The sequence below is a fragment of the Alligator mississippiensis genome, chromosome 3 (assembly GCF_030867095.1).
Source record: "Alligator mississippiensis isolate rAllMis1 chromosome 3, rAllMis1, whole genome shotgun sequence".
NCBI lineage: Eukaryota > Metazoa > Chordata > Crocodylia > Alligatoridae > Alligator > Alligator mississippiensis.
In genome coordinates, this window is record NC_081826.1 from 257,858,453 (window position 1) to 258,002,631 (window position 144,179).

Here is a 144,179-nt window from a genome sequence, read left to right on the forward strand (position 1 = left end):
TTCACCTCATATGATAGAAGCTCTTCCAGAAAATTATATTTGGATTGTGTAACTTCTGAGCTATATGGAAGGAACTCAGAGGTTGAATTACTACTCCTGTTCTAGACAGGTGCTTACAAAGGGCTGTGAGCTAAATCTTTAGGTGGTTTGGCATCTGTGCAGAAGGAGACCACTATTGGTTGTTATATATTTGTTCTTCAGATTTATTCCCTGCTTCCTCCAAATAAGATTCCTTACTATTTAGATTCCATCTCCTTTACTCAGCAGCAGTGATACCTTTCTGGAATGCCTTCATGAAATCACGGGCGATTGGTGCCACCTTAGTTGGGGGGTGTACATGCCCGCCCCAGCAACCAGTCAGCGACTGGGAGGGGGGGCAGCCAGTCTTGCTGACTGGGAGGCAGGCACAGCACTCCCAGAAGTGGCCATGATGCTCCATCTGACGTTCCTACTCGGCAGCCAGTGCTCCTGCCTGCCCCCATCGCCTAAGCGGGTAGCACGGCCTGTCAGGGGGTGCACATGCGCCCCCGTGCCCCCCCTATGTCGGCACTACACGAAATGTTTCTGAGCAACAGAATCACAAAGTTAAAGGTTTTTTAATGATTTACCAAGATTTCCTTTGTTCTGTCCACTGTCCAAAAATAAAGCACCTCAGAATTTTCTCACTGGGTTACAAAGAAATGCTTTAGTTTAGACCTCTTCATCTGCTTTAGGAGCAGACTTGAATGTTAACTGGTTTTGGTGTGGTTCAATTTGTCATCTTTCCCACTTGTTAATTTATTTTATCCTGGAAATTGACAGCGTTTCCTTTGCCAGAAGTCTTTGTTAATATTCCTGTGTGCCTATTGCTGACTTGCTGAGCCAGGGAATGGTGTGCTGGAACATCCTGTGTACATGACTCCCTGAACCAGAAGTGGTGGGGTTGCTTTACTGTGACATGCCAAGTGAAGCTAATGAGCTGTGTTGAATTACTGTAATTACTCAAATTTAAGATGAGGATTTTTCCCCAGTCAGCATTGCCAGGGAGAGCCCTACCTTGAATTTGAATACCCAACCCAGGGCAGGTGGCACCTCAGCTCCGGCTTTAGCCTTGGACAGGAATGGCTCATATGGTGTGGGAGGGCCCGTGCAGCTATGCAGAGTGTAGGGAAGGCTATGGCAGGGGGGGGAAACTTGCAGCCAACCCTCTCCCAAAACCATTCCCCTCCCTGTGCCTACCCTCCTGCTTTCTCTACTCCCTGCTCCCCCTACTCCCATGTCCTCATACCCAGCTGTCCCCTCCCTCCTTACTTTCCCCATCTTTAATCCTTCCAGCCTTGATGCAGCCTGGCTAGTAGCTGGCACTGCTTCTCCCTGGCAGGAGTGCTGTCACTAGTGCCGACTGGTCCACAGCAGAGCAGAGCTGCAGAAGAAGGTGGCAGGCAAGGAGGAGAGCAGGGTGTGGGGGCCAGATTGCAAGTGGGAGCAGGGTGTGGTGGGGACAGACATGGGGACAAGGGGGCACATAGTGGGAAACAGGCAGCCATGAGAGGGGATAAGGGGCAGAGGTCTGGCCCCTCAACCCTTGCTGTTGCTTTCCCTGCCACAGCAGCAGAGGTTCAAGATGACCTCTCACTAATTTGATTCTGTACATGGAAAATTATGAAAAAATTACAATTTTCCATGTATAGAATCTAGTGTGAGGGGGTTATCTTAAATTCTAAGTAGTTTTGGATTCAGGTAAATCTGTTAGTAGTAGCACTTTAGGGCTTTGCGGAGTGACTGCAAAAAAATTTTTCCAGTAGTGGCATTATTGAAATCTGCACATGGTCTCTGTACTGCATACCCCCAGTGTATTTCACTGCCTGTTGGATTTATGTGGTCAATAGTGAGATTAAAGAGAACATGATCATAGTTTGTCCCACACATTGTTCTTATTTTCCTGGAGATTTTTTATGAATTTAATCAAACCCTCAGAATTGAGTCCATGTAGAAGTCTGATGGAAATAGGTTGCCAGCAAACACTGTGTACAACAGCTGAATTCCAGAGGGTCCTGCTCTGGTGGTGTTACTCTATTAAATCTGTCATGAGGTGTTCTGTCCTTAATTTGGTTCTGTGAATTCCAGGAGGGGAAGATGGTGACTTGAGCAGAATTTAATTAAAATAACTTGAAATATTTACCCTGCAATACATGCAAGTAAGTTCTAAGAGTACAGGCCAAAGGCCTTGGAGGTTGGAGTTCATTTGGCTGAAGACCTGTAACAGGTTTAAGTTAAATCCTTCAGTCAGCAAGTTCTTTGACCAGAGAAGGAATTAACTGTAGTTTCATGATGAGTTACGTTATTTATACATAACTTTTATGGGGAGAGAATATCACATACTAAGGGGCCCCTTAATCTACCACAAAGAAGTGTAACAATCGTTTGCCTGAAACCAGGCCAAGTCAGAAGATAAAAGGCACATTTTACAGTTTTGGTAATTAACTAGTGAACCAAACTAGGAAATTGAAAGCTCCATCTCTTCTATTCTTATATCAAGGCTGGTCCCTTCTTGGAAGAGCCACTTTAAACAGATCCCTAATGCTAATATAGGGCTGGCAGGGTGAAATGTAATAGTCTGTGACAGACAGGAAATCAGATGCTCTCTCTCTTCTCCGTTCCCCTCCCCTCGCCCCCATTCTCTGTGGGTTTGTTAACATTCTTGTTTTTTCATGTGTTCCTGCACATTCATTAGTACTTTTATATACCAATGTAAATCAATCTTACATTTCTTACCCACAGTGTGGTGCATGTAAGAAGAGCTGTAAAGGGGTATGTCTAATCTATTTTGGTCTTCATATGGGGCAAGCTAAATTGTGAGAGGTACAGGCAGGAGTTGAGAACAGCAGTAGTCTGATAATAACTTGAATGAGTGCTAGTGGGAGCATGCAATGATACTGCTCTCGCTATGCTCGGGACTGAATCAATACCTGTAAGATCCACGGGGCTGTGTTCCTACAGAGATACTTAAAGGGTAAGTGTTTCACCTTAAGGGGAAGATAATATTGCTCTCTGGGTTTAAAGAATCTTTCTTGCTGCTTGTCCTTCATCTCTGTGTCCAAGACCAAATCTGGAATCTGATCTACATAAGTTAAGTATCTGTTTAAAACTTAGTTGTTTAAGAAATGACCGTTGCAGAATGTTTATAGTAAATAAAGCATCTAAGATGGGACTCACTGTTTGGGGAAGGGGAATAAAGCTACTCTAGCTGTATGTCCTGCATAGGTAAGGCTTGGATCAGGTGAAATTGGCAGTAGGGCTCTCATGTAGGCTGGATATAGCTGGCTTATACTCTGAAATTAGTTGCCTGGGTTCTCCAAACCTTGTGATACCAAAAAGTGCTTGTTGATTGATTGACATCTTGCTATTTGTTTGGGGAGCCAAAAAGAGCATAGAATTATAGATTAAGTAACTTTATGATATGAATGTAATACACAAGTTTCTAGTTAATTTAGGAGTTATGTATTCTTAATCTCAGTTGGTTTCTCTCCATGTTACAAATATGACCACAAGTGATTCATTTGATTAATTTAGATTTGGAAATGCTGAAGATAAAATTTGCATCTGCCCAGTGAAAGGCACTGTAGTTTATGTGAAAATGGAAAGTGAGTAAAAGACATGAGATTTTGCTGGATGGCTGCCACATCTTCTAAGTTGTAGCAAATTGCTTTGTCTTCATATACTTCAGTAAATATTATTTAGCAGAATTATCAAATGGGGAAAAAAAGGCAAAGTTTATCTCACCTTTTTTCAAGATGTGGCAATCTTATGTTTCCAACACTTAATAACCCGAACACCTAATTGCTATGCTTTTTATATCTCCATCTTCAATTCAATGGTATTAAATTGCTTCCTGTGCATGGGAAATACATTGGCATTTCAGCTTGGAGTAATAAAAATGGGAAATCAGAAATATCTGTAGTTCAATGCTTCAGCAAATATAGGGAATACAAGCAAGGCCTAAAAATGTTATTAAAACATCAGGAACACCTGACTGACATCTTTCAGCAGAATTAATAAAAATGTATATTTTAGGCTTATTTTGTAATATTTTTATCTGACCTTTATAAGTAATTAGTTCACAGAAATAAAACATTATAAAATACCCTTTAGGTTCTTCTTTTGCTTCTAATGGCTTATACTAAGACCTAATGAGACTCATCTTCTATTTGACCTTTAAGTAGTATAGCTCACAAAAATAAAACATTCTAAATCACTATTTAAGTTCTACTTTCGACCCTGTGTGCGTGAAATTTTTCTGGTTTGGGAAGGTCACTCAAAGCTCTGACTTGTGTTTCTTTCTTCCTGTAACTATGTTTAGTCAGTGATCTTGGTTTTAGTGGACTGTTATGAAAAATTTCTCAGAAGCAAAAACAATCTGACCTGGTGAGTGGTTTGAGCAGGCCAGAGCAATGGCCCCAAGTGCTGGTTTGCCCCTTTATTTTTCAAATAATATTGTGGCATGAGGTTGGTACTAGGACCCAGTGGTATTACAAAGGCAGCAACAGCAACTTGGTGTTGTAACTTTTCTGCCTTCTATTTAAAGACTCCCCTGAGTCAGGAGAACTGAAGGCTTCAGGGGATGACAGTTGCTTTAGGCAACCCTGGGGGAGATTGAGAAGGGGGTAAACATTCATAGCCGGGGCCTGAACTAGGAAGAGAATGTCTGAATGCAAGAGTGTGTTGGAGGCTTCCTGCTCTGCAGAAGATGAAGGGTTGGTGGAGCCCCAAGAAGCAGGGGAGCTGACTAAAAGGTATTCCCTCTCTGGAAATAAACAAACCCTACAGGAGCTGGGAAATCTCACATCCAAGCCTGAGTGCCGTTGGATTTTCCACTCCCCCAAAACAGTTAAATGAAATGCATGACAATTTGCAGTGGGGGGAGGGTCTGATTACTTTGGCTGTAATTAGGTTTTATTTTGTAAGTGCCTGGCCTGAGCACTGAAGAGTTGTCTATTTAAAGAGCCTGCAGTGTGCCAGCTGGAGTGGCATCTCCGTCTGCCTCTCCCTTTCTGGCTGACTTTTCGTTACACATTGATCTTATTTACTCTGAGGATTTGCATACCAGTGGCAAAATGTCCAGGTACTAAACTCATTCTACTAGGGTTCTGGGTGCTTTGTGACTGACTTTTGAGCTGAAAAGGGGCACATAATAGTGTCTGGCTCTTTAAGAAAATTTAAATTATTTGGTGCATTAACACAACATTGCCAACATAAGGAAACTAATGAGAGACAGCTTGGTCCGCTGCTATAGGCAACAGAAATTTGAGTTTGGTTCTGGTCTTTCCTTTAAAAACAGTTCCTGATTGTGCAATTGCATCTATATGGGCAGACCCCTCTGCCCATACAGAGCCCCACTAATGTCAGTTGGACACCATCAAGGTGACATCTGGATCCATCAATGTAGATCACATTGCAGGATCAGGGGTTGTTTTGTCATTTTGGGCAAGATCCAGCAGTGTTAAAATGAAGCAATAAACAGCTGCAAAATAAACATTTGTGTTTAAAATATACTTTCTGAAGTTAGGTATTTGAGTGACCATTAAGTACTAAGAGTTATTTCTGCACATACAAAATGACTTTGCAGCCTCTCGAGCCTTGGAGTGGCCTCTAATCTTCTGCAAAAGATCTTCATGGCCACAGTCCAAAGTAATAAAGAAAAGGTGTTGAAACTGCACATACTAAGGTCTCACTTCACATGTTCCTGCTAGCTCCCATCTACTTCCCGGTTATAGCTAGAGGTCATGGAATGAAATTAAGCAAAGGAAAATTTAAATCAGAACATTAGGAAACCCATTAGACTTGTTCAGTTTCACTGGAAATCCCCTTGGGTAAGCACTGTAATCCAACTCTGGGAAGGTTTCTGAAGTATGTATACCACTTTAAGCATGTGGGTAGTTCAGCTGAAGTTGATGAAGTGCCTTGATACTTAATTATACATGTGTTTAATTATCTTCCTACGCATGGGTCATCAGGTGGACATGTTGGTTTATATTATCAACAATGAAGTAGTTAATGCTATTTAAACTGTCTTCTTTGGGCTACAGCTAACAGCATCTCGATACCTATCTTCAGAAATCCCCCAGAATCTCATGTATCTCAATTTATCCCCACACACAACTGTCCATGCACTTGTAAAGTACCTAGCATAATTGAGCACCTTCCTTGGCTGTGGTGACTGCCAGAAATACAAAGTAATAGTGCAAGCAATGAAAAGTAGACTGATGGAACACCTGTAATCTGTGTTGTGTCTGCCAGTTTTTTGTGTGGTTTTAGTTTAGGAGCTCCTGCTCCATTGAAATCCGCAGGAGTTTTCCCTGTTTTCAATGGACACAGGAGGGATATTGCCTACACTGCCTTTCCAAGTGCTTTACAAACAGGATAGGCAATATCTCTATTTTGTTGCAGCCTGAAGAAGTACATAGTGACTTGCCCAAGTGTCAAGCCGTGAATTTTTGGTAGAACCAAAAACAGAACTGGAGTCCTTGGCTCGCACAGTAATATTCAGCTCACCGCACCAGGTTACTTCCACATCACCCTTAGAATCCTAACCTTGTAAATTAGCTATGCCAACAATGCTATATCTTGTTACAGTGGGTAAGGGGACACAATTTATTTTTGTTGAAGCTCTTTGGTTTACCATTGTAAATCTTCTCAGCTTTGAGACCATTTCCTTCTAAAACTCACTTCCCCTAACAGTTTACTAGAGCCCAAATTGGCAAGCTTCAGGGAGATGTTTGGCTAACCTTCACATAATCTTTCATTTCATTTGATAACTCAGGAAAATGAGATCTTAAGGAGCAATAGATCAATGGATTATTGAGAGAGTATCTGAAGATTAAGGAAACTGTGATTTTTTTTAATAAATTTTTTTTTATCCACAACTGTGAGTTCAGTTTAGGCCAATAAATAAAAAGTATTTTGAGGATTATCTCAAAAGGATTACAGCAGTGTAATAACACAGCAGTTAAAATTCCTGTACATTGTTGTTGGCAATCCCTCAATTTGAGGATAATCTCTATGATGGCTCATTGACAGGATTTGAGATGATTTAAGAGTCCAATCTTTGAGCCGCAGATCCATCTGCAGCAGTTCTAGGTCTTTGTACAGGGGAGAGTGGGCTGCGGGCTGGCATTCCTTTCTTTTTCCTTCTTCTGCTCTCTCTTTTCTGCTTTGACAGAAAAGATACTTTACCTCAAAACAGGCTCTTGCTTGGTTGAGGCTGTGTCACCATTGGGGTCAGTTGACAGCCAGCTCCTCTCAACTCTTGATGTTGACTTCTGTTTTCTTGAGGTATGCCTTCAATATGTCCCTGTCATGCTTACTCTGACTACCAGAAGGTCTCAGACTGTTACTAAACTGAGAGTAGATCACTTGTTTTGGGAGTTGAGTCAGACATCTGCACTCCATGTCCAGTACAGCAAAGTTCATGCTTGAGGGTTACTGAGTCAATGATGGTAACATTGGCTTCAGTAAGGATGCTGGTGTTCCCATTTGATGCAGTGACCTTCCCATTTGATGTGGAGGATTTTTTGGGGACATCATTGGTGATACCTCTCCAGGCTCTTGTGATAACAATGATCAGTCACCCATGTTTCACCTCTGTAGAGGAGAGTGAAGCTGATGACTACATTGTAGACCTGAATCTTGGTATCTTTCTGGAGATTGCGATGAATAAAGACATGCTGAAGCAATTTTCCAAAGGAGGAACTTGTGCACAAGATCCTATACTGACCTCCTCATCTATGTTCAGCAGAGATCTGAGTTTTCCATTTCCCATGGGAAAATGGAGGAAAATGCAGATTCCCCGCTTTACTTGAGGAAAAAGCAGACTTTTCAGTTCAATGGAGAAAACTATGGGTTTTGCACTTTGCCAGCCTGCAGAGAACTCTCTGCAAGAGTTCCAGCCTGCAAGGGGCTGGGAGGGAACAGGAGGAGGGTGGTTAGGCAGGGGGTGCTATGTGCTTGTATATGCACATGGCCACCAGGAAGCCTGGGGAGCAGCTCCCACAGGTAAGTCTTGCTTGGGGGTGGGGGAGGGGGAGGAATTGAGGTCCCCATAGGGAGGCAGGGGGCTGGGACTGCTGCCCAGCCTGGGAGTGCATAGGGTTTGGGACCCAGGGCCTGGGGCTGGAATATGTGCCCACAGGGCCCTGGTGGGGAGTGGGACAGGGCTGTGGGCAGCTGATCCAGGGGCTGGGGGTGGGGCTAGCTCTCCAACCCTGCATGCACTCCTGGGGGGCAGGGGTGACCCTCTGCCTCCCAGATCTGTTTATGGGGTGGGGGCATGTGTGGGCTACCCTCTGTGGGCTCAGGCTCTCTAGCCTGCTGCCCTCCCTGGGGCCTCCACAGCCCAGCAGGTGTGCCTCAGCATGGCAGGGCAGAATGGGGCTGTGCAGGGAACCTTGTTGTCATTGTGAGCTCCATGCTGCCCTAGCAAGGTATCCCCTGCCCGTGTTGCCACTGCTGCTGCTGCCACACAGGCAGGGGACACATTGCCAGAGCTAGGGGGCTGTGAGGGGGGGTGGGAGTGAGGGGCATCATCAGGGCCAGGGGGCTGTGGCTTGGCAGTTAGGAGCCTGGACCTGCATTATGTGAGCTAAGGGTGTAGAGGGAGCTCTGATTTTCCATGATAAAAAACCCAAAATCAAATACCAAAATTTATAGGCATTTAGAATTCATTTTATTATAGTGGTTGAGGCACTGGTAGGCTTCCAAATTGCTTTAAAATTGTAAATGTATCAAGAAAACATTGTGTTTAACTGGTACCTATATCTATAGTGGCCTTTTGTTTTAATCATGGATTTGGGGTTTTTAATCAGAGAATTTGCAATTTTTTAATCACATCATTTGTGATTTTTTTAATCAGGGAAAACCAGTATCTCTGATATTCAGTCTCTGAGAGAGATGGCTACTGATCTAGAAGTGCTTGTCTACCTCCAGAGTCTTTCCCTTGATGGTAATTTGTGGGGAAAGGTTACATTCACGGCCTGGTTTAGGTCAATACAGCACTTTAGGCTTCTTGATGTTGAAAGAGAGGCCCAAAGTTTGGTAGGCTTCTCTGAAAAGATCCAGTGCAGTCAGGAGGTTTTCTTCAGTGTGTGCAAGAATGGCACAGTCATCGGCATATTGAAGGTCAAGGATGGTAATTTGGAATACTTTTGTCTTTGAGCAAAAAAGTCTCAGGTTGAAGAGCCCTCCATCCATATGGCATTAAATGTCAATTCCAGAAGGAAGGTGGTGCTTAATGAGAACCAGCACGATTCAAAAAAATGGAGAACAAAAAAATGGAGAGTTGGGGTTGTGATGCATCCTTGCTTGACCCCAGTTTAGATGACAAATGGATCTGTCTCCAATCCACTACAAAGAACGGTCACAGTCATCTGGTCATGGAGAAGCCTCAGGACTGTGATGCACTTTGTAGGACATCCAAATCTGGCTAGTACTTTCCATAAGGCTGCACAATTAATGGAATCAAAGGCCATAAGGTCAATGAAGGCCATACAGGTCCTGATGTTGTTCCCAGCACTTTTCTTGGACAGGCAACAAACATCATGTCAATTGCCCCACAGGATGGTCTGAAACCACACTGAGATTCTGGCAAGACTTCCTCATGCAGAGGAAGAAGACGGTTCCAAAGGACGCAGGAGAGGATTTTCTCTGCTGTGAAAATGAGGGCAATACAGACTTTTCTTCTTTCTTGAAGATGGTCACAATGTTGGCATTCCTCAGGCCCCAGGGCCCTTTGTTGTTCCAAATTTGAAGAATAAATTACTAGAGTCTCAGTACCAGATCCTTACTGCCAGCCTTGTAGATTTCAGCAGGTATGCCATCCAGTCCTTATTGTTCTTGGTTTCCTTGATGTCATGTCAGACTTATTCTAGGATAGGAGGGTTGGGGGAGGGATCCCCTTTCAGGGTGTTTGGGGATGATGATATCTGCCACAGTCAACTCACACTTCAGGTATGTTTCAAAGTGCCCTTTCCATCTAGCTTGGATAGATTAATTGTCTCTGAGGAGTGTTGAGCCATCCTGTGATCATAGGAAAGTAGGACTGGGGGAAGTTGGATGTATGTCAGGTTCTGTACATAAAATGAAGGAAAAAGGTTATTTTGAGAAGATGGGTGTTTTGCTTTTTAAAGGATTTATTTAAAAAGACTGAATAAATAAATGTGTTTTCAGTATACTGAAGGAGAAGACACAAAGAACTTGGGTTGGGGGATAAAAAATTAGTTGTTCATGGTTCCTGCTTCATTATTGGGCTCTTTGAGCAGTCAGCTGGAGACTAAGCAGTGCCTACATAGGTTTTTGGAAACCAAAGCAAATGGTGGGTCAGTTGTGTGTCTCCACTGACACCTCATTGGATAAAAAATATAGGTCACACTGACACCTCACTGGATAAAATCAGAGATCAGAATACCTGAAGGCTTTCCAAATGGTTTTCTTAAATGCTTAGTTAAAGCAGCCTTCAAGAACCATATAAAAGTAATAGTATGACAGTATGATCAAAATGAAAGATCTAGCTGATCTAATGTTACAGCCACCAGCCAATCCTAACAAGTTGTTTTCCCTCTAGTTAAATAATTTGTACAGTGAAGTGGACAGCATTTGAAACACAGTATTAGACAGTTTAGTCCTAAAGAGCAAGTCTTAGGCATGTGTGTGTCTAGGGAATATATAGTTAATTGGAAAGGGAAGGAATTCTAACAAAGGTATATGAACAATCCAATAAAAGCTAGTGCCAGTTGGCTGTTACTTAAGCCAAAAAAAAAAGACTGAATGGCAAAGCATAAAGTTGAATCAAAATTTTCAAAATCCAAAAATAGGAGGTTAGGAAAAGTGCAATATATTGGGCATAAAATAACGTGTGGCACACAGACAAAGGGGCCTAATTTTGTAAGCACTTGCATATGTATGTTTTAAATTGGGTAAATAGCTCCATTTATTAAGCCAATTGGATTACTCCCAGGGGTAAAAATATGCATCTACTTATGATTTCAGCTGGCTTGGGCCCTTAAAGTGTCAGTGCTGCAAAGGGTTATTTCTACCAGTAATTAGGTATCCCTTTAACATTTCCCCAGTGACAAAAAAGTTCTTGCAGAAACCATGACGCTCCAGCAAATTCACAATGCATTATTTTTCACAGCATTGTATCGGATAAAGATACTGCAGTTATTTTTGTCATTTATGCAGACAATGAGACTTAACATGCAATGTCAGAACCTATCAGACAGACAAAATAAGGCATCACGTCCTTGTCAGCCTGAATGAGCCAGTTGTTTTTATGAACTCCTGTAGAGCATGCTTTAGCCTTTGGTACTGTACCTTGTGAAATTATCATCTTGACAGATGCCTATTGTTTCGAGTGCCATGTAGAATTAATATATTCTTTGTGCTAATATTTTGAAAGGATATGTCATGTCCTTTGAGAAAAACTACTACATAGACTAGCATTAAGTTAGTAGACTCCTTTTTGTTGTTTGATACACGTATGAAATGAGCTATTCTTTTCCTGTAACTATAGCTTAATCTATCTCCACAGGCACTGTACTATCAATGTACCTCATTTCAGTTGGCTTATACAGATGAAAAGACTTCAAACTCCATTTGGTATATTGTAACTATGCCTAAAACCGTTAGTGGATAGTAGAGTCAAACTGGAGAAGTGGAGAGGGCTGTTGTACTGGCTGATGAAAAGGCAGAAGGTGTATGACAGTCAGTGGCTGGAGCATCGGATAGATGGTCGAGAGGGACTGTGATAGTGGCACAGTAGTTCCCCAATTAAAGGCATCCTAGACATTCTCTTCCAAATTTAAATGGTGCACGAATGTATCCCTTCCACACTTGTTTCCATCTTTTTTTAAGTTTCTCTGCCCTGAGTCTGTATGGCTGAATCAACTTATCTTAAAATGTTTACTGTATGGTTTAAAAAGATAAAAAAGAAGGGAATGGGGAAGGGAAGAAAAAGTGTAGAGCAATGGTTCCCAACCTTTTTTTTACTGCGGTCTGGCAGAAGTGGGACGGGGTGCGTGGAGTGGGCTGCCTCCCTCCCAGGGCTCCCCTGCTGCCCGGCTTTAACCCCAGAAGTTCAGCTGTGACCCCAGAAGCCGCTCTCCCAGGCAGAAAGATGGGGCTCTGAGTAGGGGGCTTGTGCTGTGACCCCGCAGCCAACTTGCTGAGGCTTGGTACCGGTGGTTGGGAACCTCTGGTGTAGAGCATGTAAAGGATTTGTGCAGGCAGCAAGCTAAATGTTTGAGGGGTGAAGATGACATCCTACCATACAACAGTATTGAGATGCACAACAATAACACACAGACCCATTAAATCCATGACAGGAAGCATGTTTTGTGTAGACTCATAATGAAGAAATCAATAAATGCATATGCCCTCATTCATTACAAGTGCAAAACAAAAAACATACCATTCCTTGCCACCTCCCTCCCCCCACACAAACAACCACCTGTGGGGAGCTGAACCTTCAAGAGGTGCTGGCGCATGTCATTTGGAACAGGCTCTTCTTTTAAGGAGAGGTTCATGTTACAATGCTTTTTAGTTAATTTAGGCTCAGAGGCGTAACAGTGTGACAAGGTGCCAGAGAGTGGCAACTTCTGGTTGCCGCTGTGCCACCAGTGTGATTGTGTGGCTGTAGCAGCAGCCTTTTTTTTTTCTTCTCCCTCACCAAATTAGCACCCAGGACAGTTTCCCTGGTTGCCCTGTTATGTCACATCTTAGGAAACTGAATGAAGCTGACCTCCTTGGACTATTTGGTTGTGAGTGATCACTGAACAACACATGGAACCAAAAATAAAACAAAGAAAATACTGAATTGAAGAATGGATTAATTAAAAGCCCCACTACCATTGAAACTCTGGAAGGGTTCCATAACTGAGGAAGGGTTCAGCCAGGGGTTGGAAATGTTTTTGGGCAGAATGCCAAAAACATTTGCAACCTTGACTTGTAAGATGCTGGCATGCCAGGGGCAAATGGTGGGGAGCCATGAAAGGCCCGATCCTTCTTGTGGCAGCACAGGCCCACCTCCTTTCCTGCCCCAAGATGTGCTTGCCATGCTCTGGCACCTGTGCCGGGGGTTGCCTACCCCTGGGTTAAGCAGTACTTCACCTTGTGTATGCTAACAATGGATGCCATAAAAAATAAGAGACTGAGCAGGAAGCCTTATTTCTGACTAGACCTTCTGAAGGACTTAGCTATACTCTGTTAAAAACACCAACTCCGAGATGGCTAAGTCTGAAATTACTGGAGATATTTGAACACTGTATCTCATGTAAAAATTAAATATCTGATTTTTTTATAATCTTGGCACTGTTATAAATTTCATAGATTTCATAGACATTAGGGTTGGAAGGAACTTTGAAGATTATGAAGTCCAGCCCCCTACCCCAGGGGCAGGAAGTCAGCTGGGGTCGAAGGATCCCAGCAAGATAAGCATCCAAACATTTCTTGAATGAGTCCAGAGTAGGTGCCTGCACCACTTCTGGAGGGAGTCTATTCCAGGCCTTGGGGGCTTGGACAGTAAAGAAATTTTTCCTTATGTCCAGCCTAAAATGGTCTTGGTTTATGACGGTTTATGACTGTTGGTCCTTGTTATCCCTCGGGGCGCTCTGGTTCCCCTAGATCCTGATGCATGCCCCTTATGTATTTATAGGCAGCCACCAGGTCCCCCTAAGCCTGCGCTTTTCCAGGCTGAAGAGTCCCATGGCTCTCAGCCTTTCTTCATAAGACCTATTCTCTTGCCCTCTGATCATGCACGTGGCTCTCCTCTGGACTCTCTCAAGCTTCTCCACATCTTTCTTGAATTGTGGAGCCCAGAATTGGATGCAGTACTCCAGCTGCATCCTCACCAAGGCAGAGTACAGTGGGAGAATGACATCCTGAGATTTACATGAGAAGCATCTATGGATGCAAGCCAGAGTTTTGTTTGCTTTACCAGCTGCAACATCGCATTGGTGGCTCATGTTCATCTTGTGGTCAGTCATGACCCCCAAATCTCTTTCAGCCGTGGTGCTAGTGAGTGTAGCACTGCCGAGCCTATAAGCATGCTGCAGGTTTTTTTTCCGTGAGGTGGAGTACCTTACATTTATCGGTATTGAATGTCATCAGGTTTGTATCCGCCCACTTACTAAGCTTATCAAAATCAGCCTGGATCACTAGCCTGTCCTCGGGTGTGAAGCTTTTTTAGTTTGTTATATCCCATACATTTAGTTCCCCTGCTCATTTAGTAGGTGTAAAGTCATTAAAAACCCTGAATTTTAAGTTTTAGTCCATTATCTTCTCCTGCCTGTGGTTTTTCTTTCTGCATTATGATCACTATTTGTGGTACCACAAGGACACAAGTGCACAAACCAAACTTAAAATCAATCACTGCCCATTTGCTGTCTGGGAGGCAGATCATCTGTCACAATGTTATCTGCTTTTATGAATAGTTCCTCTGAGCTGGTGGTGCAATTGTCATTTCTTTTGTCGTTACTGGGTGTACTAGGGGCCGGATTAATGCATAGGCAAGCTAGGCATGTGCCTAGGGCCCTGAGCTGCGGGGGCCTGTGATCCTTCCCTCCACAGCAGCAAGATGAATAGCCCCATCTCCCTTCCCTTCCCTTCCCTTCTCTTCCCCTCCCCTCCATTGGTCTTACTGTAGCAGCAGCTCCAAGCCCCACTCCCTGCGGGTGGCAGTGCATGTGTGTTGTGGGGATGACCCAACCAGCCCAGGGTCCACAAGTTTTTTTGCCTAGGGCTCACTAAAGAGTTAATCTGGCCCTGGGTATACTCACCTGGTACTTGTGAAATGATGCCCTACAATGCATCAGGGTCAAAGTTAGGGTAATTTAATTGACTTGTATCTATAAAAAATCCTGCAAGCGTGACAGATCATAATAGCTGATAAATGCTCCTGAGCAGCAACAACTTCCCTTCATCCCTTAAAGCAGCTAATGTACATTGGTCCATACTTTATCACAGGTGTGTCAAACTCCCTTGGCCCCAGGGCTGCATCTGGATCATGGGGCTCTTCATGGGCTAGATCTGGACCCAGCTCTGGTGGCAGGATGAACAGCAGCAGTGTTAACTGTTATAGGTTTCTGAGCTGCTGTGTTGGCTCAGGCAACTGATTAATGCACCAGTTGCATCAGTGCTGTAATGCACATCCAATGGAGCTCTGTGCACTGGAGCTTGACAGTAGGCCTCCATTCTGTTCATCCTGCTGCTGAATCCCTGGCCCTTCCAGGAGCAATGTGGGCTGGATGATGCAACTCCATGGACCAAATTTGGCCTATATCTGGTTTAGCTGCCTGAACTAGCAACTTGAGAGCATTACTGTGCACTGATATAATAAAAAGGCTGAAAACCTGAAGGAATTAGAAGTCCTAGTTTTGAGGCACCATGAACAGCAAGCACAAAAGAATTTCTTGGAAGACATCACCAAGGAGGGTTTTGGCTTGGTCTTTTTACATTAATATGGCCAACTTTGTTAGCTTGGGTGTTAACAAAAACTGAATGTTTGCATGCTCAAATAAAAAAGGCAGCATTGGTCTTCTTTTAATGTCTTTATGGGAAGTCAGTTTTAGCTGAAACAGATCAAAAACACTTTTCATTTTTAAAAGGGTCTGGCAAGTATCCCCAAAATATAGAGAAGTATTTTTTTCAGATGCAGATATTCAATTGGCAAATTACATACAAACCTGAAAGACTTGGTGGTTGTAGGCACACTTTCTAGAGCTTTTTTAACAAGAGTGTTACGGAGTACATGTCAATCTGATTAAAGAAACGACTAAAAAAATAAAAACCTTTTACTGTCTTAGATAAAATATGGATTGTACATGTGAGAACTAGTGCTGAAGATGAAACCTTGCAGTATGTAATGAAGGTTAACATTGACACTTGCTGGCTGAACAGTATACTTCCAGACTGTATTACCATTTTAAAGGGAACCTCTCTGAATTAAATGTTATTTTGTTCAAAGATGTCTGGATGGTGGATCTGTAAGGGCTGGCAGAAAAGTATGTTATACAGAATACGTGAAAGTTGTTTGTGAATTGAAACGTATAAGAAATGCCAGAGATGTTTTACAGTAATTTTGGTGAAATACTGCTATTGGCAAAGCTGTTAAGATTAACCTGGGTTTTTGGTTTTTTTGTTTTGTTTTTTGTTTCTATCCATACGTGGAAGAGCTCGTATCACTGACATGGGAAAAACGGGGTATCACCCTTGACATGTTTTTCAGCAGAAAACTGAAAATCCAAATGCCTGCATTATATTATAAACTGATGTCAGAGTTACTAGAGACCTGAGACCTGCTACCATGTCATGAAAATGACACTGTGTGTACCTGTTATAGAAAACAGTGGTTGAAAAGAAAAAGGGTAACACTAAATGTAACTCTGTGGTCATTTGAAGTTGTGACCCGACACATCCTAGAAAACAATAGGCAATACCGTCTTCAATTTCCAGTGTCAGATGTTTGCTTGAGAAGTTCTCTGCTATATGACTATAGAGTTCAAGTTAGCTGTATCCTACACCCGTACCATTAGGAACTCACTGATAACCAGTGGTATGGATGTCTTTGTGGAGACCTGAGGTTTCACCTGGCAGCACAGCCTATCTCAAAGATGGAACATTGCTAACTAATTAACAGTCTAGTAAGTTTTGGAAATTCTGTCTTATATTAATGTTTGTTTATTGTTTTGTTTGACTGGGAGTGAAACGTGGGGAGCTGTACCTTTCAGAGGCTTTTGGCATGAACCAACCAGAACTGGCTGTTACATTATGCAGAAGTTCAGGTTATGCAGTGTTGATTCGTTAGAGCAGGGGCATCAAAGATCTAGCTTGTGAAGCCCTATCATTCACCTTGAGGTACTGCCTATGGATCTCAGACTAGACCCTGCACTGATCTGTATGCCACATTCAATGTGCACTGGCTCTGGCCTCAGCCCCACACACTGCACATGGTCAGTTTGGCACATGGTGAGGCCAGGACCAGTGTGTGCACTGGGTGCAGCATGTGTGACTGGTTTGGAGCATGTGCTACACGCAGTCCAGTTCCATGCCATTCATTTGGCTCATGGCACCTGAGGAGTTTGATACCCATGGGTTAGGTCTCACCCAGAGTGAAACAGAAATCTGACAGTCTTTGACCCTGAGCGGTTACTGAACATCATGCAAGGAAGCTGCTGCTGGGGACAGGCTTTGATAACAGGAATCCCAGAGTACATATGGTCAGCTTGACATGACAGTCTATGTAGCCACGCCACGATTTTCAATGCAATTCCCTTTCCTATTCATCTGCTATTCTGAGCACATGCCCACACTGCCTTATTTAGTCTTTTACCCATGCTAGATTTAGGCCCTGTGGAACTCTGTTTTTTTTTCCAGATTCAGAGGGACCTGATCTGGGCACAAGGCCCAGTGGCCTTTCCTCCCCCTCTCCACAGGGAAAATGGCCAGGAAAAGCTTGAAAGGTGGTCTATAATGCTTGGGGCTTTTTTCTGCAAAGTGGCTAGTACTAGCTACTGGTGAAGTCATGGGAATGAGTTGCATCCAGTGTTTTCCGTGTTCTCCATACAGAACGGGTGGAGCAATAACAACAGCAGGCAGCAAAAGTTCATAGGGATGCCCTCTGGAATGCCCTGTGCGCTCTGGACTTCTTTTGCAAAGACCCAGGACAAACTGCCTCTGAGGGTATAGTGAGGGGGAGCATCAGTAGCTACTAGCTTCTGTGCTCCCTACTTCACTGGATCCAGAATGCTCCGGGGACTGGGCCATGATCTCGTCTCTACATAGATAGCAGCAGCCAGGTGGAGGTTTCAGTGCGCCCTAATTCTTACTGTATTTACTTGCATAACACACACATCTTCTTCCTCACCTCACCCCCCCCAAAAAAAAAAAAAGAAAAAAAAGCAGCCCTCCAAAACTGTAACATGCGTCTTAAGCAGGGAAACCTGATTTATCTTTGCTGGAATAGAAGCATAGTAATGCTGTGCTCTAATGGCTGCCAAAATGGCTACCACTACTTTCTGGCTCAGCAAGCAGAAGGAGCAGACTCCAGTGTTAACCTTCTCAGAGTCATTAAGACATTCACAGTATCTCTTGGCTGAGAACTGTAGCTTGTGCCTGAAGCAGTAACTGAGATGGCTCAGGGCAAGTGAACTGCTGCATGGAGTCTATAATATCTTGATGAGGCTCATGGTGTGGAAAAAACACTTCATTGTTGACAGAAATTTATAGAAAGAACTATTTACACTAAAGAAGTAATAGTCATGCTACTGCCTTTGCAAGGGTCTGGGAACTAGCCTTGCTGATGTCCTGTCACACCAAAAGTTCCTCTTGCCTCATCCAGACTGTTCCCTGGGATGCCATTCTTCCTGGACAATTTACATTTCCAGGAGGAATTACTCTGTCACACAGTTGGCCATGGCTACAGAAAAAATATTTTTTTTTTCTACAAGGAAAAACCTGTTTTTCCAAAAACAAGGTATGTCTTATTTTGGGGGGTGTGATATATGAGAAAATATGGTATCTTATCTGATGTGGGTTATTCTTTATCCCCTTGTTGCCACTTCATATTGTTAGATGCCAAAACGTCCCCTCCTCTCCAACACGCTTCAAATATTCTCTCTCCTTCCCTGCAGTTATCCTCTTTTGTCACCACTCTGATCCTCTTACTCCTCCTTCCTCTAGCAATACCTTCCTCTTTCCTAATTTAACCCCAACAAGTGTTTTCACCTTATAATAAATATCAGTGCAGTGCAGCTGCCCTCCGCTTCCTGCATTGCATGGGCAGCTCAAGGCCCCCTCCCCTTTCCCTTACTGCAGGCTCCCTAAGCCCCTTCCTGCCATGGTGCTCCATGCCTGGGGGCAGGGCCACACAGTGGAAGCTGGAGGAGGCAGGGGGAGCTCAGAGACCCTGGCCACTGCAGAAGCAGTCTTGACGTATGTAAACAAGTATGCTCATAGTACAACAACCCCCTGAATTTAGTAAGCAGTAGCCAGTAATCTCTATGAGCAATATGTTCTCTTTTTCCTGTCTCTTTGGATTGATAAAGAGCTCTTTGAAGTAGGAATCATGTCTTCATGCTTGTTCTGCACTTGACATATGGTGTGTGTTACTCTGATAGCAATATGCAACAGGTAAGGCTGCTCCAGTCCAAATTTGAGCCTGGGTCTGCAGACCCATACTGCACTGACAATACATTTGACAAGACAGCTTTTATTATTAAATACGTTAAAAAAAAACCCCCTCACTACAGCAGCTGAATATGCCAGGATCCTTTTGTTTACAGTAATAGGATTAAAGAATGTGTGTTGTCCATATCATTGCTTATACTTGTGGGTGCATGTTTGTGGGACAGATATTATATGGCGTTGGAGAGACAGAGTATGTCCACACTGCTCAGTCACATCTCTGAGGAAATAAGCCCTGCCCACTCACTCCAGCTCTGTGGATGCGACTATTGGAAATGCCCTGCAGTATAATGCCCTAAGAGTGCTCCAAGTCGCCACTTTTGAGCCTGCTGGAAGCCGAGGTTTGAGCACAGTGCTAAGGTCTCCCTCACCACCTCATTTCTTGAGTGGATGTATATGCAATAGTTGTAGATGGGTGGAGTCTGTTTCCTTTGTTGTCAGTCCTGCAAATGATGACTCTATTAGGTCTGCTCAGACTTTTTGCTACAAAACCTGAGATCATGCATTTAACTTGATCATAAATGTGTGTGCATATGCATGTACGGAAGAGTAGACTCTGGGAAACGATAATTTTATGGTCCACATACAGTGGAGTTTTTTCTGATGTTTTTGTCTCTACTTCATTGCCTATACAGGATTCACTGCTGTCAATGCTGCCATGTCATATAACAATCAGAACTTATTTTTACTGTGGTTCTCTACAAGGATCAGTTTTATTAAACTGGTCAAATCAGAACCTTGGAAGCTTCCACGGTGGTACATTTTAGGGTCATGACCTTGTATACTGAAGACAAGAGTCCATGTTTTAAAAATATGCCTGTGGTGCCATGAGGAATATTTAAAAATATCCCTCATGGTGTGGTACAGCACAGCATCAGCTCTGTTGGTTTCCTCAGTCTTCAGGGCACTTCAGTTATGGTTGCAGGTTAACCAGCTAGCTGGAGTACCGAGAGAGTTCAAGCCCTTCTGGATTAATGAGTCCCCAGGTCAACATCCAACATAAACACAAAACAAACCAAAAGACAGTTTTGACCTTGCTGAGCTCAGCTTGCAGCCCTCTTTTTTTCAGGCATGCCTGACTGGGGTGCTTGCTTCAATGTCCACCACTGTGTTACTAGTAATAAATCTGCTTAACTCTCTGTCTGGCCTACCCTGTCACAGTGAGACTCTAGCAGGCCTTAGCTTCCAGTTACCTCCTAGCTCCTCTGCAACATGGAAGCTATCGATGGACTTTCTCCTGGTCAGCCCAAATTAATCTGATTTTTCCTGTCAAACCTGATGTAAAACAGATGTTCTTAGGTGAGCTGATAGGGATGTCCTCAGATTGTTAACACCATACTGCCTACTGCAGGGTTCAAGTGTTCCACTGCAATGCACTTAAAGCAGATTGGTGATGTTACTGTCAGCTATTGCCATTACTGACTTGGGCTTATCTCACAGAGTGTAGGACTTTTCCCAGTTACTTAGTGTTCTGAATGAGTTTGTCATGAAACATCAAACATGCATCATTAATATTCAGCTTAAGCAAAGGAACAGCTTGACACCTTTGACTTTTCACTCCCAACTCTATTTATCATGATGAAACCTACTTCCTTGGGACTGTTTGTTCTTGGCAGACACAGAACAAATTCAGGTTGGTAACCAATGTGGCTTTAGCAAGAATTCTATGGGTACATAGTTATAACTATAGTTATAGGATTAAACATACAGTTGATTAATTGGAAAAGGACATTCTGGTTTTGCTAGATGAAGTTCCTGGCATTATTGGGACATCTAGGAAAAACCAGAATGTTGATAATTTTATCTAAGGAAGATTGTGTGTTTACCATCTTGTATGAAGGTATAGAATTGCTGCTTTTATTATAGCAAAATATGTTTTGTCAAAAAGTGTCTGTGTGTCTGTTCACATGAGCCAGCAGGAGAAAAAGAGAAGTCTCCTATGTGCATACTAGAGGCTGTGCATCTATCTACCTGTTTGGGTAGATACTTAAGTGCCTGATCTGCCTGGTTTGGGATGGAAGTAGGTACAAACACATATACATATGTAAGTACATCTTCTATTTGAACAGTTTTTGTTCATCTGATTGCAGAATGAAATCATATTTTGACACTTGAAAGTCAGTACAAAATGGAATTATGGTCAGCTCTATCCAGGACTCTTGTTGCATACAAGAGTCCTGGATCGCTGTACAACATACAGGTATTTTGACAGTAGTCTCTAAAAACTGGGTCTACATACTTACAGTTTTTAGAGTTTGAGATTTTTCTTGCATACCTTTGGGAATTCTTTTCTTTTTCTACTTTAAGATGTTTGCCTTCTGCCACACATTCAAGGTATTTGTGAAGTAAATGCAATTGTTGCTTACAGGCTTTCTATAATCACTTCCTACCAATGGATAGACTTGTTAATCTTCAGCATCCCCATAGTATCAAGTTTTTGTCCATCTGTATGATAAATTCAGCAGGCTCTGACTCTGGAGTCCCTTAATATAATTGTCACAGGTAAGTTGTCTTTCATATCTCTGTTCTTAGCATTATCTTAGTCCAATAAAAGTGGATAAGGTATGAATGCTTCTCTCTGTTCATGGATCCTATGCAGATGAGGTTGCTTTCTCCTGTGAAGTGGGCTTGGAGCATTCATAGTTGCTCCAGTGGACCTGTTGAATTGAAGCTGATGATGTTTTTGGTGGCAATGATTGATTTCCTTCAGTCAACTGCTTGGTTATGGTGCTAGGCTTCTTCAGTTCTTTACAATTGCAAGATGGCCAACAAAGGATATGACCTTTCCTTCTCTATGGTTTTCCTTTCTGGAGGGAGTTCGTTAGGGATCTTGATGTTGATCTTGGTGTGAAAGATCTTGATGCTGAGTATTTGTTGGTAGCCATTTCCTTTTTCTATGCTACCTCTCAAATTTCCTTATTGAAATAAATGGATGTAACTTTTGGTACTTCTCTAGTATACATCAGAAATTAGTGTTGTGTTCTTAATTGGGATTATCTTTTTGTCATTACAGTTTGTAAAGATGTAGATAAAATGATTCTGCAGGTTTTCACTGAAATAACGCACTTATCTAATAACTACCATTTATAGCACAAAAATATCTATTAAAATAGCACCACGACCAAAAGGGACTTGGGGGTCTTGATTGACCACAAGATGAATATGAGCCACCAATGTGATGCAGTGGCAGGCAAATCTAACCAAACTCTGGTGTGCATCCACCGATACATCTCAAGCAAAACCAGGAAAGTCATCCTACTGCTTTACTCGGCCCTGGTGAGACCACAGCTGGAGTACTGTGTCCAGTATTGGGCCCCCCACTTCAGGAAGAATGTGGAGAAGCTTGAGAGAGTCCAGAGGAGAGCTGCTCTTATGATCTAAGGCCTGGAGGGAAGGCTGTACAAGGAGAGGCTGAGGGACTTGGGACTCTTCAGTCTGAAGAAGACAAGGCTCAGGGGGACGGCAGCCTGCAACTTCATAAGGGGTACATCAGGACCTGGGAGAACAGCTGTTTACCAGAGCTCCGCAAGGGATAACAAGGTCCAATGGCCATAAACACCTGGAAGGCCAAGTTAGACTGGATGTAAGAAAAAAATTCTTTACGGTGCATGTGTCCAGGGTCTGGAACAAACTCCCCACAGAGGTGGTGCAAGCACCTACTCTGGACTCCTTCAAAAAGCAGCTGGGTTTATTTCTTGCTGGAGTCACTTGATCCCAACTGACTTCCCACGTATGGTGAGGGGCTGGACCTGATGATCTCATGAGGTCCCTTCCAGCCCCTAATGTCTATGAAATCTATGAAAATCTTAGTTTTATAAAATACTGTACTTAATCATTTTCAGGATGTGTGGGGACTCCTTCCAAAATCCTGTGTTTGTGTTTCTGAATAACATTTTCATATGCTGTTCTTTAACCAAGAACTGACTTAAATTAACAAATTAAACTTCATAAAGTTCTTAAAAGTTGAAGGAAACCAAGAAGTAGCAATAAGCTAGAGATTCTCCATTGCCTTACATGTTGTGTAGTCATTTATAGATGGGCAAAGTAGATATAAAATTATATAAAATTTGAATGAAAGAACTTTACTTCTACTTAGCACCAGTTTAAATTACTCCCCTAGGCATTAGACTATCATGGCCTTGTCCTTCTGTGACACTGGGTGCATCTACACAAGACGCTACATCACTATAACGATGAGCTATGGCAACATAGTGTTGGTGGGCACAAACCATGACGCCTATGCTATGTCACTTTAGTGACATATCATCTAAAAATAACCATGTGCAGCCAGGACTGCGCAGTACTGCTAAAGCAAATATTCAATGATTGTGCAGTACCAAATGTACAATCAGGGGTGCATGTAGACATACCCACTGATAATTTGTTTCATACTCAGATCTTTGATGAAAGGTTATCTTTCATTACATTTTAAAGCCAGCTGTTAAGTTTTAAAAGTCAAATAAATTTACCTTCATTTGACACTTTCAAAAGTGAGGGCACCCTAAGACCCATATTCTCAAAAATATTTAGGTATCTAACTCCTATTGAAAACTTCCACTGACCTCACACCCCTCTCTGCTGTGTACCACCCCACACTGGAACCTAAAAGAAAGATTGGTAAATAATTATATCTATTTACAAAGACTGCACCTTGAAAGAATTTTTCCAAACTGCTCATCTTTTCCCAACTCTGTCTCACCAGTCTCACCCTCAGAAATACTCTGTGCTGACCAGTGAACACAAAATAGAAACAGGTCTGGCTAACAACACAGGCAAAACACAGCCAGCACATCTGACACCATAATCAAAAGACCCCACAGCAATACGTGTGATTTTACCGTATTTTACCAATATTTTATTTACCAATAATTGATGTATTGTAATAATAAATGTTCCTACTTTTTTATAGCTTAAAGGACCTTATCCAAAATGCAGAGGTGAAACCCAAGCTACAATACATTGTCTCCAATCCTTCCTTTTCTATGGTAACAGTTCCAAGTGAAGATAGTGGAATAACTTGGGAAACCAGCTCAAGCAGATGTTCCGCTCCATGGGCCTCTGAAGCTAGTACTACTTCTTATCTTTATAGTCTGGAACGTTCATCTGTAGGTTCTCCTCCTGGGAAAGTTATCTTTATCATGGATGAAGGTAAGACTGTCCGGAAAAAGATATGTAGATCATCCGATAGGACACTCTTGCGTTCAAACCTGAAGGAAGGCCAGGGTAGTAAAAAGCGTGACTTCTCTGGAGTGCAAGACTTAAGTGTTACCCCAGTAAATGATACAGAGTTAAGTGCTGCTGAACCAGAAGCAAAAGCTATGGAAGTAGAAACTTCAAAAGATCCAGAAGATCCAGTAAACATTACAGAGGAACCAACCCCACTCCTCTCAAAGTCAATGGGCAAAGAAAATAAACAGAAGAAGGGAGGGCCAGACCCTGGAGGATCAGTATGGGCTAGAATTCAAAAGTTCAATTCGATTACAGAAGAAGCAACACCCCCAAAACTGTTCCGAAAGACACGTAGTAAAGATCCACCCATACTATCAGATACAAAAAGGGAGCAAAGACAGCACAAGGGATTCTTAAAACAAAGCCTTTCTTCCCCCTCTTCAGTGACTCTTGAAAAAGCTTCTGCTGCTAGGAAAGATGCTTCACTTCCCAATATAAAACATGGCCAACTGACTCCTGGATCTAAGAAGTTTTCAAACTCTAGTGTTCCTCTTGACAATCCTGTGGAAAAAGAAACAGAGTCTCCAACTAAGACTCCAAGAGAGACATCAGAGCAGTCACAGTCCATTTCACCCTGCCTTACAGATGAAGGGGATAAGCAGGAAGTTCCCACATGTTCACCTACAGCCATAAACTCAGTATTAGAACCATCAGTGCCTGTTCCATTAGATCCTACTGATAAAGCTGAGAAACAAGAAATGCGGCCAGCTCCAGTTGAGACTATAATTGAGACGTCAGACCAGTCGCTACCTGTTACATCATGCCTAACTGATGAAGTAGGGCAGCAAGAAATTCAGCCTTATTCATTCATGACCACAGAGCCCATTTCAGCAGAATCTGTAACTGAATCAGAGCAGCAAACAACTCAAGCTTACTCATCTGTAGCTCCAGAATATGTGTCTGACCATTCTGTTTCATTACATCTTGTGGAGGAGGCAGAAAAGCAAGAAAGTCAGTCTTACTCACCCATGACTACACAGTCTGAGTCTGAACATTCAGTTTTATCTGAAACAAGAAAGCAGGATGTTGATCCTTATTCATCCACCACTGCAGAATCAGAGCTGGATCATGGAGTTTTATCCCATTCTGTGGATGAAGTGGAGAAGCAAGAAATTCAGTTTTATTCACCTCTGACTACACAATTGGAGTGTGAACCTCCAGATGTATCAAATTCTTCTGATGAAACAGAGGAGCAAGAGACCACACAGTTAGAGTCTGGACATTTAGAGAAGCAAGTTATTCAGCCCCGTTCCCCTGTAATTACTCAGTCAGAGTCTGAACATCCATATTTATCAGATTCAATTGAGGAAGCAGAGGAGCAAAAAATTAAGTCTTATTCCACTACAACTGAGCAACTGGCATCTGAACAGTTAGATAGATCATGCCCTATCGATGAAATGGAAATACAAAAAAGTCAGTTTGCTTCACAGGTAACTTCAGGGCTCTGTGAGTATTCCAATTTATCTGATTCCTGTGGCAAAGAAGAGAGAGAAGAAACTGCCCAACTAGAGTCTAAACATTTGGAGATGCAAAATTCGGGATTCCAGTCTCCTGTAACTAAGCAACGGGAACTGGATGTTCAAAAATTAACATGCCTCGATGAAGCAGAGGAACAAGAAACCACACAAATGGAGTCAGAACAGCCAAATTTAGCACATTCCATGAAAAAAACAGAGTATGGAGTTATTCAGCCATGTTTACCTATAGCACAGTCAAAGTTTGAACATTTAGACTTGGGTGAAACAGATTTAGAAGAAGTTAAACCTTATTTACCCAAAACTACAGCAATGGAAGATAAGCAAGAAGTCCAAGCTGATTTATTGAACACAAAATATTTGTCAGAACAGTTAAGTGCTCATTCTCCAAGCCTCGTTGCTGAAAGTATTCAGCAGGAAATGCTGCCTGGTAAGCAGGAAATGATAAATCTGGTTTCAGAAGAGTCAAGTACAACTATTAAGGAAATGGGTGAACAAAATATTCCGTTTAATTCACTTGCAAATCCTGATACATGGCTGGAAGAGTCCAAGTCTTATTCGCTTGGTTTCTTTGATGAAGAAGAGAAACAAAATATTCCATCATCTTTGCCTGACCTAGTAAGCATGTTGGTGCAGCAGTCAAAAATCGCTTCAGTCAGTTGTAATGAAGAAACAAACAGACATGAAATGAAGCCTTATTCAGATGGCACGGAAGATGTGTCATTGGAGCAATCAACAGGTGGTTCACCAGACCTTCTTGATGAAAGAGCGATGCAAAAACATCAGCCTTCTTCAGCTGAAGTGGACAGCTTTGCTTCAGCAGAGACAATATCCACTTTACTTAGCCCTTTTATTAAAACACAGAATCTAGAAATGCCATCTTATTCTGCAGAAGCAGAAGAAACCCAGTCTTCATTGAATGTAGAGGAAGCATCAAAAGAACCTGAACATGATCTACAAAGGGAAGAGGAATTAACACACCATATGAAGTCTGAAGTACAATGCAAGTGCGCTCCAGAACTTGACAGTCAAAAAGATATGTTTAATATAATTTCAGAAGGTTACGAAATATTGAATATTCATGTTCCCCCAGTCATTTCTTCCGTTGATCAAGAAGAAAGCAAACACATGCCTGATAAGCTGGAATATTTGGAAACAAATACCTTATTGAAAAGACAGCTAGTTGACTATAGTGATGATACAGTTGCTGGCCATGAAGCTTCAGTATGTGGAACAACTACAGAAATTTCAGAAAGCTCAGTGGCTAGTGACACTGGAAGTCAAGATAATGAACAAAAAGAACTGGTCAAAAATGAAGATGCTCCGGAAGCCGTAGAAACAAAAGAGGAAATTTCAAAAAGGATAGAAAATAATAGTGAGACTGCTTTGAATCCTAATAACAGTAGCAATGATATGGATTATTTTGAAAAATATACTCGGATTGATGACAAATCTCCTACTGAGTCATCTCCTCAGGAACTACACTCATTTCCTGGAATGGAAAGTCCTAAGGAACCAATGGGAGAAGCTGTCTCTTTAAATGAAAGTTCTGATGTTAATACTTTGGAAGATGGTTATTCCCTATTTAATTATCTGGATGAAGCCTTTTATGGAACTGTGGAAGAAGACAACAAAATACGGTCATGTGCAGATGTTCAGAAATCTTTTCCTAAGCAAAAATCCGTTGACATTAGCAGTAAAAAAATTGTAAACGTAGAAGATGAACGAAAGTCCACAGGCACACCCTTGTTTGATACAGAAGAAGGAGTGTTAGAACGATCCCTGTTATTTCCCACATCAGTCACCATGATAAACCCAGAGCTTCTAGAAGAGCCACCTGCTCTCTCATTTTTATACAAAGACCTGTATGAAGAAGCAGTGGGAGAAAACATAAAAGGTAACAATGAACCTCCTTCCGATGAAGAAAGTATGAATTCTGATGCATCGTTTCCTAGTAGGAATTCTGACACAGATGATGGAACTGGAATATATTTTGAAAAATATATTCTTATAGATGATATTCCAAGTAATATGGCTGGGTTTCAGAAGGAGCAAATTCCAAAAGATCAGTCTAGTAGCAAAGATATTTCAAGCCAAATGACAGTTTTAGAGGACAGAAGTGAGGGTGTTTGTGAGGCAGTTGAAAAGGAGTCGCAATCTGTTCACATTTCAGTTGAAGAGTCTGCCAAAATGTCAGAAGGAGAAATAGTGGAGAGAGAGACAGATGTATTGAGAAAAGAAGAAGCCCAGATTGTTAGTGATATTAAAGCAACAATTTGTAAACCAACTTATGCAATTCCTTTTGGAAGCAAACTAAATATTTCAGATGCTAGAAATGATGTTACTCATCAAAGAAGAGAAGAAGAAAATACACCTGCAGAAGCTAACCAGGAACTGTCAAGTCAAACAAGTCATCAAGAGTCCAGTCAAGTAGTAGATTCTGAGGAAACTGCCCATCAAGATGAAGCATCTGTGCTAAATAAATCAAAGGAAGTAACTTACCTGACAGATGAGCAGAAAAAGCAACATGAAATAACAGTTCACAAAATGGATAATGATTTACCTCATGGCAGAACACCAGCTGACGGGAGTAAAGGCAATCAGTATGTCCAAGAAAATCTCTCCCATCTTGAAACTCTTCAACAAACAGAGAAACTAGAGAAAGATGGGTTAATTTCACATTTAGATAAGCAACTGCATCCCACGACAAGGGAGGCACATGCTTTAGAGTACAATCACCTTGAAAATATGAACAAAAAAAAAGTCAGAGGAGAAAATCTAATAGGCACAGATGAGCTGGCACATGAGCAAAGAGGCCAAAGAAAGGTTACAGATGGTATAGCACAGCATGACCTAGGAATAGCTAAGTGTGGACTTTCAGAACCAGGAGTAAGATCTGATTATGTGTTAGGTGAATCAGACACACAGCCCTTTCCTTGCAATCTAGATAACCTTCAGCCCAGTTCAGGAGCAAAGCAGTGCTTTGGTGCTTATGAAGATCTTGCTGAATCAATGGATTATGAAGTGATTAACCAAGAAGAATTGCAAGATGAATTGTCCTCTGAATTGGCACATGAAGAATTATTATTTGAAGACAGGGAATCTTCTGAGCATATTAGTGATAGTTATGAATTTGTAAATGAGGCAGAGCAAGTTACACCCACTGACCGTGAAGATTCAGGGTTTGTGATGATGGAGCCTGAACAATCATCAGCAGACATACCTGAAAGTGAGAGTCCACAAAAAGAAATGAAGAAGGCCCAAATTGATACATATTGCTACCAGTGCAGATGCCCTATTTCTGCTATTGACAAGCTTTTTGGGCAGCATAAAGAGCACAATGTGACATCACTAGACACTGCTGCAAATGAGATCAAGGTAAGCATTTGCGATGCCGTTTTCAAAGTCAAACACAAATATGTTGTTTATTTGGCTAATTTAAAATATAGATCATTCATCTTTTTTCCTTTTTCCAAGATAAAATCATGGACTGACTGTTACTGTTTATTACTATTTATTCACTGCTCAGTAGAAAATATGCAATTAGATTTGGTTTTTAGATGTTATCTCATACTGGAGTGTTTTCTCCTCGATGGGGACCCTGCTAGAACTGTCCACGTCTTTCTGATTGTCAGGCTGGATTATTGTGATGTGCTCTCCTTAGATTACTTGAACCTTCACTCAGCAGCTCCAGCAAGTAACCTTCAGCAACTGAGTTTACCTCTTAAATAGGCTAAACCAACATGAACATATCACCCTTCAGACCACTTCAGAGTTCAAAGTTTGGTTAATTAATTCTATAGGATTGCAAAGAAAGATGTAAGTGTTTCTTGGGTTGATTTTTGGTCTGTTTAAAAAAATTATTGTCTCCCATTGGAAATGGTAGAGGTTGAGATGGGTTTAACACCCTTTCTGGCAGCAGTGGTTCGTTTAAGCTCTGAAACATGGCCTGATATTACAATAGCTGTAAAAGAAATAAACAGTGCAAAACTTTCACTAAAATCATGGAAGACCATGGCCAAGACCACACTGGTATCAAGATGATTGTTGCATTAACCAGAACAGAACACAAAAAAATGCTCCCTCTTAAAGTCCAGCCTAGAAGGAAAAATATATTGCAGTTACGTAGCTTAGAATCATGAGCTTACCACGCTAATATAATTTTATTTCACATTTTTAAGTGGCCTTATTTTTCTAGCAGGTCTCACAGAGCTTTCTGAATTTTAGCCTGATCCTTAGTATAGTTCTTTTTCTTTTGTAGAGAGAGAGAATTTTAGTAACACTAGTTGAACTGATATTGTCACCTGTCCCACTTAAGCACATTGATTAGTCAACGGCTTTAGCATTGTCACAAAATGTGGCTAAAGTCCTGTGTGCATTCACCAGTCAACCCATATTGTTTAATTCATTTCCTTGATACAGCTTAGCAGTAGAACAGACAAGGCCTTATTTTCTTGAGCATAGGGAAGGAAAACCACCTGATACAGAACCTATATTTATGTTAGTTTCAAAGCTTTGTACAATGTGCATCTAGCCTGTAGGACATGAATTCTCAGATCAATTTAAAAATGTTGAAACTAATTAAAAATGAGCATGAAATTAAAATTCAAGTCATTCAGAAATCTAGCAAGGGTATTCTTACCAGTGCAAGAGTCTAACATTCTGAAAGGTATGCATACATTCATATACTATGTATCTTCCCCCAAAATATATTTTCAAAATAAATGCTAGCTACAACACTTTTCACTTCTCTAGATACTTGTCTTTGAATTCCACTTCTGCCCTGAAAAGTGGTTGCAAATATGGCATTATGAAGTCCCATGTTTATGAGCTCTCACTTACTCCATGTCAAGTTTGTTAATTTTGTTAATCTAGTTGAAAGCAGAGTAGAGACCTTTCTCTAGTTATTTTTTATACATCTTTTTCTAGTTGCCAGCTCTGCAATCTAAATCAAGTGTCTAAAAACTGAACTCTATTTTTTCTGGCACACACACAAGTGCATGTAATTACAAAATTACACATAATTTTAATAAAAAAATCTGGGCCATGTCACAGAATCAGCTTTGATAATGATTTTTCCTTTAACTCATGTTATTTTGCATCTCATACTGACTTCTTGGCATGTGTTTAACTTGCACTAAAGCATTCATATATAATCCTTGAATTTGGTCTGAAAATAGACCTCAGATATAGTCTTCAGGTAAGCTATGTTTGTAACAGTCACTCATAACTAAGAAACAAAAAGTATAGCTATAAGAACATGTGACATATTTCTGTTCAAATTTTAAGCTATTAATTATTCTATTTGTCTAGTCTGCACATGTACCCTGTTTTTATCTTTACTATATGGTAGTTTAATCTACAAGTATGAATGATCATAATATACCAATGTCAGTCATAAAGTCAGATCACAGTCATCCCTGTTGGAGCTACAATGAAGCCAGTGGAGTTAATTTATCCCATTATGTCATTCCCTGGTTATGGACTTTGAGAGAGAGTCAATAAATAAATCTGGCTTCAAAACAGATCTGACTTCATGTGATTTCTAGCAGTGAAACTCATGTTACTCTGAAACTGTCCACGCATGGTTCTTGTTACTCATATATATATATAATCTCTCAGAAAATACCAGGACAACAAAATATGAATTTCCTCAGTTTTAGCATTGGAGCAAAACTTTGTGTTAAATGAAATGAGGTATTCATGGCCTCTGCCAATTTATTATAGGTTATCTTGACAAACAGAAGTTCACTTTGGAGTTGCACTGATCAGCCCTAAATAGTTATAAATATAAAATTCAATTTTACAATCTAATATGATATTTATAATTCATGGAGGTCAGATGAGGTCACATTTTTCAAACAGATTTGGCTATAAAAATTTGCCAAATTATAGGAGGCTGCTACTAACCTTCCTTTAACCTTCCTTCTAGATTTATACAACTTGATTAAAACCAAGTGCAGTTATGAATCATAAATTGCACATGCATAGATGGACAGCTTACTCTCAAAGAAGGTCAAGAAAAAACTGCTGCAGAAAAGACAGCTCTACTTTGTTTCACAAACCTCCTTCTGCATTGTTTACACACATAAAACAACTGATTCAGGCCTTTCATTATCAGTAAATATCAAGCATAATTTTCCAGCAAAATTCAGAAAAAGCTATGATTATGCTCAATATGATTTAGTCTCCAAGATAAGCAGCAAGCCAGTCCCCCACCAATTACCCTCTTCTGTTCTGGACCATGTCCTGCAGTCTATCTAGTATTTCTGTGAGATGCCTTAAGGTCCTGACCTTCCAGCAAAGCCTGACTTGTGGGTCCTGCTTTCAGCGCCTGTCAGGATCAAGCCCAAGTTATGCTTTGAAGACGGTTTTGTGTTTTTCCTATAGGCCTCACTAGCCACAATGGCGCTACAAAATTAACTGAAAAAGTTATTCTGTTTATATCTAGTGGTGAAACAAAAATATTTATCTAACATACATTTTGTATGGATTTTATAAAGTGCATGTTTTCAAGTGACTGTAACTTTTTTTAAATTTCAGGATCAATTAGATGAATTTTTGGTGGCATTACAAGAAAAGTCACTGAAAATTGAGGAATTTGTTAGTGAGATAGAATCCCTATTTAATTCTGTTGAGGTAAGTCCAACATAGATATCACTACTGTGTTTTTTTCTCCTTTACAATATTGACAATGCTTTGAAAAGGTTTGTCGTAGTTCCTTGCTGGGGTTAACACTGGAATGGGCTGTTTTACTAGTCCTTACATTAGCCCCTCTGACTGTGAGCGATTAACTGTGAAAAATAAATATAAATTTGCTTCGTAATATAGTGTTGCGATAATGATCCCAGTGACCATTACATGTATTATGCGATTGTCAGGCACTGGATGAGCAAATTATTCTCTCAGTGTTTTTAGTCTAAGTTCTGTTTAAAACAAAACTTTCAAACCTTACGTGCTTCAAATCAGCAACCTGAATCATTTTGTGCAGGAGGGCCAGATATGCAGCCCATGGGCTGGATGCAGCCCATGGAGCTGTATCACCTGGCCTGTGGGGCTCATAGAGGGGCCAAGAATTCAGGATGGTAACAAGCGGGGGTGGAGGGAAGGGGGCGCCACTGCAGTCTGGGGTATGGAGCCCTGCTGTGAAAGCATGTCAGCAGTAGAATACGAGCAATGGCTGTGCTTAGTTACCACAATCGCTGCTGTCATTTGCCCTGCTGCCATGTCCAGATCTGGCTTCTGAGGAGCTCTATGGTTTAGATTCAGCCCAGGGGGCTGGGTGAGTACAGCACCTCTACTTTGGAGCACACGAATAAGTGGTATGGGAAGGAAAGGTATTTGCTTTCATAGTCTATATTGATTTCCGTGGACATTTTGTTGACTGATGTAGTTTTATTTCTCAGATTGGCATGCTTTTTTATTTTCCAGGAAAACTGTAAGAAAAGTGAACGGGTTTTAGAAGATCAAAATGAAGACATGGTTAAGAAAGTGACAGCGCAATATGATGAGAAGTTAGAGAACTTTGAGGAGGTGAAGAAGATGAAAATGGAATATCTCTATGAACAGATGGTTAACTTTCAACAGATTATTGATGCTGCCAAGGAGGCTTTGGGTACAACTGTAAGGGAAACTGAAGAACTTGATGAGGCTAGTTTCCTAAATGTAAGTATGAATTATGTTCAGGACAATAACCTAAATAGCATGAGTCTCATAAGGCATTTATATAACATACTCAGACCCAGGCAGCTCTTTAGAACTTTGTCATTTTCTGAGATAAATTTAGTCTGTAGTCTCAGGTGTGCCAATCTAGCACTGCTGGATCATTCCCTTATGTCACATGAGGGCTCAGAGAAGAAATCTAAGAATGATTTGTAGGATGGAAACTATGTTTTACAATGAAAGATTAGAGAAGCTCACTCTACTTATCTTATTGAAGAATAGATTAAGAGGCAGCTTTAATGATCTACCCAGCAAGAAAATACCCAACACTAAAGGATATATTAATATAGCAAACAAAGATGAAACTAAACATAGGGACTGGAAATTGAAATCTGAGCTTGAAAAAAAAATGGAAATTGAAATCAGAACTGGCAAAAAATGCAAACTGTTGACACTGAGGATAACAAGACATTGGAGCCAAGTAGGAAATACAGTAAATATCTGTTATGTAGGAGTTTCAAAAGGAAGCGTACAAGAAGTGGAAACCTAGAGTTTCAAAATGGCCCTGATGCAGGCATCACTGTATGGCCTATGTTTTGCATGATATCAGACTACATGACCATAATGGTCCATTCTGGCTATGAATCTGGATGCTATGTATAGTAACTACGGGTCAGGTCCTATTTTCCCTTCCTGAACCTAAGTGGCTCTTACACAGCTGTGTAACTGTAGTTTTTGGCACTTGCACATCATCTGTGCATACTCAGTAGACTGCACTGTGGCCAAGTAGCTGCCCAGGGGGGGTAGAACTGCTCAGGCATATATGTAACACCAAACATGTCCCAAATCCTTAGTCAGAAATAAATTGCATTGGAGTGGAGAAGGAACTCCCATTTCTGGACCAAAGTCTATTGGATAGAGCAAATGCCCAGGGAGTGGTACACCCAGATTCTAGGCCACCCCCATCCACAGGGTGGGGGGTTTAATCTGTGTCATCTGCTTCCCAGCAAAGTGCTTTAACCACCATTCTATAGGCTGAGCATTGCCCAGAGTACCCTTTGTCCTTCCTATTGAGGTTGGTCAAATGAGAAGCAAAAAAGCAGGGAGATATGTAGGGCCAGGAGGACAGCAACCAAGAGGGAAGATGGCTCAGCAAGAAGGGTAATAATGCTTTGGAAGGGAAGGTATTCCAGTTAAAGCCCCTGCTTCCAAGGGGGCAGAAACTACCCCAGTTCTGCTTGTCCACTCTGGCCCATGGCTATTACATGCAAACTGCAGTTCAGCTTCTAGAGGAGGGCTGTAGAGCATTCTGGGCAATGGAAATTATTTATTTAGTCCCTTGGAAATAATTATTTTTACTAAGTGAAACAGCTCCAGCAGATTGAAAGACGCACCAAACAATCACCAAGAACCTAGTGGTTAGGGCATTCACCTGGGTTGTGGGAGGTCAAGGTTCAAGTCCCTCCTCTGGTTAATTTAGACTAGAGGCTTGAATCTGACTCTCCCATGTCCCAAAAATGAATGTCCTAATTTCTGAGGTATTGACTATTCTTGGAAGGACTGGGGCCACCCTCGCATTTTGCATGAAAACCATTCACATTGTTTGCTTCCTGATGGAATTGGAAAAGTTTTGAAATCTTAAAGCCTTTTTGGAGGACAGGGTATCTAATTCCTAATATGCTCTTAACATGTATAGTCATTAAATGTCTTCTGACCCTTTCTGTAAAGGATGGAGGACTGGATCCTGAAGCCCTTTTGTGCAATGAAAAAGGCAGCTGAGGCACTCCCACAAAATGTAAAAAACCTGGTTCCACTAGTATAAAGCTCATGAAGCATCAGCAGCTGTGTGTATATATTAGAGTGTGGGGGGCAGTATTTTTGGTCTTGGCATTTGGACCTTAATATTTATAATGTAAAAATGATATTGCCTACTGTAACAGTGATGTAGGCTTTAATACAGCAACAGTTCTTGGCTACGTGCCTAACTTTTTAAGCACAAGTGTTTCTTGATTGACTGCTTGCATACTTAAAGCTACACATGTACTTAAAGAAACATATTGAGTCAGGGTCTTACAGAGGGAAATTACCTGAAAAGATAACTTCTCTTCTGGGATAAATGAACAAAAAACCAATAAAATCAATGGAGCTATGTTTATTTACATCAACTGAAAGCTGTAGAATTTGTTGTTATACTATTTGTTCTTAAATATTATCTTATGTTTGTTAAATTGTTAATACGTTTCTCTTTTCTTTTCTCTTAGTCATCTAAAGAAATGAATAAAAGGTATAAGCAATGTATCTTAGGTGTATTGTGTGTTAGGTTTAGCATGTTGGATGCTTCATTTAATACTTTCAAGCCTTATTGAAGGCATGCTGCCAACATAACTGTCTACTATAAACATCACATAATAATCATTCAGAGAAGACATCTCATACTTATTACTGTAGCTGACAGTGTTTGAAGTGTTTTGCATGTGTTTTGTATTTCATAATTTAAATAATAAATATAGCATTTTAAATGTCAACTCATTTTGAATATTCTTCACAGACATTCTTAAGTAGATGTTCCTTGTAATTATTGTATAAAACATTTTGATGATGTTTAAATCTGACTTAAACACCACTGTTTTCAAGTGTTCATGTTTTACTCATATAATTTCCATATTAGATCAAATCTTAATGGAAATACTTTAGGTATCACTTGCATAAGAGATGTGGGGCTAAATTTACAACTGGTATAAATGGATGCATCTCCAGTAAAGTCTGAATTTGGATTTCTGTTTCATTCTTCCTTCTCTCTCTCTCTACTCTCCCTAAATAAATAAATAAAATAACAGTCCCACGGTCAAAATCTTCTTATGCCCTGTGTGGCTTTTTAATGGGGCTTCTTCTCAGTGAGACTCATAACTTGAAATATAACTAATCTTAAGGAAATGTATCTCCCTTTAAAATTTTCACAAATTACCTTGGAATATTCATATAGAGTAATAGAAAATAGGGGTTGGAAGGGACTTCAGGAGGTCATCTAGTCCAACCCCCTCCTCAAAGCAGGACCAGCTATGTCATCCCGGCCTAGGCTTTGTCTAGCCAAGTCATAAAAACCTCCAAGGATGAAAATTCCACAACCTCTCTAGGTAACCTGCTTCAGTGTTTACTACCCTTCTAGTGAGAGAGTTTTTCCTGTTATCTAACCTAAACTTCCCTTGCTGCAACTTGAAACTATTGCTCCTTGTTCTGTCATCTGTCACCACTAAGAACAGGATAGCTCCATCCTCTTTGGAACAACTTTCAGGTGGCTGAAGGTTATTAAATCTCCTCTCAGTCTTTTCTTCTCCAGACTAGATAAGCCTAGTTCCCTCAGCCTCTCCTCAGAAGTCATGTCCCCCAATCCCTTAATCTTTTTTGTTGCCCTCTGCTGCACTCTCTACAATTTGTCCACTTCCATTCTGTAGGGGGGAGCCCAAAACTGGATGCAGTACTCCAGGTGTGGTCTCACCAGTGTCAAATAAGAGGTCTGCTGGCAGTGTTCCTACTATTACAGCCCAGTCTGACATTTACCTCCTTTGCAATAAGGACACACTATTGGTTCTGTCGCTGGTAGGTGTTATAAGGCTTCGGCCTCTTCTTGATGGGTGCCTTGCCTCCAAGCAACATCAGGGTGAAACTTAGGCTTGGGTGTCACCTAGATGGTATGGGTGCCGCTCCTACTCACCTGCCACGTCTTCGATGTTCTTTGTTGGGGAGGCAGTTCCCTTTAGGTGGCTCCCAAGAGCGAAGAAGTCTTGATCCTGGTTCTTTCTTCATGGGGCTCCAAACCTCCCCTTTACCTCACCCTTACCACATCCATGGCCCGGATGAACACCGGACTTGGCAGGTCTTCTCCTGGATGATCTCCCTTCTCGCCCCACTCACCGACTTCGGACTAGATCGGGCCTTCCAGGCCAGTTCCACCTTCCCCGCAGCCAGTTCCTTGGCTTCAGGTTGGCTGGGGCGCGTAAGCCTGCCCTGTCTTCAGGCTAGCTAGGGCGTCTGATGAACCCAACTGAAACAAACATCTGGACTCCGCCAAAGAACCCCTGGGATCCCATCTCCCAGTGCCCCTTGATGGCTCAAAAATAAAGAAACTGAAGCAAAAGGATGGGGGACTCACTCGTCCCTGTGCTCCAGGTGACTGTGGGGTTGGGCTGCTGTCCCATGCCCCTCCCAGATCTGCCTCCTCAGTTTGGCCACCTCAGACCCCCGGCTAACCCGGGGTCACTCTTCGTCTTCCCTGGATCAGTGGTGGAGTGCGCGGTTCCCACACTGGGTTGCTCATGTCTCCCCGCCGTGCCGCACATGGGGAGTAGCCGCTCTCTGCCAACGCCTCCCGCCACCGTACCTGGATTCCCTGGTGGGGGCTGCGGGGTTGTTCCCAGGGAATGTGGGTTTCCCCTGGCTAGGGATTCCTCCCTGCCTGGCTGGAGCCCTCTGCTTGCTACTCAGCTCCTCCTCTCCCACCTTCAGCCGGGTGATCTTCCTCCCAGCAGCCAGTGTCTCCTGGTTGGCATCTCCTTCCTCCATCCCCAGCTGGGTGATCTCCCTCCCGGCAGCTGGTGTCTCCCAGACGGCATCTCTTTCTCCCTCTGCCGGCCACCCAGCTGTTTTTCCGGCTGCTATTTGAGCAGCCCGCAGCTCTCAGATGCTCTACCCTCGCCAAGCCGCAGTTGCAGGCAGCTCCAGAATCACAGAGGCTGCACCCACAATTCCTTCTGGCTGCCGCTCATCGGGATCCTTGCGGTAGGTATCGGGGCGCGTGGGGTGAGGATCCAGGACCCCCTAGGGGGGCTTTCACTGCCCCTCTCACAGGTTCATATTCAGTTTATTGTCCCCTTTAATCCCCAGTTCCTTTTCTTCAAAGCTGCTGCTTAGCCAGTTGGTCCCCAGCCTATAGTAGTGCACTCCATCCCATCTTCCATGTTATCAATGAAGATGTTGAACAAAACCGGCCCCACAACCAACCCCTGAGGCATTCCACTTGATACCAGCTGCTAGCTAGACATCGAGCCATTGATTGCTACCCTTTAAGAGCAATGGTCCAGTGAGTTTTCTGTCCACCTTACAGTCCATTCATCCAACCCAACTTTCTTAGTTTGCTTGTAAGAATGTTGTGGAAGACCCTATCAAAAGCCTTGCTAAAATCAAGGTATATCGCATCTGCTATTCTTCCTGCATTGACAAAGCCAGTCATTGTGTCATAGAAGGCAGTCAGATTGGTCAGACATGACTTGCCCTTGGTGAATCCATGCTGACTGGTCCTAATCACCATCTTCTCCTCCAAGTGCTTAGAAATGGATTCCTTGAGGATCTGTCCCAGGATTTTTTCATGGACTGAGGTCAGGCTGACTAGTCTATAGTTCCTCATTCTTCCTTTTCTTAAAGATGGAAACTATATTTGCCCTTCTCCAATCATCTGGGACTTTTCTGATTGCCATGAGTTATCAAAGATGATGGCCAGTAGCTCTGCAATCACACTGGCCAACTCCCTCAGCACTCTCGTGTGCATCCCATCTGGCCCCATGGACTTGTACGCATCCAGCTTTTCTAAATAGTCCCTAATCTGTTCTTTTGACACTGTTGGCTTCTCACCTCCTCCCCAAACTGTGCTGCCAGGTGCAGTAGTCTGGGAGCTGGCCTTGCCTGTGAAGGCCAAGATAAAAAAGGCATTGAGTACTTCAGCCTTTTCTGCATAATTTCTCACTAGGTTGTCTCCCACGTTTAGTAAGGGACCCACACTTTCCCTGATTTTCCTCTTGTTCATGACATACTTGTAGAAATCCCTCTTGTTACCTTTCACATCCCTTGCTAGCTACAATTCCTTTGTGCTTTGGCCTTCCTGATATCATTCCTGCATGCCCAAGCAATACTGTTGTATTCCTCCCCTGCTGTTTGTCCAGGTTTCCACTTGTAAGCTTCCTTTTTGTGTTTTAGCTCACTAAAGAGTTCTCTGATAAGCCAAGCTGGTCTTCTGCCCTACTTGCTAGTCTTTCTGTGCATTGGGATGGCTTGCTCCTGTGCCCTCAGTAAGCTTTCTTTAACGTTCAGCCAGTTCTCCTGGACTCCTTTCCCCCTCAGACTGGCCTCCCAGGGGATCCTGCCCATGAGTTCCCTCAGTGAGTCAATCTGCTTTTCTGAAGTACAGGGCCCTTACTCTGCTGCTCTCTTTCCTTCCTTTCCTCAGTAACCTGAACTCAATCATCTCATAGTTGCTGCTGCCCAAGTTGCCATCCACTTCTACACTCCCCAACCATTTTTCCCTGTTTGTGAACAGCAGGTCACAAGTCTGCTTGAGTCTGCAGGCTGTTCTACGCACAAAATTCTTCTTGGTTGAAATCCTGGCTTTGCCTGTCAAGAATAAAAGCCCAGGTGACTGAAATGGAGCCAGGAATTTGTCAACTGATTTAAATAGCAGATATGTGGTGCATGCTGGCTCATGTGATTTGTTAATAAAGAAGTCAGTGTTACTGTTTACAGGCTTGAAGTTATGCACTTCAGCATTTAGCTCGATTGGGACCAAAGAAAATCACATGAAGACCCATTTCAGGTTTTTATTGCACATTAATAAAAAGGTTTATCGTATGCAATGTTGTATTTTAAATTCTATACTTAAGTTGCGGGGGAGGAGGGGGTTCTTTAGTGACACCCCAAACCTACTTTCATATTTTTCATTAATGCCCAAGATATGGGCTATAAAATCATGCATTATGCATCAACATAGTTTACCACATATGAAGGTCTAACCAATTAGTCACATCTTGTCATTTACTGAAAAACATCCTACGTAAAATATACTTCTCAGGGATTTCCTTACTTCATGTTTGTTTTATTAACATGAACTTACAAAACAGAATACACTTTAATATGTGTGTGGACTTATTCTAATTGATTTTTTTCTGATTGACTAAAAAGATGAAGAGAAGGATTTATATGATGCTATATGTCTTTCCAAAAATGTATTTTTATTATCTGTGTTCTGTGAAAACTGTGAACAAGTAACTGCATCAAGGTAAAAAATAGCAAAAGTCAATTGCTTTGCAGAAAGACTCTTTTAATTTCTTTGAGACAGCTTCTGCCTCAAAGTTAAAAATATGTTGTTTTTTTCTATAATGAACACATCAAATAAGGGCTAATTAAGTCCAATCCATTTTCCTTTTTTCTTATTTTTTGCTCCTTGCAACCAGCTGCTTTACATTAATCTCTGGAGTCAGCTTCCTGTAGATTAGTTGTAATTTTATGTAGCCTTTAAATATACTTAAAGGGATAGTGTCAGTAAGCATATACCCTTGCAGACAGAAGGACCCTATATACAACTTCTGTTTCAAACCTTCTCATAGCTCATGAGTGTATTGATTTGTGGAGTTGGATAGGGTTCATCTTTATTGCTAAAGTGAACCTGAAATAGCTTTAACAACTCTGCACTCTACTTAGTGTAATTGTTCTAAGTATCCAAGCTTAGGAAGTTCTGTTCTTGCTTCTGGTGTTAATTCCTTGGGAAATATTTAGAGAAGTGCATGTCACATGTTTTTCACCTTTGACCTTTGGAAGCTATGTATTACCACCCAGATTTATTTGGATATGTTTTCTTCCAAATAGGTTGCTTTCTGCCATGGATAATACTCTTTCTTTAGAAAAGATGCCCAGTGCTTTTTCACTTTTTCAACATTATGCTGACAGTTCAGTACAAAGTGATCAGAAGACCTTAAACCTCGTGCCTGGTAAGAATCTCTTCTGAGTGCACCCGTGCAAAGGGTGACATTTTGGCAAAGCCTTGGAATTTATAGAACACTAAAAACAGTGTGTGCTTGAAAGAAGAGCTGCAGAGTTGTAAGCCTGTATAATTAGCAATCAGAGCTGCATTTGAAATGAAGTCTAATTGTGCACAAGTGTTTGGTTTCTTATGGAACAGTGAAAAGGGTGGCACAGGAGAAAGGACTAAAATGTTTTGTTTGTTCTAAAATCCCATTACTCTGCCTATTCCTCATACAATAAGGATCATACATTGGATCCCACATAGTTCATAAGTGAACGTAAGACTTGTATAAATTTATCTGTGCCAAGGAAGCCCCGGTGTGCTCCAGTGTTTCTGGGAAGAAACACAATAGTTGTTCAGGGGTCCTTCTGAACTTCCAAAGTCCTTAGGAAGTAGGCTTCTGACCTGAGTGATGTGGAGAACACAACTGTGCATGGGTTGCAGAAATAAGCCATTGAAACTGTGTTAGTGTGGATACAGCAGCTGGAAGCCCATCTGCATCCAGTCTCAAGGAGCAGTGGCTACAGAAAATGGAGGTAGCCTATTTCATAGACGTGAACAGGATAATGGAGTATATTGTATCTCCACTCCACCTGAAGAGCATGCCATACTTGTGTATGACTTATACCCATAAAGATTATCCAGATCAGGCCAGCAGTAAGTGAAGTGAAGAGGACAAACTGTATTTGTGTACTGTGTATCATGTATCATCTTCACCCATTACAAGCTTTCTCTTCAATTTTTTTCTTAATGGAACAGACTCGTTCTGAAAACCAACAGTTCAGCACAGTTCTTCATAGCTGGCCACCCACTCAGCTTCATCCCCATCAGCATTCTGCCAGCCATTCTCTCCAGCTTTTCAAAATATATCTTGTTTCAAGAGAACGAAGTGTACTTAGGTGTTTTCAGGCAGCTCTGCATAAAGGAGGTTGTGAATGACGGCTCTGCACAACAATGCAAATCCACACTCTTGTAGTCTAAGAGAAAAGTCTGCCTATAACTTAGAGGCAGTGTTTATGACATTTTTAGGGGAAATTTGCTTTGATACCTTTTTCAGTCCAATAGCTGAGTCCTATCTTCCCACCCCAGGTCCTGGCTAATGGCAAGATGGGAGATGAAAGAAGGAACATATTTGTTTTGCCTTTTGTGTTGTCTTTTCAGAAAAGTCAGTGTGATATCATTATTTTCTGGACTGGTGTGCTCCCCTTCCTATTTTGATCTGCCTTAACTACTGTCTCCAATGAAAAACAAACATCACTGAATTTGGATTAACACATTGAGGGTGAATAGGTGTATCCCACGAAATCCACCTCCCTTCTGTATTTTTAATTCCCCTTTCTTTCCATATAGTCTTTTCCTTATAGTGTGTAGAAATAAAATATCCTGTTTCTCTCTTATCAGCCTATGTAGTTTTTGCTTTTTCTTTTACTATTTAACCCTCCTTTTTTTGCTCTCTTCTCCCATTTTTGCTTTGTTCATCTCTGCTCTACTGCTCTAAGCAGATCATCTAAGTGCCTCATCATCCTTCTGACCACTCAGTGAGGTAGGCAATACTGTTAAAAATGGTAACTGAGGCATAAAGGAATTAAATGACTTGCCTGAGAACATATAGGAAGACTGTAACATAGCAGGGAGTTTAACCATAGTCTCGAATATGCTGACTCCCTTTTCCTTCTCCTTTTTGGCAGTGTGCTGACACCAAAATGAGCTTTCCTGGAATCTGGAGCCTCGCCTGTATTTATTTCCTTCAGTTTATTAAAATCTAACAAAGCTCCAGGTACCCCATGGTTAATAAAAACCTAGAAAATAACAAAATGGACACTGAAAGGCTTTCTACCTGGTGTGTATGATAACTGATTTCATTATCTGATTATACTACCAGAAATATCCATTTTGTGCAAACCCAAAGCCTCACTTTCCTTTTCTTTATTTTTGGTGACTATTTAATTTGCTTTGTGAGCTGTTTAAGTAAAACTGAAGAACATTTTCAAATAAAATATTGCTTTAGGTTGAAAAACTGAAACATTAGAATATACTGGAACAAAATACTTAGATTGTTTCAGGCAAAGAACTGAAGAAATCTGATAAATTGGGTCTAAATTCACAAAATGTTTCTGTTGACCCAAATCTGCATTTTGTGGTAAGAAAATATTTTGTCTGAGAAAATGTGCCCAGTTTTATTTCAACTACATCAGAAAATTCTCCCCTTTAAAGCTGTCAGCATTCCCTAGAGCTTTCCACCAAACAAAGTAAAAACCCCTTTCCCCTCATCCAGAGCTATGCTGTAAGACTTCTGTACCTTGTGCAACATTCCCAAAAGATGTCTCTCCTCTTCTGTCCTCTCCCCATTCTCATCTCTCAGTACAACTTATTAACCCACACAAAATAGTGCAGTGATGTGACTGTGTTGCTCATTGTTCTGGATACACCTGAAGAAGCTTACCAACTCTTTGGATTGTGTCATTAGTGACCTTGTGCTCTGTGCAGCTGCAGCCATCTACACTGCCAGTGTCATGGCACGGCCCTCATCTCTTCACTCCAGCCATTTTCTCCAAAAAAGCCTGGGAACACAAAGCAGCCTTGCAGCATGCTTTCGAACTGGGCTCTCTCAGAGAGAGAGCCAACAAGACTAATTCCAAAACTGAAAGCCTGTCTCTGAAAAATACTGTCATTGTCCTCTTCTATTTAAATAAAAATACGGTTAACGGGCACCTTCACCAACTGAATTGTCCTACTGGGGAGGCTATGAAAGGAGGAAGTACCTGGCATACTTCCTAAGTCCCATAGGGCCCATGATACATTAGGGATGTCGTAATGTTACTCAGGAGGCAAATTGGATGTACTTTAGGCAGAGCTGAAACCTGGAGTTTGCTGAAAAATTTCAAGTGGAACATTTCCCTGTTTGCCAAGTCGCTTTTGTCACAACTGACATTTCTGGGGGGACATGTCTACTTTGACTACATTTTATTTTTGAAGGAAAAACCAACATTTTGATAATGACCATTTTGACATTTCTTAAAAAAAAAAATTTCATTTGGAAAGGAATTTTCTTTAAAAATTTGCATAATAAAAAATTTAAATGAGACATTTTGAAGTAAATGTCTTGACTGGCCTTAAATTATTGTATTTTTAAATTTATTTTTTAAATTTATTTAAATGAAATTCTTTTTCATTCTGACTTCTAGCAAAAAAAAATTATTTTGAATAAATTTCGTGTAGAATGAAGAATCTAGTTCACATACATCTCTATTGAAAACTGCCAGTAATTTTCCCACTGAGCACTAGGAAAAGGAAAGTGCTGCCTCAAGTTGGTCACTAGCAATCACTAGTTGTAATATAAAAAAAAAATCTGGTTTGCTTTTAGCAACTGAAAGGATTTTTTTTTTCTCTCAATGAGAAGCAGATGCAATCCTCCTATACTGATAGCTCTCTGTATAAATCACAGGAAAACAGCAAGCATCAGCATTTGCCTTATTCATGCCACAGGGGATCATCATCATTACTGTGAAGATAACTGAAAAAAAGCTTTCTTCTTGCATCTTAATAGAATTCATGTAACATGGAAATTTACTGAGAAAAAGGGAAAAATGCATATATTTTTGTTCTGTGCAATCAGGCTATTTAGCAGTGAAATCTATTTTTTCTATTAACCCATAATTTTAGAGGGAAAAACACAGCAATCTCATCAAGGATGGTTCTGTTTAGATCATCAATCAAACTTTTTGATGCATATTTGAAGTTTATGTACTCATACAGGACCTTATGATGTCTTCAGAGAAGTTAGGAAATGCCAGCTGACCGTAGGACCTTAGTAATACACTAACATTGGGAAACTGAAACAATTCTCCTTCTAGTTCCTGGAAGGATTATCACCCTACAAGACACTACTAGGTCCTCAGAAAGCAATGCCACAGTACCAGAGTCCCAAAAGAATCTCTTATTCTCCCTAAGGATGAGTTCTGAACCTTGGAGACAGAGCCCAGGAGTCCAGCCAGAGTGTATTGGGAGTAAGGCCCTCTACTATAATCCAAAGCCTTTCTGTGGACTAGAGGCCTGTTCTCCTGCTGTCTTCTCTCCCTCTAGACCTGATATGACCCTTCGTGGGGTGGTAAATAATTTTTCTTCACTTTAAGGAAACTTATTCACCCTTTCTTCTTTTTGCTGAAGTGAAACTCCTACACTCTGTCTCTGGAATCTGGCTCCTTTTTCCTCTGGCTTACACTTTTGTACTGTTCCCTACAAGCAAGTATTTCATTCCCTGTTTGGTTGGTCACTTATGTCTCCCAGCGTAGCCCCTATGTTTAGGGCAAGATGAATTCAGCAGAAATGTGATCTTCCAAAAGACAACCTGCTCCTGTCTCTAATGCAGTGTGACCTGAGAATGCTCCTCCAGCAGGGCTTCCTTATCTGACAGCTTTAAATTGTAAGATGAATTTTTTAGGCCTCAGCAGAATTTATGCTTCAGAGTGCACCACAACATTCTAAAAGCCTAGAGCACATGGGCTGGCTGTCTTTAGTAAGATTAATAGGCCTCATGAGGAAAGGGCAGGGAAGATGCCCTTGGCATTTTACTACATTTCAGTATTTTCTTGATACCTTTAAAGTTAAAAGTTATTGCTGGCCTTCAAAGACATTGGCTCTTGGATCACCAAAGGGCAAAGGTGGACACTTAGGGGACTTTGATCTATTATAAGATCTCTAATGGTCAGAGTCCACAGACTCTCCTGAGAATGGTCAGGCATTGGGTTGTTTGCTTTTCACTGCAGAGGCAGTTTGTGGCTACTTATACAGGAAGCACATTTCTGGACATATTTCCAAAGAAGACCTGCTACAGCAGGTACATAGTTTTCGTTGTCCTGCACATGGGGGAACAACATGTCATGGACTGTAAACCTGTGTGACAGGTGTTTAAAAAAGAATACAACAAAAGAATGCAGAAGATGACTCTGCAATCAGTCCTGAGCTAGATGAAGTTGTAGAGGAACAAGAAACCTGAAGTTATAGTCTGAGAGACCCCCTACTCCACTAACACAAACAGCATTAAGCATGATTGATTAGTTCAATATTTTAGTTAAAATGATTTCATTGGGAGGTTCAATTGACTGGGTGGTATTTTGATCTTTAAATATATAGATCATCCAAAACTCCACTGCCATACATTTACTGTTGCCTCTGTCAAACGGAATAGTCTATGTTTGCTCCTTTGGGGAGTTGCAAATCTTCCTGCTAGGCTCCTGTAGAATTAAAGTGTTGGTCTTCAATCCCTGACCCTACTAGAAACCAAGGAACTGCCATTGTCTCTTCCTGGTGCCCCAGGGCTGTGCCAGGCCACAGCATGGGGCTGGGAACAGAGCTGCTGCGAAGTTTGGGGTGGCTGCAGCCTCTTCCTGGCACTGCCAGAGTCTGCTCTGAGCCCAGTCCCTGGTGAGAAGAGCCCCGCGCAGTGCCAGCTCCAGCTCCATCCCACAGCTGCCACCTGCCTCGCAGCACGCAGATCCGGCAGCACACACTCCCCCTCCCCACTCCTGGGGTGCAAGCAGTGATGGCAGCCGCCCCCACCCCATGAGCTGCACCTCCGTTCCACACCCCCAGCCCTGCCTGGGCAGTGCCTGCCCCTGCCCCCGCCCCCTCCCTCACCATAGGGGGCATTGATGTGCCCCCCCACGCCCTTTCCTTTCCCCCTCCCCTTCCGATTTACTAGCTGGAGGCAGCTCTCCACACTGCTGGCTCTGCTTCATGCTGCGTTGTGGCTGCACAGAGCACGGACATTTATTGGTCAAAATATTGGCCCCATATGGCTGATATCTGATATAGACAATTTTCTTCATATCAGTACCAATCTGATATCAGATTGATGTATCGGTGCACCTCTAAAAACAACACATATTTTTCTCTAGTTAAAAAATAAATAAAGCTTTACTAATATGCTAGGGGCCTAGGGCAATATCATTTAGTTTAAGATTGAAGCAAAAACAAACATAATTTAAAAACAATCTGCAGGGCTGTGAAATAGGAGCTTCATTACCAGGAGCAGTTAACAGACCACAGAACTGAAGAACAAAAGGCTTGATTGGTGGAACATCAAGACCATTAAAAAGAAGAGAGGGTCATCATTAACACCTTTGGAATAAAGAGTTTAGAAGGGATCAGGTAGATTACAATGAGCCATGAAGTCAAGTGATTCTTTTAGCACTGCCTGAATAAAACTGTTGCTACTACTACCCAGCAGTTTGTTTTAAACGGTGAGTGGAGCAGAAATCAAAGTGGGGTGCAAGTGCACCAGTGCCCCCACCTTGGATCTGGCCCTGGGTGCTAGTGTTGGTACAACCTTTCGAACAAAGATCAGCCTAAGACCTAATGTTCTTACCATTAGGATTAGGTGTGTAAGTATAGCCTAAATATTTGCTGACTGGGTAGGACTGATATTTTTGATACTCGGAAAAGTATTTGAACAAGTTAAAGAACAATATTGGCACAAGATCAAGTTAATTCATAACTGGTTGTGAATACATTTAGGTAAGAAATTAAAAGGTTTCTATTAGAGGAATGAAGTTTTGGAATGGTCTTCTGAACAAAGTAATAGGAGCAAAGAACCTGAATCTCTCCAAATGAAATTTGACAAATTAATATGATGGGAGATGCACAGTATGATAAGACAGGGGGTTCTGGATCAGTAATAAGAGCTGTGATATATTGATTCAAGTATTTGCAATCCCAGTGTTAGGATTCAAAGGTGACTGTTTCTCTCTAGTCTGCTAAACTCATGGTACCGAGCTTCTGCTGGTCTAGGGGCCAGGCTTCAATTTTCCCCCATCGTTAATGTTTTATTGATTTTTGTAAGAGTTTTCCTTCCTCTGAAGCATTGGACACTGGCCACAGCTAATGGTGGGAATTTTGTGCTAGTGTTCCTGTATTTAGAAATTTCTCAGGTATTTGATTAGAAGATCTTGATTTTCTGCTTAGGGTCAAGCGGCCCACCAGATTCAGGGTAAAGGATGAATGCCACTCCTCCCCTAGTCAAATTGGCTAGGACTGTGGTGGCTTTTGTTTCCTGCGTAGCATGTAACACATTCCTCTTTTGAGGGTCCTCTAATAATATACAAACCAAATTACTTCTCTGCCATTGCAATGGCAGGCTTATGGTAGTGCCCTATGTTTCCCCTGTTTTTTGCCTGTGGCACATGGTAGGGTGTTTGGGGGTATTTTTTTTCATAATGTGACCTGTGACTCACATGCAAGAGGTTGGAGTAGGTAGCCTGTAAGACTCTTTGGATAAATGGTTATCTGTGGATGCAGAGGACTGGGCTTAATTGGCTGAGAAGCCTCTTGCGATCTGATGTTCCCAAATTCTTTAAGGTTTTACACCTGTGAAACCCCAGCAAAATTGGAAGGGTATAACAGGATCAGATTAATGGAATCCCATTATCAGCAACTAAGTTTCTTGACCTAAAATCACATTGATATTACCCATATTCAGTTATTCTAAATATCCAGCCAACTTGTTCATTTTGATTAATCCTTATTTGTAGTTAAGGAATTGATGTAGTTCAACAGACAGGAGTATGAGTATTTACTCAGATTTTTCTTTTAGTTCCACAGACTCCAAAATTAAAACCTCAGGAACCAAACTCAGCTACTAGCACATCCGTAGCGGTCTACTGGACTGTGAATGAAGGAGACATTGTTGACTACTTTCAGGTCTACTGCATGGAGGAACCTCAAGCAAACAAAGAGGGAAGTGGTATGTGACTAAACCTGCCTGTTAGCCCCACTATTTCAGCAAAAAGAAAAGACAAGATAGTTGCCATCTAAAGGGAAAGAGCATAGAATCAGTAGCTGAGAGATTGTGAAGACAGTATTAAGCACTGAAGGTATTACAAGTAACTGAGGAGACCATGAACTAAGTAAAAGAAAAAAGTGGAATAATAGCTAAGTATTTTGGTGAAAGGAATCAACCTGGGTGTTTATGTTATGGCAGATAAAGCTATATTTGGCCTTAATAAAAGGGTCCTGATTTTCAGAGACGATGCCATGCCTATTGATGGGTCTAGAAGATACAAATTCAATTTACCATCTCCAAAAGTCAGGGGTGTGATATAGATTTGGGGGGAGGAGGGGTCAACATTAGGATCCCAAGTGTATAAAATGCATCCAGTTGTAATACAGTAAGAAATACACCTTTTCAACACAAAGCTGCAGATGGCATTAAACAAATTTTGCTTTATATATATAAATTGTTTGCATATTAAAAATATTAATCTAGAAATAATTTAAAATGTATTACTATTGCTTAAACTAGATTTTTTTTAAATAAAAGAAGCAGTTCCTTTTGAGAGAGTTGTTTACATGAGAGAAATGAAGCCCAGTTTTACAGCTGCTTTGAATTGACATGCTCTAAAACAAATTGGGGGTCCAATCCCTCACAGTGTTTAATGCTTTGACATCCCCTTGACTTCAGTGGAATTTGAGGGGACTCAGCCCTAGGAGTGATCGAAAAATTTCTGTCAGTGGAAAATTGGGTTCTCAACTGAGTAACATTTTCTGCAAAAAAATATCGGATTGCCACAGAAAATGCCAGTATTTCATTGAAAAACCCAATTGGCTGAAAACCAAAATATTAAGATTAAAATTGCACCATGAACATTTTAGTTAGGGTGCCTTATTTAGGAAGCCACTGCTGTCCTTCGTGGCCTAGGTCTCCTGGCTAGATAACACCTACTGTGGGGTACCATGATCCCTTATAATAATATATCCCACTTATCACTAAGAGGGAAGAGAGCACTGTTTCATGCCAGAAATAGTCCAAGCCAAAATCTTGCCCAGAGAAGAGAAAGCATAAGGCACCCAAACCATGATTTCTATGAGGCACCATTTTGAACACATAAATATTTCATTTCTGATATTTTGCCAAAAGATTACAATTTCTCTGGAAAATTTGACAGAAGTAAAAAAATATGGTCTGTATTTTCAAGGGTAAAGTCCATATTTTTTAACCAGCTCTGTTCAACGTATTGCAGGAGGAAATCAGTACTTTGTGTGATTTCTGCTGTTCTGTTGGAGAATGAATGATGAAGATTTAAAACAGTATAAATAGCTCTAAAATATCTCCATGTTAATTAGCTAAGGCAGTGCTGTGCTATTCCCAGGAATGAAGTGCAATAAAATGTAATAGTGCCAGCCAATAAACCTGCACATTTTATCCTCATGCAACAGAACTCATCTGAGGTCTTCTCAACCATATTTCTGTGACAAAAATTATACTTTTGCATACAAGACCTGACAATGTTATCTCCTGTTTACATATTAGTTGATGCAAGATAGCCCTAGGGCAGATGAATTGTTTATAAAAATTATGCACTTCCCTAATGACCTGTATGTGTATGCTTGTCCCTAGCCTTGGTGGAAGAATACAGAGTTACAGTGAAGGAAAGTCACTGTATCTTGGAAGACCTTGAGCCAGATCGCTGTTATAGTGTATGGGTTATGGCTGTGAACTACACAGGATGTAGCTTACCCAGTGACAAATACACTTTTAAAACTGGTATGTATATTTAATGATTGTTGGCCTCTGATTCTTAGACCACGTTAAAAATGTTGAAAACTATTTAGTCTTCCCCATCTCTTTTTCATAGATTCATAATTGCATAGAGCAGGGGTTTCTTTCTTTTTAATTGCATAGATTCATGTTAGATCAAGGCTGTCCAACTGGCAGGCCATAGGCTACATCCAGCCCTCAAGGAGTTAAACCGTGGCCCCTGGGCTCCTGCTCCAGGCTCTGTTCCCCCTTTTTGCTTTCCTGTTGCTGCCTCTGGAGTACTGGGGCTTCCCCTCCCTCCTCCAGCTTCCTCTGACTGTCCCCCTCCCTATCCCGCCCCCCACTCCTGGGAGCGGGGCAGAGTGATGGGGCCTGTGGGACTGAGGGATTCTGGGGCAAGAGGGCTCAGGAGAGACCTGGGGGCCCCGTGTGATGCAGCAGGAGTTGCTCCCCAGTTTGGGGAGGTGGAAAGGGAAGAGGGGAGACAGGCACAAAGGCAGAGGGAGCCAAGGTTTATACACCATTGGTTCAGACTGTATGTGGAGAAACTCTCTTGTGGAATATGTAAAAGTGAAAGTGATAAAAACACTTCCTTTTTTCTGTAAACTCTTCAGGGGAGGGCCCATGTCTTATGTGGATGAACATTAGGAGTTCATACTTCAGCTGCAACTTCTAGACACTACTGTGATACACATAATAAATCACAAATAACTAGATAAGTAAGTTTTATTGAGGAAACTAAGGCTCAGAAAGTTCAAGTGCCTTGCGCTGGGTTGTCTACAATCTCATGGATTAGGCATAGCAATAGAAGTCATATATCCTAATCCATGATCTGACACTTCCTTTGCCAGATGATTTTTATCAGGCCATTTAAACTCTGCAGGATGAGCAGGATTATTCAGTTTCTGTGATGGAAATATGAATAATAACAGTTAAATGTCTCATAGTCAATAGTGTTTGTAAAGCACAAAGTGTTACTGAGACCATTTGAGGCCTGTCCCTACTGCTGTCCTGGCACTCCTCAGAGCACCACTGAGGTGTTACCTTGCTCACTTGTTCCAGTTCCCCATGTGCCAGACCCAGAAGTGAGGCTGTAAAGATGTCCTGGGGAGGAACCACCCTTGAACTGCCTCTCCACAGAGTGCACAAGAGCTCTGTGTAGGCGAAATGGGGGGCATGTGTGCACGACACTTTAAAGTGGGTTAAATGGTTTTGCACTGCTTTAATGGTGTTGGTGTTTGCACACATCAGTGGCGTATTGTGCAGTAATTCCAGCGGCTGTAGCAGATTCGGCAGCATAATGCACTTTAAATGACTTGGGGTGCAGCAAACTAAAACTCCTCCTCCAAGTTTAAGTTTGCTGCCCTACAGCTGTGAAATGAAGCACTGGGCTCTGTGCAGCTCAGGAGCTCTGCAGGCAGCCTGGCAGCAACCTGGGAAGGCAGAGCCACCGGAGAGGCAGGTAAGTTTGGGTGTGTGCATGACACGGGGGTTTAAAGGACTCTAAATCGAAGCGGTGTTTTTAAAAACCCACTGCTTCAATTTAGGGCCCCCCATTTCATCTACACAGGCCCAAGAGTGCTAGTAGTAGCTACTCTCAGAATTACTGTGCATCCCCATCTCTGGGTTTGGTACACGTGGAGTTGGTGGGCAGGGCATGTTCTTCAGCAGTGCTCTCTGGGACATGGTGGAAGTGGTATAGACAGGCCCCTAGTAGCAGCCAAAGCTCTGAGCTCCTTACTTAGTTCATTGGGGCATGAAACCTTCTCTTCCTCCTTCATATTCAATTAGCAGGGTGTTTTTGTGGGTTTGTTGGGGTTTTTGTTTGTTTGTTTTTGTTTTGTTTGTTTGTTTGCCAAAGGTCACGTTTGCAAAAACTGTATGTTTTAGTTCTTACTCACTAAAAAGATATAGACTTTGTGAAAATCCAGACCTTACAGGTGCCAAATCCTGTGGAATGGCTAAATAATTCACAAATATATTCACAAAAAAATAATAATAATATCACATTTCTTCATGGTCTAATTTCTAACCTCTTCTGACCCTTGTTTTCTGGCAGATAAACTCTATTGTTGCCTTTGTGCTGGCGTGAAAACCAAGTTTTTTGGAAACTCAGCAAGCTATTCTCAAAACTGAAGTTCACTAAAAGACTATGAGCTAAATTCTGTTTCACCCTCATGCGTGTCAGTGTGACAGGGGCACCTTCCAGGGGTGGTTGTGGTGCCCCCAGATGGCATTGCAGCACCTATCTGCCTACCCTACTCCCCTAATCTGACTCCTCCCTCCTTCCTGCCATGCCTTGATACTGGTTAGGATGTTCTTTGGGAGGCTGCATTTGGGTGACCAAAGTCTAGCCAAGGGTGCAGTGCTCCCCATCCTCCTTCCCTGGCTACTGGTCCAACTGGGTAGTGCAGGGATCTGCCATTCTCTCTCTCATTCTCTCCTTGTCCTTGGCTGGGGCTTCAACCCTGTTGGGTTCCAGCCCACCTGACTTTAGTCAGGGCCTCTGGCCCATCTGGGCTTCAACCCTCTCCTGGGTCTCTACCTGGTAGAGGCTGCCACCTCCCTCCCTTTCCAAAACCAGCACAAAAATAAGAAAGTATGAATATGGAAAAATAGAGGGGAAAATTTCAAGGGGTGCTGAACACTCTGCTCTGTGGCTGCTGTATATCCCTCACAGCTGCCCTGGTCCATCAGGTGTTCCTAACAGGCAAGTAGAGGAAAAGGGGGACAAAAAGGAAAACAGGCCTTCACTGGGTTAACACACACTGCCCTAACCTTCTGTGTGCGTTCACTTCACCAGGCTCCTCCTGAACCCATCTGAGCCAACCTTAGTCCCCTGGGTGCACTCAGTTCACAGTGCCCCTCCAGGGATTAAACAGTCCTCTGTGCTGTGTGTATTCACTTCCCTTCTCCCAGGGTCCTTCCTGAGCCAACAGAAAAGTTCTCAGTCCTCTGTGCCCCTTGGGCTCTTGCTCACCCTGTCAGCACAGGCTTCTCCTCCTGAGCAGCAGTTCTTTCTGCAAGGCTTGCCCTGGCCCTTATCTCTCAGGATGGTGCCATCCTGCTCCACTGCTGGGGCCATTTCTTCCCACCTCTGCCTTGAGGAAGGGTTTATGTCCCAGTTAACTCGTCCTCCTCAGTCAGCTGACCAGGCTTCCTGCTTACTTGGCCCAGGTGCTGCCAATCCCCCACCTTTCCTTCCTGCTGTTTTCTGCAGCTAGCCAGCTAGCTGCAAGCTGGGCTTTGTAAAAAGTGGAGTGAGCTCAGCTCCAAGCCAGTCATTCCTCCTTCCATTACCTGCATCAGGCAGTTTGCCCCTCCTGCTGTACTGGGTTTTCTCTTGGTTGATGGGGTCTCTACCCCTCTGGTTGAGTTGTTAGGGCTTCCCTTTCTGCAGGCAGCCACCCTCCTCCATCAGGCTACAGAAATTCCAGCCTCCAAGGGACCCTGCTGCTCTTTCTCACCTGACCCTCTTTTCTGTGCATCAGGCTTAGGGTTCCCCATTACAGTCACTTTCAATTGTATAACCCAGGTAGTGCCCAGGGGTACACTCCCTCTCCAACTGAGGGGAATTATCAGCAGGGTGGTGTGTTGTGGAGGGACACTGTGGCCCAGCAATCACCTCCAACCCCTATAGAGTCAAGCTGAGACAACCTTAGGGTAAAACAAGGGGTGGAAACAGGGGCAAAATACAATATCGAAAATACTTATATGAATATATACAAACCCTACACACCCATCAAGATATCAACAGGCAATCAAAGGGATTAACTCAATGCCTTCAAGAGTCATGCAATCATAAATTCCATAACATATAAATATTTACAATATAAAATAATTTTCACAAAATATAAGGTACCATATATAATATATAAGGTGCAGGAAGCTAGATATGAAATACTCTCAATACCCAAAAGAATAACCTTGGAAGCGGGGCAGCACTCCCTAGATAACAGGGTGGAAAAATGGAGAAAACCCCAAGCTCCCAGACCTTTCCCAATCCCAAGGGAATAGCCCATGTGGCCCCCTTTACACACCCCACTGGGGTCCTCCCCTGTGGGGACCCCTCTCTCTGGGTAACTCACGACTTCCTGGCAGAGTTGTCCCTGCCTCCTGGAGTCTAGCGCCTCTTCCTCCTCCAGGGGCTTTCTGTCACCCAGAGCTCCTTGTCAGCTGGCCCCCTTCAGGCCACGTGCACCGCCAGCTCCTCCTTGTACCAAGGGTTAGAGGCCTGACCCACCTTGAGCAGCACTGGGGCTCGGTCCCTCCCTAGCTTTCTGTGCAGCATTGCCTGCACTGAGGCACTGGCTCTGTGCCAAGGGGTGGAAACCCGAGCTGCTGCTAGGGGCTCCCAGGGTCTCAGCCTTGCCAAACCCTCCATGCCGCACTAGCAGTACCAAGTTTCCTGGCCTGTCACCAGGGATGGAGGACCCTAGCTGCCGCAAACAGCTCCCAGGGTCTCTCTCCATGCACCTCTTGTGCACCAAAGGCCTTACTGGTTGCCAGGGGTTATGGACCCAAGCTGCCCTGTGCAGCTCCTGGGATCCCAGTACACTCCTGGACCATGCTGTGTGCTGTCTGTGCACCAACTATCTGGCCACGTGCCAGAGGTTGCAGACCCGAGCTGCCTCATGCAGCTCCCAAGGTCTGGTTTTATGCACTGCTCATGCACTGTGTTCCTGGCCTCTCGCTGGCAGGGGATTGCAGATCTGAGCTGCCTCGTGCGGCTCCCAGGGTCTGGCTGTGTGCACCAAGCTGTGCACTGTTTGCCGCACTCCTTAGCAGCAGGATCGGGGACTTGGCCCCTCGCTGCTCCCATCCAGTGAGGGGGAGTCTTCGGGGCTCTTTGGGGCAACAGCTCTATCCTGCTGGCCAACTCACACTAGTGTCTTCATCTCTTGATGCAGCAGCCCCGTGTGCCAGGCACGCTGATCTTTTTATACCCTCTGGAGGTTCCACCCCCAGATTGCAAACGGACCAACCAGGGTGAAGGGGGGTGTAGCCCTCATCCAGGTTCCCACTCTTTGCCTTGCCTCAGGTAGGGGTGGGGCCAGCTTCCCTCCAGTTGCTACATAATTAGTGGGAACACCCAACCAATCACTTGACACCTTTCTAAGCTGGCAAAACAGGTGGTTACCGGCAAGCCTGCCACAATTGTATAGCTCCATAGCTGCATTTTTTGGCACTGATGCATGGTTTGGATTCCATATAGAATCATACTGGTAGGAACCTCAGAAGGCCATCTACTCCAACCCCATAACCAAGGCAGGATCTCTATCTGAGCTGTCCTTGATAAGTGTTTGTCTCATGGGTTCTTAAAAACTTCAGGAATAACCTTCACATGCAACTGCCAGGCATAATACCCAAAACATCGAAAATACTTTTCAACTTGCCAGGTTAAGCAGGGAGATGAGGGCACTGACAATGTCCTGCCACTGCAAGCAAATAGTTAAAATATACTCAAGAAATCAATGCATGCTCTGCATTACCCAATTGGGAATGCTCAATAGGATACATGGGCACCTGGAACCGAATAAGATTGCCTGGGTATGAACGTTACAAAATATCATAAATACATGCAAATCACAGAACTTTAGTTACAGAAAAGCTATAACCAGCTGATGTTTTCATAGATTCATAGATGTTAGGGTCGGAAAGGACCTCAATAGATCATCAAGTCCTACCCCCTGCATAAGCAGGAAAGAGTGCTGGATCTAGATGACCCCAGCTAGATACTCGTCTAACCTCCTCTTGAAGACCCCCAGGGTAGGGGAGAGCACCACCTCCCTTGGGAGCCCGTTCCAGACCTTGGCCACTCGAACTGTGAAGAAGTTCCTCCTAATGTCCAATCTAAATCTGCTCTCTGCTAGCTTGTGGCCATTGTTTCTTGTAACCCCTGGGGGCGCCTTGGTGAATAAATCCTCACCAATTCCCTTCTGTGCCCCCGTGATGAACTTATAGGCAGCCACAAGGTCACCTCTCAACCTTCTCTTGCGGAGGCTGAAAAGGTCCAGTTTCTCTAGTCTCTCCTCGTAGGGCTTGGTCTGCAGGCCCTTGACCATACGAGTGGCCCTTCTCTGGACCCTCTCCAGGTTATCCGCATCCTTCTTGAAGTGTGGCGCCCAGAATTGCACGCAGTACTCCAACTGCGGTCTGACCAACGCCCTATAGAGGGGAAGTATCACCTCCCTGGACCTATTCGTCATGCATCTGCTGATGCACGATAAAGTCCCATTGGCTTTTCTGATGGCTTTGTCACACTGCCGGCTCATGTTCATCTTGGAGTCCACTAGGACTCCAAGATCCCCTTCCACCTCTGTGCCACCCAGCAGGTCATTCCCTAGGCTGTAGGTGTGCTGGACATTTTTCCTCCCTAGGTGCAGCACTTTGCATTTCTCCTTGTTGAACTGCATCCTGTTGTTTTCTGCCCACTTGTCCAGCCTATCCAGGTCTGCCTGCAGCTGTTCCCTGCCCTCTGGCGTGTCCACTTCTCCCCATAGCTTTGTGTCATCCGCAAACTTGGACAGAGTACATTTCACTCCCTCGTCCAAGTCGCTGATGAAGACATTAAAAAGTATCGGTCCAAGGACTGAACCCTGCGGGACCCCACTGCCCACACCCTTCCAGGTCGAGACCGACCCATCTACCATGACTCTTTGGGTGCGACCCTCTAGCCAATTTGCCACCCACCGGACTGTGCAGTCATCCACATCACAGCCTCTTAACTTGTTCACCAGTATGGGGTGGGATACCGTATCGAAGGCCTTCCTGAAGTCTAAGTATACGACATCCACCCCTCCTCCTGTGTCCAGGCATTTCGTAACCTGGTCATAGAAAGAGACTAGGTTGGTCAGGCACGATCTGCCCGCCACAAACCCATGCTGGTTTCCCCTCAGCATAATTTGCCCTGCCGGGCTCTCACAAATGTGAACCTTGATGATTTTTTCAAAGACTTTACCAAGGATGGAGGTGAGACTGACTGGCCTATAATTGCCCGGGTCCTCCTTCCTCTTCCTTTTTGAAAATGGGGACCACGTTAGCCCTTTTCCAGTCTTCTGGGACTTGGCCCGTGCGCCACAAGCATTCGAATATTCCCGGCAGTGGCTCTGCAATGATGTCGGCCAGTGCCTTCAGCACCCTCGGATGGAGCCCATCCGGGCCTGCTGATTTAAAGGCATCCAGTTCTTCCAAATGACTCTGCACCACCTCCGGATCTACATATGGAAGTCTGGCACCTTGCTGCTGCCTCTCTACAACCCCAGTGAGAGACTTGTCGTGCCCCTCACTTAGGAACACTGAGGCAAAGAACTCGTTGAGGAGTTCAGCCTTGTCCCCCCTATCTGTCACCAATTGTTTCTGCCCATTTAGCAGTGGTCCTATTCCTCCCTGGGCCTTCCTTGTACTCCCAATATATCTAAAAAACAATTTCTTGTTGTCTTTTACTTGGGTTGCCATCCTCAGCTCCATGGTAGCTTTGGCCCGCCTAACTGCCTCCCTACAAGCACGAGCAGAGGAGGTATATTCATCTTTAGTGATCTCACCCTGTTTCCACTTTTTATGTGCTCCCCTTTTGGCCCTTAGGCTGCCCTGGATTTCTCTGGTCAGCCATGGAAGCCTCCTGGCCCCTTTCCCTCTTTTGCCTCACTCGGGGATCGCCTTGCTTTGTGCCCGAAGGATCATTTCCTTTAGGCACAGCCACCCTTCTTGGGCTCCCATCCTTTCAAAACTCCTACTCTAATAGGAGGAGGCTATTAAATGGCCATGGAAGTGCTACTTAGACACATGGGCCAGGTACAGACATTACACTTCTACAGATATAAGTGATTGGAAACTGGTCTATACCCATAACAGAACAGAAGTTCAGCACACACTGACTATTTACAAATGGTAGAACCTGGTCTAAGATTTGCCTGTCCCCCAACACCAAAGCGTGAATGTTTGTTCTGTTTGCCACTGATCTAAATTGCACCACTTACAGAAAACCATGTAACTTAGATTGATTCCGCCTTGGGCTTTTTGAATGTCTGTAGTTAGCCATGAAGGTGAAATAGAATTTTCCCCTAAGTCTCTGGAATGCCATGCTGTGTTATCTTTTCCTGTCTCCTTTGAAACTTGATGGTTTCCTATTTGAACTCTTAATTCTGTGCCTCTGTAACTTGGTAACTTTCTCACAAACTGAGGTAGAATCTCTCTGGAGCCAGTTGATCCTGCAATGGGCTAGTGGGAACATAGCTGAACAATGCAAAATATTAGACTACTCCGCCTGTCTGACACTTGGGATTTCATTGGCAATGGAAACTGATTCTCTAGCATGCCAGTGCAGTGTGCTACTGTTAGGTCACTAGGCTGGCATACTTAGATACCTTAAATAGTCCAGTTAGCAATACAAAGAAACAGAATTAATTACATTCATTGCAGTAATCCCTATTGTGTTGGTACACACAAGAAAACAACTACCATCTGTAAACTGGCTGGACAATAGAATTATACATTGGAGTTAATTGAAGAACACCTCCAACATAGGAAAAATTCACACAGACTTTCAAATGGAGCAGGAGACAGAGAAAATAGAGTGGAGAAAAGGAAGGAATGCATCTGGCATCTGAGTTGCATTAGTCTTGGGCCTTTTACAGCGGAGGCATGTGCTTCTGCTCTGCTATCCAGACGCCCGTATGCTTCCATATTTGGAGCCATATTATCATAGTCACATTATCAGCAAGCACTCCAAACCTGCTCTGAATGAGTGTGTGTGTTCATCCAGCTGGATGAGCATTATCTCACATGATTATTCTCAGTTGTCAGAAATGATGTCAAGGGAAACAGATATCTCTTTGTTTCCACACTCCGGCACCTTGACAGATGAAGGTCATCTGCAGATCAAAAGATGTAAGCATTAACATAAGGCCTGCACACACCCTTTCAGTCAAGATCCATCAGACCTGGTCCTCTGTATTCCCTGAAGCAGAGGAGAAACACCTTATCCTTATTTTTCTACACTGTACCTCTTCAAAAATTAATAAACAGACAAAATCTGAGATCTGATACAGTGTACAGATATACATAGTGATTAGGAGAGCCTGACTGCCTGCAGCTAATTTCAGTGAAAACTATTATTCAAATTTAAAAAAACACACCACTTTTTTAATGCTCTGACTTCATCTAACCCTTTAGTTTATTAATTTAAACTGAGTAAATCCCATTGATGAATTTTATGGTTAGATAAAATATCTACAACAGCATATTTATGTGTGTGTGTTATGAAAATATGAATTTATACATTTTATCTTCCTTCTGGGCATAGACAAAATTTAAAAACACAAATATTAATCAAATATGTCAAAAGGAAATTAAAGGAATCTTGCTTCAAATCCTCCTTCAGTCTTTGGTACAACAACCCCTTCCCTCACCTTAACTAGCTCCTCCATTTACTTGTGAGCCTTGATATATAATCCTGCAGGTATTTAAACTTAATTTTGTGTAACTCGGTACCTGGAATCTTAAACTGGCATAAGGAAGGATATTCCCATTGATATCAATGGGGCTGCACAGCTTTATGCCAGGTGATACTCTGGCCCACATAGCCCTCCTTCTGATGAATATAAAGATCTGTCATTCCTCAGGTTAAGTATTGAGTTCAACATCACTGCAGTTATTGTTATTTACCTCTTGGGTAAATAAATCTTGATTTTTCACTAAACCAAGAAATCAATATGCACTTAGGGTTTTTTATAATTAACAAACAATTTGTGGTACCAAGCAAAAAGGTTTAAATTGGTTGCAGTTCTGCAAGATTATACTGGTATAAAATATTCACATTTCTATTCTTGACTAAGGCATATTTTATCTATGTATCTATCTGTCTATCTATGTATCTATCTACCTAAATCAGAGGCGGGCAATTATTTCAGGTGGAGGGCCACTTACTGAGTTTTGGCAAGCCATCGAGGGCCACATGACAGGCAGCCAGGGGCAGATAAATATAACTTTTCTAAATTTTTTAGGGGCCCCGCGGGCCGGATAGAATGGCCTGGTGGGCCACATCTGGCCTGCAGGCCACATTTTGCCCACCCCTGATCTAGATATTTAAGCATGTGTATTTTCTATTATGAACTTTTTAAAATTAACAAGTTTTATTTTACAGCTTGATGTTAGTACTACTTCAGAAGTGTCAAATACAGATCTTGGCAGGCTCACAATTTCATTATTCAAAGCAGGGAAAAAGGTTGTGAGTGAGTAAACAAAATCACTTTCCAGCTAAAAATATGAGGCTGAAAAATCTGATGGGCTAGTTTTGTACACTATTTCACATGGCACTACTTTGATCACTTGCATTTGGTGTCCTTTTTATCATTTTTTTCTGTTTGTGTGATAGGGTCATGGTTCCCGAGTTTAAGCTCTGAGAAAAAGAGTATAGGATCAGATTTTAGAAGTTGCATTGCAAGAATATGCCGGGAACAATTAGGCAGCAAAGTCAGCACTATTTCTCAGTTCTGCAGCATCATATTCTTGTATGTTATATTGTTTATTCAAGGGCTGCTGAGGAGAGGGATGAGGCAATTTAGGTAAAATTATATACAGAGTGGCTTCACTGGTCTATTCCTTAAAGAAAAGCAGAAATGCAAAAAAAAAAAAAAAAAAAAAGAGGAAGTGAGTGGAGAAGGTAAATAGTCATCTGATTTGACACTTCAAGTAACCCCAGAACTGCATAAATGTATGTTGTGACCTCTCCCCCACCCCAAAAAAAGAACCCTCTGAAGGACTTGGGACCTTCAGCTCCATAAAGCAAACTGCTACTGCTGAAGCAACAGGAATAAACACAACATTAGGAAAAAGGAATCTTATTGTTATTTCTACATGAATTCATTTTTTCCACGTGAGGAAAGTGATCTTTTTATACTAACTCAGTTTATTGTTTTTATGGAATCAGTGATTTAAACATTTTACAGTTTTATTTTCATTGCAGTCTTCCCAGCATACATTTTGTAGTAGCTGTAGTATTCTTCCCAGTGCATCTAACATGGCATTGTGTTCACAGCTCCTTCAACCCCAATAATAAAGGCAGAGGACTGCACCGTGTGTTGGGACACAGCCACCATCCGATGGAGTTCAGCCAACTCGGAAGCAACAGAGTCTTTCACGCTGGAATACTGCAGACAGTATTCCCCTGAAGGGGAGGGTCTTAGGTGAGTCCCTGAGGTTTTGAATTTGGAGTATTTGGATTAGAGAGGCTTTAAGGAGCATGTCCCACATTGTGAGCTATTATGTAAGTGATTATATTGTTTGTCTTGAACTACATAAAGAAGAAATCAGCTTTTTATGGTGAGGAAGAGCCATACCAGATGTTAATCTCTGAGATTATACTGGGAAACTATGAGTACTTTCATTTTATTCTGCTAAATGAAAGTCCATTTATTTGGCACCAACATTTTGAAGACCTTGTGTGGTCCATCCCAGGCAAAATTCCAGTGAGCTGATCCTCAAATGAATAAATAAGAGAGATGAAGGGGCAAAATCGATCCACTCCTCTGCACAGTAGAACCAGCGCAGTTGTGCTGCCCAGGAAAAGGCAGACTTTGGGAAGTTTGTATACAGGGTCTGCATCTCTCCTTTCTGGGGTACAGGATAGGAACGTGGGTACAATTGGAGGGTTGGCTGATGCATAAGGCCATGTGGGGAGTGGCACAGTGAAGGGACTGTAGCGACCCAGGAAGCAGGATTTGCAGCTGCTTGGGGATATGGCATGAGGTTTTCATGCTGCCAGCTCCTCTGGGCTGCCCCTTGTGCTACACCTGGGTACTTGTGCCAAGGAACAGATGAGGAGAATTTAGTCGTCTTTGAATAATGAACGCCTGGTGTGAGGTAAAATGTATAGTAATGTGCCATAGCATTGCTTGTACGTCCTTGTTTTAAAAAACACTGAGGATTTAAGAGATCTGAAAAGTTTGTGGGGGGTTGTCCCAGGAGTGTTGGTGAAGGATTCTCTCCTCATTTTGGGTACCTCAACACATGCTGTGTGGTGGAGGTAGAATTTTTAATTAGTGCACCTCTCAGTGGAGGCGTTTTAACTAAAGCTCATTCAGTTAAAGTGCCCCCACTGCCATTTTGAAACACAGGATGCTGAATACATGAGATTAATCAAGTCTGCTCGGATGCGTTCTAATCGGAATGCATCAGAGCACGTGTATAGAAACACTGTGTTGTTAAAAAACACAAACAAGGTTTAGTGCAATACTGGTTAGCTTGCCTTTGGTTAAGTGCAAGAATTTCAAATTGATTTTCAGATTCCTCAGGTCCTTGTGCCTCAGGGAGTTCTGGATAGGTGGACTCACACCCTCACTCCATACACACTACTACCTGAAATCAAAGTAATATAGTCACCTTGGGGCGCTGCTGTGTGTGTGTTATTGAGGTTATCAGTAAGCTCCCAATTGGTAAGCTTCTGGTAAGCCACTAAAATGGTTATGTTATATTTGTTTCAGGACATAGCATGCATGGCTCCCTACCTTGTTCCCCCCTCCCCACTTTCCCTAGACTCCACTCCTGGACCTGTCTATGCCTTGTGACCTGGCTCGCTGGCATGTGCTCTGCAGACTGTTTGCATGGGGTTGCCCCTGGAAGTAGCAAGGTCATACCTCTGGGGGTGGGAGGGGACTTGGCTTGGTGCCAGGACTGCTGCCCCCTGGGCAGGAGAATTAAGGGGGTGGAAAGTTTGTCTACACAGAACAGGAGGGCAGGGGAAGGGACACTGCATCCTGGGATTCTGGAAGACTGCAACTTGGGGAGTGGCCACACATTAGTGGAACATGAGCAGGCTAACGTGGATCAGATAAACCTGCCCTGGAGTGGCATAACTTTAAGCCCCCTAAAATTTACTTAAAACTAATTTCAGGTGTTAACGCATGGACAATCCAAAGGTTAAGAGCTCCAGAAGTCACTGAAAATTAATGTGTAACATGGCCCATGTTGTGTTTATACGGCACTTAGCTCAATGGGGTAGCAGATCCTGACTGCATCAGGGTTCTGTGGGTTGCTGAAATACAAATAATAATAGTTGATAGCATGCATACTCTACATTTTTCAATAGAAAACATATCCAAGTGGGGAGGCCAAGTAATTTGTTAAATAAACAAACAGACCAAACCAAACCAAACCAAACCAAGCCCCCTCTCAAAACCAAAACATCTTCTAAGAAAATAATTAATAGCTAAATCTTCCTCCCTATCCTAGGTCAAAAGACTTCTGCATACAAAAACAATCCAGCCCTTGCTACTTTCCACGCAAAGCACCACATTATTCTTATTAAGGAATAATACAGGTACAAAAATAAAATGGCTACAAACTGGCCATAAATAAATTTAGGTTGGAAACTAGAAGAAGGAGTCTCAGCTATTAGAAGGGTGTTCTAATTAGCATGCTCCAGAAGATCAATTAATCATGCTAATTAGCACGTGTTAAAGCAGATGTCTGGCACATGTGTAGGTGCCTGGTTCCACAATGGAAACACTGGGGGAACCTTGGCAAATAAATCCTCTTAGAGATTTTCTCCCTCCCTCCTTCAGCTTTTCACATGGAAGGGAAAATATTTGATGTAGGACTCTTTTAGACTTCCTGCATCCCTAATCTGCTCTTGGGTTGGCGAAAGATTCCTTCCTGGCTGTGTTGGACCTTATGAAGCTCCTCCTTGCACTGTCTTGCTTTTCTTAAGTCCTTTTCCAGGATATGTGGCCTTGAAATATTTCTTTCAATTTCCATAGCTCTGCTGTTTTCTCACTGTTCAGCCTCTTCTGTGTTAAGGAGTCAATGGAGATGTGGGTGGATGATGGAAAACTGAGAGAAATATAGTCCAGGGATTAGCTGTGTGGGCTGTTCAGATAGAAATCATGTATCACATGAGAAATCTGTTAGACTTAGAAACAAAAATTAGTATGTGGTAAATTCATAAGAAGTGGAAGTAAGTGTTTTTTTCTGAGTAAAATTCATCCTTGTGACCAGTGGGACAGTGACACTACTAGAAACTGAAATTGGTATAGTATATGGGACCAGTGGGTCAAACCTCCATGCCGGTATGTTTGAACCATAAACTGGAGGGGACCGTTTCTAACACTGAAGTCTCCATGCCCATTCAGTTATATTAAGACTTCCATCAAAGGTAACAAGGAAGAGATCTTCATTGAAGGAATAGGTAGAAAAGTGGCAGATGAATTTCAGTGTTAACAGGTGCAAAGTAATGCACATGGGGAAAAAATATTCTTAGCAATACATACACTAAACTAACCAGTATGACTCAAGACAGAGACCTTGGAATCATTGTAGATAGTTCTCTCAAACAGTGCACAATGGCAACTAAAAATGACAATAAATTGTTGGGGGCATTACTAAGAAAATAACTGAAAACAAAACAGAAAACATCATCATACCACTGTATAAATCCATGGTGCACCCACATCTTGAATACTGTGTGCAGTTCTGGGCTCCACATCTTAAAAAGGATGTGGTAGAATTAGAAAAGAGAAGAACAACAAAGATGAGATATGGAGCAGCTGCAGTACTAAGAATGACTTTTTAATGACTTTTTTGGTAAGGAGAAGGCTGAAGAGGGATATGAGCAAGGTCTCTGAGATCATGAAGAAGATCTGTGAAGTCTCACTGGGGTACTTACTGAATTATCAGGAGGCAGGTTTAAGAGTTCTATTTTATACAAAATAGATTTAACTTGTAGAACGGCATGTGACACCTGCCCTGGACCAGGTCTGTATGCTGGCTCCAGGGTCAGTCTGGATCAGGCCCCAGGCTGTCTGTGTGCACCAGAGCCGGCATGCAGGGCCAGTCTGGCAGGGTACTGCATGCATGCCACACCCTGGGCCCCCTGTGCTGCGTACAGGGCCTGCAGAGCTCTGTTTAGCCCATGTGCCAGATCAGCTCCTCATGCCCTACGTGGTGCATGGGGTCAGTCCAAGACCCCAGGTTATAGGGCTCCATAGGCCGGATCCAGCTGATGGGCCATATGTTTGACACCTGTGATGTAAAGACTCCTAAAGGCAAAACTAGTACTATCAGTGAGCTGAATGGCAACCCTGGATCTGATCCCTTGATCAGAGTGGTTTCTGAGTGACCCCAAACTGGAGTCATTCAAGATTGAGAGTGTTAGAGTGATGTTATAGCTGTGATGGTCCAGGGATTATGTAAGAGCCAAGGGTTTCTTAATTGAGAGAGGGGTTTAGGTTGTAGCCGTGTTGGTCTAAGGACATAGGCAGACAAGGTTCCTTGGGTGAATTTGATATCTTTTATTAGACCAACCCAAATGGTTGGAGAATAGTTATTAAGCAAGCTTTCGGGTTCAAAAACCCTTCGTCAGGCTAAGGAAGCTGCAGCAGTTGCTGCGTGCTCTTCCTGGATGGAATGAAAAGTAAACAAGCCAGGGGCTGGGCTGGGCTGGGCTGGGCTGGGGAGTCAGTTGCCAGGCAGATTGTAATGTATCAAAAATCCAATGTCTATGTTTAGTCCCTGATCTCTAGTATCCAGCAGGTTGATGAAATGGAGCTCATAGGCTCGTCTCTGGGAAGTGTTGTGTAAGTTTCCCTTGAGGATCAGGACTGAGAGATTGGAGAGAGAGTGGCCCTCCTGTGAGAAACGTGCCCCCACCGGTAATTGGGTGTTTCTGTCTTTGATGGATTTCCGGTGTGCGTTCATTCTGGTGCGCAGTTGTTGTCTGGTCTCTCCTACATATCTTCCATCAGGGCATTTGGTGCATTGGATGAGGTATACTACATTCCTGGAGGTGCAGCTGTAAGATCCTGGGATGCTGATGGCTCTGTTGTGGGGTGTAGTAATAGTGGGGGTGGTGGAGAACAGAGCTCTACATTCCTGCACCTCCAGGAATGTAGTATACCTCATCCAATGCACCAAATGCCGTGATGGAAGATATGTAGGAGAGACCAGACAACAACTGCGCACCAGAATGAACGCACACCGGAAATCCATCAAAGACAGAAACACCCAATTACCGGTGGGGGCACATTTCTCACAGGAGGGCCACTCTCTCTCCAATCTCTCAGTCCTGATCCTCAAGGGAAACTTACACAACACTTCCCAGAGACGAGCCTATGAGCTCCATTTCATCAACCTGCTGGATACTAGAGATCAGGGACTAAACATAGACATTGGATTTTTGATACATTACAATCTGCCCGGCAACTGACTCCCCAGCCCAGCCCCTGGCTTCTTTACTTTTCATTCCATTCAGGAAGAGCACGCAGCAACTGCTGCAGCGTCCTTAGCCTGACGAAGGGTTTTTGAACCCGAAAGCTTGCTTAATAACTATTCTCCAACCATTTGGGTTGGTCTAATAAAAGATATCAAATTCACCCAAGGAACCTTGTCTGCCTTAATTGAGAGATATTTTTTAAAATGTGATCTTAGGTTATTTGCATGAAATCATGCACCAAGGGCTTATTTTTGCTTTCAGCTATGCTGGGGTAACTAAAGTATAACTCCTCTGAAGTCAAAATGTAAGACGGGGTACCTGTGAAAATAATGAGTTCTGGAGATCACAGCAGAGCAGAAAATGGAACTCAGATCACCTGATTCCTTGGCCTTTGCTTTAGCCACACGATCATTCTCCATTTTCACCATGCCCAGTCTGCTGAATATTAATGATGACAGCAGAGCTCTAGATGTAAGGTGTCACTGGTGGATTACTGTAAGGGAAAACAGCTATTTACAATGTTGAGGGCACTCTTATGCGCTATGTTAGGCTTATGCTATGTTAGAAAGTATTCCTTTAAATTATTGGCATGGAGGGAAAAAATCAGATTTCCCCTGAATCAGGAAAATCTCTAATGTGATAGGCAATTTACAAGCATTGAACCACATCAGTCAGACTCAGGTGAGAGAACCTTGCTCACCAATTTAAAGGTGAATGATAATGTGCCTCCTTCCTCCTCTAATTCAAACAGTGATAAATATAGTGCATGAAATGGAGAGCCCAGCTTTGAAACATAAATTTCTCATTCTAAAGAGGAAGACTGGAAAAGAAAATGAAAAAACATTAAACATCTTGCATTCTTTCAATTTTTGTTCCTTGCATGTTGTATCGTGTTACAAATGTGTTGTAGGGACAGTGTGAAACCTAAAAATAAAACCATTTTGGAAAAGGGCCAGGACGTTTCATCAGTTGAGAATACAATAACATTGCCACATTTCCAATCATCAGCAAAGTGGGCACACATATTTTAAACAGGGACTATATGCCAAAACACTCAGCATATTTCTTTAGATTGATTTCCCTTCCCTCTGTGACAGAAAATTACATGGTTCAACAGCTTATACTACTTTAAGGAAGATCTAGCATCAGTGACTGTTACAGGGGCTCGGAAGCGAAGCAAGCTTTTTCCTTAGCACAATCAGGATGGTAGCAATACGTCTTCCCCTCCCATATGCCAGCTGTATATCAGTGTATGCTAAGCAATAATCAAACCTTTAGCTTGTATTTCCAATTGCAGAGCCAACATTAAACACCACCAACTAAAAGAACTGATTAAGGTACTGGGGCCCTCAGTAGCTCAGCTTTCCTCCCCCTTTGCACCCAAATAAAACCAGAAACACACAAAGACTGATTTCTTCTTTGGGGCGGACCCTGTAGTGAGTCTAGAGCTGCTTCAAGGTATCTGTGTTGCAACAAAATTCCATCTTGTTGGCATACCCTGTTTCATTAGTTGGTACTAGCAGGACTGTTATTTTAAGCCTTAATCTCAGCTAAAAATTATGAGCTCTTTTTCTTAGGAAGCTTAAAGCTAGATAAAATAGATTACTAAACACAGCACATTTATTGGAAAATCTGACCGCTGCGTTCCAGAGTAGGTCTGCTTAGAGGCCAGATGACTTTGTGCTGCAATTAAATCGGAGGTGCAGGTGAAATATTGTGATCACAAATGTAAAGATGGACCCAAACAATGAATTAAAACATGCTCATACTTGGAAGAAGTCTAAGTCTAAATTTGATGGCTGATGCTACTCTATAATGAACTGAACCCCTGGATTTGGGGTCTCTGGTTCTAGAGTGGGGACATTGCAGCGGGCTTCTAGGTCTACTCAGAATGATCAGCTATATACTTCCCTTGATTAGATGTTGAAGATATATCAAATAATTGATCTACGATGCAAAAGTAAAGGAGATCTACTTTCATGGATGGCAATGATTATTGTGGCATCTGCCAATGAAAACAGTAAGGCATTTTGCAGAAGTGATTACTGTGCGAGAGAGGTTTTTTTCCATTTTTGTATGTACCTCAGTATATCCTAATTTCATTACTCTTAAGAGCCTGAGGAAAACTCCCCCTTGCTAGTGTTCTTTGCTTGTTTTTACAGAACTGTTTAATGGAGAACAGTGAAAAATGAATTCACCTCCAAAAATAGAGGGATCTCAGGATAGCATTTGAATATAACCGGGTACCCCAGCTCCTAACTTGCTCAAGCTAGAAAGTTTGGAGAATTTACTTCAAGACTTTCCTGAGCTCCCCTTCTCCCTGAATCTGGGCTTCCACAGCCTCTCTTCTGAGCACTTCTCATCTTATACTCTTATAATCCCTTTCTCCATGTTTCCCCCATACTTGGGCCAGCCTCTTTCCTCTCGCGTGTCAGAAGACCACCACCTCCTTATTCAACCCCCTTCCAGTGACACTATTTCCACAAAACCTTCCAGTGACCATACACCATTGTGACTTCAAGTTAAATACAGGCTTAAATACCTCGTTGACTCTAGGTCTTGGTCATGTACTTGGTAACAGCAATTGGTCTCTTCTCCATCAGGTTTAGCTTAGCTTATTAGTATCCTTCATTCATTAACAAGGTTATAAAGAGGTTCTGATGATATAAGAACTCTAAATTATTTGAAGTTTTTTTCTGATTGGAAGTCCTATTGAAGGACTTACTGATTTTTCTCTTACTTTTTTAAACAGCAAACACCACTGCAAAAACTGTGATGCAGCCACTGAAACAAATTAGCTAGTACTGCTGTAGGTGGCAGTCCTGAACTCCTTATCAACACACAGCTCCCTTTGAAGCAAATTGGAGTTTGCCTTAGTCAGGAATGTGTGAGGACTGCTGGACTTTGTGCATATCTGATAAACAAGGCTGAAGCATGGATGTAAAAATCCTAATTGTCAAACACCGATCATTCTTCAGTTTGTATTGCTCTCTGGTGGAGCATCTGGGGAAAAACAGTTTTTGTAAATCGACAGCCATGGTCTTACTTGAGAACAGGGCTTGCCTGTCTGATATAATATGAAATCAGGCAAACTAGTGCTGGAAAAGGTGCTCTAGTTCCAGCACAATGGCATGTATTACAGTACTGAAAGCAGTCTGGTCTAATCGACAGTGTCCCAAGTAAAGAATCTTCTCCTGGCTTCCATTGGAGGAAAATTTTGATGTGCTCCAAGTTCAGGCTCTAGCACCTGGCCTAAATAACCAGACTGGGCGCTGAGAAATTGTGTAGTAACTGTCAAGCTAAGGAGGAATCCTTGGCTGTATGTAGATGAAATACTTTTCCATGTTTCAGGAAAGCTTCAGAGTTTTTTGTGGAGGTTTTGACAGTCCAGTGGCTAAAGAGACCTGCTCAGGGCACTTCTCTGAACCTCACACAGCAGGCAGACAAAAACAGTGTATCCAGATGAGTGTGCACATGCTTTTCCTCGGGGACAAAGCAGCAGCAAATGTGCTGCTGCTCCTTGTCCCTGGGGAAAGCCCATGCAAGTGTACTCTGGTAGGCAGCAAGTTGTCCTGAGTGGGATAGGGAAGGCTGGGCCCAGCACTTGAGGCTCCAGAAGCCTTAACTGGGATCTGGGGGGCTTCCCGGGGCTCCAGCAGCAGCAATCCAGCAACAGAGAGCCTGGCAAGCAGTCAGAGTGTGGCTCTGGCTAGCCAAACTCCAGTTTCAGGCTGTGCATGCTGCTACCATGTGGGCTGCCCTGCTTTTTTCAGGTGGTGTTTTTTTTGACACAGGGATCCCCCAGTGTCAAAACCCAACCCTGCAGTGCAAATTAGCGATGCAGGGAACGCCTGAATGTGTGGCAGGTGCGGTGTGCAGTGCTGCAGATAGATCTGCAGTGCTGCATACCGCATATGAATGCTCGTCTGGACCTGCCCAAGGAGTTCCCCTCTGTAGTTGTTCTCCACACACAGGGGATTTGCTACACAAGGGCCTTGTGCAGAATAAAACCCCTGCTCATCCTTGTACAGCAGAAGCACATGCTCCGCTGCAGGTGCTTTCTCACTGCATGGAGCAGAGGGCAGGCTTTACCCAAAGGGGCAGACATTTGAAGATAAACACCTGCATTTACACTTGAAAGGTGGCTAATTGTGTGGCACATGCCAACTGGTACTTGTGGGCAACATTACTTAAACTATGTAGGGTGATGCTTACTGAGCACTCAAATACTGGGTTTCATGCATTGAGTGGGTATATGCATATTCTTTACAGCTCACCCCTTATGTGGGGTTTTGAAAATCTGGAACCAGGAAATGAGTAAATGCAAAGTAAGCCCAATTCAGTTTTGGCACCATATAAAGTCAAGTCTGCATTTCTCTAGATATCTGTGGTGCCTTCAGCAGAACATCAAAGCATCTGTGAAGAAGTTTTCTGGTAATGCATAGTGGTGGTGCCTGTAGTGGAGGAGGTGAGGACAGCAGCTTTTGAGGAACTATAATGGGCAGAATCAGCTAATCTAGGACACTGTGCCAAAGCACAGCTCTCCTAATACTGCGCAGTTAAAAGGCACTGCGCAGGAAGGGAGGAGAATCCCAATTTGTATTGTTGAATGATTTGGAAAATAAGAGCCCACAATAAAAGAAGCATGCATTTCTGTGTGTACTCTGCAAGTAGGATCTCCACAATCATTCTGGTCTCCTTGCTCTCATGCAGCTGCATTTATTAAAGGTTCTTTTTCTTCATTAACTCATTCATTTAGCAGCCAACAAAAATCAGGAGGGCTGAGTCTCCATTGCCGTGCATCTGATAGAATCACTTAGATCTGTGCAAGTGAATACAAAGTGGCTGTAAAATGCTCCTAACTTAGAATGAGATTTGTATAGATTAAATGACTATACCAGGTGCAAGGCAACACAGAATCTAGTCATCTAAAATAATATAATCCAATAAAGGAGCAAATAAAGTAAGTAAAAATTGTAGGTAAAACTGCAGAAATGCCACATAATCTGAATTTAAAAAAAAGAAAGATCAGTCCATCTATTTACTAGGACTGTATTCCATCTCTGTCTTTCTACACTGCCTACCACTGGAACATTCAAAGATAGTATGAGGTATCTAAGGTAACTTACCTATTCATATAAATTGTCATTTTCTGATGTAGATGTTAGTATGCATTTTTACTTATGAAACTTGTTGAACATATTTAGATCTTTCGCTGGAATAAGAAGACCTGAACTGAAAGTTTACCTGCAGCCCAATGTGAATTATTTCTTCTATGTGAGAGCTGCCAATTCTTTTGGGACAAGTGAACAAAGTGAAGCTGCCCTCATTTCAACTAAAGGTAGATCCACAGTTTTTTATATTAAAACAATGGTGTGGAGGTGCGGTTCATTCAAAAATGGCATCATGTCAATTTAACACTGAACCTTGATTTTCAGAAGTAACCAATTTACAGAAGCATAATTAGCCTGATTCTGATCTGATTACATTAATATAAATTGGAAATAACTCAGCTGAAGTGAATGGATTTATGCCAGAATAATATGGGTGTGATCTCAAAATCATTCTTTAGTTTTGTACAATTTCCCTCGAGAATGGAGAGCTCCTATGAACAATACTTCTGCATTCATTACCTCTGTCCACTCATAAGTCATTTTAGGAGTTGTAACAGTGAACATTTCAGCCTTTTAGGCACCTTACATGAGTATGGTTTGGCGTTATCCAGTTTAGCATATACCAAAAAAATATTTCATTCACACATTATACAGAATCACCTGAAACACAGCTGAAAATCTGTGGTTCCATTTTTTTTTTAATTTTTTTTTTAACTATTTGGCTCTAATGTTTCAGGAAAAGTTATGAAAGACTCATTCAAATAAGCCTCAGAAACTCTATATCAGTTTAGCAAATAATTCATTTCAAATGGTTTTTAATGTCAGGAGAATTCCTGTTGCATGGTGAATTTGCTGAAGTGCTTTATTCTGTTACGACCCCAGACCTGTTTGACATAATACTACCATTGCAACTGGAAAGGATTTTGGCTACAAGATTACTAAAGACATTTGGAGAATAATTACAACAACAAACCTGATATCCAGTATTTCAGTTTTTTTGGGTGTCTCTGTTTTTGTCTCTGTGTTTACCTCTGCATTTCTGGCAGATTCACATATACAATCAGGAAATATTTTTGAATGTGCTACACCAGATTTAAGATTCTGCTATAGTTTGGGGGAACTGCATCATACTAGTTAAGTAAAAAAAAAAGTTATTGAAGTTGAAAACCTCTGGGTTCTCATTTGTGAAATGTCTTTAGCAGTGTTGGAAACTACTAAAACTCATTGTTTGTCAGTACTGGTGGCTTCTACTCTTCTTGCTATGTTATATTGGTTGGTGTGAGGGTGTGAAGCAGGGAAATCTGATACCTGCTGCTACAGGTATAAGTCCTGATTAAAGACTTAGTACTAACATACATCTCCTCCCAGGATGAAAAGAGGAGGAATCTGATGTTAATTGAGTATAGGAAGAGGCTAATAAAGCTCAGGGGTACAGCATTCAGGTTCTTGCTCCTACCTGCCAGCAAACAGAACTGAATCAGTTTTAGGCTGGAATAATTGTTACATTGTTAGGGATTTTATAATTCATTTCAAATGAACCCTGCAATCATCTCTGAACTGGTGTTTCTCTGTTATGAATCACAACAGGAACTAGATTTCACTTTCTCAGTGACACCGTTCATCCTGCTTTGCAAGTGTTGTCTGATGAAATGGTGATATGCCTTCCCAAGAAAACTAAATTCATTGGGTAAGTATCAGAATCCCAACTTTGGAAGTTTTGATGTCTTAATATTGGGTCTAAACTTTCTGTTTAGTCCACAAACATTTTTTACACTAATTGAACTGAAATGGTAGAAGAGTGGGTTTAGTTGAATTGGTACAACCCCTCATGTTAAGTGACTGTCTGCCCTCTGGATCAGTGGTGCCAGTGCTGGATTATGATATGCCGAGGCCCTAAACTATGTCCATCTTAAGAGGCCCCATACAATAAAAATAATCCATGAAATTCATGAAAATGGATTTTCATGAAATTTTAAGAATTATTGTTATTTCTGAACAAATTTATGAACTCAATATGAATAATAACTGTGAAGCCATATATATGTATATTTTTGTCATATTAGAATGAAAATGTCCATATTTAGAGAGTCATTTTCCCATATCTCCTTTATCTCCTTTATTTGCCAGCTGATTATTATAAAATTTGATATTAAGTCAGGGTTTTTTTTCTTATTTAGAGGCCCCTCATATTGTGAGGCCCTAAGCTATAGTTTACATAGTTTAAGCCTAAATCTGGCACTGCATGGTGCCCATCAGTGGGATAGATGAGAGGCATGGGGTTAGTCTGCAGGGGTCAATCATCCAGCTTCCCGTGCCCTGATTGGGATCTACACTGCCAGTTCTAGCCCTACAGATCAGGCGCCATGCTGGGTAGATCAGACTCTGCATGCCTGGATCGGATCCAATGCTGGCTGTACTGAGTATCTTCAACCTGGATCGGGTCCCACAGCAGCCAGGACCCACAAGCCCAGACTGGCTTTGTGCTGGCCAGATCTGGCTCTGTATACCCAGATCAGTCCCTGCAAGCCCAGATTGACCCTATGCTGGTTGGATCCAGCCCTTCACACCTGGATTGGGCCTCACGGCAGCCAGCTTCAGCCCCATATGCCCAGATCGGGCTCTGCACTGGTTAGACCTGTGCTGGCCCAACCCTGCAATCTAGCCCATGGAGCTATGTTTTCCAGCCTGCAGGGCTCCCCATGAGTCTGGACTTTTGGCAGCAGGGGACCACAAATTAACACTAACTACCAGTGCTCCTCCACTGCCAAAGTTTTGGAACTGTGGAAAGTCCATGAGCCAGACAACATGGCTCCACAAGTCAGATTTAGATCCAGGTGGGGGTTGAGCAGCCCTACTGTGTATCACTGCAGCAATTTAACTAACCCAGTTTTTCTATTGGTTTGATGAAAGCTGTACAAAAACTGAATTTGGACAACCCATTCCTATTATTTTGCACAAAAAGAGTTTTCCTTGCACCAAGTGGGTGGAAAATGTTTAATCAAATGGCAATATTGAACATTGTCTTTACTTAGCTGTAAGTGAGGAATTGATATGGAAGATCATGGCTTACTTTCCGTATTCAGACAAAACTTCTATGGGAGGATGAAGGAATTATACCTCTACTAGTGTACACACACAAAGATAAGTTTCAAATTATGTCAGGTTTTCTATAATGCTGTTGAGATTATTTGATACAGGGCACAAATCTCTTTATGACATTTCCACGTGTCGTTCTGCACAGTTTAATTCAACCATACCTCTGCTTGAGCATTTTATGGGGGCCAAGGCCATCTAATATAGTGCCTTAAACACAGCTTGCAGCGTAAACTGGTCCTGCAGCCAACCAATGGATCCTCAGGACTGTTGATCCAGGAATTAAAAAGGGAAACTATGTTTACTTGATGGGTCTGCCTGAGGAAATGAGCTCTTCCTCTTGAAAAAGCTCTACTGTTGGGATCACTTTCACTGCCTTTTAATGGGACTGCTTAGGGAGTACACTTTACTCCAGGCCCAACCTCATAATAACCCTATGACAAATCCAGAAGGAACAGAGACAAAGTATGTTCCTTGAAGAAAAAAGAAGAGAAAAAGAAGGCAGGACTTGAACGGCTGCTGGAGTAAGCGGAAGGTCTCTGTAGCTGAGAGCAAGACCCTACCTCATTCTACCTCTGACAGTTCATTTTTAGGCACTGAATGATTTTAGCTCTGCTGTGCAGTAAAACCATCGCAACTGCATCCCCTGAATGAGACTCCTTTGTGCCACAGCAAGAAGCACCAATCTCAGACTGTATGTGCTTATGACATTTGATTTTTTTTAAACCCTCTAATAAATCATTCTGCGTGTTCAGCAAGCTTTCCTGGCTGCTCTACCACACAAATATTGAAACTGGGGAAATAGATTCAGAAAAAATCATTCTTGCTGTTGTTTGTTGTATAATATTTATTAATTGCCAGTCTGGCAGCACTGACAATGTGCTAGCCACTGTCTGAACACAGGAGGAAATGGGCCAGGTTTTCTGGTTCATCTGGCATAAGCCATCCTTTTGTTCTTTTATTGCAGTCTGGTTTAAGCTGAAGCAGGCTGAAGACTGTTTTTATTACCCATGACTGTGTTCATGGCTCAAAGAAGTACAAAGTTAAAGTATCAAGCTCACTTCAATATATCAAGCCCCAGTCCCAACCCTTTCAGCTCAGAATCTTAGAAGACCTCTGGCGCATGCGGGGCTGGGGTATAGTTTCTGACAAAATATATATTTTTAAAATATTATATTGTGGTTTTTAACGCCGAGAGAGACAAAGGTGGAAAACTGACAAAACCTATTATAACCTCACATTAAGAAAACCTGTCTGGATTATCCAGGCACTTTGATAAAGCTGAGGGCACACAAAGGAGAAAATAGTAAATACCAATGTCAGTAATGGTGGTACATTTTTTAATGTTGCAAGGAGTTCAAGGCTGTGCTGAGATAACTCCATGGCAAATCAAACTGCTAGAAGGTCAGAAAATAAGTTACCTGATTGGCTTTGCTCTTGTCCGTGGTCTTAAGGACATCTACCTTAAACATTGTTCTTGCCCTAAGAAGAACTATTCTTACCATAGTTAGAAATGACTGGACATCTTAGTTTGCTTCCCTGCTGGAGGGCACTATGGATAATATTATCAAAAGTTCCTAAGTTATATCTAAGCCTAAAACCCTTGAGCTGCTACTGCTACATTAGCAGAGACTCTCTTTGGAGATGGGGCATATGCCAACTGAAGGGGTTTTTCTTCTGGCATAGTTGTCTCCCCTTCACCAGAATGATCATAGCTAAATCAGCAGAAGTTATTTTCTGTTGACATAGTGCTTCCATCCATATTGAAGTTTTACTGACAAAGCTATGCTGACAAAATTTTGTAGTATTGACCAAACTTCAGCCTTATTTTCACATTGACTCTTAAGTGCTTATCTACATTAGAAAAATTGCACTAGGGTAGCTATGTCATTGAAGAATGCCATTCCCCCCCCCCCCCCTTTTACTGTTACTTTGATATCAGCCATTGAGTGGATCCAGATATACTGGTGTCATGAATACTGTAGGCCGAAAAGCTGCAGTCAGCATCTAATCACATTTTCCATGTCTCCACCCTTCTCCACAGCAAAGATTAGTAGGCTAAGGCTGAGCTCATCATTACATTGCAGAAGCTTATTAAGGCCCTAGTGAATTAGAAAAGCTGAGCTTATCAGTAATTTTGCTCTAGCTTTGCAGGCCTGGTTAAAATTTTGTGATGGCTAAATTTAGATGAAAATTTGTAATCCTGTTGTGCAAAGAAGGAGATGTAACAAACATTACCTTGTATGGGCATGAGTGAAACATAATTGGGAGTGTAAAGGTAGAGTTTTAAGCCAATAGGTACAGGAAAATTATCATAAAGCATGTTTAAGCATTCGAGCAGATAAGCTAATAAAGGTAGGAGTGTAGAGAAAGTGGTTGGACATGCGTTCAAGACCGCTGAGGTTATATGCTGTCCCATGGACCCTAAGGGCTGTCTGATCAACACTTTCTGGGACAGAGCATCCACTTAGCAAGATCATTAACACATTGCTTGTTAGTGTAGCGTGTTTATCTCTTAATACATGTTCTTTATAGAGTGGAGCTTTTCTCTCTTCTTGTATGTCTCAACCCTGACCATGCTTCAAGAATAGCTGCTTAGGTAGCAATACACCTTATTTTACTTCTCAAAATGGAAAAAAGCAGTACTGGTGTAAGCACCAGCATAGTGTTATAGCTGTGCCTGAACCAGAGGATTTTGCCATTATAGGATAGTTAAAGTGGCAATACTTCCTGGTATAGACAAGTCCTTAGTCCCTAGGTCGTTTCAGAAAACAGGTTTTCTCCAAAATCACTTAGACATTCTTGAAAATGGTATCCTACCTCCTTGAGAATCTCTTACTGGATGTCATATCACTTGGAATAATATGTAAGTTTTAAATTCTCAAGAGTCTGCCTGCCTCAATGTGCAAATAATGTCACACTTATTTTTTGCTGAGAGTCACTAAGGTCTGTTATGGTGAAAATTTTGAGTGAGAAGAATGAAGTCATTTTCCCAACAAACTGAAAATGAGCATAAGCCACAACAAAAGCATGACATCATGCAGTCGGTGTGCTGCAATACTAGCTTTGCCTTCTGCTCTCCGCCAATAGGATTCCATCTGTGCTGGGTGAGCAGCTGCCGGCTCGGGGCCTCCATTACTGGGAAACCACTACCAGTGCCTGCAGTAGCTACAGGATTGGAATCTGCTATAGCTCCACACCCCAAGGCAGCATCCTGGGCCTGAGTGACTCGTCTTGGTGCATATATTGCTGTTCTGCTCACACAAGGTAAAACTGAGTTGGCCAAGGTGCTTGTGAAGTTTTGTGCCATTTACTTGAATGGCAAGGTTTACTACTTATGATAAAAGACAAGACACGTTTGTTTCTATTTTGTTACATTTAAGTGATTATGAAAAAAATCCTTATATGGAGGAGCTAGGCAACTGGAAGCTTAATTGTTCATATCATACCATAACCAATTCGCATCAGAAAGCAAACATTCAGCAGGAACAAGTGAACACAACTCGGTGTATCCAGCCAGCTGAACAGATACAAAAATGCTCCTTTCCTGGTCCCTTATTATTTTGGGAATATAATCCCCAGCACTCCCAAAATGGCTGTAGGAACATTCTGGCCACAACCTTCAGGCTACTTTAGTCCTGGAAGGGGGAATAATTTCCACTCTCCCACTTTCCACAGAGAAAGCCCTGGCAGGTGCCTCTCACTTGTACAGTACCATAATGAGTGCTGGGCAACTGGGGTCTCAGCCCTGGGCACCTGCTTAGAGAAGCAGAAGAATGGCAGTTGCAGCTGCTGCCGGCCCAACCACGGCAGTCAGCCTGTCCCCTGCTACTGCCACAGCCATCCAGGGTAGAGATCCTGGTTGTTACATCTCTGGTCTTCTATAATAAAGGGAAACCAGCTTGAGTGTACCAGTAGTTGTGGCAGTACAGCATGAACAGAGTGGGTGTCTCTCAGATAGGCCAGCCCCAGACCACTTAGTGCTTTAAAGGACATAACCATGTTATTCATGTAAAAACACTGCTGGCCTTTGGATAGTATAGTTTTTATTTAATCTTAACTCTGGACAGCAGGTAGCTAAATAGCATATTTGAAAAAAACGGAGATTGATCATATGATGCACTAAGCTCTCTGAAGTCCTTATGAAATCATAACTGGCCTTGACAATCATGAAATAATATAGGGGGCATTGATTTTTTTTTAATTGAAAGTATTTTTTCTTTATTGAAAGATAGTTCTGAGATGCTGCATGACTAATGAAGAGGTTCGTTCGCATAGAGGTCAGTATATACATGTAGTGTAGCAAGGTTTCATACTTGACAAGGTCCACTTTATAAAGGTTTGTACAAGTGGCAGCAGTTTTTAAGGCCTAGACAATAACAATGATAGCAGGTTATTTCCAATAATCTGTAGCATGGATTCTCATTATATTTCTATTTCCTGTTACCTACAGTTTCATCTATAAATTCTTCCACAATGGTATAATGAGTACCGTTCATGTGACAGAACCACCAACCAGGGTTGGCATTCTGCTGGATTATGATGTTGGGAGACTTTTATTCTTCAATGCAGAGAGAGGACTTGTGCTGTTCTCCATCAGGCACAAATTTACTGAGGATGCTCACCCTGCCTTTGTTCTGGAAAAGGCTGGAGTACTTAATGTACACACTGGAATGGAGCTGCCAGGGTTTGTGGAGCACAGCTAACCACTTGTTTTCAAACTGCCTGGAACACAAACAATTATTAGATTTGGGGAGAGGGAGGGAAGAAAGGACAGGACCGGGTTGAGGGATTTCTGTTTTTCTCTTAATGATATTGTGCACGCTTTCCTATACTTCCCATACTTGTAGTTAGCACTTGTATACACAAATGCCATGACCACAAGAGTATAAACTTCCTTTTGTGTAGTGTGTCATTTGTAATATGCATTGAGTCATTTCAGGGAAAAAAAAAAGATTAGTATTAAACTTGAACAATAGGGGTGGAGAGAAGTAAATTCAGGAACAGGACCTACAGTCATTACTAGACAGAAAATAATCATGGTACTAGCTGAATACTTTTAAGCCAGTGATGGTCGTCTTTATGAAATAAGTGTGTGTCACTGAAATGTCAAGTGACTTTTCAGCAAAATGACGGCAACTGAACATTTCTCAGGAAATAATAACTAAAATCCAAGGCAAATCATTTCAAGACTTTGAAACTATTTTTACAGTGGAAACGTTTAATGGGTTAATGCATCTTGTGCTGATAAAGGGATATTTCCCTTCAAATATTAAAACCAAGAAAATGTTGATTTTTAGCCATCTGCATTTCTGCTGAATAGGTGGAAAACTGAAAAATAACAAATAATATAAATAGTGGGATAAGAAGGCAAAGAGGTGTTTTAATTTGGCCAAGCCAGCACAGTAAGGGAAGTAGATAAACTCAGGTTTCCCTTGGTCAGTTTAGGTCAGAGAACTGTGTTTCAATTCACTTTACAAATTATTGGGTGGCTTCTTCCACTGCTACTCCAGTGGCCATATTCATTAGTGATGGTGCCAGTGAAGCCACGGGAATATCAGGCATGGATTCATGTGAAGGGAGAGCAAGCAATGTTGCCTACCCTTCTGGTTTCTACTGAAGGTGGCGTGTGTTTCCTCTAACAGGCTCCCTCCTGATCTCAGTTAAACTACTATGTCCTCCCTGGAGTTAGTGGAGTTCCACATGTCTGAGAGGGGTTGCTTTTAAAGCTAGTATTTAAATGAATTACAATTAAGGCTTCTGCTTTTCCTGGTCACAGTAGGTAGTCTGCTACTGTTGTTTAATTTGTTTATCATTTTAACAGCACTATGCTAGATGTTTCAGACCACCCTAGCGATACATGCTTCATGTCCCAGAGCCTTTATTTTCTGCTTTTAGGATAGACATGAGTAGAGGTAACAAATAATAAGGGCTGAATGGTACAAGGAAGGGTGAGGTGGGATACTAAGAGCAAACAGTCATATAATTTAAGCCTATGCATCTCTTTATAGTTAAAATGCCTTACTTTTCTTTTATTATTAAAAAAAAAGACTAGTACTGACTCATTGAGGATTGAAACTGAAGGAGGTCCATAGGTTGTATTGGCTTGAGGAAAAGAATATTTAATGAGAATATGGGGGATAGTGGGGAAAAAGGCCTGGGATGGTTTCAAGAGAAACCATCATTAAAGGGGCATTAAGGATAAGTTTATTGTCAGAGCTGGAGAGGAGGAGGCTGAAGGCAGTTGGGTATACTATGGTACCGAATCCTAAATAGGGTAAGTGGTGGCAGGCTAAGAGGCTAGGTCAGAGATGAGGCAGTGCGCATCCCTAAATCTCCCAGAATTTCCATGATTCCATTGGAGGTTTGAACACATGCAGAAAGCAGGGCTGGGCTTGAAACTGAATCTAAGAATCCCAGTTCTGGTGGTTTTTCCCAGTTTCTGGTGTCTCCATTGTCCTAGTCTATTTGCTGGTGCCTGCCTGCTGGTTGTCTGTGTGAAACTGCCTGCTGGTACCCAGTGTGGAACTAACTGATTGACACTAACAGACTGTATGGCCAAGCAGGCACTGGGGATTGAGATGAACTAGGATGACATGAACATATAGGTATGGCTTTTTCATCAGAGACTAAAACTTCCAGTAAGTTTGGTTTGTTTCCCAGGAATATTTATGAGGAAACAGTGGATTAAAATGGAAAGCCAAAGCCAAAAAAACCATACATTGTTATACAGCTAGTTCTATGTAAGTGCTTTTTAGACAAATATACCTTGTACAGAAATATTTCTGTTTCTGCAGGAGAACTACTACCGGATAGTGCTTTGCTGACACTTTTACATATACTTCTTTAATGGTCAGCTTGATCTCAGATGCACACTTGCATAATACCAAGAAATGGAATGTATTTATAGGGCTTGATACATTTTCTGCCCAAAATGTTTACCGCATCAGAGTTTTGCCTCCTTTTTTCTGAAAAGCTATACCTTTCAAAGGTCCCAGAGAGTGGCCTGGAGTTGACCCTGAGTGGTGTTTAGCTCTGTACTTTTGTTCTTGGTTTGCTCCTGTTGGAAAACAGAAGATCTGGAGCATTTTTCCAGGGTAACATATTCCAAAACATTTCTGTAATAATCAACCCAGATGATCCCATTGCATTCATAGTATATCCAGAGCTGTCTGCTTGCCTCAGCCTTTATATATAAAATATAGTGTAAACAATAGCTTTTTAAGCTGTGACTCTTCTTGGTAGATATGGGGCCAAATTCTGCTTGAGTTAAATCTGTTTATACAAGAGCAGAACTTAGCCATATGGAGTCATAAATTAATAAAGTCTTTATGCTCACCCACATACTTGATGAAATCCCAACTTTACTGTAATCGATGACAGAACTCTGTTGACTTCACTGGGGCCAGAATTTCACCAGTCTCCATCTTTTTTCTGTGACAGGTCTGAATAAACTTAATTCACTAAGGAATTAAGTATAAAGTGGTACAAATCGGTATTATAAAAATATGTGAAAAATAATATATTTATAAAATTGCTTCAAAACAGTGTGTGACAGAATAGTAAATATATATTGGAAAGGAGAAATGGTGAAAAGTATATTTCATTAAAATATATTTTAATTTGGCTTATATACATTTTTCTTTGCATCAGTCAGGAAATATCTATGACAAGCAAGGAACAAAGTATAGATATTTACTGCTCATATGGATTTTGGATAAGTGATGAGGAGCTGATCAGTTCAAAGGATATATTTCTAATGTAACACCAACAATAGCATAAGCAAGGTGAGGGCAGGCAAGCTCCATATATAGAAGTAGCTGTTAAACAGTATCCTGATACATGGATATGACAATCCTCAAAACCTTGATTTGGTACATTTCATAGCAAAAAGTCAGAAGGACTGTATTTTGTATTTAAACTTACATTAAAACAGTAGAAGCTCAGTTCTGCTCTTTGTTAAAAAAACCAAAAATAGTACAGGAGAAGTCTTTCTGCACTTCTAAAGGCAGCAGAGATTACACCATTCATTGCTCTGTCAGGTGTTTTTTTGGATTCAGTCTCTACTTCTCACAGTTGGCAATACTTTGTCCCTCCTCTATGCTGATAGGTTTTGAGTTATGTATCTTGTTTTCCATATGCTTTGGTCTGGCTCTGCAAGCTAGACTGAACTTCCTAGACACTCCCATCATTTAATTTAGACCAGATTAGAAATTCAGATTGCTGTTCAGAGACCTAACTGGGCCATTCTGTGCCTTGGGCAGCAGTGGCACACAGGGCACCAGCTGCAGCCAGACTAGTAGTACAGGCCAGGCCAGCAGCCTGGTGTCTGGTATCTTTTGTGCCCCCCCTCAAGTTGGTGTCCAGGGCTAGTGCTCCACTCACCTCCCCTTTCTTATGGTACTGTTGGTGTTACATTTGAAATTTATCATTTGAACTACTCAGCTCTTCATAGCTTATCCAAAATCCACATGAGCAGTAAATATATACACTTTGTCATTATATATATACTAGCCAATTGCCTGTCAAGAATGCTGGGGGAAGGGGGAGAGAGCTTCGGGCCAGATCTGGGGCCATTCACAGCCCCCACTCCGCTGCTTCGGGCCAGGGCCAGGGCCAAGGCGTTCCCCACCCCCGCCACTTTGGGCTGGGGCCAGGGCTGCTCCTCAGCTCCCCCTGCCACTTTGGGTCGGGGCTGGGGCCATTCCCCACCTCCCTCCTGCTGCTTTGGGCTGGGGCTGGGGCCAGGGCCATTTCCCCCTGCCCCCCCACCACTTTGAATTGGGGTCAGGGCCACTCCGCACAACTGCTTGCAGCCGGGGCCGGGGCTGTTCCCATTCCCGCCCTCTCCCCACCCCACTGTTTTGGGTCAGGGTTGGGGCCAGGGCTGTTTCCCCCCTCCCCCCTGCTGCTTTGGGCCAGAGCCAGGGCCAGGGCCTGTCACTGTGTCGGCATCCCCAGTGGCATTGGGGTGCAGCCACCAGTAACCCCCACTCCCCTTCCTGCTCCTCTCCCTCCTCTGTTCCCTGCCACCTCCCCTCTCTTCTGGCTATTGTGGGGGGGGGGAGAGGGCTCCAGGCCCTGGCTTCAAGAAGCAGACCGGGGGGGGGGGCGAGGCCAGTGCTGCTGGCCTCACCCCTCCACTCCATCACCTCCCTTATGGCAGCACTTCAGTCCCCAGCATCCCCTCTGCCTCCAAGGAGCAGGGAAGGGTGGTGAGGCCAGCTCCACTGGCTTCACCCCTCTCCCTTCTGGCCCCTCAGTCCCCACTGTCATGGTGGTGCTCCGCTGTCTGCCCCTGTCTGTGTAGGGCACTCTGATTGGCTGCCGAGACAGTCAATCAGAGCATGAATAAAGCATTATGGACAGACAGACAGACGTAGGCTTTTATAATATTAGAATATATCACTACTAATCGCAGAGCTACACACACACACACCTATATACCACTCCCATCCAAAAAACCCCAAGAACCTAGTGATTATTATAGTGCTAACATACTTGATTCTTTCATTTAGTGATACATTATAATAGTGTGAATTATTTTGATGCATAAAGATGATAGTTTGGCTCATAAAAGCTAAGACATTTATATAAATGCTAATAAGTTTATGTAATCTGTGTACACAGTCTGTTCATCATTCCATGCTTATATTTGCACAGGTGCACTTAAGAGTTAGGACAAAGCAGCAATAAAATAATTAGGGAGGCTGAAAATATCACAGGGTATATTTTTGTCTTGAGGTATGAGGATCTGCACCTTCAGCTGCTAATGGCACTAATTAATATTTAGCTGGTTCCAAAACCCATTGAATTCAACAGAAAGACTTCTATTAGCCTCAGTGGGCTTTGGATTAGGCTCATAAATCCTTGTATGCTGAAGTGAGAATATATGCGTGTCTATAAGAAAGGATCATTAATTTCTACTGTCAAAACACTGCTGAACTGGAATTTTACTAGTATAGATAGTATTGATCTACAAATCTCACTTAGACCTTTTTGTTCCAGAAAAAAAGCTTAATGCTTCAGTTCAGTGTCAGCTTGTAATAGTATATAGTTAGTGGGATCTGCCATTATGTGTGTATACTGCAGAACATGTTGGGGGGTGAGGTGTATGTGTGTAACTTGCCTTTTCCAGCCAGCACTTTTTAAAGAAAAACATCGTTTAAGTTTACATTTCATGGTAAACTTAAATTTCTAGTTAGACTTTACATTGGAGATATAGAATTGAAGAAGCAAAACAAAACAAAAATACCCTTTAATGATTATTGGATATGATAATGGTATCAGTCACCAAACCTGTTACACGACAGGTAACAGGAAAACAACGAAGTACATCCCTAATAGGCTGATGCTAAATCCACATTATATGATACTTTCTGTGGTATATAAGTGAGCTATACATTGTTATCGTAGAATCAGCATGTGTTTTAAAAATATACAAGCATGAATTTCAGATTAATGTGAAGTTATATCCATTTGGAATTTCCCCTTCCAAAATTGTTAACAAATTGGAACTTCAGACAAATTAATTTGGCTTTTAAAACCAGTAATATTTAATATCACAGATTCCTCTCTTTTGATATCCAAAAGAATCTGGATACAGGAATTCCTGTTGATCTGCGGAGGAGCTAAGTGTTATCAGATTGTTTACATAACCTGTAAGGGGAAGTAAAAGCCCCCGTCTGTCTTTAAGTGTGTTGTGCAAAGGGTCTGTAAAATTTCAGTGTAAAAACAGGGGTATTTTTGCCATGTTCTGCAAAGTGGAAGGTATGATCAGGAGCATGACCTCCACCCAAACAGAAGAACTGTTGCAAAGTATTATGTCTTCGGGTAAAAATGTTTAATATAAAGTATGGTTCTCCTCTGAAAACATCCATTGAAGACCAGGGCATTGCATAGACTAAATTAGGGCCATGATATGCCCTGCAAAGCCTCTGCTTCAGGTGTTATACCCTGGGAAAATAAAGGAGCTCATATGACTTTCAGGCCTTTGTTGCATTTGCAAGGCTGATAATGAGGAAAATCAATTTTTCACTTGTAAGCAAAGCATATTTTATCTAGTCCAATCTTATGAGGTGGGAGGAACCCTCCTGCAAGACATTTTGCAGGCCCTGATTATAAGACATGGTGGGTGCGTCTACATATTCATTAATGTGCTTTAGTTAATGCACATTAAATCTAGTACATCCATTGTGAGGATATGTCTACATGTTCAGTAATATGCTTTAGGTAATGTGCGCTAAATCTGGTATTTCCATTGTGAGGTACTAGAAAAATGTGCATTAGCCTATTTTAATGCACATTAGCTAAAGAGCACTTTCTTGTGATGCTTTAATGCACATTAAAATAAGCCAATGCACATTAAAGTGCATGTGTAGACATGCCCATTTTTTGTGATGCTTTAATGCACATTAAAATAGGCTAATGAACATTAAAGCATACATGTAGAGGTGATAATCTGACAAATCCATTTTTAGCATAAACCTGCACTTTAAAGTAAAGCATCTCCCACAGTATACACAGATATCTGTATGTCTGTGTCCTGTGATGATTAAATACTATTGTTTATCAGTGCTTTACTGCATGTGTCCATATGCTTATACCTTAATCATTATTAATACAGTATATCTAATGTGGCTATTTATGCTGAAATGTATTAACTTTGTCATAGTCTTGGTGCATAATAAATAACACATATTGGTATTTTATATGAAAAAAGGGAGGTTACCATTGTGTGCATTGTATTTAAGTGTACTTTTTTTGCTGTAAAAAAGTCAGGTAGAAAATTTTCCTGGATTCAACTAATAGCACATTTTATATAGGAAGTCAAGACATTAGATCTTTATCCAGATGTTTACATGCAATCTTTGGGCTTTATACTGGGGGCATATCTGGGGAAAAGGAAGTGTACATCATAACAGTGGACCTAACACTGATACATGCAGTGTATTTTCCTATAATGCTTCCAGTAAAGTTAATGGGATTAGGGATTGCAAATATGGACCTTGTCTTTTTATTTACAAATAATTTCATGAGACTCTAAACCTCTGCCCAGGCAGCTGCAAAACAATCCTACTCAAAGGAGAAACAGGGGCAAACCTACTTGTCTTAGTCATGCTGGTGGATAGAATTTGGCCCTATTTGGCATCATATTTTGTTTTCCTGTTGCATGCACAGCAAACAGAAAGCAGAACTGTATGTGTATTATTCAATGCTGATTTATAACATTTTTTGCTGCTTTTCCTTTCATTCTCCCATATTGGCCAAAGCAGGGAGGTGTTTAAAACCTGTGTGGTTACACATACCCTTCTTTCTATCCCTTTTAAAGTTAGCTCTTTCTTCAACAAGACTTGAACGGATTGTGGAAGTCCTTTACATTCATCCAGTTCTCCCTTAATGAATGCAATATTGATCTTGAGTTAAGCAGGTTGATTTGATCTTCTAGTGTTTAAAATAGTAGTGAGCCACATCTCTTAGCAACTGAGCTGAGGGCTGGTTGTTATGCTTGTTTTAAAGATATTAAGCTGCCTGATTTCTAGGTGTTAAAGATTTTTAAAGCTAAAATATTGAGAATTTCCTTTTGGGGTAGATCAGTGGTCACCAACCAGTGGATCTCCATCCACTGGTAGATCACAAAGACTCTTGTGGTAGATCTTGGAGCCTCTTGGAGTCGATCCAAGGCTGGGGTGGGGGGCTGAGTGTCTAGGTGCATGCATGTGTGTACCCGAGCCCAGCAGGTCAGTCAGTCTGTGGGGGGAGGGAAGGGGGTGGGGGCTAGATCAAGGCCCCCACAGTGATGGACAGTGCCACAGAGGTACTGGAGCAGGGATAAGTTCAGTGGGGCCCTGGCTGGGTGGGACTTACCTGTTGGGGACGCACACCCCAAATAATTTTTTCTCCCTCCACCTTGATCTACTCCCCACTTCCCTCCCCACAGGCTTACCTACTGGACAGGGAGGGGTGGGGGATGGCGGTGGCACATGGTGGATCTTGGGTTGCTTTTAAATGCCAAAGGTGAATTCCTACTTAAAAAGGTTGGAGACTACTGTGGTAGATAGTACTGTATAGTGTGACATAACACACCCTGTGGGTGTGTCTACATGAGACGCTAACTGTACAGTAGTCTAATAACACTGCACACTAGCATGCTGGGCAAAAACCATGCTAATACACTACTGTACAGTAGTATTAAGCCACTGTGTAGTAAACCTCACTAAAAACCTGTGTGCTGGCGCTACTGCACAGTGGTGCAAGTTACTGTGCATTGATTTAGTACTTGATTAGCCAAGTACTAAATTTAATGCACAGTAACTAAGGTGCATTAATGAACCTGTAGATGCGCCCAATGAATAGCATTAAACCTGCTAAGTGAAATCACTCTGTCAGAGTTTGGTAAGAATACATGAATCTTTGCATTTTAAAGATGGTGCACATTGTGTGGTTAAAATTCTCATTCTCTTTCAACTGCAGTGAAGTTCTCTGATCTGCAGTGCAGAGGTAATGCAGGAAATTAAAGGTTGCTGTGTTAGTGGGCTAAAGTAAAATTACTGCAAATGTGTGCTACTAATGACATGATAATGAAGAGGCAGACTGAAATGCATGAAGAATATTTAGAATTTGTTAAAGATAGGAATTAGTAAGGAGAGCTCAAGCATCTGGACACTAGAGAATCATAACCCAAATAATGACGTGCTTAGACTGAACTGCAGTCTTTATTGCAGCTTAAAAGCACAGAATATGTGAACAAGATTTGCAATGTGGGTCAGAGACTGCAAAGTGAAGGGGAGAACCTTTGCCATTACATGACACAGACATGTAGCAGCATAGTTAAATCCTCTGTCACTTGCTTTCTAACACTGGAAACCTTGATGCTGTGAATTGAAAAGGACACAAAAGCAGAGATTTTACCTAAGCTTTAAAAAAGCCTCCAATGGATGTATGGCCTTGCCAAAAAAAAGAAAGAAAGAAAGAAAAGCCTATAGGGAAAAGGCTGATATGCATGCTGTATTTAAATTCTTATTTGTAGAAATAAAGATTATTTTTGTAAAGAGTGTTAATTTTTTAAGCAAGACATTTAACTGTTAAATAACTATTAAAACATAGATGCCTTCTATTGTAATATGCTGTATTTTACCCAGGATGCTATTAGAGAGATGGTGTTGTAAATGCTATTATTTCATTAAATATACCCAGAGTAAATCTCATTGTTTTTTTCCTGGTTCTAAATCTCCACTGTGTATATTGACTTTTGAGAAGGCATTGTAGGTAATGAAACCTTACAAGACTTGAGATGTCTTATCTTAACTTGACTCTGATGTGGTATGTTTTTAAATATATGATGGTCTTAGACTTTACATGGATTTATTGGATTACATACACAGACATTTGGAAAGAAAATGTTGCAAATCTCTGGAATGTTTAGCTCTGAAAAATAACATTAGTCTAGAGCAGGGGTTCCCAAACTGGTATATGTGCCCCTGGGGTAAGACATCTCTGGGGGGTATGTGGAAGAAATTGTGTATTGGCAGAATTAATTTTCATAATAATAATAATAATTGGAATTTAATGGGTTAAAATATAAAACATATGCTGGTAGGGGTATGCAGGCAGCTGGTAAATCTGGAAGGGGGTATGCTACAAGAAAAAGTTTGGGAATCTGTGATCTAGAGCAATGGGTCTCGAATACTTGCATACTATGTGAACCCTGTGACCTGAAGTTCTTCAGAGTGAAGAACTTTCTCTTCTCATCAGTAGTTGGCAAAGGGGAGGCACAGCCTCAGGGCTGCTTCATCTTTGTCTCCCTGGAGCTGGACAGAAGCTCCAGGAGGAAGGAGCTCTTTGTCTCCATCTATTAGTAAGCAGCAGAAATATGACTTTTAAGAGAATTTAATTTGTGTAAGTTTTCTATCCAGAATTCTGCTGGCAATATTTTGGGAGTTATTGTAACTAGAAACAAACTCGGAGTTGATAGCATAATGCAAGTGAGGTACTGGAAATTTTATTTTATTTTGTGGGATGGACCCTGCTGATGATGGATCACACTAGCTGCTGGTCTTTCTCTAGTGACAAACTTGAGCTGTTGAGAGAGTTTGCTCAAGTTACTGAAAACAGCCTCAGAGTGAAGTGGACTTCAGCAAGGCTCTCCCCGCCTACCTGCTAGAAAGAAAATATAGCTGGAGGTGCTGGAGTTATGGGACAAGTCCAGAAAGTACCACAGAAAGGGACTGGAGACTGGCCCTCCCAAGGGGACTTTAGGAGTTTGGGACTCCGTTACTCACTGACACAAAGCTGAGTGTTGCTCAGCAGACAAAAAAGAAGGGGGGCAGTTAGAAAGTAACTAAATATTTGGCTGCTGGATACTCTTGCCAGCGTGCATGGAACTGAGATAACAGACTACTGCTAAAGTAACTGCAGGGAATCTTATTTATCATTCACTTAGATATATTGTTGTTCTTGTTTCCCAACCTGGTGCTGTGTTCTAGTTCTCTAATAAAATCCTTATTTCATCTACATTCAGTGCTTACAAATAAAGAAATATTGTTTGGTAAAGTGGCAAGCTATTCAGTAATCCTAGAAATGTGGAGTCCAGAGAGCTGTCTCCTGGCCCAGCACACATTGGGAGGGATCCTGATGGGAGAGCTGCTGCTGCAGAACTCTCTTGCCTCATGCACATGACGACAAACTCTGTGTCCAGTGGGAATTCCCTGAGACTGGCTGGGCCTTGTCCCCATATGGGGCAGGTTCCAGCCAGCTCTGGGCTGTGCCCCTCCTCTGCAGCTCTTTCCCAGCCTTGTGCTGGGATTGCTGCTAGGAGTCTATGTAGGAGTACTGTATATATATCGTGGCTTACCAGAAAGTATCTCCAAATACTTCCTGTTCTATTTCGTACTTGCAGAAGGAGATTTCAGGAAGTCCCAGGGTTCTAGCAGCCGCAGCCCCAGTCTGTCAGATGTGTTGATTTCACTCTAAGAAGTTCTCATAGTTCCTATATCTTCTTTCTCGTTGTCCTAATCATTCCAAGTTGGTCGGTGAAGTGGGCCTATCATCCTCATTAAAGCTGTTTACCTGGAAATTGTCCTGCTTCCCTCATTCATCTGCCCTGGCTTACCAAGCACCCTAGAGTCTGATAGCCCACTCACTTGCCTCTGACCTCTGATGCCCTTTGCAAATCTAATATTAAATCCCCCTAGTTTTCCACTTGGCTTTTAAATCTGTTATGAGCCACTGCAGTAAAATAATCATTGGGTGATGAAAACCTTGTGTGTAACCGCATCTCAGTGGAATGTTTTAGCTTCGTTGTGACATTTTGGTGAAGCAGATCCCAGAAATTTTGCAGCGGTCTAATGCCCACATAGTTACTCAAAGAATCTGCTTAGCAACGGAGAGCTGCTTCAGGAAAAAATAAAATCCTTTGCAGTTTGAGAGCTGGTTGTTATGACTGTCATCCAGTAAGGAGGAGGAGAGCTGCAATTGTATGAGGTAAGTGGCACTCAGCACTCCCACCAGAAGGACCTCAGGTACCTAACGGTGGGCTGCTTCTTCACCCCATGAAGTGTATTGCTATCTGATCTTAATTTATCTCAGAGTCAGCTAGAGCATGGCTCTTTGCTCTTTCATGGCTCCTCTGGTGTACTGAGCACACATTGCCTGCTGAATTCTACCCTCCAGAAGTTTTTGCTTGCCAGTGTGAGAGCAGGAGCCCTGAGGATTGCAGATTGTAAACTGTCCTGAATGACCCTTCAGAGCACTATTAACAAGACCAGAGAATTTGTAGGTACTTCAGCAAATTAGCTTCAATTCTCTAGTCCCAAAAGCTTTGCCACCCCTACTTGCACCACCTAGCACCCACCATCCCCTACAGCATCAGCCACCAAAAACACATCTCACTACAATTAAAAAGCTTCATGCACATGGTGAGAAAACAAGACTGGTGGCTGTCTCTGAATTGGGGAGAATGGATGTCTGTTTTTACTGAGGAAGATGTAACAGTACAGGCCTGTGGCCTACCCAAGACCACCTTGATTATGTTCCACCTGCAGAACCACCAGCAGAAAGGGTAATGACTTGAGTAACTCAGACACAGCAGTCTGAGGTTAGATTCTTTAATATGTTGTTTCTCTTCTCTAGTATAAAGATTATCTCCTGAACAGACCTATGTGACAAGGGAACAATGTGGCAAGGTGAGAACAGGAAAATGTATTTCTTAGTTCTGCCTTCAGTTTTCTATAGTTAAAAGTTAGTCATTGATTTATCTGTAGCAGAGAGGAAAGTCATTAACCTCGCCTTCTCTTATAGTAAGTTTCCTGATCCTAAATTTTAAGTAATTTCTGAGTTAGCCAATTGTTAAATTCTCACTTTCCCATTTTTCTTTGGTTTGCACTATCATTTGTTAAATATATCCTGATGTGGTTTGCAAGGCTCTGAAATGTCATAATATTTGCGGAATGTTGTAAAATCTTACCCAGTTTCCTACTGGGGCATTCAGACAGTGTTTAATGGCTACTTTTGTGCCTGTAGTTCTGAAGTATGATAGAGTCAGTCTCATTTACTATGGGGATGTATAGTTTGAACCCTAATAAAATGATAGTACAAGAAAGTCTCTACTATGCAGGGTCCCATAAACAAAACCATTACAAAGTGTCCCACCTGGGCATTCCTGGCTACAGCTGTATGACTTTTCAAGGTGAGAAAGTTGTGTTTCCTAGTAAATATCAGACAAACTGAATTGTCATTGTAAACATGAGTTGTTTATAATCATTCCTTGTCCATAAGGGGGCAATATGTGTCAAGAAGAACAGAATTGCTGGGTCTCTCAGAGAGGGCTTGCAAGATGAAGAATTAAGTGTATCTTTGAAAAGTTTCTATCCTTTTGTCAATGAAAAGAAAAATAAGGCTCTTACCCTTTCTAATATGTTGCTTTTGAAAACAGTATTCAGTCCATTGCAGTTAAGTAGATGTTTTCATTTTGCATCAGTATTCCTTAAAGTTATGAATGGGTAGTTTTTACTTGGCTTTTGCCTTCAGGCATATGATGAAGAAAAATCTTTAGATAGAAATAAAGAACAGAATATTTATTTTTTATGATGCACTGTGTTGATATTTTGGATATGTCAAGAGGTTAGCATGATGTGATGGTGAAGAGTCTTGTTTACTCAAGTAAATTATTGAGGGTTAGGAATTGGGGAAAAACAAGTACAGAAACAGAAAATAAGAAAAAAGAAACAGAGTAAAATATAATGATGGACCTCATGCCATAAAGTTATTGCATCCAGCCAAGCTGTGCTCAGCACAAGACCTGATTGGAAGCAGAAAAGGGGGCCTAGTGACTCCTGTGCAACTTCACATTTCCTGAGCTGGTTTGGTCCTCAGTCTAAGTTATAATAGCATTGTGGCCAGATGCACCATAAGGCATCTACACCAGCAACCAGGATTAGCCAGATGACAGGGTATGGCAAGAGCACTGCTCTCACAGGGACTGCGAGTGGGAGAACAGTGTTAATTGGATCTGTCAACTAGAGTTCAACTAACTGGTTATATTGGCTTCACTGTCTTTTTGGTACAAAGGGGCTATTGAAAGAAAGTTTTGCTCAGCATTTATTATAATCAAATATGTACCACCATAAGTTTACACTGTGCTTTAAAAGCATAGAATAAGGCTCATTCCCTGCCATGAAAAGTATATAAATTATGAAGTGCAGGACAAGGCAGTGAACACCAATTCAAGAAAGGGAAGATGAGTTGCTTCTTGCACTGATCCTATTTGTGCATGTTGTATGCATGGCAAACTTCAATAGGATAGAATAGTATAGTGCCCTGCAGGGGGTGCCCCATTGACCTCTTTTTATAACCATTAGCCACACAGTAGAAAGAGGTCTAACTCAATATCTGAATAGATTTCTTAAGTTAAAGATACTACTGTAGAACAATCAACCAAAAATACTGTCAGCTGAGAGAGATCTCCAGTGCACTTAGGTCAGTTCCAACTCAGGACATCTGAGAGTCCAATCTCTGATCTAATTGTATTATTTAAGTTCCTTGCTGCTAGTGTAATGTCTATAAATGCATGTCTATAAATGCACGTCTATGAAGGCATGCCAGGGACAGCAGCAAAAAATATTTCCAAGTATGTCAGGGACTAAAGTCATTAACTTCTACACAGGCCAACTTCCAAATTTTATCCAAATACCACACAGTGTGAGTCAATTCTGAACCATCTCTTCAGAAAAATCAATTTTTCACCACAATATAGCATGAAAGAGGTGTCACCTCTCCATTACTTTTTGAAACTCACTATGCTAGAGGTGAAGGGAGTCTTTATGCTTCCCCTGGGATAAGGAGGAGCTTCTTGTGGGGGGTTATGCCACCTGTGATGCGCCAGGAAGACAATGTAAAGAACCAGAATCCTGTTGAAGAGTGGAGCCTGAGGCTGAATACAGACATTCAAATAGCCCAAGGCAGAATCAATCTAAGTTCTGCAGCTTTCTGTAAGTGGTGTAGGTTAACCCAGTAGTGAACAGAGCACACATCCATCCTTTGGTGGGGGGAACATGCAGGATGCCTGCACTGGCTGAGGCCAGCAGGTTGGGAGCATTCCTGCATGTCTCCCAGCATGCCCCATCGGCTCCCTGGGCTGCTAGAGACTGCTGAGTGCAGCCAGCACCCGGGCCACCCCTGATTGGCTGCCAGGCATGGTGAGCATGCCCCCTTCCCCCTGCCACGTCATCTGTCAACCACAGGCATCTGTCAGCTGCAGGCAGGCAGTGGAGGAGGGGGCGGGGGGGAGGGATGTATTTGTGTCCCTGCACAAGCCCCATCATGAAGCACCCCATGATCTACACACAGACCTGACACCAAGCCCAGGAGAACTCCTGCAAGTGGGGGCATCACCATGGAGCCTGATCAGGCTTCTGGGCAAGGGCAAGTATCCCCGCACACCCTGTGCTGCCTGCCTGCAGCTGACAGATGCCTGCAGCTGGCAGACGATGCAGCAGTGGGAGGGGTGAATGCTCGCCCATGCCTGGCAGCCCAGTCGGCTCTGTGGAGCTCTACCTGACCATGGGAGTTTTCCTGGGTTCAGTGTCAGGTGTGTGTGTAAGTTATGGGGTGCTTTGTGAGGGGTTGGGGGGGGGACAGCCTGGGGACACCGGTACCTAGGTCCAAGGACATGTACAGGGGACACAGAAGCTTCTATTCCCCACTCCCCCCCCAACCACCACCTCCCTGTACAGCTTGGCTGTGGCTGACAGATGGCCAGAGGCAACAGGCAGGGCTGTGGAAAGGGTCTGTGCTGACTCAGCTCTGTGACAACTCTTGGGGGTGGGGGCTGCTGGGCCCAGCCCCAAGCTCAGGCCAAGTGCTAGCAAGCCTTCCTATGATAGGGGCTAGCAGGGAGCCACAAAGGAGCGTGGGATTCTTGTAGGCAGCAACCTAACTTGAATCAATACGGAAACTGGTACTGAAGTTTGATGCATCAGTGTAACCTAAATCAATTAAGTTTGAGTGCACATTAATCCAGGTCTATTTTAAACCAGGTTCCACCATTTTTAGTCCAGTCTGTGAATGCCAAATTTCTGTTCTATTATGGGTCTAGACTGGTTTCCAGTCACTTAGACTGGTAAAAGTGTAATGCCTGTACCTGGCCTGAATGTGAAACACAAATTCTCTAGTGTAAAAGTCTACATGTTCCCTAAGTGGCTCAAAAGGAAAAAAAATAACTGCAGAGAAATCAAATAGGAGATCAAAAGAGTGTTGGCATCAGGAGTGGGGTAGGCTCTCCACACTGTCAAAGGAAGCACAGGATGCCCGCTCTGCACAAACTACACCCGATAGGGTTGTGGTGTAACTGCCCTTACCATGGTGCTGGGTGCATTCCTGAGAACAGAGAACTTTTGGTGCACACCCACCACCACACTAAGGGAGGCTACATACTGTCTTTTGGGGGTATAGTGTGTGGTGTGGGCATGTGGGCCTTCACTGTGGTACTGTCTTGAGTGGTCCTAGGGTTACCATATGTCTGGGTTTTCCCAGCCACAACCTCTTTTTGGGTCTTCCCATATCTATCCAGGTGTTTTTTTAAAAATATCAACAAATATCTTGGATTTTACTGAGCTCAGCATCAAAGCTTTTCCTGGCACTTCCCAGCTTGCCCTAGCAAGGAGCTGCTTGGGGCTAGGGGGAGCAGGGGAGGACAGTTGGAGGCACGTGAACCCTGGACACATTCTTCTGGTACTGAGTACATCTTTAAAGTCTGAGCTCAAGTGAATATTAAGCAAAAAGGAAGAAAGGAGAAACTAATTAAAATTCAAGGATCGAAAGGAATTTTTTCCCCCTTAAGAATGTCCTATGCCAAGCAGATGGTATTTTAAAAAAATGTTCAGAGGAAAAGAGCTTAGAATGATTTTAGATTCTGCTGCCTCTGATGTCTAAGTGTGGTTGAATTGACTTCTTTAATTGTTCTGTTGCACAAATGCTTTTGGCTTTTTGTGATTCTATCTAGAGAGAGAAAAATCTCACTTTGAATTAAGATTTCATTTTTTTCCAAATGAGCAACTTGATAAAAAGGTGTGATTTAAAAAAAAGAAGAAAAAAGATGATGATCCAATGGTGGAGCTGCCTTCGGTGCATTCCCATTAAAAAGGGGATTAATACAATAGCTACACAACTTCCATATAAAAATGTTTGTAGTTGGACTTTTCCATGCAAAATGTGGTAAGAAAGAAAAGGCAAATAGGATGATACCTGTATTTTTTTTTAGACTAACTACCCTCCTAAGTTTTGCACAATAGTGCACAAACACATCTTTCATATGGTTTTATTCAGGAGTGAGTTGCTTACATATTATTAGTAAAGTTCTTTGAAGTTCTTCTGAATTAAAGGGGCTCTATAAACCTCCATTATTATTACCTGACTCCATGTCCCTAATTATAAAAGAAAAAGTTTTTGACCTGGAAGAAAATGAATTCCCTTTTTCAGTATCTGAGGAATGTGAAACTTCTTGGCCCATCAGCTCTGCCTGCTACAGCGCAGCACTTGCTGTGTGTGTTGAGAAAGTTTACTGCACAGATTTTCATTGTACTTTTAAATCTGAGAACACCCCAAAATGCCTTGGCTTCTTTCCCTTATTTATAGCCATTTTAGTAATTCCATTTAAGTGATTTTCTAATCACTTGGTAATCATTTAAAAGTAGCAGCTAAGCAAGTGGTCCTCTTGTGGTAAATTTTATTTCAAATAAGATGGTTATTAACAAAGCCTGGTGTCTTTGTTCTCTTGCCATTCTTCTGTGGCAGGCCTAAACTACTATATTTACGAGGAGGGTTGCTTCCAAGAGACTGATATTAAAAGTCCACTTCCAGTTGGACCAGTGAACAGCATAATGTTTACCAGATGTAGTGCTCAGATTGGAAAGGAAGTGAAGTAATATGCCTCCAGAATGAAGGTTTGACCCTCTCACTCATAAAATGAATGGATATGCTCTCATTAAGGGATGCTTTGCTCCAAATTTTTCTCAACTTTTATTCCTTTTCCATACCATTTTGGTATTATTATTATTATTTGTTTGTTTCATTCATCAGCATTAAGCAGTGAGGACATAGTACAGCCTCAGACACCCTCTCAGGGAGGAGAAGGAGCAGACTGCAGCACAGGAGTTTCATAAGCTATGTAGTCTACCCTCTTCTAGGGATGGATATGGCAAAGGGGCGTGTGAGAGCAAATACCTGTGCTTCAGGGGTGATTTCTCCTAGCCTCCTCCACACTTTCCCCACAACTGGGGCTGGCAGACCACTCCATAGGAGCCTCTGGCAGATTTTTAAAGCCCCCAAAGCAGATACAAATCCCACCCCCACCATTTTCCTCCATGCTCAGGAGATTGTCCTCTCTGCTCCCATTTCCTCCCCTATGTGTACTCACCTCTGCTGCTTCCCCTGCCATCCTGTGGAAAGGGGAAGCTCCAGAGCTGATTCTGCCTGCTCCAGCTGGACTCCATGCAGCCTGGGCTCAGCTGGGACAGCATCAGCTGTAATGAGTGGGGGAGAGGGCTTCTGACCTGCCAGTCACTCCAGGAGCAGATGCATCCATTACTGCCACTGCTACTTGTATCTCAACTGAAACTCAGCCCAGCTGCAGTGGGCAGAAGTGTCTCTGAAGCTTCCCCCACCCCCAGAAGAGAAGAACAGGAAAAGCAACAGTGGCAGGTGGGAGAAGAGGGGAAGGGGCGTGTGCCCGTCTCAGTTTGATTATCCACTCCTGAGCCGCTTTGGCATGTGCACCTGGTGTCAGACGTGATGGGGCTTTGTGAGACCCCTGGTGTGGCCCTCAATCACTTCGGGGAGAACCCCAAAACTCGCCTGCCACGACTTTGGATGGATCTTCAGTGGAGGGGTCTCCCGTTGAGGGTACCTTTGGAGTTGTCGCATGCCCCGGCAGATGTACGTGGGGCTCCACCTCCCCTACACCCCGTCCATATGCCAGCCCTCGAGATGAGCCTCAGGATCTTTATGTGGCTTGCCTTCCAGTGATGTCAGTCCCGGACCTTTGCGCCCCTTTCTCTTCCGTTGGTTCTACTTCTGTTTTGTTTGGACACGGGCCTCTGGATGTTCCACTCTCAGCTGCATCTCTCTAGTATCCTGGTGATTCTGGCTGGCTCCCATATGCTACCATTGTTTCTTGGTACTGCCTGTGTCCCCCTGCTGAAACCTGAAGAACAATAGGCGACAAAGTGATCAACAAGAACCTAAGCCAAAGTAAGGAAAAAAGGAAAGAGAAGAAGGAAAAGAAAGGTACCGTTCTGGAAAACTGGAGACCCGGGCAAAAGATAATAAAAAAAAGAAGAAGGAGAGGGGTTGGTGGGCTAGACAGCCCTTCTTCCCCCTGACCTCTAGTCTGAGCCCAGTGCATCTCCCTGACACGGTTTCACATCCTGGTCCCAGCCGGGGTCTTCTTCAGCTCCTCTCTGAGCTGCCTCTGGTCCCACGCACCGGTGCTGCCTGCAGCTGATGTGGGACGCTCTCGCAGCCTCTGCAGCCACCAGTGCCTGCCTCTGCATCAGATCTCGTTGATTCTGCCAGTGCTGGGTGCTACTGACGTGGGGGATGCTTGCAGCCTCTCCTGCTTCTGGCATCCCCGCTCGCTTGTTCTCAGAGCTGGCTTTTATTTCTGCCGGGCAGCGTCTCCTGCTGATGTCACCCGGCTCCAGCTGTAGATAAGCGTGGCTAATAAACCGCACTGGTGTTTCCTCCCAGCGTGTTCCTTCTGGCCCTCGGCATCCTAGAACAGGTAAGTTTTTCTCTTTTCTGGGGTTTTTCCTTTGGGGTTGGGTTACCCCTGTCCTGGGTTCCCCTGCAGGTGGGGCTTCTTGCTCCCCCATGCTTGTACCCCCAGGACAGGAGGGAACATACCTTTAAACATGGAGAAGAGAAGGAGAATTCTCACTGGTTTGGGGACTTTAAAAAAGTCCCCAGAGGCTCCCACAGCAGGATCCATTCCAACGGGAAGCACAGCCTTACCACTGCACTCTAGGCCTGTGCGAAGTGGAAAGTATTAACTTCGGATTTGGATTCAACAGTTTGGAGGGACAGTGATTTGATTCAATGATTCAAATCACTGTCCCAGTTCAATTCAGCCGAATCCAAAGATATTCAGTGCTGAATCTTATTTGGCCATAGACTATACAGGCAGGCAGTGCCGACGAGAGCGGCCGGATGAGCCCCAGCTTGAACCGGCATCCCCAAAAGAAGCCACAGCTCATCTGACTGCTCCCCCACTACCAGGGCAAGGCAGGCAATGCTGGCAGCCCCAGGAGAAGCTGTGGGGGCTGGGGGGAATGAGTGGGGAGCAGGGGGAATGATTGGGAGCTGGGGGATCGAACCAGGAACTGGAGAATCAAGCTGGGGGGAAGCCCCTGTTCATTCTCCCCAGCTCCAGATTCAATTCCCTAGTTCCCAGTTTGGTCCCTCAACTTCCCGATCATTTCCCCCAGCCCCCAAAGCTTCTCTTGGGGCTGCCAGCACTGCCTGCCTTGCCCTGGCACAGGGGTAACTGGGGGAGCAGCTGGATGAGCTGTGGCTTCTCCCGGGACTGTGGGCTCAAGCCGGGGCTCGTTCAGCTGCTCCCCCAGCTGCTCCCACTGGTACTGCTTAATAGGGCTGTGCGAAGCAGCACCATTTTGTTTTGACTTCAATTTTGCTGTTTCAGTGCGTCAGTGTTTTGTTTCAAGTTTCGTTTTGTTTCAAAAGCACTGTTCTGTTTTGTTTCGTTCAAAACTGGTTCACTGTTTCGACATTTTGCCCACAGGCTATAATGGGGAAGAATGTAACTGCCTATAACTTTGTAATTTCATGCCTGATTCAGATACAACTTGTAGAGATGATAGTCCATTCTGAGGCAATGAAACTTACCAAGTTTCAAGGTGATAGGTGTAGGGGTTTCTGGGAAACTGCACCTCAAACTCTTGAAAGCAAAACTCATGCCATGTGTGTGTGTGTTAAGGCACAGTGAGGTGAAAACTTCAGAGATGGTGTCCCCTGCTGAGGCCACAAAGTCTGCCAAGTTTCAAGGAGATAGGTGCAGGTGTTTCTGAGAAATTGCACCTCAAACTGTTCAGAGCAAAACTTGTGTCATTGTAAGTGTGAAGGCATAGAGAAAGCTCAGTTCAAACAATGCTTTTTATGCTAGTTTTCCATCCCTTTCCCAGAGCACTGGGACTGGAAGGGACCTCAGGGAAGGATCACAGTCACTGGCCAGCTACACAGTCAATATCAGAGCAGTCCTTCCCCCTCCTTCTCCTTAGTTTCTCTTTAGCTGCAAGCAAGCTCAGCTTTAAAACTTGATATGTTTTGAAACATTTGAAATGTTTTGACTGCCCTTGTTTTGTTTTGAGCCTGTTTCAAATCCTTTTGTTTTGTTTCAATTTCGCTGTTTTGAGCTTGAAACGAGTCAAAACAGCATCGAAACAAAACAGCCAGCTAAATTTCTCACAGCCCTAGTGCCTGTCTGTGCAGTCTATGGCTGACTTTCTGAATCTCTCTGAATCAATTCAAGGCTTCCAATTCAATTCAGAGAGATTAATGGGTCTCCTGATTTTGATTTGGATTCAGAGATTTGGCCACCATATTGGGCTGAATCTCCTCCAAGTCAAATTGGCTACCGAAGCTTCTCACAGCCCTACTGCACTCCCTCTGGATGTGCCCCTGACTCTACCTCTTGTGCAGTGCTCTCAAGAGGGAAGCTCAGAGGCACATCCCTGCCCACCCACTCATTTTGCATACATCAAAACCAGAATTGAAGCAGTGAAGCCACTCTGAAGGCTAATCCTGCTGCCACACTCAAGATGTTACTCTCCAGACTGCTTAAGGTTGGTGGCAAAGAGAACCCTCTTGGGCCAGTTTCACTGCCTCATTTCCAGTTTTGGTTCATAAGGGGTGGGACTGAGAGTGGGCGGGCAGTTTGTTCTTCATAGCAGCACTCTCAAGAGCACCTTTGAAGGGGTAAAGGTATATTCTAAGTATCCATCTGATAATCTTGGAGTGCAAGGAAAGAAAAAGCCCTGGGAAGCAACTGGCAAAAGACAACTCAACCTTTTTTCAAGAGCAATATTTATTCAAGAAACGCACTAAGCAAAAGATTTGGAGTTCAGTAGATACCAGAACAGTTTGAAATTGATACATCAGGGCAAAACGCAGCCATAGAGGGAGTTGATTGCTCTTGCCACCTAAAAAGGAAATCAACAAAGTTTCTTAGACACTTTCCCCCCAAGCCAAGTAGCTGCAACTATAATACCTGCATAGCCTCAACTTCTTTATGAACCAATTTGACTGGTTGCAGTCATTTTGCAAGAAACATGTTAATATCAATTTCACTGAAAGGGGAAAGGCCTCAAAACTCCACACAGGTAGTGTGCCTTTCCACCGAGATACAGCTAGAGAGGCAGGACTGAACTCAACAGGGAAATTTCCTAGACTCATTCTCCTGATGCATTGACTGACATTGAGGTGTTCCTGATTTATCCCAGTATACGTGGTAGAAGATTCAGTTCTTTACGATCAAGATTCCAATATAGCATTGGAAACAGTGAACAGTAAAATAGTGTTAAACCTATGAAAAAGATCTGTGCAGTGTTCCACTGATCAAGCTTTTCCCTAAAGCCATCACACTTCAGTATCACTGGAAGTTTCAAGAGGGAACCAGCTCTGAGATCACAAGGACAAGAAGTACTTTTACAGCCTTAAAAGATCTGGTTTTGTTTAAGAATTCTGCATGTTCTGTGCCTTTCACTCTTTACCAGCTTTAATTACAGCAATGAAAGGTGCCTTTGTGCTGAAAACAAAACAAATGTTCAGAAAGTATATTTGGAATTGTTATATCAAAATGTCCTTTGTACTATAAAAGTTTCCATGTTTTTTTGGTCTTATCCTGCCGTATGTTACAGTTACCTCATGAAAGACCATTTCTGTAATTACAGTTGAAGAAAAATAGCATTTGAATGTAGAAGATACTGCATGCTTAATAGAACACTTTGATTTAAGGAAACAGGCTGCCTGCTGATGAGGTTCCCTAATTTGCTTTACTACCAATAATAGTCTCCTCTCCACTAGAACTATTTTTAGCCTTTGCCACTTGTAACTTTTAATGGTTTCAACCTCCCCCTTCCTTATCGCAACTTTTTCAGCCTCTTTGCACCATACTCCATATTCATGCATCTAAGGATTATATATAGCTCCATCTGAAAAAAATGGTCACTAGAGAGGGAGGCAGATGTATAGGAATCATCTGAGAGTAAATAGATTATTAATTCCCTTCTGAGCACCAAATCACTGATTCACTCACAATCAGTTCCCACACAACACTGACTGAGTCAACCACAGAGGACCGAGAGGGCGTTGTAGGCAGGAGAGAAGAAGATTCAAAGAGGATAATGGTTCTGCAAAGACTGAAACAGAAGAATGATTCAGAGGGGGAACTGAAAACAGAGCAACAAACACAGGAAGGGAAAAAATCCAAAGGGATTAAAAATAGAGAATTATACCCCCCCCCGCCCCCTCCCCCCCCAAAAAAAAGTGGAAAAGCGGGTGTTTATGGAGCACAGAGACGACAGAGGTGAAAAATGGGGTGGTGGGGAGCACAAAGGAGCGGAAAAGGTAAAAAAAAAATCGAAGCAGTGACAGGCAAGAAAAAAATGAGATTGTTAGAGAAAGGCCAAGAAGAAAAACAATCTATGATGAGAGACAGACATACAATTTGGACAGAACTTCCAGGCATCTTCAGCCTTGGCCACTCACTTCTCACTAGTACATGCCTGCACACTAGTACATGGGCTTGCACCCATCAGCTCACTACCATACATCTCTGTGCAGAAATAAACCCAGAAGCTGTGTTTTACCACCTGGCATTCTCTGAAGACAGAGTTTAGAACAAGAGATAGAAATATAGGTGCTGAAGGCTTGCGTGAGAAATGGAAACTTTTGAGACAGACAATTGAACCTACAATGTATTGGTAATTTGCATCTAGTCACAGGTAGTAGTTGTGAGTTGTTAACTTGGAAATACCTACTGCCCACCCTGCCATCTCCAGAAATTACTCACTATAAATAACTCATTCCTCTGAGAAGCTAAGACGATTCTGCACTCTCTTCTACTTTGTTTTATAGAGGTTCTTAGACCACATTTATCGCAGTGACATTTGAGCACTTTCCAGTAGTGTACTGAACAATCAGACTGGCCTCTCATCTGTTTGTTTTCTGATCATCTTCCCTGATGAGAAGTAGGACTTTGGGAATTTCAAAGAATCATGGAAAAGTACGCTGGGAGGGATCTCAGAAGGTCATCCAGTCCAGCTCCCTGCTCCAGGCAGGATCATCCCTGTCTAAACTATTCCAGACAAGTGTTTGTCTAATCTGGTCTTAAAAATTTTCAAGCATGAAGATTTCACAACCTTTCTCAGCAGCGTATTGCAATGCTTGACTGTCCTCATAGTGAGAAAGTTCTTCCTAATATTCAACCTACATTTCCCGTGTTGCAGTTTAAAGCTGTTATCCTTTACCCTTTCCCCTGAAGCCACAGGGATTGTGTATTACCGTCCTTTGCCATCCTTCAGGTATTTCAAAATTGTATTCAAACCCCACCTCAGTCTTCTCTTCTCTAGACTAAGTAATCTCTGTTCCTCCAACTCTTTCTTGTAAGCCCAGTTTCTAGACCTCTAATATTATTATTATTACTTTTAGTCTCCAACGGATTCTTTCTAATGTGTCCACATCTTTCTTCAACTTCTTGGGCTCATCAAGCAGGACATGAGTTCTGGACTTTGCCTTAGAGGCAACTCCAGAATGGCAGCTGCCCAATTAGTCTTTCCTTCAACTGGAGCAGGGGTCAGGGCCGGGGACAAAAAGACTCAGGGAAGCCTCAAGCTGGTGCCAGGATAGGCACAGTTGCTGTTGGAGGGAAGTGTTGGGACAGCCAGCAACTAGGGCATTAATTGAATAGCCATGCCCTACTGCAGTTGCCACATGGTCTCAGTGTTGAATTTACCTCTTCTGAATGCAGCTGGCAGTGTCATTCCATGGTGGCTGCAGTAGCAGCACATCAGTCCCCTGGCTGCTGGCTACACCAACACTGTTTCCATCAGCTGGGGTACCTGCCCCAGAAACAGGACTGGGGACATGAAGCTAATTCCTCCAACACCTACCTCCACAGCAGGTTTAGCACAGGGTGTAAATTGACTAGAATTAGAAGCATCACATTCCAGGAGTGGGCAAATTGTAGGAAGACCATTAATAGGCTGCCTTAAGTGTCCAGCATTTGAATGGTACCCACAAACTGGAGTTCCAGCTGATGGAGAACCCCTATATGGCAGGGGAAATAGAATCTCTTGGACTTAGCCATTGAGAGTGTCATTGATTTAGCTCTGTAAAAAATATGAGTGGTCAGTAGAAGCTCTGGCAGAAAACATTTCTATCCTTACCCCACCTCTTTCAACCCAGGGCAGCAATCTCCAAGGAAAATTAGGTGTTAAATACTAAATGGGAGTTAAATAGTTCAGCGCAGCTTATGGACAGTAGGAGGGCTGGTACAGAAAGGCTGAAAAGCACTGGAACAGGGAATTGTTAGGTTGCTTCTGGAAGACTTCTTGTACCTGGGTATTAGGGCTGTGTGAAGCTTCAGTCCCTGATTTGATTGAGCAGATTCAGCGCAATTCGGTGGCCAAATCTCCGAATCCAAATCGAATCAGAGGACCCTTTAATTTCTCTGAATCGAACTGGAACCCTCCAAATCAATTCGGAAAGATTCGGTGATTCAGACATAGACACAGCTTTAAATGTTTTTTCTACATACCTCTAGGTAGCAGGGGCTCATGAATGCTGCGATGCTGGGGCACATGGAGTGTCCCACAGCAGTGTGGGGGGCTCCCCAATGCATTTGGCAGCAGACCTGGAAGTGGACCAGAAGCACTTCCTGGTCTGCTGGGGAGTGCGCAGGGCCCCCCCCCCATGCCCTCCTGGCTCAGTGACTGGTGCCTCCTGGATTTGGGGGGGCACCTGGGATTCCCCACAGCCAATCACTGCACCAGGGGAGGGGTGTGGGGGGCCCCCCATTGCTCTTCCTGGTGGACCTGGAAGTGGACTGGAAGTACTTCGGGTCCACTTCCGGGTTTGCCACTGAGCACATGGAGGCCCCCCCCCACTCCTGTGGGATGCTTCATGCGCCCCAGCATCGCAGTGTTCATGAGCCGCGCTGGTACCTCAAGGTATGTAGGAACAACATTTAAATTTGTGTCTGTCTGAATCACTGATTCTCCGAATCAGCATCGAATCTTCATTTTGGATTCAGCCGAATCGAATCAGGGACAGTGATTTAAATCAACGAATCGAATCACTGTCCCTGATTCGAATAGGGCCCGCTTCGCACACCCCTACTGAGTATGGTAGCAAATGCTTATTCTTCAACCACAATGCAAAGTGCCCATGTACAGAGGTGGTTGCAGTTTACATGGTTATCTAGTCAGTAGTTGAAGAAAGCTTATGGGCCTGTGCTGAACTCATACCAGGACACAAGGTTAGGGGTTTTCAGTGTAGATGGTTGGGGCATGAACACAGGCCTAACTATCAGGACAAAGAGAGGTAATTAGCTGTGGTAGTCTGAAGTCAGATTCATAGATTCATAGATGTTAGGGTCGGAAGGGACCTCAATAGATCATCGAGTCCGACCCCCTGCATAGGCAGGAAAGAGTGCTGGGTCTAGATGACCCCAGCTAGATGCTTATCTAACCTCCTCTTGAAGACCCCCAGGGTAGGGGAGAGCACCACCTCCCTTGGGAGCCTGTTCCAGACCTTGGCCACTCGAACTGTGAAGAAGTTCCTCCTAATGTCCAATCTAAATCTGCTCTCTGCTAGCTTGTGGCCATTATTTCTTGTAACCCCCGGGGTCGCCTTGGTGAATAAATACTCACCAATTCCCTTCTGTGCCCCCGTGATGAACTTATAGGCAGCCACAAGGTCGCCTCTCAACCTTCTCTTGCAGAGGCTGAAAAGGTCCAGTTTCTCTAGTCTCTCGTCGTAGGGCTTGGTCTGCAGGCCCTTAACCATATGAGTGGCCCTTCTCTGGACCCTCTCCAGGTTATCCACATCCCTCTTGAATTGTGGCACCCAGAATTGCACGCAGTACTCCAACTGCGGTCTGACCAGCACCCGATAGAGGGGAAGTATCACCTCCTTGGACCTATTCGTCATGCATCTGCTGATGCACGATGAAGTGCCATTGGCTTTTCTGATGGCTTCGTCACACTGCCGACTCATGTTCATCTTAGAGTCCACTAGGACTCTAAGATCTCTTTCCACTTCCGTGCCACCCAGCAGGTCATTCCCTAGGCTGTAGGTGTACTGGACATTTTTCCTCCCTAGGTGCAGCACTTTCTCCTTGTTGAACTGCATTCTGTTGTTTTCTGCCCACTTGTCTAACCTGTCAGGCAGAAGGCCTTATAGACTAATATGTTCAAGAAGATGTCTGCTTTCTTGGCTAGAGCCTATTTGTCTGATTTTATGAATACACTCACATATCTTCTAGCAGTTGAAGATCACCATCCTGGGGTCCTTGAACAAAATTCTACTTTAGTACTGAGGATAGGCACCAACTTTTATTTTTGCCCGGGGGGGAGGGGGAGGGGCTAAGATGATGGACATGTGCCCCCTGCTCCTGGTCCCCCAGTGTGTTGGAAACAGGGTTGGTGTGTGGGGAAAGGGGGATAGTGGGCACAAGTGATACATGGGGATGCGGGAGGGGGCACAGGCAACATGGCAGGGGTTGAGAGGGCACATGTCCTTCAAGATTTCTGCACCCACAGTTGGGCTTGGGGGTACAGCTGAGCTGGACCAGCTCTGAGCAGGAGTCACCTCCACAGCCCAGCAGGGATGTCCTGGCGCTGGAGGGAGTACTGTGCCACTATGGCCACCAAGGTGAGGTGTCCCCTGCTAGTCCAGCAGCAGTGGGGACAAAATTCCATGCCACCACTGCTGTGGTTCACCTTGGTGGCCATGACGGTGTGGCGCTCCTACCTGCACTGGGTCCTGCCTGCTGGGCTGTGGAGACAGCTCCTGCACAGAGCTGGTCCAGCCCAGCTGTGGCCCTGCACTCCACTGTGAGCACAGAAATCTCAGGAGGCACATGCCACCTCCCCCCCGCTGCGTTGCTTTGGCCCCCCCTGCCCCTCTCTGCTGTGTTGCCTGTGCCTCCCTGCCACATCACCTGTGCCCCCTCCCTCACCCCCATAGACTTACGTGAAAGATGCTGTGGGAGCTGCTCTCTACCACTGCTTGGCTGCCATGTGCATGTACACATGTATGTGGCACCCCCTGCTTCTGACTGCCCTCCCTGCTTCCCCCCAGCCCCAAGCAGCCACTTGTAGGCTGGAACTCTGCCAATCTGCAAGGGGAAACCTGTGGATTCCCACATTATTCTCTGTTGAATTAAAAAAATTGTATTTTTACACAGTGAATGGAATACCTGGATCCCTGGCCTCTGTCATGATTCCTAAGAAATATTACATATTTTTCCTCATGTTTGGACCCCAACAGCCCTCTTCCTGAGGGGGTGCTAGGGCCCTTGGGCCTCCACATTCTTGGCACCTATCATACTGAGAATTTTCCCCAAAATTCATAATAGTGTAGGGAACATTCTGTCCAGACCCCCCTCTTCCAATAGTCCTCTTCCAATGGCATACAGAGTCTTATTTTCAGCAGTAGCTCTGACTATCACAGTTCACATTTTGTTTGAGATAAGGCAGGGTTTTTTTAGTTTGGCATGTGTGGCAGAATGCCATCTCTGTCTCTCCCCAATTCTGCTACCTGACAATTTGGTTACCATGGTCACTGCAAAGGGTAGACTCATCTGTCCCATCTCTTCATGTAACCCTGAGTTGTAACCTGAGCTGGATACATTCCTGAGGGAGGGGGGAAACCTGCTCCCTCTGCCTACGTGACTGGCATCACACACCTGGGCGAGGGGCTTAAGCTCCCAATTGCTTTAAGCAATGCCAACCTGGCTGGGAGGGGGCTAAAGACTCTGCCAGTCTACCCAGCAACCAGTGATGCATTTCAAAGTGGTTGACTGGCAGCCAATAGTTGCTGGGCTTCATTGGATTGGGTAAATGAGGTTGTAAGGTCTATATAAGTTAAGGACTGCACAGGAGGAGGGGCAGTAGCCATGATGAAAACTCACAGAGAAAAGCTGAACCATCTGAAATTTGCTCTCTCTCTCTTGAAACTCATGATCAATGAACTGCCTGCCTCTGGATAATACTCATGAGTAAGCTCCCTGAGACCTAACTAGATATATAGCTTGCAGTAACTCAGATGCGTGATCAAAGGCTACCATGCCACTTTGCTCTAAGGAATTTCTCTGATATTGCTCTACCCTGTACCCTATTCCAAACCTACTCCTTGTAACCAATAACATTCTCTTTTGTACCTAGCATGGAAGACTTATTGGGAGAGGGGCTAGATTATGCCTTGGGGTCCCCTTGGTTTGGCTCTCTAAGGGAGACCACTACTTGTGCTTCATACTGAGGGAAGCATCCCAAGTTCTTGCAGTGGATCAAGTACCCTCAAGGGCTAATAGGCCTGTGTTTCCCAGATGGCACAGGTCCAGGATCAGTCCAGACTCTGGGTGGTGGCGGCCTTACCCCCAGGCTAGTGGGTATGCTCCAGGAAGGGGGTTGGCCAGATGTGAGATGCCCCCAGGGAGGCACTTGGAGCCTGGAAGGTGGTCGGGTGCAGTGAGGTGGGTGACTCAGTGCAGGACCACCCCCTACTGGCTCGCCACAGCATGTATCTTATCTAACTTCAGGCCTTGCTTCTCTGCATTTTTGCCAAATGCTAGAGAATCTGTGTGAGATACTACATCTCTCCCAGACACGTATTTAGCTTCCAAATTACTGATAATCTAACATGTGTATGCTAGACACTGGAGATTTCCAGGCCCCTTTGGGCAATAGTAGTTAGTGGTTAGTTTCAGGTAATATTGGCCTTCTATCAAGATATTAATTTTTTTTAATTTATTTTTACTTATATGGACTAAGGCCAAAGCTTCCTTTTTCTATGTTTCTATATGAACCTATTGATAGTCAGAATCTGTTAGCACTTACTTGTTAGCACAGGGGGCCAAAAAAGAGGACGTGTCCAGGAAAACCCTGTGCTGCCCAGCTGACCATGGAGTTCCCCACTGCCATCAGAAGCAACCCCCACCCCTGTAGCAGCCCAAGCCTCTGCCCCCCCCCCACCCAAATGCCAGGGATTTTGCTTTACTCGGCTAGTGGGAGCAGGGGCAGGGCTATCTAAGCTAGATTAGTATTTGGCTCCCCCTGCTGGAATTTGAAGGGAATTACACATGGGGCAGCAACTGCTGCAGCGTCCTTAGCCTGACGAAGGGTTTTTGAACCCGAAAGCTTGCTTAATAACTATTCTCCAACCATTTGGGTTGGTCTAATAAAAGATATCAAATTCACCCAAGGAACATGGGGCTTAATTCATTTGAAAGCCTGTGGTGTGTTAACACAAACATGATGCACTAAAATAACCTGAGTTAACATTTTTAAGGCGAGGTAAATTAAAAAGGATCAAATGCTGTGACATATACAAACACCCTATGAAGTCACTATGCCCTAGTTGTGTCCATCATATAAAAACATTGTGCCAATAGCTGCATTGGATACATCCACGAATAACTAAAGTTTATGGTTACTGTTAGAGTAACTCTGATATAGTGGTATGATCATTCATTGTTCATTACCTTTCAGAGTCAAAGGAGTCTGACTGTTTCATTCAGTGTGTGAGGTCTGCTCTCATTGATCAGCAAAACAAGATACAGCTCCAGTTTGCTTTGAAAAACACTTAAAAGTCCAGTTTCTTGCACAAACATTTCTCCTTGGCTTTGCCGTTCCATAATGGTCACAGGTGCAGACTGGAAATTGTTGCTCTGTGATCTCTGTTCTTTATTTGAACCACTCCTTGATTGACTAGTTGACATTTGGACAGCCATCTTAATCTTTAAACACCCAAATGGTGGTTTCTCTTTAGTAGGACAGACCTGGGATACATTTTTTTAGTGTAAGTGTCATTGCTTATAATTTCAGTGTCGTGATTTAACATTTCAGCTAATAATGCAAGGGAGTACTAAAAATGATTTAACCCTGTTTCTAGAGGCCAGTTTTATGGTCCTGATGGAAAACATGCAAAACTCAGCAGCTCCATCTGCTTTTGAGCTTCTTGCTACAAATCAGATAAAGTATGACTGTTTCAGCTCCATTTGGATTTGTTTTATGCTTGTTCCACCAAATTAAACCTGTGAATCCACCCAAATTAAAACTATAAAAATGGTTCATATGAATATACTTACTGTTGCTGGATGCAGTACAAGAAAATGGTTATAGGATGGTGAATATTTTAAATTCAAATTCCTTTCCAAAAATGTTTACTAAAAATGATATTTTTAGATCCACCAAACTCTGGTCCAATTTTTTTTACCCCTGAAATTACTTTGTCTGCATAATGATGTAAGTTAGGCAGAATGTTACTCAAAATGCTTTCCACTAGTGCTGCTGAACAGTAATTATGAACCAGATTACTTCCTCTGGTGAGCATTAGTTTGCATGAGTTGTCTTGCTGACTTCATGATCCAGTGGGAGTCCACAATCTGGCCTTAGGTAACTAGCAACACAGTCATCATTCTAGTAAGTCATTCTTTCCCCACTTAAAATGAAAAAAGGCCTTTCATAATTTTAAGGAACAATCAAGCTCTGTTTTTCTCCTTGGTCCATAGATGAGCAAGACAATGGAGATGTCAGCCTGGGCCAACAGTTTTCAGCTACAGTGCAGACAGAGGCAGTTCCTTTTGATCTTAGACAAACCATTTTGCTTTGTTTCTAAGAATGTGAGCTAGGTCACAAATTCTCCAGCAGCAGAAGCATAGCTAAGGCATTAGTGAAGCATAGCTAAGGCATAGCCAGCCATTAGTGAAGCAATCACGGAGTGAGGAGAACACAGGAACAGATTTACATCTAACAGATTTTTCTAATGGAGACTAATCTCCTGCCATCATCAGAACTGGTTTTTTTTTTTCTTAAATGTGGTTTAAAAATGACTTAGTGTGCTCATGTGAAAGGTTTTTTTCTGGCAAACACTTGTTAAGGTTTTCAAACAGATGGATTTACTACACTTTCATAGTCCAGAATAGTTTGCTACTAGACCACTGACCTGTAGCATAAAAAAGCCCCAAGACCTGGAAATCTAGAGACGCTAAATAATAAAAACCTCTACCATAGTAAAAGGTGACTGTCCCTGAAAGGTTGTTGAAACCCACAAAAGTGAGTCACTTTAGACAGGAGGTGAAATCTCATGGGGAAATCTTTCCTTAGTGAAGTTAATGCTCATTTCTGGAAGTGCTTGATTCTCAGACAAAAGGTATTGAACAAGGGTCATGTGGTATTGTTATAACCTAGGTTATTTATTTCCCCCTTTCATGGACACACTGGGGGCGTCTATAAGAGATGATACTGTGCAGTCATTACTGTGCATTTATTTAGTACTTGTATTAGCAATTACTAAATAAATGTGCAGTAACTGGAGTTACTGTGCAGTAGTGCCGGCAAACATATTTTAGGTGATAATACGGTGCAGTAGTGTATTAGCACTGTTCATGTTGTAATGCATTACTGTGCAGTATTTTTTGGCTACTGTGCAGTCAACATATCATGTAGACCAGATTTGTCCAACATACGGCCCATGGGCTACCATGCAGCCTGCCAAGCCATTTTATCTGGCCTGCGGTGGCGACAGTGCCACCCCCATGGAGTGCAGGGCCGCGGTGGCGGCACAGAGTGTGGAGCTGCCGCCGCGGAGCAGCGGCGGTGGCGCGGAGCCACAGTGGCGGCGGGGTCGCAGAGGCGGTGGCGGCATGGAGGGCAGGGCCACGACACAGTGGCATGGAGCCATGGTGGCAGAGCTGCGGCGGTGGCAGGGCCGCAGAGGCGGTGGCAGCGTGGAGTGCGGAGCCACAGTGGCACAGAGAGTGGAGCTGCCGTGGAGCATGGAGCTGCAGCAGCAGGACCATGGCGAGGCGGGCAGGGCTGGCCCGTGGGCCCCAGCCGACAGGGAGGGAAGGGGAGCTGTTTACCCCTGCGGGGCCCAGGGGAGCGGCCCCATGCAGGAGGGCAGTCAGCGGCCGCTGGCACTGCCAACCTGTGCCTGCCTTCTCACCCGCTCGCTTCAAGCCAGCCCCGCTGCCCTGCCCTGCCCCACAGCAAGGTGGCGCCTGCTCCCCTGGGCAGTCTCCCCCTGGGCGCTGCAGCTCTCCGGGCCCGGCTGCCCATGCACAAGGCCCTGTGGGGGCTGCTTCTCATGTGCTGCTAGGGACGGGAGGAGGAGCCTGGCCAGGTCTGTACCGGCCAGCAGAAGTGGCGGCGGAGCTGTGTGCCACTCGGGACGGGATGAGCCTGCACCAGTCAGTCCCAAGCAGCACATGGCTCCACCGCCGTTTCTGCTGGCCAGTGCAGACCTGGGCTGCCTCGTCCCATCCCCAGCAGCACATGAGAAGCCGGCTTCAGCTGTATGCTGCTTTTCCTGGCCGGTGCCAACCCGGTTCTGCCCAGGCGGGTCCTACAGCACCATGTCATCCCGGGCATGGCACCAGAAGGCCAGGCAGGCCCCAGGATAACCCCAGCCTGGCCCTGTGGCTTCTCAGCACCAGGCCAAAAGCGGCTCCTGCAGCACCATGTCAACCCGGGCATACATGCCATGTCAACCAGGACCATGTCAACCCCTGCAACTTCATTGGTGTCAAAGGGCATGTGACATCACTTCCTGATATGATACCACTTCCTGTGATGTCTTTGAATATGGCTCGCTGGCCCACTGGGTGATAAAAAGTTTGTGATCCGGCCCCACATTCAAAAAGGTTGGACACCCCTGATGTAGATGCACCCACAGTGTGACAAAGTACAGAGAGAGCCTTCTTAGCAGCTTGCGTTGTCTCTATAAGGGGTGACCAGAATTTTGTCTCTGTGTTCAGTTTCTGAAAGCAGCTTGGTTAACTTTGAGTAGATAGCTATGACACTAAGGCTAAGTACAGATGTTCATGGGGGTTAGATAGCATTAAAAATGGCCATCCAACCATTGGTCTAACCTAGAGTGATCTGATTTGAGTGCACATCAATCCAGCTCCATCTTAGACTGGGTTCCACCCATTGTTAGACCAGTTTATGTGTGCTGAACTTCTGTACAGTTCACACTTAGATCCCTCATTAGGTCGGCCTGAATATAATGTCCACACCTGGGTGAACTAAGTTAGACCAGGTGGCCATTTTTAACATGATCTAACAACCCCTTAGCCCCCTCAATATTTTTACTTAGCCTTGGATCAGGGCTGCACTTTTCCTACCCCTTCCATGGAACTGGGTGATTTGTAGCCCCCAGCCCCTCCCCCCACCCCAGATGGACACCCCCCTTTGCCCCCAACCGTAGATCAGCCAGCCTCCCCCAAGCCTGCCAGCCCCATCATCTCAAATCTATTCTTGGTACCACTTTAACTGGCATTTGCCAGTGCTGGGAACCAAGCAAGTAAGTTGGGGGAAGGGGGTTCTTAATTTGAGGGTGGTGGGGGTTGGGGGGCTAAACAAAGCCCCTGGTCCCTGGGCTGGGGGACAGAGCCCCCCCTACCCCTCCTGTGGACCCTGCTAGCCCCCAATCCTCCCACAGACCCCACCTGCCCTGCAATTCACTGATCCCCCCGTGGATGCTGCCTTCCCTTTGATCCCCTGACCCACCCTGTGGACCCCACTTGTGGACCCCAGTTCTCCCTCCATGGACCATGTCTGCTCCCTTAACCCCCAAAACCATTCCATGGACCCTGCCTGCTCCTCCAAACCCCGTTCCTGCCACCCTCCCCCCCCCCCCCGGCTAGCTCACCTATCTGGATTTACCTTAGATTCAGTGGCCAATTTTAACTCAATTTAACCTCCCCGAATGTCTGTACATACCCTAAGTCTCCAGTCTCTCCAGAGTGACAGTGGTACACCTTTGAATTGAATGGTACCAATTGCTCCTCACTGTGGATGAAAGCTCCAGAATAGGACAGTGGCTGCATGACCCACCTGTTTGCAAATTGGGTGCAGTCCTAATTCAATTCAGGCTGTTGTTGTCAGATCAATTAATCATTAAGAAAGAGATGACTTAATAGTATTACTTCATATGTGACTTCATATGAACAAATAATAGTAGAAACTGAAGTTCTTGTTCCTTTTTTAAAACATTACTACAGCTGGATAGGATTTTAAGCCAAATACAATGTGTTTTTTTATGATTTAAGGTGTTTTAATGCAGCCAAAGCATAAACGTATGGCTCTGCAAGCTGGCTTCAGTGGAACTACTCACATACTCAAAGTTAAGCATGTGCTTAAGGTCTTTGGTAGATCAGTGACCTCTGGGGTTAACACAGTAACATTGTTTCACTATATAAAGAGGAATTATTTACCCCTTAGTACACGAATGAAGTGCTAATTGGTTTATGCCTATTTGCACTGATAGGATTTAAAGCCTACATCAGCTCTGTATAAAACAATTTACAGTCTTTATTAAGCAGAAGTGAATGCACCAAACTCATCATTGTACTTAGTTGAAAAACTAGATGTTTGTTTTAACTGGGCGTGTCTACACATGCGCTTTAACATGCAGTAACTATTTTATGGCGCATTAAAGCATCACGTAAAAAACCATGACATTAGGCTAATGTTCAGTAAAGTAGTCTGCTGTTCATTAAGCATCACTTAAAAACCATGCAAATGCACTGCTACTCATTAGAGGAGTGTAACATGCATTAATTTAGTACCTTACATTGGAGGTAATAAATTTAATGTGCATCAGAAAAGGCACATTAATGCATGTGTAGACATGCCCACTGCCTATACAATGAGTGTACCTGTATTAAGTGGAAGGCACGTTATCAGCTAGTGCCTAACCATTTGTGAAAATATTGCAAGCAAGTTACCCCAATAACATGCTGCTTGATGATACAGATCTCTTCTGTATATATGCTTCACAGATGTGGAGCTGGAATCTTGTTGGGGTTTTCTATTGAAAAAATATTCAGAATGCATAACAATAAACAGATTTCTTGTACATCCTCCCCAGAAGGCAAAAAGATTTAGTTTACTAAAAGCATTCATCTTCTGTCTGAGAAGGCCATCTCTGTGCATGAAAGGAATGAAGGTGTTCTGGGTAAATTAAGAGACAACCAAGACAACAGAGGTCTTAGAAGGATGTAGAGAAATTGAGACTTACTAATCAGTAGGACTATTTTAGGAAACTAAGTCATAATCAGGTAGACAATATAAAGCACAAAAGCTTATTAAATCCCTTTTCTACTAATAGTCTTCATCCAGAGGAAGCCCACAGAACCAGTGACCAACACCAGGATCATTGCTCAAGAGCATCTGCTCAGAGGTAGACTTTGCTCAGGAGTTTTCCTCTTTTCCAGAGCACTGTCATGATCTAGAGGAAATGCCATAAATCTTCTGAACTGCAGTAACTTCTTCTCTGTGTCCAGAAAATACACAGTAGTTTACTAGTATCTGAATCCATTGTGTAAATCAAGTATGATCATATAAGATATAAACAGAGTGAGAGAGACTGCATCAGCATACTAGACCTGAAATCAATACTGATGTTAGAAAGTAAAGTTGGCTACAAGTCTCATTAAACTCTTTTTAGGAATAATTTCTGTTAATTTTCCTTGTACCATGTGGATTAAATTTGGCAGGATCCCTTGAAGATACAAAAATGAAATATGAATGCTTAATAATAGTAACAATAACAACACAAGCAAGAACTAAGCTAATCCTTCAGACTGGAGCACTCTGAATTTGAAGAAGTCTGGATCCTGGCTTGAACTCATGGTATTTTATGGTCTTTAACTCTGTACTGGACTCAACCACAACCATTAATTAAGTACTTCTGCTCTGGGCTCAGATAAGCAATAGAATTAGAACAACCTTCCTTTTCCAAATGCCCTATGCTTTCAGAGCTAGAAATCTTACTGAATCATAGTATACTCAATAAATGATTAAGGACATCTCTCCTTTGTTGTGTATAGGACTATAGGCTGTAGTCCTGTGAATGAACATGTTTTTGGCTAATGGAACTGCCACATACAGATACTTCTTTACAAAATTACAAACCTGCACTTATAGTGCTGGGGTTCTGGAGGAGGTGATAGAAAATGTGTCAACATAAATGCTATTTATTTTTCTTATTTATGTAGCCTGGGTACACCCAGGTGTGTGCCTTGTATGCCAGTGGACGGGATGGTGGTCAGGCAAGCGTACTGAAAGAGGGGCCTGCCACCTGGGAGCAGTTCCCTCTGCTCTCTACAGAGCCAGGCCGAGACAAAGCGCTCAACTATATACAAATTTATTTATACAATAAATAAATATGAATAAGAAATGTTAAATATTTACAGTAAAATGAGTATGTGACACCTTATACAGTAACCTGAAATCAACATATTGCACCACTTCAAGGGACTGAAAAAACATGAACTGGGTGATTCACAGCAATAATTAACCCCCTTGCATAGAATAAACATTAACACTTTAGAACAAGTAAGTCAAGGCATTGACACAATAAACACATATGAACATCAACTTAGATAAACCCAGGTAGGCTGAGGTAGCAATACCACAGATGTACACAGGCAACAGTACAGGTAAGTTCTGATAATAGGCAATAAACACAGATAAACCCATATAAACTCCCTTAAGGAGTACCCATAACTATATTAATCTCTACAGTACAAAACAACAACAATCACAAAATATGGGGTGTACTCAGCACCCCATGGGGTGTTCCCTGGAGCCCCTCCCATATAGGGCCCTGGGATGTGGACCCCTTCCCCGCCCCCTCCCCAGATAATGGAAGAGGGTGGAGGCTGCAGACCCTTCTCTCCCAAGCCTACCTCCCCTGTGGAACCTGCTGCCCCAGCAACTCATGCTCCTGCTCTGAAGCAGCCAAGGCTCATCCCCTGGCGACCAGTCCTGCAAGGGCCTCTCTCCAGCAGCACCTCTGGCTCCCCTCGATGGCCTGGTGCCCTGCACTAGGCACCCAGGGCGCTCCCACAGGAGCCAAGCCCTTACTGGCTCCTGTTCTCCAGCCTCACACCAGGGGTTTTTCCTTTTCCTGGGCCCTGCTCTGAGCACTGGGGCTTCTAGCTGAATGTGGACCCACACTGCGGGGCTGTGGTTAATTGGCCTAGAGCTGGGGCTAACTTGAGCAGCCTTGAGCTGCTCCCAGAGCCGGCTCTCTGTGCGCCAATCCATACACTGCCTACCCAGCTGCTTGCCGGGCTCGCAGGCTCAAGCTGCCTTGAGCAGCTCCTAGAGCCTGAGTGCTGCATGCCGATCTGCGTGCTGTCGATGCTCAGGCAGGGTCCCGAGGACAGTCATCTCTGGAGCTCCGCTCCCCTCACCATCCCTCACCACATCTCTCTCCTCCAGTGTGCTGAGCACGCTCCCCTTTTATATGCTTCAGGGGCTCCGCCCCCAAAGTTTTCCGGACCTGGCAGGGCGCAGCCTCAAACCAGGTCCAGACTGCTTCTTGCCCCCTCCCTTTGGGGAAAGGGCGTGGCCTTGCTTATCCCGGCTTGCTTCTGATTGGCAGATGGGCTCCACCAATTGGAACTGCAGAATCTTGAGCCCAGGACTCATCCGGAGCTCAAAAGGTAAATCTGCTACATTTATAAATTGAACTGAATCATCAGTAGTTCAAACTGTGCACATGACACCAATGTCATGTTTTGGTTGAATGTTACCCAAATGGGACACTTAATAAATACATTCCACACTTAATTAGGAAAGCTGCTTAATTGGAAAGGCTCCCAAGGGAAGACATTTGAACCCAATGCTTATTTCTCACAATGACTGCTGCCTAATGGGGACAGTAATTCCTCCAAATTACCTTCAGGGACACCTGCTGCTTACACCTTATGTTTGTGTCCTCATGCTGGTTCTGCATGTTTGCTCCTCCAACAGCAACTTTCATTTCTGCCTGAGTTCTGAGACGTGCAGAAATGTATGAGTTTCAGGATTTATGCCTGGCCTGGCTGTTTGGATTCGTTCTTACAGTACCAGCTATCCAAGTCAGGTCACCATACTGCAACAGTGCAGTTGTTCCTGCTGCTAATATTAGGCAGGCACAAAGGTTCATTGCTATCTCAATTCAGGTAGTGCCTTCTCCTGATTTCATAGGGCTGGATCAACAGTAGTATGGACTCTGCAGCTCCCCAGAAAGCACTATTAGTATTGAAAAGGAACTGGGAATGCCAGTGAATGGAAACAAAATGCTACTGGCCAAACAAAGACCCTCCCTGAAGAGGATTCTGCAGTGTTATTCATGGATTGTGAACAAAGCCCCAGCTCTAATGTGTTTTTCCTGGTGGGAATGTGCTTGTTCTGTGTGGGAACCACTACGAAGAATTACTTGTGGGTTTGGAAAAGCTTTTTCTTAACATGCTGTTGTCACTAAATAATTATTCCGAATTAAGTTGCTGCTCTCCCACCAAGATAAGGCAGCTAAACTACAGTAGCCTGGATCGGAATCTAAAGTTGCCATATCATTATTCTAATGGAGAAAAAACAAAGCTTATTGGATTGGCTAAGCTTCCAATTAAGATAGATGGATGCTAAACTGCTAGAGACACTTAAGGAGTCAAATAAGGACAACATAAAGATGTTTTAGAAACCAGCATTAAGAGAGCTCTTAACCAAACCCCAAAACTTAATGAGTTCTATCTACCAAGAAAGAAAAATAAGCCATCAGGAAAGGAAACCATATTATTCTGATGACAAAAAAACTGGCAGAGTGAATGTCTGCAGACTGAAACATCAAAATGAGCCTAATGATTTCTTTTCCCAAAACTGGGGAAAAGCTTTCTCCTCTTTCTGAATAATGTGTTTACCAAGTGTTTTCTAATGCACTTTATTATTAAAATAATGTAAAAAGAGCTCAGAATTTTCTTTCTGAAGCCTATGCTTCCCAAGGGTAAATTATGGGCTTCCTGTGAGCTACCAGTGCTCATGTATTAGTAAAGAAATCTGATGCTCATGGTCTGGCTAATCTCCCAGGCATGTAAAAATCTACAAATAGTTTCTTCTTCATATATGTTTCCAAAAATTGCCCTTTATGAAATAGGTCAGGGCAGTTCAACAGCCCTCAGGCTCCCACCCAGCTGCTTCTCCCTCTCTGTCCCCTGACTTTTGCTTCCTTCTCCCACCACAGGGGCAGGGAGGCACAGCCTGCAGCAGTGGGGGAGCCCAAGATACAGTGCAACAGGAGAGTGAGTAGTTGTGGAGCTGAGGTGGGAGTGTTGTCCATGCACATAGAGCAGCGGCTGGGAGAGGACCACCCATGCGCTCAGTGCAGAAGTGGGTGGCCATCTGCCCAGATGGTGCAATGGGGCGTGTAGCTTGCCGTAGTGTGGCCCCTGGCTGCTTTGAAGCTGGACAGCCCTGAAATAGATTGTAGTCCTCTATTCCATAAAGCTTATGCTGAGGATAATTTAATCTTGTAGAAAATTGGAAATATCAGTAAGAGAACACCTCAGACATCCCTCTGGAACTTTTGCTTGAGAATTTGACTAGATCTGTAAGTTAAATAAGTCTTACGGTTAATTGGTTTATAATAACCACATTGAATTCTTGAATGGAAGGCAAATTGCTCCTTCTAGAGCCCACTGAACATCATCTGTCCAATTCAGCAATCTTTGATGTCTATACACATAGAATCTTGATGCTTAAACCATATTTGTTGTGGCTAGATAATATTTTACATCTGCGTCACCTTAGAGCATGTGGTAGACTCTACTACTAGAGACTAAGGTGTCTGTACTACTGTATCCTATGCCAAGTACCAAGTAAATAGGATCTGGGGCCTTTCAAAGTTATTCACCTTTCAAAGAATGGTGCTCTGATGTGCTGCAACAACACAGTTACCTACAGCAAACTGCAGCTGCACAAACTTTATATAACAACTTGAGAGCTGTAGCTTATTATAAGTACAGTCATGCTACTGAAATGCACCTCTCATTTGATTTTTCAGAAGTAGCTATGAATCAACTGACTTTAAATTATTACTGGCAATGGAACATCATAACAAAATATCTCATTGTGCAGGCATATGTCAGTGCTGTTTCCATGCCATCTAACCTTTGGTTTATATTGATCATGTCAAGGCGTCTCTCTGCATTTATGCCCTAAAGAACAACATATATAATTTGCATTCTAGGTCTACTTCCAAACTATGGAGAATTCTTCAGATGAGGACAATACTGGACCTAGAGGCAGTGAACTGACTAAGATGGTTTTCTTATAAAACAGAAATGTGCAGATCCTATGAAGGCAGTGGAGTTACTCACAAGGCAAGGGTGTTGGCACAAGGGGCTCAAGTGTTTACAAGTTCAGTCAGTGGTATAACTAGAGTGGGGTGACCAAGGCAGCTGCCAACTTGGTGGTGGGAGGGGACGCATTAAAAAATAGCTGCATCTGTAGCTGCACAATTGCATTCATGCAGTGGGGTAACCAGAGGCTGCCCTGTGTGGGGCAGCTGTCATGCATGCCTGACAGTGTTGTTACATCTCTAAGTTTGGACTACAATGTCTAGCTTTTAGGAGCCTGGCCTCCAGTGTGATATCCAAAACCCAGAGTTAGACACCCAGGCTCTCTATACAATGCATGAGGAGAGTTAAACATCTTAAAAGGGTGCTTTAAAACCCCCACTTCTGAGAGGGAACCTAGGGCAGGAACAGGAACTAAGGCAAACAATCTACTCCTTGGTAGATTCTACCAAGTTTACGAATCTACACCTTAGCTTGAATGACTTGTCCTTATTGTTCCTGTAGAGTAAGGCGAGTCCAAGATGCTAGCTGTGGGTTTGAGAGACCCAGGTTGAAATCTCAGCTTTTCCACAGACTTTCTGTGTGACCTTGGACAAGTAATTAATCTGTCTTCATTTCTGCATTTGAATCATGAGGTGATACTACCCTCTGGCCATGTAGAGGTGTTATGAAGAAAAAATCCATCCAAAAGCATGAAATACTCAGATTCTGTGGGCATTCAAGTACCACAGGCAAATGAATTCAGTCTGAATGTTTCAAGTTTAATCTAAATTTTTACTGTGTCCCTAAAATATACTTACAAAATTATACAAAAGGTTTTAAGAGTATGAGCCTTTAAACTTTATCTGTGGACTTGTCCACCATCTATTTCAATTAAGTTGCAATAAAGTGCTCCATCTTCCACATTGTAATTCAGGAAATACTCATTTCTTAGTTTCACTTGTCCTATGCAGACACAGTTGGGGAAGGGGCCTTCTATATAAGTGTGTGTCTCTGCTCATGAAAAATGGGATGCGCACCCTCAGTGCTCTGTTTCTCATCCCTGAACAAACACTGGGTTCTGATGGATTCTGAGGCAGAGCTAAAGTTGGAAGGGCAGCAGACTAGGTAATTTGTGATCATTTCAGAGCCATTATCTCCAGATTTCAATGTGAAAATCCACTGGGAGGGTAAAAGAGCCAGGATCTGCACTGACTTCTGCCACACGTCTTCTGCAGCTTCCCTGAATAGCCACAGGAAGACAGGGAAGTGAGGAATGCTACCCGGATAACAGAATGGGTAGTTCATGCTTTTCTATAAAAAATGGGAGTGTCCTCTAACTTAGCCTCTACAGATCCTCTAAAATTATTCTACATCCCCAGAACTGCAGCCTTCTTTTCTGGATTTTTCAATGAGGAAGCAAGGAGAGATCACCTCCCCATTGTAACTGAGTGGATACAATGAGTTCACATTGCAATGGAATGAATCCTGAGTACACTGGGTGTCCACTTCAGCTTTCCTTTCCTCTTCCCTGGCATAAGTACTTAGAAGGAGGGTAAGGAGAAGGACTACTGCTAGAGATGCTGAAGGGCGAGGATGTGAAAAGGAAGGGAGGGTTCCCTATCTGTATTCTAAAAATTGGGTAAACCCAAGAACTTGTCTCCTACTCCATTTGCTTGTCCCCTTGTTATGTACTGTGATTGTAAAGGCCCTCTCCTGCTGCTGTGAGCTGTTTTTGCTCGGTTATATCCCACCAGCCTACAATACACATCTATACTAAACAGACATAAAACTGGATGTTGCCTGATGGGAAAGCTATTTGTCTGAGTCTGTATTAAGTCAAAGTTTAATTTCTTGAAATACTACACATCCTCTTGAGTTAGGCTTTATCTTTGGCCAACTGCAAGGTTTGCAATAGTGAATTGTTCTGACAACAGGTTGTGTATTACTGAAAAAGCAGTAAGAGGAAAATGCAATTTAAACCCCTACACCATTATGCAGGGAGCATCTCTCTGGTAAGTGATATTGCTTGTAACTTCAACATGATGAAATCCCAAGCACCATTTCCCAGTTCCCAATTTGTGTGCCTCTCGTGTCTACTTTTTAGACAGTGAAGTTGGCATTTTGCTGTTAAAGCATGTGAAAGCACAACAAGAAGATTACAGCTGGTTTTGGGCCAGGCTACAGTCAAGCAGAAAAGACTGAAATCTGACAACATTAGTTACCAGGTGAATTATCTGAGAGCTTCTCACTGGCCAGATTAATAAGAATTGTACTTCTCTCAGGAAAATTGGCACTCAATTCCCAGACGAATCATGGGTGAGTGAAATGCATCCATTCTGTGCCAGAGAAGTTCTAAAAGGAGCCAGGAAAAACTGTACAAGTATGAATTGAGAAGAACAGAGTTCTGCTTCTATGGGATTCCTATGCTCCATAGGAAGGTGCAGCTGGGAAGCAGGGTTGAGGACTGATGGCAAAAGAGTCGCACGCAATGATGACCCTATAGATCATAAATATGATTTTCAAACCAGACTTGCATTGGTTCAGAAGGCCATACACATTTGGGCCAAATATGTCTGCAGAGCCATGCTGATAGAGAGCCAATAGCCGTAGTACCTTGTGTGGCAGGGCACTGTTGATGCCTGCCACTTTAAGGGTCAAGTCAAACAGCCAGCAGGTGCTTGATTGCAGCAGCCATTTTGAGACACTGGCTGCCTATATAAACAGAGCAGATTGCTGCTGGCAGGCCAGGCAGAAACATCACCTGGCTAAGCTGCTGTGTGAGAACATCTGCGGGTAGGATCAAGAGGCTCTTGGTCCTGGGCATGACCTAAAACTGCACCCTGCTAGGAGTGGGTGGCCTGGTGGGGCTCCCAGTGGCACGTGAGCCTCCAGGAAAATATCAGACCAGTTACCACCCCAGTGGAAGGTGAGTTGGGGCATCTCAATAAACCCTAGCCCTGACATCACTGTAGGTAGTAGTTGGGGCCAGGCACGGCTACGGCCATCTGAGCCCCCACTGGGGAGGGAAGCCCCATAGCCGCAGGGAGAGGGTGGAAGATGTGGAGTCCCAGTAAGGGTAGGCCGCCAGTGAAGGGGTAGAGGTGTGGAGCCCTGGTGAGGGGGAAACCAGAGGGTTGGGAGCCCAGTGCATATGTGAGTTGGTATAGAGTTGCCCTGGGAGGGGCCAGAGCAAGCTTGGCCCCGGCTGGGTAATTGGCTGGCCACTACCCCAGTTAGGGTCATGGGAGAGGCCCAAAAGACGGTACATCTGCCACCCAAGGTATGCGCTAGATAAAGCCTGTAGCTGAAGGGGCCCACTCCGAAAGGGAGCAAGGCGGTATAAGTTGTTGATGCATGAAAGAGACCCTGTAAGAGGGGGTGGAGTGTGAGAGGCCCTAGTGAGAGGAGGGCAGTATGGACGTGTGTGTGTATGAGGCCTGACAATGAGGGGCTAAGTTTGGTCTGGCTGTAGGCCGGGAGTGTGCGTGTCACCTGGATGCCATCTGTGAGGCTTGGGCTGTGGTATAGGGGAGGAACAGAGCCACGGATAACGTCCCCTGGCATCAGAGCAAGAATGGGCCCCTCCCATCTAATTAGAACCAATTAAAAAACAATAAGGCATGGCAGGAAAGTGAGGCAGGTGTTTGGCCCAGAAACAGATGGTCCTATGATGGACCCAGAACAGATGGTCCTATGATGGACCAACCCCAGGAAAGCCTCCTGTTATACCTTGTGCAAATGGGGTGAGGACATAACTGCTCTTCTGCTAGTTGCAATAAAAGTGTGTGTGTACTGTAGTCTTTAGCTGAGGAGGGTAGATTTCACTTCTCTAGCCACTCTATGCTTTACCCAGTTCTCAGGTTTTAATTGCTGGATAAAGTCAGTGGCTAAGTTAAGCACATGCTGAAATGCTTCGCTGAATTGGAACCTTCATTCTTACAAGTAACAAATCCAGCCTTGGGAGTTGGTGTTGGTGGTGGGAAAGGACATTCATTGGACAATGCGTCTGCCATGGATAATTCCACAACAAGAGCTAAGGACCCACTTCTGCTTCATTTGCTCATGCTGAATTGCATCCTACCCTCTCTGCTAACTGATCGATCCTCCAAATAATTCAGGATATGGCTCATCTGCTTTTCCTTCACACCCCATTCCAGACAGACATCTTTTATTATTCTTGTTCTTTTCCTAACTCTCTGATATCCTTCAGTAGTGAGGTACTTTAAATTAGTTGCAGTGCTCCATGTACCTTCACTAGCATTATGTAGGTCAGGGCAGTCTGACTGGCAGCCTGTGGGCTGCATGGGGACCCTGAGGGGTTAAGGTGTAGTTCCTGGTCTTGGCACCCTCTTCCTTTTGATGTCTTACAACTGACACTGGAGTCCTCAGGCTTCCTCTCTCTCTCCCAGCTTCCACTGCCTGCACCCACCTCTCGGTGCATGAGGTTGAGGGAGCCTGTGGCTGAAGGACTTGGGAGCCAGGGATTATATATAGTGTCCAGGCTGTTGCATTGTGGCAAGATTTCCCTGCCAGGGGGGTGGTAGGGAATGGGACAAGGACAAGAGAGGGAGGGGTCACACATTGCATCACTTCCACGCATGTAGGGGGCCTGCATGGTGCAGCACTTCTGTGTAGTAGGCTGTGTGGCATACATGCTGCATGACTGGAGAGCCTGTGGCCTCTGGTCACTCAGAAGCTGGACAGACCTGGTGTAAGTCACCATAGTAGTTGGACTTCATTTTTTTTCTGCAGTCTTCTAATTCTGTATCCCCGTTTTACACTGATTTTTTTTTTTCCCTAAACTTTCATCCTACCTGGGACTATCTATTCTATGCTACACATTTATTTTCCTGGTCTCAATTACAGTAAAAACTCTGTTTATTCAGCATCCCCTGGGAATGGGGGATGCCGATTAATCAAATATGCTGGTTAATCAAATGTGTACTGGCGTCAGTGTGCTGGAGGATAGGCAGGGGGCCCCTGCGCAGGCTGCTTTGCCCTGGGCCATGGGCTGAAGAAGTGGCAAAGAAAAACTCGACTCGCAGTGGTGAAACAGGAAGTCCCCTGGAAGTGATACTTCCGGTTTCGCTTTTGCCTTGTCCCCCAGATGCCGATTAATAGAGTTTTCTGGCTAATAAAGTGCCGGTTAACACAGATTTTGCTGTAGTTATATTTTTGTTACTTTTTTGGAAAATTGAGCACAGGAGCAAAAAACCCACATTATTATTAGTAGTAGTATTTCTAAAAATATTGTGATCCCTGTCCTGCATATGGTAATACTTTAGGGTTGAATCCACTTACCTAATAGTTGTATATTTAAACTGTGTCATCTCTTGTAATCATAAAAAAGTAGGGCTGGAAGGGACCTCCAGAGGTCATCTAGTCCAACCCACAACCAGAGGCAGGCTCATCCCTATCCAAACCATCCTATAGAAATCCAATGTATACCCTCTTAGCAAAACTACACAGACAACCTTGACACAACACAAGACCTAGCACCCTAACACAAGTAAAATGGGGGGGCAATGGTGGCCAATGTCCTGCTGCTAAAACAGTTGTTAAATTATACTTGACAAATCTAAGGAAAGGGGAAACATCCCCAGTACAGAGGAAAGCAAAAAACCCCTCAGTCTACGCCAATCTGACCATGGGGTAAAATTCCTTCTTGACTCCCAAATATTGGTCTGATCCTGAGAAGAATGGCAAGATTCTCTATCCAGAAATATCTTGCTTTAAGTCTCAGCAGGAGCACTGGCCATGCCCAGGCAAAATCAAGTTAATACCCAATGCTTCTGAGGCAAACTGCCCCCCCCCGCCCCGGGCCACCTCCCTGCAACATGTGTAGCAACAGGAAGGGGAAAATAATTCCTTTTCAGTCCCATGTGGCAGCCAACAAAGGCCAGGAACATGGGAAATGCCCGTAGTAGAGCACAGGCATAGTTTCTCTTAAAACAACCCTGCCTAATGCTTGGCCAACCTCTTTGTGACCACCTCCAGTGATGGAGAGTTCACAACTTCTCTAGGCAATCTATTCCAGTGTGTGAAGAGGGACTGGCTAAAAATAAGGTCCATGGAATGGAAGAAGAGATCACGCTGAGAGAGTGCCATTTCCAGAGCAGCTGTTCCTTTAAGATAGAGAGACCCAGAGTGGTGCGGCATGCCTGAGGAGAGAGGATGGAGCGAGGATTCAGGAGAAGAGAAGCCATGAGGAAAAGATTGAGAAGAGGAAATCCCAGGAGCCAATTTGCCTAAGAGAGAGGACTTAACTGGAGGAGTGGATCTGGAATCCCTGAAGAAATAAGGTGACTCTTGAATCGCTCGGAAGAGAAGAGTAACGAAAACAGAAACCACGAGAAAGAAGAAGCTGGCGGATGCTTGTCAGATTTCACAAAGGTCAAGTTTATTCTTATCCTGTTCTGTTTTTATGGGTTTTGTTTGAATTTAATTGGGGCCGATTGTGCTCCAGGGGGTGTTGGGGAGAGAGAGTCCGAGTCCAGGTTGTGCTCCCACCCATACAAGAAAGAGATGAGGGCATACGGAAGAACTTATTAAGCTAATATCTCACCACAAAACGAAAAAGGGAAGAAAGAAAGAGACTGAAGGCAGCTGTATGTATGTTAACCATAGGGGCTGTAAGAAGAAAAAAGTTAATAATAAAGAGAATTAATCAACCATATACGAATTGAATCCAATTCATAATTAAAATACTGAAGTGTTGTCCGAGGGAGCTAGAGCAGGCTTGTCCAATATATGGCCCGCGGGCCGTCATGCAGCCCACCAAGGCACTTTCTGCGGCCCGCAGTGCTGCGACGGGAAACAAAAGTAAACACGGTTTACTTTCATTCCCACCCCTTGTCCCTCCCCCAGCCCCTCAGCAGCTTCCTAATGGCTGCTGAAGGGCTAGGGAAGGGACAAGGTTCCCACACGCACCACGTCAGCTTGACGTTGCCGATGCAGTGTGTGTGGGAAGAGGAGTACAGACCTGGCCTGCCTCCTCCCATCCCCAGCACCACTGGGGAAGCCACTGCTTCCCGGCCTGAGCGACTCGCCACTCCCCGCCCGCCGGGGAGAGGCAGCCCGGCTTGGCCGCCCAGCCCCGGGTTGCTGGTGGAGGCAGAGCGGCACAGGCAGGTGCCTCCTCCCACTGGGCTGTCGGCATTGGCTGCACCGCGTGAAGCCTGCACTCACTGTGCCCTGAGGTGCCCCCCAGCCCCGGTTCTGGCTCCCTTCAGCCCAGCACGGCATGGCAATGCAGACCCGCGGAGGCGGCACGATGGCTGGGCTCACCCTCATTGTCTGCTTCTGCCACCTCCTGCCCAGCCGGGGTGCTGCAGGTAGGGCTGGGCCGGGCTGGGGCCAGGGCTGGGGCCAGGGCAGGAAGACGACGCCTCCCCCGGGGCCGGGCCGGTGACTGTGGGCTCCCGGCACCTGTGTGTGTGTGGGGGGGGTCCCTGCCTTTCACAGGGGAGGGAGGCTCAGCTCTGACCCCCATCTCCTGGGGCCGAGGCTTTAACCTCAAAGCCTGGTCTTCCCTCCTGGGAGCCTGCTGTGCCCACGTTCCAGAAGCCGGGTGCTGGAGTATTACAAAGGAAGGCAAAAACCTCCATAGTCTGCTTTTACCATGGTGTAAAATTCCTTCCTGACCCCAAATTTGGTGATCAGTGGGACCCCAAGCAGAGGGGCAAGACCAGGGCTCGGCAGCATTTTTTGGACAGTGCCAAAAACACCCACAGCCTTGACTTGTAAAATGTTGGCGTGCCAGTGGCAGACAGTGGGGGAGCCACAAGGGGCTCTATCCTTGTTGTGGCAGCGCAGCCCTGACCCTTCCCCTGAAGTCTGCCCTGAGGCACACATGCCAAGCAAAATGCCTTTGTGTGCTATGCTCTGGCACCCGTGGAAGGGGTTGCCTACCTCTGGCCATAACCCTCTAGCCAAAAACCTCTGAATTTGGTCCCAGAAGAAGCACACCCCAGTCAAAGTCCCTAGCCTTGGCTGTAGCCAACACCCAGTACCTCTGAGGAAGACTTAAAAACACCCTGGCACATATAGCAGAAAGGGGAAGGTTGGTGGTGGGGGCAACCAGCAAAGCCCAGAAGCATGAGAAGTACCCATAGTAGAACATAGGCATAGCTATGCCTAGATTAGGGGTAGGCAAAATATGGCCCACAAGCTGTATCCAGACCACCAATTGATCCTATCTGGCTCACCACCAGGACCTGAGGAGCAAGGGTTGTGCCCTGTATTGTTCTGCTCTGCCTCAAATAATTGCCCACCTCCGTCTAGATCAGTGGTTCTCAACCTTTCTTGTACCAGGACCCATCTGTAAACATAGATGGTTAGTCCTGACCCAGTGTCCCTCACTGCTTCTACCTCCAGACCCCAGTGCCCCAGTGTGTGGGGCATGGGGGGGCCCCAAGTAGCTCCTTGCAGGCTGGAATTCTGCCAGCCCACAAGAGAAAAGCCACAGTTATATGTTTTTCTCCTTTAAAGGAGAACCCATTTTTAAAGTTTGCTTGTGACCCTTTCATATATTCTTGAGACCTACTTTTGGGTCGTGAGCCATATTTTGAGAAACACTGGCCTAGATCATGCCTGACCAGTACATTGTCACTTCCTGCAACTTCATTGGTGTCAAAGGTCACGTGACATCATTTTCTGATGTGATACCACTTCCTGTGAGATCTTTGAATATGGCTCGCTGGCCCACTGGGTGATAAAAAGTTCATGATCGGCCCCACATTCAAAAAGGTTGGACACCCCTGAGCCTAGAGGAAAGGGGTAATGCAGGCAAAAATCTAGCTATATTGCTGGTATCCTACTGCATCAGTAACACCTCCTGACTGATACCATCAAATTAAATCAAGACATGGCAGACGAGAGTTGGACTATAATGTGGAAGTACACAAATCTAGCAATTGGAGAGAGAAGAGCAAAAATCAGACCCTCAAGGATCAAGGGAAAACCCCACACACTGCCTCACTGTTCTAACAGTGAAGAATTTTTTTCTGGGTGTGTCTACATGTTTATTAATGTGCTGTAATTATGGCACGTTATGTTTAGTACCTGTATTCACCATTTCTGCAGGTGTGTACTGCGTCTGTGATCCACCAAGACTCCCTGATCCTTCTGTAGTGCTGCCATCCAGCCAGGTGTCACCCATTTTGTATTTGTGTTTTTGATTAGTCTTCCCAAGGTATAGCACCTTGCATTTTTCAGCACTGAACTTCATCCTGTTACCTCCAGTCCAGCTTTCAAGTCTGTCAAGATCTTTCTGACTTCTACTCCTGTTGCCCAACATTTTTACAGTCTTTCCCAATTTAGTATAATCTGCAAATTTGCTCAAGAAGCTCTGTCCTAATCATTAATAAACAAATCAAACAGCACTGGACACAGGACAGACCTCTGTGGGGCACCACTTGAAGCCTCCTGCCATTCTGACATGGATCCATTTACAATTAACTTTTGACGTGGCTATTGAGTTAGTTGTCTGTCCACCCTGTAGTAGTTTTGTCTAACTTATATTTCTCCTATTTGTTTATAAGGAGAACATGTAGAAGGTTGTCAAAAGCCTGGCTAAAATCCAGATACACTGTATCCACAGCATGCGCTTCATCCACCACTTAGTTACTTTGTCAAAGAAGATCAAGTTAGTTTGATGCTATTTGTTTGTAGTAAAATCCATGCTGGCTGCTTGAGATCCGTCTTTCCTTATCATCTTGCTTCTGTATTTCTATTTCCTTTAAAGCCCAGACTTATTCTTGGTAGCACTGATCAGCTCTCTGCAGCTCTGGGTCATCTGTTTTTCAGACTTTGGGGACTGTTCCCTTGTCCTAGTCCCTGACTGGATCCTGGCTGAATTGTCAGTTGTTACACTCTGCTTTTGTGCATACATGGTTACGTTTGCTTAAATTTGTCTCTGCCATTTCAACAGTCGAATATGCCTCTGAACACTTTTGAACCTGCTCCTGTTGGGCAACCCAGACACAAAGGGTGTATGGCAAGGGTTGGGGGAGAAGCCATCATATAATCTGTAGACTAGAGGCTGTACTTCAGCATACTGAAGATGGAAGGAAGCTATCACTGGAAGAGAAAGGGAAGATAAATAGGGAGGGGCAGACTTAGAATGGGACATGAAGGTAAAGATAAAATGCAACATCCTCTGAACTCACTGGGGGATTTGCTGTTAGCATCAGTAGATGAAGGATTCTCCTCCAGCTGTTTAAACTTGGAATGGAGAGATGGCTGGACTGACAAACAAGGAATATGTTTCTTTGCAGCTGAGTTTTGTTGCTGAGGGAGTTAGGGATAGAGCCTCTGAATCAGAAGTTCCTAAACCTTAAGTGCTGGAGGCTGCAAGTGGGAGAAGAACAGTGGGGGAAAAACCCCTGGTCATACCCTGTTCACTCTCCCTTTCAACACCCACTCTGTCACTATATAACACAGGATATTGGGCAAGATGAACCTAAGGGCTGACTCAGTAAATGGCACTTTACATTCTTACGGTCCTATGAGAACCTGCAACAATGAGCAGTAGGCCCCTAGTGTGTTGGGTTCTGCCTTCCTATTGGTAATAAATGCATGGGAAAAAGGTGAAGTTTTATTGTTTGTATCTCAGATTTAGTCATGGCAGTGTGACAACAAATAAAGCAGGTCTCATAGAAAGCTAGGCTAAAAGCACTGCCAATGAGAATTCCAGATACACTAAGATGTTAGAAAAGCACGTATCACCTTTTAGGTCTAAATGACTGGAAGCTGCAGTTTTAAGTCTGGATTTCCTCTTCGAATTTTGTTTTATTGATAGGCACCCAATGGAAAAAAAAAATCTGAGATTACCAAGGCTGTGGGCTGTTTTTTTGTTGAGTTTAGCCACAATTTGTCTCACTTCTTGGTACAACTTAAGATATCTGATTCCTGCAATGTACTTTTATTGTCAACCATAAGCACATTAGCTTTGCATTGTTTGTTTAAGCAGGCCAGTTGAAGTGGATCCATGGACCAGATCCAGCCTGATTTACAGTTTCAGGCAAATCAGCAGCTTCCTATTTTATGCAAATTTAGTCATCTGGCCTTGAGGATCCAGTTTACTTATTTGCTTATCAAATTTCAAATGTATAGTTTTCTGTTCCATGGTCATAGGAGTCTTCTTGATAGCATTGTCTTTCTGAGCTAAGATTGTGTCACAAGTGTCACTTCTTCTAGGTTACACAGCAAGTCAGCCGGGCTCACAGTCAAATAGAGATGCCATCTGTTTCTCCTGAACTATATATGGCTGGGTGGAAACATCCCACAAAAATTGTTGAGGTTTCAAAAAATGTTCCTCTTCTAGGCTTCAACCCAGTGTAGACCTTTTGAAGTGAAAAATGAGACAGACCCACACACCCCAGAATAGCCAATACCCTACTACCTGCGTCATTCAGTGTGATGTGATGTTGGAGACCAAAGTTCCTACCCTTGTGCCAATGAATATTCAATTATTTAAACAAAGTAAAACATTTTCAACAGCAGAGCATGAGGGACTGACCCCAAGAATAGCCATAGCCTGGTGACTAGGACACTTATCTGAAATGTTGGAAACTGATATTGATGTCCCTAGTCTGAATCGGGCAGAGCAAGGACTCAAGTGGTGACCTTCTATGTCCCATGTGAATGCACTAATCACCAAGCTATTGGCTATTCTGTAGCAGGCAGCTCCCAACAAACCAGATTCCATCCAAAAATTCCCAGACAGCGATAGTACTGGACCTCAATCAGCTTTAGCTATATAGGATTTCTAGATTGAACATGTCCAGTGACTGCTGCTGGGGTTGTTTCATATTTTTCCTGATCCATTTTTATCAGGACTGGCTCTTGTAGTTTAAGCATGAATATGTTTCAGTCAGTATTCTGGTAGTTAAAAAATAGCTCTTACCTAAGACTTTAGTAGGTGCATCTACATGAGGTGCTATGGCGACATAGCATCAGCAGGCACAAACGGTGATGCCACAGCTACATCACTGTAGCAATGCACTCCCTGGCTATAGCAAGTTGCTATGGTGACATGGCTAAAAATAGTCATGAGCTACCAGCACAGCACAGTACAGGCTGTTACTGCGCTGTCATTACTGCACTAAATGATGGTGTAGTAACAATGGCGTCATAGAGGCATGTGTAGATGCACCCCGAATTTCTCTTCCTTCTCTTCTTTAAGCAGGGGTGCTTATGATAGGACACAGGTTTACCTCTGAGTTCAGCAGAGCTGTTTTAATCCCTAACAACTGACCTGGTCTATATGGGGGTTGATAATGGAAGCCTGATCTACTAAGCAATAATTTTGGGGGGACTTTTGGTTGTTGAATTCTTGTAGGAGTGTGTAGTGCTCTCTCTACCAATTCATTCCCTTGTGAGAGGCTGGAAGTAGTTTAATATTTGTGAAGTCTCTGGGATCTGAGAGGCACCTTGTCTAGCTTTGTACTGCTTATTCAGGGTTCAAGTGTTTAGTAGTCTGTTGTGATGGCAAAATTTTGAAGAATCTACACTCATGACCATCTTGTATCTCCTTATGTTCACTAAACATTTCCTTCAGGGCTGTGGCACCTAATTGCTGTCTGGAACACTGCTCCAGGCTTTCAGTCATTTCTGTGTAACTAGAGTAGTGCCCACCAAGACCAGAGCTGCTGACGTGCTGAAATGGCTGTAATCTTGGATAAAACATCAAATACTCTCCTTGGGATGTGGTCAGTAGATTCTTTAAATCCTAATGTGCTCACGCCTGTGTTTATTACCCACATCCACCCACATTCTGTTTTAAGTGGCCACCTTCAGAGGACAGGTTAGCTATGGACTTTGTCCAAAAGTTTATCATAGTGAAGAACCTCTACCTCATATTTAGGAAGTGACATTTCATTTATAGCTTTGATTTTTTTTTTTTTTTTTTTTGTGGATTTGCCCTCACCTCTGATTATAAATCTCATGCCCTAAGGACTGCAGCAGTCTTTGGTGGACAGTATACCTTTTCCCTATTTAATTTTATTCCAGTAACCTCAATTGCCTTTAAACCTATGTTATTGATTTCCTGATTTCCCTTAAATAGATGACGTCCACATAAAGCCCCAGTTCCTTCTAGGCCCAGTTCCTTTCAAACTCTCATTCATTTTCTTTTGGAAGATTTTGGGAGCGCTTGATACTAAGTAGGAGGCCAAGATTAATATTTTTGGACTGCTGTCATAAAGTTGTCAGCTTAGCACTTTCAGGGGGAAGCAGAGCTCACCTACATGTGTTGCCTGCATCTGGTAATGCTAATACTGTTGCACCAGAGAGATTGTTTCATTCCTGGCAGGAATAAAATACCTTTTTCCTGCTTCACTGAGCTTCTTCAAATCTACATAGATAGAGAGAGAAACCTCAAGAGCATAGCGTATTCTTTGCTTTTGTAACTAGCATGGACATTGAAGAGACCCAAATAAGTCTTTTAGGCCACTGAGCAAACTACTGTAGGTTAATCCAGTTTTGGGCTAATGGCTCATCCTCTAATGTTTCTCAACACAAACCACAGTCATTTCTGTCTGAAATCAATTTTAAATGCAACAGTGGTAAAGAGGACTCTACTTATACATACAGCAGGTAAGTGCATAATTCACTTTACTGCATAGTAGAGTGCCAGTCACATTTTCTTGCCTATTGCTTACATTTCAACAAACCTGGATTATCTGTATACAGGTTAAGTGCTTAACTGTATGGGATTGCTTTGGCCCACTGTCTACTTTGTAAAGTAATTGTACTCCATTTGACTGTGTTACTTATGAAAATGACAAGGAGTTGGCTGTTTTAAGGTTTTTAACACAGCCCTTGAGTTAATTGGGTCCCATCATATTCTAATCTGTAGTTAGAAGCCTAAAGTATCTGCAGAATAAGTTAATCAGACTTCATGAGGTGCAAAAAGCTTAGCACAGGCTGTTCTCATAGTCAATTAATGTTATTTATAAAGAGTTAGGTGTCTGTGAAGCACATACTCAGGGGGGAGTGTGTGGCCTTTACTAGCTGGACAGATGTCACCTTCCCAGTGTTCTCCTTTGCCAGTTCTGTTGTTTCTGTCCAGGGCATTAAGTGCACCTAAGAAATACATTACAGTGCTTCTTTCTCCACCATGTGATTCCTTTCCTTTGCTATTCCACGAGCCATGCTTCTACTTCTTTCTTGCAGGGTGACCTGCGTTGTCATTAGCTTAATGCCACTCTCGCAGCTTATTCCAGAATTATCAAAAACATGAGCTGTAATGTTTCTGCAGTCACAGTGCTTTTCACGTGGAGCTATTATAAAGGCACATTTCTGCCTCTTCACCCTCTTTGACAACCATATGTGCATTACATTTCTTTTTGCTCATTGCACATCTTCAACATGACATTGTAACTTTTCTCATCCCTCTCAGTGTGAGCAAATGATTAATAAATGTTTTCAGCTTTACTTCCATTTGCATAAATTCATGAATAAGAACACTATTTGCCGTTCTCTGTATCGAGCTGCTTTGTATTTCAGATTTTTTTCTTGTAATCAGAGCATTACATGGGCTTATCAAAATGAAGCATTGGATTTTGCCATTTTGTTTATTGGATGTAAAACACTTGCATGCAGATTGACTGTCATCTGCCTCATTGACAGATAAGAAAGACTTGCCCATTCATCCACATTGGTGACAGCCACATTATGGAATAGTCATCTCCTTTAGCTGTTGAAACAGGACCCTGTGATGCCAGATCTTTACGATTGCAATAGCATATCCCCACACAGTGGCATTCACTTTTTCCTGTAACTATTTATGTTGGCTTCTGAGCTAATGGCATCAGTAAGAATTGCCAACATTATTTCCAAGGCAGAGTCTTGAGGGAGCTTTTCCTCTAATTACCTTCTAGGAAATTATCAGAAATAGAGAGAGAAAAGTGTGTGCTCTGAATTCCCAAAGGTACACTGACAGACAAAGTTATTTGGGTAAATCTGATATCTTTTATTAAACCAACTAAAATAGTTGGAAAAAAATCTTCTTTGCCTGAAAGCTTGCAAAGAAGAATTTTTCCAACTATTTTAGTTGGTCTAATAAAATATATCAGATTTACCCAGAGAACTTTGTTTGCCCATGTCCTTAGACCAATGCAGCTACAACAAACACCCCTGAAAAAGGGACACTGATTTACACATTTAAAATCACTGGTCTAGATAGGCATTTGATTAATGACATTTTGAAAGTACAGACTTACAATGTTTAACATACCCTCTGTCATTTTTCTCAAGCAAAAGATGATCAAAACACATTGCATGTGGGAATTGGATCCCACTCTCTCTGGATTTGAATGCATTGTCACTTATTTTTGAGATCCACGGTTGATTATGCTATAAGACAGCTCATAGCATAACTGCATGAGTGGGCACCTTCAGTGAAAGGCACCGGCTTTGGAGTTAGCAATTGTTTACTGACTGTTGACAGGCATTAAGGCACATATTAGGTGAAGAGTAGTGATTTTTCAGAAGATGGCATATAGTGAGCTCCTGATAAGGGCTCTTATTAATTAAAATGCTGGTGCTAAGCTCAGATGTATGACACACACTAATCCTATTTCAGGAAATAAAAATTTCCTAGTATGTTTCTAGTTCTGTGTATTTCATTTGCACTTGCTTTTACCAGATAACAAATACATAGTACACATTTTGTACTGTATTGTATTGTAAAGTCATTTTTAGCACTCCTAAAAGGTGTCAGGTTGGCAGTACTGGAGGCAGACTCACCACTGCTCCAGTGTGTCTCAACTCTCTTTTAATGAAGCTGTATCTAAGAGCAGTTCAGTCTGCATACCCAGTCAATCCTTGTTTTCTCTGCTGGAACTTCCAACAAAGGTGAAAGTGCAGCAGAAGAATGAATGCCAGCATTCTGGCTTAAGTGAACACTACCAGGATCAAAGCCATGTTTATACATTGCAGCTCTGTTGAACAGGACATGACATAAGAATACCTAACAACTGGCTCCCAAAACAGGTCCTATACTCCCAGCTCACTACTGGTCACCAATCTACAGGTAGGCAAAATAAGAGATTCAAGGATACCTTGAAGGCCAATCTGAAGAAATGCAACATTAACAACAGTACATTGGAGACTCGCACAGTGAGTTGTCCCCTATGGCGCCATGATATATGACAAGGCACCAATCATTTCAAGCAAACTTGCCTTGCTATGGAAGCAATCAGGTGAGAGACAAAGGAAAAGAGCTGTAACCCAACATCACTAGAAACCACTCCTTCCTCCCAGAACTGTTTGCCACATTTGCAGTCAAATATGCAATTCTTGGAATGGCTCTTCAGGCATCTCCAAACTCATCAATGACTTCCCTGTTTACTGGAAGACTATCATCCTCCTATCAAGGGACTGAATCCACCACTGTCTCTGCTAGAGCTTTTAACAAGGGTGCCATAGACTGTCTGTTGTGATGACAGTCCTTGTGATTCCACCTATCTACTTGCAACTAGACTGAGACCAGAAAAACTCATTCCATGTGGACCTCCCAATAATACTTGGAGGAACAGACTTGTAACGTTGCACATATGTTCTTCTCGATTTAGTATCCAGCCAAAACAAGAGAGTTCAACAGAGCAAACGCTGCCACTTTTAGCAAACAGTCATTCAATTGGGACAGGTAATGAACAATGTTGTAATATGCTTAACCTGCCCTAAAAAAACATGTTTTTCCTTCTTTGTTTTCTTAGAATCTTCATTTTTTTTTCTTTATTCTGGATACATGCCATAGTTTTTTTTTTGGAATTGTCACCGGCCCTGCTTTTACCCAGAAACCGCTGCTACTTCTGTTGATATATGTGCAGTATATTTTTTAATATGGAGTTAAAGGGATACACCTTAGCATACTAGATAGCTCCTTAGTGTCACAAAGAACCGTTTAAAAAACATGTGCTCCAAAGATGTTACAGGATAGAAAGGAAAACGGAGATTTCTTATAAACAAAGTATTGAAAAAGTATACTTGACAATGTGAATAGTGTAATTACAGACAAAATTCTTGAACAGTGCAGTTATTTTATGGTTAGTGTAAAAACATATTATCTTTATTAGCTGTAAAAACAAAATTAGAATCATCTGCAGGCTTTCTCAGTAATTCATTTAATTTCCTGTTTTCTGTTTTGTTTGAATTCGGCAGCATGATTGTTAAGAGAAAAATAAAGCATTGACTGCTTTTCTTTGAAGATGGTACAGGAAACTCAGGAAACTTAAATTTCAAAGATTTGCAAGTTTATAGGAGGAATGTAGTTTACGAACTCTATGTACATTCCAAATAGTGAACTGATTTTCAGTACAATTGTAGAGACCAGCAGCGTCCATCTGTTTAAAAAAAGAAAGAAGTAATGTTCTTTCCATATGTTAAAGGTCAAAATGAAGGCTGTATAATATAGTTGTGTAACAACGTCAAAAAATAAACATCTTCCATCCCTAATATACCAGAAATAGGGTTTTACCATTACACGTTCCTCCTTCAGGCCACTTTACAGACTCATTCTTTTCTTCCCTACCTACAAAAAAATCTAAGACCGGGGTAACTCACCACAACAGTGGGGGAAAAAATGTGGCAGAAAACAGAAAACATTTGGGAAGATATCAGGTTTGGCCCCTTCTAGTACAAGCCAGGGATTTAACTCAGCATATGTAGGTCTTCTGAGTAGTTTTGTTTTCTTTTTAAAGTCTCTCTACCTCATTACTGCTTCTGCTCAACCCTCAGAAGTAATGTGCTCTCAGGGCTTCTCTTCCCCTCCAGATACCCACAAGGAAGGTTCAGTATCATGAAAGGGATTTCTGTAAAAGCTAACACAACATGCTGATGTGTTAATACCCAATTCAATTCTCCACCCATGCTGGATAGGATGGCATGAGGCAATAGACATCTGGCATCATTCAGGTCCTCCCCACTCCCAGCCCCACTTAGCACATACAGTCCCCTGATCTGGTATAGGCAATTTAATGGAGTCCAGAGACACAAGTGCAGTGTTAAGTGGTTGATTCCTGACCCTTTTCTGCATGGGCATCAGAGAAGGCACATCCCTCATGCTTCTCCCTGTGAAAGTATCTGGCACCTAGATCAGAAATAAAACTATCACAATGTTATGGCATGAATGTCTTAACCCTGCTCTTCAACAAATGCCAAACCCACAACTTATAATTTGCCTGCTCCCAACACACTTCATCTTTGCTCCTGGGGAAGAAAAGCAGCCAAGAAAGAAGAATTCTCTACATCAGAGAACCACTTTTATTTAACCTCAAAGGGAAATGCTGGAGAAAGTGAAGGATTAAAAAGCTCATTAGCAACCATGTTACATGCTATAGACAATAGTAATGTCTGATTTTGGGCACTGAAACCTTCTAATTATTTCTTTACTGAAGGGCCTCATATCATGAGCTGCCTAACACCCTACAAGGCGCTCAGTACTAGGCAGGATTGGACTCTAATTATAAAGCAGGATTATAGAACCAGCACAAATACATGGGATTAGAGAAGTCAGACTAGAGAAAATAAAAGTGATTCATAGATTTAAGGTAAAATGGGACCACTGTGATCACTTTGTCAGACTCAGGCCAACACACTTCCCTGAAGTAATTCTTTTTTGTATTAGATTACATATTTTGAAAAAACGTCCAGTTTCACTTAAATATGTCCAGTGAATCTACCATGACTCCTGGGAAGGTAGTTGAGTAGTTCATTAACCTCACTCTGAAAAATATGAACCTTATTTCTGGTCCAAATTAATTTAGCTTCAATTTTAAACCTTTTAAACGTATCCCTTTTTTTCTGCTTGATAGCTTATAATGGAAAGCTTTTCAATTTGTTCTCCATATAGGGGCTTGTAGATTGGGATTTTGCTGTCACTTGACTTTCTCTTTGTTGCTAGACAGATTATGTTCCTGATGTTTCTTGCTATAAGGCATAGTTTCCAAGCCTCTAATGATTCTCATGGTGTTTCTCAGAACCCTGTCAAATTTGACAGCATCCTTTTTAAAGCGTGGATCCCAGAACTGGCCACAATATGCCAGTAGTTGTCATACCAGTGCCAGAGACCATATACTCCTATTTTACTTGAAACTTTTCTGGTTTTACATCGAAGGAAGACCACCTTAGTCCTTTTGACTATAGTGTCCTACTGTGAGTTTGTGTATAGCAAATTATCCCAAGTCCTTTTCACAGTCGCTGCTTCCTAGGATAGTGCCCCATCCTGTCAGCATTTTTGTTCCTAAACATTTGATAATGTCAAAGCTTGTACAAGTTTACTGAGTTGTCCATATGTCACAGTTAGAAATGTATTTTGTTGTTTTTTGCCACAGGTGCTGCTCACCCAGAATGTGATATAAAAATATTAAAGTAACTCAGTCAAGGATAACTAGTCAGTCTCCTTTTTATTCTTTGTGATGTCTATGTAACAGTTTGCACTGACTAGATTGACCTTATAGTAAATACAGTTTGTTAACACTTTTGAATAATTTTTTGCCTCACACATTAGTTTTGGTTTTAGAGAGATTTTTGGGAGTGTGTGCACAAAATGTTGCACTGGTGTTTTATTGCACGCCTCCTTTAAAATCACTGTGAGTTGTGTAGCTAATCTCTAAACTATAATAGGCTCTGAAAATGGTCATTTTATCCTGTATCCAAGTCTATTAAAAGAACAAACAAAACAGTTGATACTTTTGAGTCTTAAAAGATTTACATCATGCACTATACACAACATTTTTATTATTGTCACTAACAAGGTTGGTAAAGTGTTATGGGAAAATTGCAATGGTTTGAATGGAAGTATCTCAAATTGTTCTTTACAGCAAAATCCAGAATGCCGTATGCACAGTGACTTTTCCACAGAGATTAAAGGGAATGATTTCTTTCTCAGTGGGAGGATGGGATCTATTCTTTAAGTGTCTTAAACCCTATAGCCTACTTTTGTTAATATTGTTTGTAGTATTATAATAGCTATCAACCGAGGTTGGAGATCAAGGTGCGTTGTCAAGACTGAAGAAGAGCAAAAGAGAAATTAAAAACTGGTTTTGGATGAAATATCTGTTTGAGATTGTGAACTATACTATTAACAAAGTAAGCATATAGGAAAATGGATAAAAGACAGGCAGAAAGATTAATTAGAAATCCAGTCCCAGCTTACTTATTTTAAATTGTTATTGAAACTGTAAGTCACCAAAAATTTAAACTACACCTTAGGATACATGTATAGTGTCGACAAGGGATATAGGTGGAAAACAAGCATGAGCAGGCATATCTACACATGGTCATATCATGCAGATTAGCCCAATTTAAGCCGCATTAGGGGTGCATGTCTGCATGTGCGTGCCTTTAATGGGGCTTTAAAATGGCAGTTTTAGGCTATGTGAGCCTAAACTTGATACCTGCCTGAACCAAGTATCAAATTTAAGCAGGATTAGTTAATGTGAATTAACATATGTGTAGATGCATTAATGAAAGGAATTTAGTCCTGGGTCTGCCCAGCCCCAGGACTCCTGACTGGGCACCTCTCCTCCCCCAGAGCTGGGCTGCTCTCTACATAGTTTACCACTTATAAGTGAGTTTTTTTATTGTTGGTGGGTGGGGAGGGTGGTGGAGGCGCACTGTTTGTTGAGGGGGGAGGGATAGAAATGAGTGTTGTGAGGGTAATACAGTTTTTTTGTTTCAACCATGTGCATGTCCTGAGAGTGGTATTGGGGGTGGGCAGGGGGTAGGGAGTATGTGGATGGCAAGGCAAGCAAACTGGAGCAGACAGTGCAGGAGGAGGGGGTCAGCCAGGGCCTCCCACAGCTGGTGCCCTGGCCCCTACTGGCAGGTGTGTGGCTCTCATGGGGCCTGGGTGGGGAGGTGCCTTCTGGGGCCAGCAGGGCCAACCAATGCCAGCAGGTGCCGGTCATTGCTGTCAGGGGCTAAGCTGAAGCAGTGGGGTGCTGGGTGTCACTAGTAGGGACAGGGGCAGGGGCAGCCCTGGCACAGGGAGGCAGGGTGGGCAAGGGGGGAGCTGCTGTGTTTTACCCCTGTGCTGGGCATGCAGGGAAGGAGCTGGCCAGGGATCAGAGGGCGGCCGGCGGCAGGGCGGGTGGGGGGGGTTCCAAGATGGCTGGCAGATGCTGGCAGCTGGTTCTGGCTTCAGCATGGCTGCCAAGTGGTGGCAGCCATGTGTCCAGAGCCTGGAGCTCCCTCTGGTGGCCATAGGGGCATATGGCCGGGCTGAATCGACCTCGGACTAAAGTTAGTCCCAAGGTTTACCATGTGTAGACACCTGTCAAAGCCCACTTAATCTGCATTAGTTTAATGTGCATTAAATTTAAAACCACTTAAATTCATGTGTAGATGTGCCCAGCTTGTCCAAAATAAGCCAGTGGAACAAATTTTGCAATGAGAAGCTTGGATAACCCAAATTCTTTGGCATCATTATGCTCATGGCTTTTTCTATTTAAGAACAAGCTGTACTCTCACAGGTTTTCCAGGGTTTCACATAAGCACAGATTGAACAGGTTAGGAGCAGATGGACTCACTGAGGTCAATGCATAGAAAATCCTGATCCCAAGCTGTTTAGACTAATTGCTATTTCTGGAACAGGCTTCCTTTCTCTGACTAGCTGCATTGCAAGTGGGTATAGTTAGAAAGAGGTAGGGGGATGAGGGATGAGGCTGTATGTCACCAGTCCTAGCCTTCATATGGTGTATCCTTCCTAATGCATCTCAAAAGCAATGATTTTCTATCTGATCCTGATTTCAGGTAGGTGGACAAGAATCTGTGATCACAACTAAGAGCATGATCCAATTTGGTCACAGAGGGTGCATCTATATGTGCAATTAATTTGAAGCAATAAATTCTGGAGCAGTTTGAGCTGGAGTAAACTATTCCCAGCTGTAGTAAACTACTCTACGGGCACATCTACATGTGTCACTATGGAGATGTTGTTACTGCGCTGTGATATAGTACTTCCTTTATGTGCAATAACAGCCCAGACTGTGCCATACATGCAATATACAGTTATTTTTAGCAGCTACTTTGCTGTAATGGCACACTATACTGGGAGACTGTGTTACTATGGGGAAGTAGCTGCTGGTCACGTGTAGACACCCGTGGATCCTATGTCACCATGGCACATTGTTACATCACTGTTCTGTCACATGTAGACATGCATATGCACCCTGGACAGCAGCCGTTTGAGCCAGTGCGAATCAATTTACACCAGGGCCATGGGTACGGGAAGATCAGCCCTGGGCTCTGGGTGGAGGCATTGGGTGGCAGAGGAGCTGTCTGGGGCATGAGGGTGCTGAAAGTGTGGAGCTATGTGGCTAGGTGGCAAGCAGGAGCCTGGCCCTCAGCTGGCTGGGCTGACCAGGTGTAATAAATGCCCACAGTCAGTGTCTAAACGTGCATTTAATCACAGTAAATGATTCTGCCGTAAGATAGTACTGTCCTTAACAGTACTATCTTAAGTCAGTGTTAATTAGTTTGCTGTGACCTAATAGTGTCACACATGTAGATAGTGATGCTTTAGTCTGCAGCTAATTAGTCTATTCTGCAGTTAAGTGGACTTGTAGACATGACCAGAGTTGCCTAAACAGGACTTAGATGGAATTTGGATTATGAATCACCAGGGCATGATCCTATTTGGCTGCACTCCAGAAGCCACAAAACCCAGTAGGTGCCACCTCCATTGTGAACTGTAAAGTTCTCTAGATACCTACTTGAGCTTCTGGCCATGATCAAAAGCTGTCCAGTGTAACTGTCAAGGTACCCAACTGCCCAGGCAATTTAGTTTAGTTCCAGTGAGATTCATGTGTCTCCAGAGAGTGTTGACAGCATTGAATTCTGCTGAAAATCCTGGTAGTAGCAGTGGTCCCTGTTCCGACTTTTGAGGTACTTTACATTAGTCTTTGGTTGCATAATGCTGAACCCACATTCTGAATCACAAATGAACAGAGGGTA

At 43.2% G+C, this 144,179-nt stretch overlaps 1 protein-coding gene across 1 annotated transcript; it reads left to right on the forward strand.

Moving 5' to 3' along the window:
• Window positions 1–7,472: 7,472 nt before the first annotated feature.
• Window positions 7,473–83,000, forward strand: CMYA5 (cardiomyopathy associated 5). The gene is made up of 15 exons (XM_059723550.1): window positions 7,473–7,668; window positions 8,888–8,977; window positions 9,725–9,842; window positions 24,119–29,291; window positions 32,457–32,552; window positions 33,345–33,578; window positions 35,837–35,859; window positions 41,205–41,326; window positions 48,953–49,102; window positions 50,756–50,902; window positions 61,935–62,082; window positions 72,311–72,444; window positions 73,805–73,904; window positions 78,401–78,577; window positions 79,764–83,000. Exons 1-15 carry the CDS (start codon window positions 7,473–7,475, stop codon window positions 80,014–80,016), a joined length of 7,161 nt encoding a protein of 2,386 aa, XP_059579533.1. The 3' UTR covers window positions 80,017–83,000.
• The last annotated feature ends 61,179 nt before the right edge of the window (window positions 83,001–144,179 follow it).

What these genes read in the sequence shown, in the direction of transcription:
- CMYA5 (XM_059723550.1), top strand. Translation starts at nt 7,473, where the DNA reads ATGGTAACATTGGCTTCAGTAAGGATGCTGGTGTTCCCATTTGATGCA. An exon ending in ATGAGGCTAGTTTCCTAAAT is followed by an intron (nt 33,579 to 35,836) that starts GTAAGTATGAAT and finishes CTTTTCTCTTAG; the next exon opens with TCATCTAAAGAAATGAATAA. An exon ending in CAAATACACTTTTAAAACTG is followed by an intron (nt 50,903 to 61,934) that starts GTATGTATATTT and finishes TTGTGTTCACAG; the next exon opens with CTCCTTCAACCCCAATAATA.